Raw genomic sequence first — 106,333 nt, 5'->3', positions numbered from 1 at the left:
AGCTGGGCAATTAGGACCGGCACTCTCCCAAGCCGCGGCGGCCAGCGACCCCCGCCTCCACTCGTGGTTTCCCGGGCCGACTGCCGTGCAGACAGACGAGCACCACAAGCGCCACCTACTGGGCAGGAAAAGAAAAATAGAGCCCAGAGATTTCACAGAAAAACCTTTCAACCAGCTGGGTCCCACACCCAGGGAAATCTGATCAAATGCCCAGACACCAGCAGAAAATAATGGATGATGCTCGGAAAATTGAAGATATGGTCCAGTCAAAGGAACAAACCAATAGTTCAAATGAGATACAGGAGCTGAGACAACTAATGCTGAATATACGAACAGAAATGGAAAAACTCTTCAAAAACCAAATCAATAAATTGAGGGAGGACATGAAGAAGACATGGGCTGAACAAAAAGAAGGAATAGAAAATCTGAAAAAACAAATCACAGAACTTATGGGAGTGAAGGACAAAGAAGAAAAAATGGAAAAAACAATGGATACCTACAATGGTAGATCTAAAGAGACAGAAGCTACAATTAGTGAACTGGAGGATGGAACATCTGAATTCCAAAAAGAAATAGAAACTATAGGGAAAAGAATGGAAAAACTTGAGCAGGGGATCAGGGAACTGAATGACAATATGAAACGCACAAATATACGGGTTGTGGGTGTCCCAGAAGGAGAAGAGAAGGGAAAAGGAGGAGAAAAACTAATGGAAGAAATTATCACTGAAAATTTCCCAACTCTTATGAAAGACCTAAATTTGCAGATCCAAGAAGTGCAGCGCACCCCAAAGAGAATAGACCCAAATAGGCGTTCTCCAAGACACTTACTAGTTAGAATGTCAGAGGTCAAAGAGAAAGAGAGGATCTTGAAAGCAGCAAGAGAAAAACAATCTGTCACATACAAGGGAAACCCAATAAGACTATGTGTAGATTTCTCAGCAGAAACCATGGAAGCTAGAAGACAGTGGGAGGATATATTTAAATTACTAAAAGAGAAAAACTGCCAACCAAGACTCCTATATCCAGCAAAATTGTCCTTCAAAAATGAAGGAGAAATTAAAACATTTATAGACAAAAAGTCACTGAGAGAATTTGTGACCAAGAGACCAGCTCTGCAAGAAATACTAAAGGGAGCACTAGAGTCAGATACGAAAAGACAGAAGAGAGAGGTATGGAGTAAAGTGTAGAAAGAAGGAAAATCAGATATGATATATATAATACAAAAGCCAAGATGGTAGAGGAAAATATTATCCAAACAGTAATAATACTAAAAGTTAATGGACTGAATTTCCCAATCAAAAGACATAGAATGGCAGAATGGATTACGACCCAGCAATACCACTGCTAGGTATCTACTCAAAGGACTTAAGGGCAAAGACACAGACGGACATTTGCACACCAGTGTTTATAGCAGCATTATCTACAATTGCAAAGAGATGGAAACAGCCAAAATGTTCATCAACAGACGAGTGGCTAAACAAACTGTGGCGTATACCTACGATGGAATATTATGCAGCTTTAAGGCAGGATAAACTTATGAAGCATGTAGTAACATGGATGGACCTAGAGAACAGTATGCTGAGTGAGTCTAGCCAAAAACTAAAGGACAAATACTGTATGGTCCCACTGATGTGAACGGACATTCGAGAATAAACTTGAAATATGTCATTGGTAACAGAGTCCAGCAGGAGTTAGAAACAGGGTAAGATAATGGGTAATTGGAGCTGAAGGGATACAGACTGTGCAACAGGACTAGATACAAAAACTCAAAAATGGACAGCACAATAATACCTAAGTGTAATGTAACTAGGTTGGAACACTGAATGAAGCTGCACCTGAAATATGGTTTTTTGTTTGTTTGTTTGTGTGTTTGTATCTTTTGTTTTTGTTTTTTCTTTTTCCTTTTTATATATATATATATTTTATTAGTATTATTATTTTAATTCTCTATATTAACATTCTATATCTTTTTCTTCTGTTTTGCTAGTTCTTTTCCTAAATCAATGCAAATGTACTAAGAAATGATGATCATACATCTAAGTGATGATACTAAGAATTACTGAGTGCATGTGTAGAATGGAATGATTTCTAAATGTTGTGTTAATTTCTTTTCTTTTTTTTGATTAATAAAAAAATTTAAAAAAAAAAAAAAAGAGGACAGTGAAGGAAGTCACCTTGGAAAGGCCTTGAGACCTCAGTACTAGCGTGCACCAGGCTCCCTCTCTCTCTTTCAACAATGGGAAAGGTGGATAGATAGTCACATGCCCCCTTAGACCAGAGGGGATGGAGGCGAAGTGCGTCACACAAGGTGGCCCTGGCAGAAGAAATGGGATCCAGGTTAGCATCCAAGGCCCTGGGCCCAAAGCCCAAAGGCCAGCTCGCAACCTCATCCTCTACTCATCAAACTACACTGTTCTCCCACCCTCGTGCACCGGTGTCTCTGCACCTCGTTGAGCTAAACTCTGCTCAAATGTCTCCAGGAACTTGCCCAGTGAAGACATTGGTGGCATCATAAATGGAAGTCTATGCCCCTTAGCGGTGCTGCACAAATGTTCATGCCCAGGAACAGCCTGGGGACCCGGCTAAGAGGCAGATGCTGCTTCTGAGTCTATCTGAGATTCTCCTTTGCTAAAGAGCTTCCAGGGAATGATGGAAGCAGCTTCCTTTGCTCCTACTACTTCAAATCAAAGACAGTTAACTTTTTCCATTGTATAACGTACATCCAAGGCAAAGAAAGGAGAAAGCAATAGTTTTCAAAGCACTCTTCAACAGGTAGTTATAGGACAGATCCCAGAGTTTGTCATGGGCTACCATTCCATCATCTCAGGTTTTTCCTTCTAGCTGCTCCAGAATATAGGAGGCAGCTATATATTTCTTTATTCGAAGGAATAAATATTTTTTATCATCAAAAAAAAAAAAGAAGAAAGGGCAAAAATTCAGGAATTAACTGTCCACTTGGAAGAACTGGAGAAAGAACAGCAAACTAACCCCAAAGCAAGCAAAAGGAAAGAAATAACAAAGATTAGAGCAGAAATAAATGAAAACAATTGAGAAAATCAATAAAACCAGAAGTTGGTTCTATGAGAAAATCAATAAGAAATACTGCCTAATTGTAATGTAATTATGTTGGAACGCTGAATGAAGCTGCATCTGAGCTATAGTTTTTTTTTTCTCTTATATATTTTTGTACTTTTTATTTTTAGTTTTGTTTTCTCTCTGTGTTATCACTTTATTTCTTTTTCTGTTGTCGTGCTATTTCTTTCTCTAAATCGATGCATATGTACTGAGAAATGATGACCATACACCTATGTGATGATATTAAGAATTATTGATTGCATATGTAGAACGGAATGATTTCTAAGTGTTGTGTTAGTTAATTTTTTTTAATTAATAAAAAAATTAAAAAAAAAAAGATTGATGGGCCCTTAGCAAGATTAACAAAAAGAAGAAGAGAGAGGATGCAAATAAATAAGATCAGAAATGGAAGAGGAGACATAACCACTGACCTCACAGAAATAAAGGAGGTAATAACAGGGTACTATGGACAACTTTATGCTAATAAATACAACAATGTAGATGAAATGGACAACTTCCTAGAAAGGCGTGAACAACCAACTTTGACTCGAAAAAAAATAGATGACCGCAACAAACCAATCACAAGTAAAGAAATTGAATCAGTCATTCAAAACCTTCCTAAAAAGAAAAGTCCAGGACCAGACGGCTTCACATCTGAATTCTATCAAACATTCCAGAAAGAATTAGTACCAACTCTCCTCAAACTCTTCAAAAAAATCGAAGCAGAGGGAAAACTACCTAATTCATTCTATGAAGCCAACATCACCCTCATACCAAAACCAGGCAAAGATATTACAAAAAAAGAAAACTACAGGCCAATCTCTCTAATGAATATAGATGCAAAAATCCTCAACAAAATTCTAGCAAATCGAATCCAGCAATACATTAAAAGAATTATACATCATGACCAAGTAGGATTCATCCCAGGTATGCAAGGAAGGTTCAACATAAGAAAATCAATTAATGTAATACACTGTATAAACAAATCAAAGCAGAAAATCACATGATCATCTCAATTGATGCAGAGAAGGCATTTGACAAGATTCAACATACTTTCCTGTTGAAAACACTTCAAAAGATAGGAATACAAGGGAACTTCCTTAAAATCATAAAGGGAATATATGAAAAACCCACAGCTAATATCATCCTCAATGGGGAAAAATTGAAAACTTTCCCCCTAAGATCAGGAACAAGACAAGGATGTCCACTATCACCACTGTTATTCAACATCATGTTGGAAGTTCTAGCCAGAGCAATTAGACAAGAAAAATAAATACAAAACATCAAAATTGGAAAGGAAGAAGTAAAACTATCACTGTTTAGATGATATGATACTATACGTCGAAAACCCTGAAAAATCCACAGCAAAACTACTAGAGCTAATAAACGAGTACAGCAAAGTGGCAGGTTACAAGATCAACATTCAAAAACCTGTAGTGTTTCTATACACTAGTAATGAACAATCTGAGGGGGAAATAAAAAAACGAATTCCATTTACAATTGCAACTAAAATAATAAAATACTTAGGAATAAATTTAACTAAAGAGACAAAAGACCTATACAAAGAAAACTAGAAGAAACTGTTAAAAGAAATCACAGAAGACCTAAATAGATGGAAGGGCATACCATGTTCATGGATTGGAAGACTAAATATAGTTAAGATGTCAATTCTACCTAAATTGATTTACAGATTCAACGCAATACCAATTAAAATCCCAACAAATTACTTTTCAGAAATAGAAAAACCAATAAGCAAATTTATCTGGAAGGGCAGGGTGCCCCGAATTGCTAAAAACATCTTGAGGAAAAAAAACGAAGCTGGAGGTCTCGCGCTGCCTGACTTTAAGGCATATTATGAAGCCACAGTGGTCAAAACAGCATGGTATTGGCATAAAGATAGATATATCGACCAATGGAATCGAATAGAGTGCTCAGATATAGACCCTCTCATCTATGGACATTTGATCTTTGATAAGGCAGTCAAGCCAACTCACCTGGGACAGAACAGTCTCTTCAATAAATGGTGCCTAGAGAACTGGATATCCATATGCAAAAGAATGAAAGAGGACCCATATCTCACACCCTATACAAAAGTTAACTCAAAATGGATCAAAGATCTAAACATTAGGTCTAAGACCATAAAACAGAGGAAAATGTAGGGAGATATCTTATAAATCTTACAATTGGAGGCGGTTTTATGGACCTTAAACCTAAAGCAAGAGCACTGAAGAAATAAATAAATAAATGGGAACTCCTCAAAATTAAACAATTTTGTGCATCAAAGAACTTCATCAAGAAAGTAAAAAGACAGCCTACACAATGGGAGACAATATTTGGAAATGACATATCAGGTAAAGGTCTAGTATCCAGAATTTATAAAGAGATTGTTCAACTCAACAACAAAAAGACAGCCAACCCAATTACAAAATGGGAAAAAGACTTGAACAGACACCTATCAGAAGAGGAAATACAAATGGCCAAAAGGCACATGAAGAGATGCTCAATGTCCCTGGCCATTAGAGAAATGCAAATCAAAACCACAATGAGATATCATCTCACACCCACCAGAATGGCCATTATCAACAAAACAGAAAATGACAAGTGCTGGAGAGGATGTGGAGAAAGAAGCACACTTATTCACTGTTGCTGGGAATGTCAAATGATGCAACCACTGTGGAAGGCAGCTTGGCGGTTCCTCAAAAAGCTGAATATAGAATTGCCGTATGACCCAGTAATACCATTGCTGGGTATCTACTCAGAGGCCTTAAGGGCAAAGACACAAATGGACACTTGCACACCAATATTTATAGCAGCATTATTTACAATTGCAAAGAGATGGAAACAGCCAAAATGTCCATCAACAGAAGAGTGGCTAAACAAACTGTGGTATATACATACGATGGAATATTATGCAGCTTTAAGACAGAATAAACTTTTGAAGTATGTAACAACATGGATGGACCTTGAGAACATTATGCTGAGTGAGACTAGCCAAAAACTAAAGGACAAATACTGTATAGTCTCACTGATATGAACTGACATTAGTGAATAAACTTGGAATATGTCGTTGGTAACAGAGACCATCAGGAGATAGAAATAGGGTAAGATATTGGGTAATTGAAGCTGAAGGGATACAGATTGTGCAACAGGACTGGATATAAAAACTCAGAAATGGACAGCACAATACTACCTAACTGTAATGTAATTATGTTAAAACACTGAATGAAGCTGCATGTGAGAATGATAGAGGGAGGAGGGCTGGGGACATAAATGAAATCAGAAAGAAAGATAAAGGTTAAAGATCGAGATGGTATAATCTAGGAATGCCTGGAGTATATAATAATAGTGAAATGTACAATGTACAAATTTAAAAAATGTTTTTGCATGAGGAAGAACAAAGGAATGTCATTATTGCAGGGTGCTGAAAATAGATTATAATTAATACTTTAAAATGTCACCTTATGTGTGAGACTAAAGCAAAAAATATTTATTTGTTAAAAAATTTATATTTTGACTAGAGCATGTCCTAATATAATTCATGTAGATAGTTTGATTGAACATCATAAGTACTTGGAATCTCAGGTAGGACATGAGATTTTGTTGGTTTGTCCAGAGTGATGCCCCGATGAATCCCAAAGTGATTTGATCAGTGACTGGAAAAGTATTTGCAAGCCCCCTTCGGGGAATGGTGAGAGCGGGGAGAAATTCAACTTCCCCAAGTTGAATTCTTGATATTCTCACAAGCAATGTGGACAACCAAAGCTATAGGCTGAGTCCCCAGTCTTGGAGTTTGTTCATATGAAACTTAACCCCACAAAGGATAGGTCAAGTCTACTTAAAATTTAGGCCTAAGAGTCACCCCCAAGAGAGCCTCTTTTGTTGCTCTGATGTGGCCTCTGTCTCCAGCCAACATGACGAGCAGTCTCACCACCCTTCCCCTCTCTGCGTGGGACATGACTCCCAAGGGTGTGGACCTTCCTGGCAATGTGGGACAGAGATCCTAGAATGAATGGAGACTCAGCATCAAGGGACTGAGAAAAACCCTAGAATGAGCTGAGAATTAACATCAAGGAATTGAGAGAACCTTCTTGACCAAAGGGGGAAGAGTAAAATGAGACTAAATGTCAATGGCTGAGGGATTCCAAACAGAGTTGAGAGGTTATCCTGGAGGTTATTCTTATGCATTAAGTAGATATCACCTTGTTGTTCAAGATGTAGTGGAGATGCTGGAGGGAACTGCCTGAAAATGTAGAGCTGTCTTCCAGTAGCCATGTTTCTTGATGATGATTGAACAATGATATAGCTTTCGCAATGAGACTCTGTGAATGTGAAAATCTTGTGTCTGATGCTCCTTTTAGCTACTATACCAACAGAAGAGTAGAACATATGGAATAAAAATAAATAATAGGGGGAACAAATGTTAAAATAAATTTAGTGTGAAATGCTAGTGGTAAATGAAAGCGAGGAGTAAGGGTATGGTATGTATAATCTTTTTTTTCTCTATTATCGTTTTATTTCTTTTTCTGTTGTCTTTTTATTTCTTTTTCTAAATCTATGCAAATGTTCTAAGAAATGATGAATATGCAACTATGTGATGATATTAAGAATTACTGATTGTATATATAGAATGGAATGATATCTTAATGTTTTGTTTGTTAATTTTTTTAATCAATAAAAAAAATTCTAAAAAAAAAGTCACTGCGAGAATTTGTGATTAAGAGACTGGCTCTACAAGAAATACTAAACAGAGCTCTATAGGAAGGCAGGAAAAGACAGGAGAGAGAGAGGTCTGGAGAAGAGTGTAGAAATGAAGACTATCAGTAAATGCAGTAAAGGTAAAAAGGGAAAAAAATTGGATATGATAAGAAGGGGTGTTGGGTTGTGTGACATAATATTTCTGAGTCTATTTAGGTGATCATGTGATTGTTGGCCTCTAGTCTGTTCACGTGGTTTATTATATTAATTGACTTTCAGCTGTTAAAACAACTGCATCTCTAGGCTAAATCCCACTTGTTCATTGTTATGGGTTGAGTTGCGTCCCCAAAAGGATATGCTGAAGTCCTAATCCCTAGTACCTCAGAATGTGACCCTTTTTGGAAATAGGGTCATTATAGATAGAATTAGCCCAGTAAAACTGAGGCCATACTGGAGTAGAGTGGGCCCTTAATCCAATATGAATGAGAGAATAAGAAGGGGGGAGGAGACACAGACAGACAAACAGAGAGACAAAAGCCATATAACAATGGAGGCAGAGATTGAGTTATGCCACAAGCCAAAGAACACCAAGAGCTGCCTGCCACACCAGCGGCCAGGAGAAAGGCATGGAATAGATTTTTCCCTATGAACTTCAGAGGGAGCATGGTCCTTCCAACAACTTGATTGTGGACTTCTGGCCTCCAGAGCTATGAGACAATACCTTTCTGTTGTTTAAGCCATTTGGTTTATTGTACTTTGTACCTTTGCAAACTGAGAACATAATGATGTATAATTATTTGCATATGCTATTTAATTCGGTTTGCCAGTATTTTGTTGAACATTTTTACCTCCATATTCATAAGAGATATTGGTCTATTTTTTCTTATGATGTCTTTTTCTAGTTGGGTATCAGGGCAATACTGGTCTCGTAATATTCGTTTAGAAAATTTCCTTTCTTTTCTATTTTTTTTTTTTGGAAAATTTTGCAAGGAATTAGTATTAATTATTTTTTTAAAATATTGGGTAGAATTCATCAGTGAAGCTGTCTAGGAGAGGACTTTCTTTGTGTGTAGTTTTTATTATTATTATTATTACTAATTCAATTCTTTCACTTGTTATAAATCTATTCAGATTGCCTATTTCTTCTTGAGTCAGTTTTGGTAGTTTATTTCTTTTAAGGAATTTGTTCATCACCTAAATTATATAATTTTTTGGGATGCAATTATTCACAGTATTGCTTTATAATACTTTTATTTCTGTAGGGTAGGTAGTAATGTCCCCTCTTCCTTTTCTGACTCTAGTACTTTGAATGTTTTCTCTTTTTTTCTTAGACATTTTAGCTAAAGGTTTGTCAGTTTTGTTGATCTTTTCAAAGAACCAGCTATGGCTTAGTTGATCTTCTCTATTGTTTTTCAACTCTCTATTTCATTAATTTTGGCTCTAATCTTTATTATTTCTTCCTTCTGCTTGCTTGATGTTTAAGCTTCATTGTCTCCTCTTTTTGCAGTGTCTTAAAGTAGAAGGTTAGGCTATGGATTTGAGATCTTTCTTCTTTTTTTAATGTAGACATTTACAGTTATAATTTCCCCCCAATCATTGCTTTAGCTGTATCCCTTAAGTTTTGATATGTTACATCTTCATTTTCATATATCTCAAAATATTTTCTAATTTCCCTTTTGATTTATTTTTTTGATCCATCAGTTATTTAGGAGTGTGTTATTTAATTCTTACATATTTATGAGTTTCTGAAATTTATTTATATTATTGTTTTGACCCCAGGAGGGCTCCTCCTAGCTGTCTCTGGACTGAAATACCATGCTTTCTTTTCTTATTGAGTTTTAGTAGATTTTCTTGAACAGATGTTTCTTCATTTGCTATATGCCCTTAGGACCATTTCTAGAGACTTTAAATGGTTATTGTTTTAAATATTTTTTCACCACTTTCAATGGGGGGAGATGAATATCTTAGTTTGCCAGGACTGCTATGGTACATACCACACAATTTATTGTCTCGTGGTTTGGGAGGATAAAAGGTCTTGACAGGCCATGCTTTCTCTTGAAACCTCTAGCATTCTGGTGGTGGCTGGCTGGTCATCCTAGGCACTCCTTGGCTTGTCTCTCTGCTTTTGTCACATGGCGAACTTTCCCTCCTTGTGTCTGCTTCTTTGATTTCCTCTAACTCTTGCACCTTCTGACTGACTGCAACTAATTTTCCTTTGCATATGAGGACTCCAGACATATGGATAGGGCTCACCTTGATTCAGTCTGGCAAGATCTAAATAAGATCTTCAAAGATCCTATTTGCAAATGAGCCCACATCTTAACTAATAATAACATCTTTAGAGGTCCTATTTACAAATGGGTTCATGTCCACAGGACCAGGGGGTTAGGACTTAATGTGTCTTTTTTGGAGGGAGGCATGATTCAATCCTCAACAGAGGGAGTGGGTTTTCAGAGCTCCACATTCTGTCATGATGGAAACGGAACCTCAATGTTATGTTTTCAAGATCAATCCATGTTCTTATATATGGCTCTAGTTCATATATTCTCATTACTTCACTTAACGAGTTATATGCAATTTACTTGTGTTATGTTAACACTGGGCGTTGGATGTTTCATTGCCCATAGATGGCCTTCTTTTAATTCAGGTGCCCATTTATGGTCCAGATGTGAGGGAAGTGGGGACGGGTTGCTTGGTACAAAACATGACTGCCCAGTCCTACATTTCAGCAGGTTGTTTGGCTGGGAGTGGTTTTAAGATATGGCTGAAAATTCTTTGACATTCCTCCTATCAAGCTCCTCCTTTTGAATCTGGGTAGGCATCTGATTGCTTCGACCAGTAGAGTAGAGGAGAAGTGATGCCATGTGACATTGTGGCCTCTATATTACAGTCTTGGATTATTTGTTTGGGGGAAGCAGCTGCTGTGTTGTGAGAAAACTCAAGCAGTCCTATGGAGAGTCCACATGGAGAATAACCAGAGCCTCCTGCCATCAAAGCACTAAACTTCCAGGCATGCGAGTGAGCCTCCTACATGGGTCTTCCAACTACTAGAGTGCAACTATCTTATGACTACATCACCATCTGACCACTTGACCACAACCCCTATGAGAGATCCTGAGCCAGGACCACCCAGCTAAACTACTCCCCAATTCCTGATCCTCAGAAATTGTGTGAGATCATGATATCGTCTTAAGCTATTTGGTTTGGGGGTAATTTGTTACTCATCAATAGGTAACTATATACAGATTTTGGTGCCAGAAAAGGGTAAATAATACCTAAAAAAGGTGGGAGTGAATTTGGAACCAGGTAGTGAGCAGAGGCTAAAACGACTTTGAGGATAATGGCAGTGAAAGACTGATGAATCTTTGGGTTAGTTATCTATTGCTATGTAATAATATTACCATAAACTTAGCTGCTTAAAACAACACACATTTATTACCACAGAGTTTCTATGGGGTCAGGGACCCAGACATGATTCGACTGGATCCTCTGCTTAAGGTCTCTGCTGTGGTCTCTGATCTGAGACTCAATCTGTGTTGGCAGAATTCATTTCCTTGCAGCTAAAGGACTGATGAGTTTGATTTTCTGTTGGTTATTGGTCAAAGGCTACATTCAACTCCTAGAGATTGTCCTCAGCTCCCTGCCATGTGGACCTTCCAACAGAGGCAGCCCACAATGTGGTATCTTGCTTCTTCAAAGCCATCAAAGAATGAGGGACACTACAAACTTATGTAACATCATATATGTATGATATATGTATTACATATATGTGTATGTGATCATATACATTCTGTCACCTTTGACATATTCTATTGGTAGAAGGAAGTCACAGGTCACGTCCACACTGAGGGGGAGTGGAGAATGCAAGGATGTGAATACCAGAAGGTGGGTCTCATGGGTCCATCTTAGCCTTCAAGACAATGTTAGTAGAAGTCTGCTGGCCTTCAATGGAGCTGCCGGTGTGGGCTTAAAGGAAAGTGAGAAAAATGTTGTTGGAAACTTGAGACAAGGAGATTCTTATAATATCATGCCAGAAATTTTCCCCATACCGTCACCTATGGTAATGTGGAAAGCAGAAAATATACCTAATGAAGTGCATGATCTGGCTAGGAAGATTTCCAGGCAAAACGTTTATGGTGTCCCCTCATTTCTTCTTCCTGCTTAGAGTAAGATCTGAACGGAGAGATGTAAACAGAAAGAAGCACTGTTAAACTAAAAGGAGTTAGGACGTGATGATTTTGAAAATTCCCAGCTGCCCCAGACAGCAATAATTATAAAATTAGGAAATGGTCTCTATGGCTGTGAACTCCTTTGTTAAGACCTAAGACAGCAGAATCACTCAGTCAAATAATTAGGTTTCCAGGAAGCTTACAGGAGTTGTCAGCATGAGCCCAAGGTAGAGAAGGGCTTATCTCCAAAGAGATTTATGGGTATCTGGATATACTCTAGTGGAATGAACTCTAATAAAAGTCACAGAAATCAGGTGGGCCACGGTGGCTCAGCAGGTAAGAATGCTTGCCTGCCATGCCCGAAGACCCGGGTTCGATTCCCGGTGCCTGCCCAAGTAAAAAAGAAAAAAGACACAGAAATCTACAAAGTTTTTAAGAGAATTGTACTGGCAGAAACACTGCCAGCTTGGACTAAAAAGGACAGAAACAATGTCAGTGGAAAAGAGGCATTTAGATCCCCAAACTTCTATAGAAAAAATTGGGCCGAGGAAACTATTCAACTGCAAACATAGGCTACATTTTATGGAAAAGGAAGGATCACTCAGACAGTGGAGCGAAAAGTCATGGATAATTATTTCCAAGCCTTGGAGACTTAGAATGGCCAATCTAGAAATTCTAGATTTCAGAATTTCTGTGTACCATTGATGCTTCTGTGCCTCCCAATTCCCCTTTGATGAATAGGAAGACATACATAGCAGTTACCCTACGCCTGTCCCAACACTGTGTGTTGGATGTATATGGGGAAGATAATTTATCTCTTTCATTCCCATGTCTTCAGTTAGAGATGACAGCCCTTGAGGAGTTGTATCCATGGAACCACATCTCATGTACATCTGGGCCTGATTGAGATGCTGAGATTCTGACTTCCACTCTTGGTGCAATGGGGTGAATTGTGGCCGGGGAGGGCGGGGCTTGGGAAGGGGTGAGTATATTTTGAATATGGAAGAGGAGTTGGAGGGCAGTCACTGGTAAACAGCCTCCAAGATGCCCCACCTCCAACCTCCAATGATCCTTGCCTTCTAGTATTCACATGATGAATAGGGCTGATCTATTAGGATAGCTCTAGGAGGATCTAATACGATATTATAGAAATGAGGGTGTGTGGCTTCTGAAGCTAGGTCAAAAAAAAAAAAAAGCATTGTGGTTTTCAGCTTGTTTTTTTAGAGCACTCACTCTGAGGAAAGCCAGCCATCTTGACATGAGGGCTTGAAGCAGGATAAGCCCAAATGGAGAGGAATTATTGTCCTCTCGCCCACAACAAGCCCTAACTTACCAGGTGGGTGACGTAGCCTCTCCAGAAGGGGATCCTCCAGCCCCAGTAGTACTTATATGATTATGTCCCCAGCTGAACACCTTAACTGCCATCTCATGAGTGAACCAAAGCCAGAACCACCCAGTTAAGCTGCTCTCAGATCCCAGAGTGCCAGAAACTGTGTAAGATAGTAAATGTTTATTCTTTAAAGCCACTAAGTTTTAGGCTAACTTGCTACGCAGCAACTGATAACTAACACAGCCTGGCATGTGATGAACCGTTAAACAAGCACCGTTTCATTTAACCCTTGTGATGACACGAGGGAAGCTTTGAGAGAACGATATGTTCGGGCCATCAGCCCTTTCATTATAAAAGGGGCCATACATTATAACTTCTATCGCCTTCTAGAGCAGGGGTCAGCAAAGTTTTTCTGTAATGGGCCAGACAGTAAATATTTTCGACTTAGAGTCATATAGTCTCCCTCACAACTACTCCACTCTGCCATTGTGGCACAAAAGCAGCCACAGGGCGGGCCACGGTGGCTCAGCAGGCAGGAACACTTGCCTGCGATGCCAGAGGATCCGGGTTCAATTCCTAGTGCCTGCCCATGTAAAAAAAAAAAAAAAAAGCAGCCATAAACAAGAGATACACAGGTGGGCATGGCTATGCACCAATAAAACACAAAATTGAGCAGCAGGTTGGGTATGGTCACTGGCTGGGGTTGGCTGACACTTGTTCTAGAACGAAATATCGTCTCTGTTTCTGGTTCCCATTGCACATATTGGGATACAGCATGGTCTGGTATGTTTCAGCCTCCCTCCATTGTTTTAAACTCAATCCCTTTGAGTGTCTCCCATGCACCCCCACCCACCCTCTTCTATTTGGAATGGCTTCTCAGATCTGAAGATGCTCCCCTCATGTCATGGCACTGGACATGGACCAGTGTCCCTGGAGTTGTCATCATTCCATGGGATCTGGAGTCTGGTTGTCCGCCCCACGGGTTTCTACTGAGATGTCACAACTTACTGGTCTCTAGTTGTCAATCAGGTACCCTGAGCCCCTGTCACCTGTGAGACCCCTTGGGACCCTCCAGACTCTCTCAGCTCTGCCCTTCTTGGGCACAGAAATTCCAAGGCTTTTCCATCCCATGCTGATGCATCCAAGACTCCATGGGCTAGCTCTCCGAGGCACAGCACAACCCCCCCACACTGCTGTTGTGACTCTGTTCCCAGGGCTTCCCTCCAAAGCTACACCTGGAGAAGTCTGCCAGGTCTCCCCTGATCTGGATCCCCAAATTTATCTGGGGGTTCTGTGTTTTCCCAACCCCACTGTGGTGGTTTGAAAGGATGTATGTCCCCTAGAAAAGCCATGTTTTAATCAAAATTCCATTTCATAAAAGTAGAATAATCCCTATTCAATATTGCATGTTTGAAACTGTAATCAGATCATCTCCCTGGATGATGTGATTTAGTCAAGAGTGGTTGTTAAACTGGATTAGGTGATGACATGTCTCCACCCATTCGGGTGGGTCTTGATTGGTTTACTGGAGTCCTACAAAAGAGGTAACATTTTGGAGAATGGGATGAGGTTTGGAGAGAGCAGACCTTTGGAGATAAGAAGGAAAACGCCTCCCGGGGAGCTTCATGAAACTGGAAGCCAGGAGGGAAGAAGCTAGCAGATGATGCTGTGTTCGCCCTGGCCCTTCCAGATGAGAGAGGAACCCTGACCGTGTTCACCATGTGCCTTTCCATATGAGAGAGAAACTCTGACTGTATTTGCCATGTGCCCTTCCACTTGAGAGAGAAACCCTGAACTTCACTGGCCTTCTTGAACCAAGGTATCTTTCCCTGGATGCCTTAGATTGGACATTTCTATAGACTTCTTTTAATTGGGACATTTCCTCAGCCTTAGAACTGTAAACTATTATTAAATTCCCCTTTTTAAAAGCCATTCTGTTTCTGGTATATTGCATTCCAGGAGCTAGCAAACTAGAACACCCACTTTCCTACCTACTGCAAAACCTAAGGGCAGAGGCCAGGACAGACTCTTGCTTCTCCTACCCTTTCTCTCCCCTCCCCTCCTCTCTCCCTTTTCCATTCCTTCCCTCTCCAAATGTCCTACCCCAGAAAGAGTTTATTATTCCTTTTTGTTCATTTTGTTTCTTAAGCATTCTGTTTGAATGTCTGTTTATTACAGCAGAAAGTATAGAGTTCCCACATTACATCCCCCCACCCACACAGTTTTCCCTATTATTAACATTTTGCAGTAATATGGTACCTTCATTACAACTGATATAACAATATTGCCATAATTACGTTATTAACTTTAGTCCATGGTTTACATTACTTTTCACTTTGTGCATTGTGCAGTTTTAGCATTTTGTTTAAATTTTTTATTCTGGTAACATACATACAATCTAACATTTCCCATTTTAACCACTTTCAAATATACAATTCAGTGGTGTTAATTACATTCACAATGTCGTGCTACCATCACCACCATCCATCACCAAAACTTAAAAAAAATTTTTTTTATTGTATAGCATCACCAAAACTTTTGCATCAGCCCAAATGGAAGCTCTGTACAAATTAAGCATTAACTCTCCATTCCCTACCCTACTCCAGCCCCTTGTAACATTTATTCTGGTTTCTGACTCTATTAATTTGCATATGCTAATTATTTTATATAAGAAAGATGTTTTAGATTGCTAAAGCTTCTGGAATGCAAAATACCAGAAATGGAATGGCTTATATAAAGTGGATTTATTAAGTTACAAGTTTACCGTTCTAAGGCCTGAAAAATGTCCAAACTAAGGCATCCAGGGAAAGATACCTTGACACTGGAGAAAGGCTAAATGGCATCCAGGGTTTCTCTTTTAGCTGGGAAGGCACATGGCTGGCATCTGAGGTCCTTGCTCCCAGCTTTTGTTGCTTTCAGCTCCTGAGTCCAGTGGCTTCCTCTCTAAGCATCTGTGGACCGTCACTTAGCTGCTCTAGGGCAACACTCTTAAGTTTCATCTCTTAACTTAGCATTTCTTGAGGCTGGAGATTTCTTCTTTCCTGATGTTCTAGTTTGCTAGCTGCTAGAATGCAATATACCAGAAATGGAATGGCTTTTAAAAGGGGGGAATTTAATGAGTTCTAGTTTACAGTTCTAAGGCCGAGAAAATGTCCCAAGTAAAACAAGTCTATAGAAATGTCCAATCAAAGGCATCCAGGGAAAAATACCTTGGTTCAAGAAGGCTGATGAAGTTCAGGGTTTCTCTCTCAAGTGAGAAGGCACATGGCGAACACAGTCAGGACTTTTCTCTCTCGACTAGAGGGGCACATGATGAGTACGGCATCATCTGCTAGCTTTCTCTCCTGGCTTCCGGTTTCATGAAGCTCCCCGGGAGGCATTTACCTTCTTCATCTCCAAAGGTTGCTGGCTCGTGGACTCTTGGCATCTCATGGCTACATCATTCTGCTCTCTCTGAATTGCTCATTCTCCAAAATGTTTCCTCTTTTATAGGACTTCAGAAACTAATCAAGACCCACTCAAATGGGTGTAGACATGTCATCCCCTAATCCAGTTTAACAACCATTCTTAACTAAATCACATCATCCAGGGAGATGATCTCATCACAGTTTCAAACACACAGCATTGACTAGAGATTATTCTACCTTTATGAAATGGGACTTATATTAAAACATGGCTTTTCTTAGGGGGCATACTTCCTTTCAAACCAGCACACCTGACTTCTGGGTTCAAATGGCTCTCCCAGCTCCTTCTGCATCTCCAGATGTCTGTACCTGTGTTGGCTCTGAAGTAGGTATCATCTCCTAGGGCTCCTGTATTTCCAAATGTCTGTGTCTCTGCTGCTTCCAGCTTCTGATTCCAGTGGCTTCCTCTCTAAGCATCTGTGGGCCTTCATGTAGCTTCTCTGGGGCAAAACTTCGGGTTCTGGCTTGCTTAGCATCTCATGGGAAGGCACATGGCCATGCTTGCTTGGCTCTGCATCTCTGTTGGCACTTCAGGCATATCAAAATGTCTGCATCCCTGTCGACTCTGAGCTTTCTCCAAAATGTTTCCTCTTTTAAAGGACTCCAGTAAGCTAATCAAGACCCATCTTGAATGGGTGGAGTCACAGCTCCATCTAATCAAAAAGGTCAACTCCCACACATTGGGTGTGTCACATCTCCATGGAAAGAATTCAAAGTTTCCAACCCCAAATACTGAAACGGGATTATAAGAAACATAGCTGCTTCCACAAGATTGGATCAGGGAAAAGGACGTGGCTTTTCTGGACACATAACAGCTTCAGACTAGCACAAGCGGTCATTCAATATTTGTCCTTAGAAATACTTTTAGAGAGCTGCAAAAAGTCTTGGGACTTGAACAAACACTTTTGCTTGGAAGCCTTGCAGTGACTCTTTCACCATGGGCTACGTGTTGGCTTTCTGAGAATTTTCTTTCATTACTTTTTCCTTTTTTTTTAATTAGAGAAATTATAGGTTTACAGAAAAATTATGCAGAAAATACAGAGTTTCCATCTACCCCCTATTATTAACCCCTTGATTAGTATTGTTACAGTTGTCACAATTGATGAAAAACTATTATCATAATTGTCCTATTAACTATAAGCCATGGTTTATATTAGGGCTCCCTATTTATGCTGCGCAGTCCTAAATTGTGGTTTTTTTAGTCCTAGTAACATATACATGACAATTTCCCCTTTCTACCACACTTAAATTAAACATTTTTCTTAAGTGACCCCACAAATATTCTTCCAAACCATTTATGCCAGCCTCTTGCCTTCAGGCATTTGAACCCAAGAATTTAAGTTTTCACTTCATTGTTCCTTTCTTTGTCCCTTCCCCTAAAAGCAAGTTCTACAATGAATTGAGAGAAAGGAGGGGAGGAACGAAAGGAATCAGGAGTAATAATGCACAGGTCAGAACTATTATTATTATTCCCCATTCACAAATAAGGAAACTGAAGCCTAGAGAAATAAAAAGGCTGGAGTTATTGGGACCAAGCACTGGACTAAGAGCCTGAAGCCAGGACTGGAACTCAGGTACTGGTGTCTGACGGTGGTGTCCCAACTCTACACCCTCTCCTCTAACTGGGCAATGCTGGGATCCGGCCCTGTGCCCACCATGTACGTCCTGACACCAGCACTCTATCTCAGGAGAAACTTCTTTCCCATGGCTGACCTGGGTAGTTTCCCTGACTTTCTTCCCTGAGGCATAGCATCAGCTGGTGGCCCTGGGGCTCAGCTCCACTCTTGTCTGTCTGTGTGTAGTGGGACAAGTGTCTCCCCCTCCCCAAGACTCAGTTTCCTCATCTGTAAACAGAAGAGTATAATAACAATTCAGCACACGTTCACGGAGGGCCTAGTCTGGGCAGGCACCACCATGATGGAGTGAGACTGTCCCAGTGTCCTCTTGTCCCACAGTGGCTGTGTATACCTGGCATGGAGGTAGGCATACCTTAAGCACTCAGGGGTAGGCGCCATCCTGTGGTACAGGATTTGTGCCACTGGCCTACTCAGTGGTGACTTCTCAGGGAGTTCCTCTTTGATTAATGAATGCCTTTGTCCCTAAAGGATATGTGTTGTGGACTGCTTTCTCATTGCATCTGGCTGCTCGGTGGAGACAGTTGGTGAAGCAGTTGGTATCTTAGACTATTTTTACGTAGAGGGAGTTGGCGGGATGTGGGGATACGGTGGGGCCCAGGGACACTCTGGTGGGCTGAAAGTTTCACATGCAACCGGTGGGCCGAAGGGCAAGGGGTGGGAGTAGGAGCAGGGACAGATCCTCCCTTTCAGGGATGTGCCAGCCAACTTCTACTCATCCTTCATGGCCAAAGCCAAAGGCCACCTCCTCTGTGCAGTCTTCCTTGATTTCCTGATACACACATACACACACACACACAAAGATGGGATTAACTAGCCCTTGGTTATAGCTCCTCGGCAGGCCAAGAAGTCTCGGCAGTAGGGATCTGATGCATTGCTGGGTCTCCCCTGCTCCGCACCTCTGACCCCTGGTTTTGCCATCCCTGCTCATAAAGACAAGGTATAGAAGGTAAGACTACTGAGTCACGTGGTTGGCGCATTCCTAGCAAAATAACCACCAGTGAGTCCCTTGCGCAAACCTGTTTCCTCATCTGGAAAATGGACGATTTTCATGCCTACCTCCTCCTCATTAAAGGAATTAATTTGCTCGAAGCACCGTGCCCAGACCTGGCACACACTGCTAGACGAACTCTCTGACCAGCCCCCACACCCAAAAGGGGCGACGCGTCCCCAAGGACTCCGGGTAGTGTGTGTGACGCCCAGGGGCACAGAGCAGGGCTGGAAACAGATCTGCGACTCCAGCCACCCGCAGCCACTCCGGCCTCCTCCGCCTCCAGCAGTATTTCCCTCTGTCTCGCTCCTCCTCCCCGCCCCCGTTTCCCTCCTGCTCTAATCCCGCGGGTTCCCTGGCTGGGAGGGGGGGTCTCCGGGAGTGGGGAGTCCCCCGGCCTAACGCTGCGGGAAGGGGCCTGGGGCCCAGGACGTGGCTCTGAACTGCGGCCGGGGAGGACGGCATCCGGGTCTCTGGGAGCACCTCGGAGTCCCGCGAAATGGGGGCGGGGCCTGGGGAGTCCCCGAACTCGGGGGAGGGGTCTCGGAGACTATAGAGGAGGCCCCGAACCGGAAAGGAGGGGCGAGGGAGCCCCTGAGCCCGAATGATGGGCGGGGCTTCAAAGGCCCGGGGGCGGTGCTTGGGGGAGGGGCGTGGCCTCCTGGGAAGGGGCGGAGCTCCTCTGACCAAGGCCAAGCTTCGCCGCAAGGGGCGGAGTCTCGGGAGGGGCGGGGCTCTACGTGGGGGCGGATCCCGATGGGGGCGGGGCCTCGGGAAGGGGCGGAGCGCGGCGGTTCGCGCTCGTCCCCCTCCCCGGCCCCGGGTGTCCCCGTGACGAGGCAGCGCGGAGCGGCCGCGGGCCGGGCCCATCCCGCCTCTGCGGCCCCGGGACCAGGCAGGGGCGAGGCGGGGAGGGAGCGGCGCCGAGCGGAGCCCGGAGCGCGGCGAGGTGAGACGGCCGGGGCGGAGGGGGCGGGGGCTGCGGCGGGCGGGCGCGGGGCGTGTTTGCGCGTCTGGGGGCGGCGGGCGGGCGCCCGTGGCCGTCTGCGCGTCCGCGGGGCCGGGGTGGGCTCGGTGCGGGTCCCGGCGCTGGCCGCCAGGCTCCGGGAGTGCGGGGCCGCGTGCGCGCGCGCGCGGGGGTGTGCGGAGGGGCCGCCGGGTGTGTATCTGCGTATGCGCTGGGCCGGCTTTGTGCCCGGCGGGGCGCGGGGCGCGGGGCGCGGGCCTGGCCCCGCGCAGTCCCTGCTGCGCTGGGATGTTTTCCCAACAGGCTTCCTGACCGAGCCCGGCTCTGCTGCAGCCCGAGTCAGAGGGGAGGGGGGCGCCGCCCCCACAGGCCGCCAGGGACCCGGGCGGCCCGGGGACCGCAGACACCGGAGGGAGGGAGTGGGGGAGCGCACCCGGAGAGGGGGCCGAGGGCCTGCCGGCGGGGCGGGGCCGAGACGGGGACACTGAGGCAGACAGATGGGGAGGTGGAGGCGGGCAGACGGGCAGAGATGGGGAGAGAGTCGGCGAGAAGGACAGCGGCTGGGAGGATAGAGAGTCATTGAGAAAACAGACAAACGGACAGAGGGCTTACACCCGCAAAGGGGCAGAGAGATTGAAATGGACAGATTCCAAGGACCTCCCAGAGGGGGAAACTGAGAGATCTCGGGGCTGAGAGCTAAACCCAAGAACTGAGTCTGAGATGAGGGGTAAGGATCCCCCCAACTCCTGGGGTGCCCCCTCTTCCAAGCACATCCAAGACTGGGATCTTGGCCCAAAAGCAACCTCTGGCCACCTCACGTGGGCCCACCCCTCTGGCCTCTTCTTGTATCCTCAGCCTCTGATTGCACGGCCTCTCCTCCTTGGTTCCACCCCACCTGTCTCCCCTCCTTGAAATCCCAGCAACCCTGGCAGTTTAGGAGGCAGAGGTGACGTGGTTACCATAGCAACAGAGGCGGTAAGAGGTCACTCTGGCCTTAGCCTAGGTGTCCTGCAGCAGGCTGGGATGGGAGGCTGCCAAGCTCTTTTCCTCTTCTCTCACTCTGCCCAGAATGGTGCTGGAAGGAAACCCTGAAGTGGGGTCCCCTCGAACCTCAGACCTTCAGCGCCCCGGGAATAAGGGCTCTTGTGTCCTCTCGTCTGTGGGGGAAGAGGCACAGCCAGGCGAGGAGCCCATCAAGTATGGCGAACTCATCGTCCTGGGGTGAGTGTCCTTGCGCCTGGTGGGGTGGGGTACCAGCACCCCCCCAGGGCAGTCAGAACAAGGGGCCCCCCACTTCCCAGGTCTCCCCATGACAGGCCCTTCTGCTCTTTTTCTCTCCTTACTTCCCCAGCTCAGAGAACAGAGTTGACAAAACCTGCCTCAGTTCATAACTTTGTAGCTTTCCATTTTTCATAAATTGCTGAGACAACTCAAAAACTGCCCACCCAAGCTTCTGATCAGATGAGAAAAGAAGTTCATCACTGGCTTCTTTTCATAAAGCACCTGTGTGGAGTTTGGGGCGAAGAACTCTGGTTCTCGAGCAAAACTGCTTGGTTTGAATCCTGCCTCCGCAAGTTGCTTAACTTCCCTGTGCCTCAGTTTTCCCGTTTTTACAAGGAGGGATAAAAATACGAATTCCTCCCTCAGAGGCTTGTCAGGAGGAATGAATGAGGTGATTTCTGTAAAGCAGGTAGTCCGTGCCTGGCACGTAGCAAGCATTCTGTGAGGCAGGCCTGTGCCAAGCCCATTCATGGACATTATTTCATTTCAATCTTCACAAAGATGCTGTGAGGAAGGAGGTGAGGAAACCGAGGCTCAGAGAGGGGAAGTGACTGGCCCAAGGGCACACAGCTGGTAAGTGGCAGGGCTGGGATTTGGACCCAGGTCTTTCTTACTCTGGGTCTAGTGTACTTTCACTAAGCCCCAGCTGACCCTCAGGCTACAGATGAGAAAACTGAGGCCAGGAGAGAGGAAGCAACGTGAGTTGGTGGCTGGGGAGCTCTCCTCCTTCCCGGTCTTTGTCTGCTCCCTGGCGTTGGACCCCTGCACCACCACGTAGCTGTTAACCCCAGCACAGATGCCTCTTCTTGCTCCTCCATCCATGTCTCCTTCAGGCCTCTCTCCCTACCATTGGTCGAGATGAAAATATCCGATAAGCTGTGTTATCATTATGATGACTATTTAGAAGTAATATTGGCTAGTTTGCTAACGTATGCCATGTACTTTTATTTCTAATGACCGTAATCACCAGCATTTGTCAGAGGCTTGCTATAATATATGCCAAACTCCCAATCACATCGAAGTGTTTTTGCTCATTTAATACTCACAATGAAACTGCAAGGTTGATCCTGCTACATTAGCCCCATTTTATAGAGGTCACGTGATGAGTGCACGAGCCTGTGCCCTGAACTTGGCCACCTCAAGGCCTAGCCCCCATATGTATGAAGCTCACAAGGGTAAAAGTTAAAACCCCTCTCAGAGCCACTTGCCCTGCAAAAGCAGCTGCTGGGTGGCCCAAGGAACGGGCTGACCTTCCAGCCAAGGGCAAAGCCACTGGTGGGGGAGACTGCAGATATGAGGATACAGGCCATCTTGACAGATGTTTGTTCTCTGCAGAGCAGTGAACCCCCAGTCTGGCTGTACAGCGGAACCATTTGGAGAATTCATTGAAAATACACATTGCTAGACCCATCCCAAACCTTATGGAATCAGAATCTCCAGGGGCAGGGCCAGGGAATCTGTATTTTAACGCGCTCACTGGGAAATTCTGATTCAAGCAGTCCCTGTCTGTGTTTGGCAGTCATTCATCCTGACACTCCCTGCTCCAGAACTTTCTATGGCTCCCTGCTGCTTCCAGAATAAAGGCCATACATCTCAGCCTGGTGTCCAGGGCCCTTCCACTGACCTTTTGGGCCTCATCTTCCCCCACTACACTTTGCCACCCAAATCATCATCCCACCAAACCCTGCCAGCTTGGGACCTCTGCGCAGGGAGCCCTCCCTCCATCTAGAAGGGCTTTTGTAAGAGAGTCCGAGTCAGACACACCGAGCTCAAATCTGGCCTTTCTCACTTACCAGCCTGAGACCTCAGGCAACTCAGTTTACCTCCCTGAGCCTCGATTTTCCTTATTCGTAAAATGAGAAGAAAGACACTTTGCCTGGCAGGACACTGCACAGAATCCATGAGGTAACTAGTGGCAGAAAGCTCCAGGAACCCAGGAGTCACCCATACATGGCAGCAATCGAGGCTGTGAGTCACCCTGCCTCTGCCTCTCACTCGTTCCCTCCTGACAAGAGCTGGAAAGGAAGGTGGAACTTGGACGTATATGGCTAGATGGAGGTAGCTGTATTGCGGGTCTGTTTTTCCCCCTCGTTTTTGTTTCCAGTAGTGATTGTGGTGGAATAATTGACAGTTTGCTAAAGATGAATCCTTTCCAGTTCCTCGAGGTCTGGTATAGTTGTTCCCTCTTCCAAAATCCTGATCCTGGGGCCAGAATTCCTTTCTCCTGCCTCTGGGCCTGGGGCACAGTTGGCCCGTGCCTGGGTCAAGCAGGCGGCACCCAGATTCCCCGAGAAGCTGGGGAACAGCTCCCCATCAAACCCCCTGATGGCACAGAACTGACCTGTGGTGTGTCATCCTTGCACCCAGCACCTGGCCAGGTGCGGCTCAGGTGTCCAGGAAACACTTGGTTAATTGAACAAAAGGCCTGTTGAAGATGCTCCAACCCCCTCCTCACTCCCCCTGTGCACCAATTTGATATTGTAGAATCTTCTAGTCCCAAGCAGGTTTAGGGCTTGTTTATTAAGGTGGGACCTGCCTAGAAGTTGGCAGTTTCCTCCAGGTCTCATCAAGAGCTCATTTTCTCTCTTTCTCTTCCCCCCCACCCCACCGCCACCCCCAAATGCTTTCTTCTTAACCTCCCCTCCCTCCCTCCTCCACAGCTACAATGGGTGTCTGGCAAGTGGGGACAAGGGCCGCCGGCGGAGCCGCCTGGCACTGAGCCGCCGGCCACATGCCAACGGAGTGAAGCCGGATGTCATGCACCACATCTCCACCCCGCTCGTCTCCAAGGCAAGCAGCGCGTCCCGGCAGACCTGGGCCCCTGTCTTGTCCCTCCTGCCCTCGAACCTGGTCTTCAGCCTTTCCAGACCTGCCTGCCCACTGTGTCATCCCTCATTGCCCCTGGGGCTACCAGGAAAATGGTGATAATGGGAAATCCTTTGCAGAATGCATGATCTTTTACAGTTTGCAGAGAACTTCCCCTTGCCCGACCTTGCCTTCTTGAAGCCTCTTGGCCTCTCAATCCCATCATTGGAGAGGCATGATCAACATCATTTTAGAAGCAGAGGTCCAAACAGCAATGGCAAAGGAGAAGCCTTAGACTTTAGGGGATTTGAATTACAACTCAGGCTCTGCCATTTCCAGCTGTGTGGTTTTAGCTAATTTTTCCTTCTCTTTGAGCGGCAGTTCCCTCAATTATAAATGGGAGCGATAACCATGCCTCCTTCCTGGGGTGGGTGTGGGAATGAAACAAGTTAGCCGTGTAAAGCACCTGCTGCATGGACTCCTGCAAAGGATGGGCTCCCCTCCTATCCCTGGGAGCCCCAACTTCTGGCTCAGAGGCCCACACTTCTCATGGCCACGTGCCGTGGGAAGTGACTTCCTTCTCCTCACCAGGCACTGAGTAACCGTGGCCAGCACAGCATCTCGTACACACTGTCCCGGAGCCACTCGGTCATAGTGGAATACACTCACGACAGCAACACAGACATGTTCCAGGTATGCTCAGGCCCCTCTGTGGCCTCTTGCCCACTGTCCCAGGGTGGGGCTGGGGAACCGACAGCCAAGGGGGACGTGCTTCAGGGGCACGCATTGCAGCTGACTCCTGTTCAGATGGGAAACAGATGGCCCAGCAAGGGACTCTTGGTTTTACAGAGTCACACAGCAAGGCAGTGGCTGGGTCAAGATTCAGACTGAAAGCCAGATTCTGGCCTGCAGGAAGCCATAAGCTTTATTACTTTTTTTTTTGCATGGGCAGGCACTGGGAATCGAACCCGGGTCTCCGGCATGGCAGGCGAGAATTCTGCTACTGAGCCACTGTCACACCGCCCAGCCATAAGCTTTAGAGATTCAAAGTGACACTGCCTGGGCTCAGATCCCAGCTTTGTCACTTACTAGCTGGCTTCAGGCAAGGGTCATTTAACCTCTCTGGGCCTCGATTTCCTCTTCTGTAAAACAGGGCCAACAGTAGTACCCACTTCCATGGAACTGGTGGGAAGATTAAATGAGGTGTTGCGCATGAATGGCATAGCATAGTGCCTGGCATACAGTAAATACTTACTGCAGTTTCACTATTTGCCACTAATATCTGAGCATACCCAGATGCCCTATTGGCAGGTCAACTAGTTTTTATTGAGTGAGGTCACCCTGCTTCACAGCTGTGACACGGATAGAGAAGAAGCCCCCCATGGTGGTTTATTGGACCCGGAGACCCCACCTGGAAATCCAGAGGGCCCAGGGAGCTGGGAGGGGCCCGGGCAGCCTGAGCACTTGTGCGTAGGTGACCCCGACACACAGAGCAGCTGCTGGGAGCACCCGGGGGCAATGCCCATGGGATTTACCTGTGCCGGCTGTAAGCCCGTGCCTGCCCCCCTGCCAGATTGGCCGCTCCACGGAGAACATGATTGACTTTGTGGTGACAGACACGTCCCCTGGAGGAGGGGCCGGGGAGGGCCCCTCCGCCCAGAGCACCATCTCCCGCTACGCCTGCCGCATCCTGTGTGACCGCCGCCAGCCCTATACCGCCCGTATCTACGCTGCTGGCTTTGATGCCTCCAGCAACATCTTCCTTGGAGTGAGTGAACCCTGAGCAGGGATGAGCCAAGGGGTTAGGCTAGGGTGGGAGTGGGGGTGGCTTCACAGCTGGGAACCATCTCCAAGACCCCTGCACGAATTCACAGACCCCACCCCTTAGCCAATAAGCAAAACCAGGCCGGTGACTACAGTTCCAACACTTTCCTGGCCACCTCTGTCCCTGTGAGGGGCAAGTGTTGAGGGTCCCAGAGGAGGGGCAGCACTTCTGGCAGGCGGCCCGCTAAGGGCCACTTGGCAGGGGCTACGATCTGATCCCTCGTGTGGTCTCAGGAGCGGGCGGCCAAATGGCGGACACCCGACGGCCTGATGGATGGTCTGACCACCAACGGGGTCCTGGTGATGCACCCAGCGGGCGGCTTCTCCGAGGACTCGGCCCCCGGGGTCTGGCGGGAGATCTCAGTCTGCGGGAATGTGTACACGCTGCGGGACAGCCGCTCGGCGCAGCAGCGGGGGAAGCTGGTAGGTGGCCTGGTCTCAGGGGCTTCTGCCCTGATCCACTCCCATCTCCCCACCCCCGCCATCCCCTCCTTGCTGCCCCAGCCAGGGAGGGATCCCCCTTGGCAGACTCCACCAGGGGTGAGCCCCAGCCTCAGGAGTTTTGGGGTATGTGCCACTTGATCCCCAGACAAGACAGACCAGTGTCCCCAAGGGTAGTCCACACATCACTGGGGCCCATGGGTTGATGGGAAGTCACACACACACTGTGTAGCACCAAGAGGCTTTGCAGATGCTTGGCAGTTCATAAATCACACCCTCTTAAGAGGGTGACACCTGGCCTGGGTGCGAGCAGTTGAGAGCTTGGAGTGTTGGCAGTTTGTGGCACGTCTGTCACGTTCAGATGACTTTAGCTTTATTATTCCCTCCCAGTGGGGGAAGACCCTTGGGGCAGTTCTGACACAGGTGGCAGTGGCTGCTCCATGTGGCGCAGATCAGAGAACTAAGGGTGGGTGCTGGGAGCGTACCCTGGAGATGGGGAGGGGATAGTTCCAGGCCGTGCCCATGCAGAGCCCTTCTGGGAGTGGGGACAGCAGGCGGGGGGCTGGGGGGTACTGAAAACCTCAGAAGAACACACAGCTCCTCTTTTGAGCTACTGGGAGAGCTGGGGAAACCTGGATTTTAAAAAGTATGCCCGTAGGTGTCTCCTTCACCTGCACTTGCTGAGCACCTATTGTGTACCAGCCACCCTTCCGAGCGGTCACATTGACTTCTCTGTGTGGTCATCACGAGAACCACTCGAGACAGGAAAGCGGCACCCATCTTGAGGCCAAGCTGCTCGGCCAGGGACGCAGCCAGACAGTGCTCGGACCCCAGTTCAAACCCAGCAGCCTGGCTTTAGGGTCCTTGCTTTTGACACCCCTTGGGACAGCTGCTTGGGGCTAAGTCCCCAGCTTTCCAGGAAGAGGAGTTGCCTGTCTTAGGGGAGAGCTTGGGAAAGCATTTTAGAAAAGCGCTGTTTCGGTCCAAACCTGACTCAAAGGACGAGGAAAAGCAGAGAGGGAGGGACAGGCGCACACCTGGGTGAGCCCGTACCTGCCCTCCCATGTGACCTCCTAGCCCTGGAGTGTGGCTCAGTGGGTTGGAGGTTGCAGGGCAGAGGCGCCCCGGGGAGTGGGAGGTGGGGGAGGGGGAGGGGGAGGGTCCCCTGGGGAGTAAGGCCTGTCTGCTGCCCCCTGCAGGTGGAAAAGGAGTCCAACGTGCTGCAGGATGGCTCGCTCATCGACCTGTGTGGAGCCACGCTGCTGTGGCGCACGCCGGCGGGGCTGCTGCGGGCCCCCACGCTGAAGCAGCTGGAGGCCCAGCGGCAGGAGGCCAACGCCGCTCGGCCCCAGTGCCCCGTGGGCCTCAGCACCCTGGCCTTCCCCAGCCCGGCCCGCGGCCGCACGGCCCCTGACAAGCAGCAGCCCTGGGTCTATGTCCGCTGCGGCCACGTCCACGGCTACCACGGCTGGGGCTGCCGGCGGGAGCGGGGCCCCCAGGAGCGCGAGTGTCCCCTGTGCCGCCTCGTGGGGCCCTACGTGCCGCTGTGGCTCGGCCAGGAGGCCGGCCTCTGCCTGGACCCCGGGCCTCCCAGCCATGCCTTTGCGCCCTGCGGCCACGTCTGCTCTGAGAAGACTGCCCGCTACTGGGCCCAGACGCCACTGCCCCACGGCACCCACGCCTTCCACGCTGCCTGCCCCTTTTGCGGGGCCTGGCTCACCGGCGAGCATGGCTGCGTCCGCCTCATTTTCCAGGGGCCGCTGGACTAGGCTCTCTGGGGTCTCCTGCTGCTGCGCCCACCTGCCCACCTCCTGCAGCCCTGAGGGAGCTCTGCATGTGGGACTCGACCTGCCGGCAAACGGCCACACCAGATGGATGTGTTGGATGGGCCGTGCCCTCCCCCTTAACCTGGGCCCTCAGGGGGGTCCCCGAGATCCCTACCCCGGTTGGACTGTGAGGGCCTTCGGCACTGGCTCTGACCCAGGTTGATGGGGGGGGTCCACCCTGTGCTCCTGCCCCTTCCTGGGGTGTCCCACATCATGCCGCCTACACTGTGCCCCTGGGGGCGTGAAGGGGCCCAGAGGCCCCTGACCCCCAGCTCAGGCTGGCTGCGCCTTGAGCCTGCTGACCCCAGTTCTGGATCTCCACCCGTCCTGCTGCTGCCCTGGGTTCCTCCATAAACCTCGCTGCTCGGCTGCCCTGAAATCCCGCACGTCCCGCATGCGTGCGATGCCTCCAGCCCCCGAGCAGAGATAGGTGGGCAGCGGGCGGTGCCCCGCACTTGCTAATAACCCGCTCTGGGCTGGACTCCATGCACTGGGGACACAGAACAATCAATCAGACCTGGTTTCCTGGCTGGTAGAGTTCACAGTCTCGTGGAGGACAGCCCACATTGCAAATGACAGCGCGTCGTCCTGTGCACTGGAGTCGGAATTGCTGGGTGCTGCGGAGGACTTCTCATTGGCTGATGGAAAAGCCAGGGAGGTGACAGAAGCTCAGCCCCCAGGGCCAAGTCGGACTCCTCCTGGTCCATGAGGATGGGAAGTGTGTTCAAGGCAGAAGGAAGAGCCCGTGCAGAGGCTTGGGTGCAAGACAGGGCTTTGGAACGACTGGAAGAGGGGCTGCAGGTGGGTGGAAAGAAGGTGGGGCCGTGGTGATGGGGGGAAGACACTGGAAGGAGAATTCCGAACCCCCTGTGGACAGCCAGGAGCTGACAGAACAAGGAGATTAGAATCAGGTTTTTGGAGCGTGGGCTGTAACACAAGGGCTACCGTTACTGGATGCCCACCGTGTGCCCCACACTGTGCTAATGAGAATAACTACATTCATCGAGCACTCACCTGGCACCGCGTTGTGCTTCTCGGGCATGTTGTCATTTAATCCTCTCGGAGCCCCAGTCTGGGAGGAGTGTTACCATCTCTATAGGGAGACTAAGACACACGCTCCGGGTCACACACCTACAAAGTGGCCTGGCTGGGATTCGAAGGCACAGCTGCCGTCCTGGCCCCAGAGCCTGCCCTCTTCATTTTTGCTGTGTATCTTCTTTAAACAGGAGCAGGGGTGAGCCGAGCAGGAGAACAGTGCCATTAAGCGTCTGGGGAGTGGGTTTGTACCCCCCACCTACCCACCCACTCAGTGCCCAGCCCCGTGATGGGGGGTGTGTGTGATCAGAGTGTTACTTCCAGGCCACTGCGGGGAGCCCATGTGGGGTGCAGGGGTGGATGTGGAAGCATTTCAATTATACCACACATACACACCACAACTTTTCCCAGTTCTCTCCTGACTCTGGGAACCAGGTAGGGGAACATTCCGATCCCATTTCCAGCAAGGAACCTCAGACCCAGGCAGGACTGAGGCCAGGCCCCAGTCAGGCATCACCCTGGGTGCTGGGGTGAGCGGAGGGGATCAGACAACCCCGGTCCTCGCCCTGCACTGCCCCTTATGGAGCCTCAGTTTCCTCAACTGTTAAGTGGGAATAGCAATGCTTCCATCACCAGGTGGTAGGTTACGTCTAGAGAACACTTGTAATATAGTAAGTACCTAAGAACATCACTTCCTCGCCTGGAGCCAAGGCTGGGAAACGTCCTGATTCCAGTGAGTAGGGTACTCTGTGTGATTGTGTGTGTGTGTTTGTGTGTATGTGTGTGTGTGTGTGTTGGGGGCAGGGCGAGGGGACAGTGTGGTGGAAGGCCCGAGTGGGGCTAGACCAGTTCAGTAGCCTTATGGAAGTCAGCAAACATTTCTTAGGCTCAGTTTCTCCACCTGTACAAAGGGTGAGATGGTGATACCCTCCCTATCTCAGAGTTGTTGCAAGGATAAATGAGAACCTCCATGTCAAACTGCTAGCATGGGGCCTGACAGTAAATGCTCATGTTAGCTGTGATCATAGAGATGCAGCTTGACTGGGGGGGCCCCAAGAGTGCTGTAGAGAGCTTTTGCCTGCCTCGGTTGCCCCCTGCTGGCAGCAGACAACACTGCCACCTTTACCTGTGCTCATTTCAACTTCACACCAGTCAGAGGAAGGCTTTATACCCATTTTAGAGACTATGACAGGTGCACAGGGAAGAAGAGGAGTGACTTTACTAAGGGCAATTTACCAAACTCTCCTATTATAATTGTCGTAAGAGCCAGCAGTTAGCAGCACTGATGTGCTAAGCAGGGCCTATGCGAATGAGAAACTGGCATTCGTGCTGAGCAGACGCTGACCTGGGCCAAGACAGGGTGTGGCAAGAATATACTGGATTTCAACCCAAACCTCACTTATGCCTACAACGACCCTGGGAGTAGTTTTTAGTCCGGTTTTCCCGCTAAGGAAGCCAAGAGAGGTGCAGTGACCCACCCAAGGTCCCACAGCCCGCGTGTGATCGGGCCGTGCCCCTCCCTCTGACCTCGGATTTCGCGTGGCATTTCATAGGCTGTGCTCCACCCCCACCCCCAGGCCGTCCTCTTCAACCCAGCTCTGTCCTGGCAGGCTTTCAGGGTCGCAGAGGACTTGCTCTTTCATCTGAGCGCCGAGAAGCTACCAGGCCTCTCCCAGCCCTCACTCCTCGGGTCTTTCTCTGCACTCTTGCGCGGGCGGTACCACGGCATCCCTGGCCGGAGCCCTCTCGCCTGTAACCCCTATTCCCCGCACGCAGCGCTTTGCGGTCTCCGAAGAGGCTCCTCCGCCCGCTCCGGAATCCAGCGCGGAAGGGGAGGGGACACGTTATTCACATCACGCAGGTTCCCAGCTGCAAAACTGAGCTGGGGGCCTCGGGTGAAACTCCAAAGGAGAGCGGGGTCGAGGTTGTGTGGTCGGGTGAGGTCGCTGGTGCGAGGTCCATGACATCCACCCGCTCGGCTCGGGGACCTTGTTAGCCCCGCCTACCGGGACTAGGCCGCGGCCAACGTGGGTCCCGGCGCCGACGCGAGCGCAGCCTCGGGACAAAAGGCTGAGGCCGAAGAGCACAAGCCCCACGCGCCTCCGCAGCGCCCCGGGGGCGGAGAGCCGGCGGCCGTAGTAGCGCGTCTGGGGGCGCCCATTGGCTGAGGCCAACGTCCATCGCGGCCCCGAGGCCCGCAATTGGCCAGGGGGGCGGAGTTCGCGGAGCTCCAATGAATGGGGGTGGCGGAAGCAGGAAGTGAGTTTGCGAACCCAGCAGCTGCTGCAGGTGAGGCACGGCGCCCGGATCTCGGGGTCACAGTGCGTCAACCCGGGGACCCAGGGCGAGGCTAGGCCGAACGCAGGGCCATTCCCTTTCCTGGCACCCCTTCCCCCCCAGCACTTCTTCCGAGTCCTTTGCGCCCCCGAGTCCAAGGAGGGCTTCGAACAACGAAGGGTTAGCGTACCTTTTCTGAACCCTGCGGTCTGTGCTTTGGGGGCGGAGCACTGGGAGTGGGCGGAGGGGGGGAGGGGGGGAGCTGGAAACTAATTCCCAGGAAGGGAGAGAACTGTGGAGTGGGCCCTGGGCTGGGAAACCCCGGGTTCCTGCCGGGCTGTGTGATCTTTAGTAAATTGCTTAGTTTGTCTAACCTCGGTTTCTCTATCTGTAAAATGAGTTTTCTCCAACTTTTGAAGTTCTGTGACTCTGGGGCTCCCCTGGCCGAGTTCAGGGAGAAGTCAGGAGGCTGGAGGGCCGAAGAAAAGACAGAGGGATGAGGTGGGACAGATCCCGGGAGCCTGGGGGGGTGGGGGGAGTATAAGGGAATATCACTTACTGCTAGTGGTATATTCCATCCGGTGTGACCTCATCTAATTTGCGCACCCATCTGATGAGACTGGGGTTATCATCGACCTTGTTTTACAAAGAAGGAAATGGATGTGCAGAAAGATGAAGCAATTGATTTGATTTTCAGGAGTCTGCACTTGTGGCAGGATTAGAACCTGGGGCTTCCAGCTGGGGGCCTGGGATGCTGTTCTTGTGAACACAGTGGCCTTTTGTAGTGGTGGTGGGGGGGGCAGGTGGAGTTGAAGAACCTATGGGAGGATTCTGGACAAGAAGGCAGAAATCAGGAAAGGGCAGAGGAGTTAGAGGAAGCAGCCTTTGGTTGTGTGTTCAAGCAAGGCGCCTAGCATCTCTGGGTCTCAGTTTCCCCATCTGTAGTACTAGGTAATTGGCTTCATCTCTAAAGTAGAGGGACTGGAGGCAGAATATGGCCCACAAATATATATATGGAACGAGTTGCCTTAGACAAATTACCTAATCTCTGAGCCTCAGTAAGCATATCTGGTGAATGGGTACAATAGTATTTCCTCCCTCACTGGACTCTTGGGAGGATTAAATGAGACCATGGGCATGCAGAGACAAGTATGCAGTTGGTGCGTGGTAAATGACAGCTGTGATGGTTCTCAGCAGGGCCCATGGCGGACACCCAGTACATCCTGCCCAATGACATCGGTGTATCTAGCCTGGACTGCCGTGAGGCCTTCTGCCTGCTGTCACCCACAGAGCGCCTTTATGCCCACCATCTGTCGCGGGCCGCCTGGTATGGAGGCCTGGCTGTGCTGCTGCAGACCTCCCCGGAGTCCCCCTACATCTATGCCCTGCTCAGCCGCCTCTTCCGCGCCCAGGACCCTGACGAGCTGCGCCAGCAGGCCCTGGCTGAGGGCCTGACCAAGGAGGAGTTTCAGGTCAGTCCCTCAGGCCAATGTGCGTTTTCATCGTGATGCCAGTTGCAAAGGACCAGATGCAGGGGCCCGAGGCCTCTCTCTGCAGGGGTAGATGGATTAGACCGAAGTTAGCAAATACAGGCACCTCCCTTCACAGAGCTTTGTTCTTCTCATCTGTAAAAGATGCATCAATGGTCAGTACCTCTTAGGGTGTGATGGCCCAGGTACCTAATGCCAAGGTGAGTCATAGCTGCTGTGATTGTTACAAGGGCCATGAGCAGAGGAGGCAGCTTAGTGTTTTGGAAATTCAGAAGGCAGAAGAATGAGACCACGGTAGGACTCGGGAGGTCTGAATTCTAGATCACATCTTCCTTTCCCACCTTGTATGGCCCTGGGCGGTATGTTCTGCCTGTCCCCTGGTTTTTGTTTGTCTGTGGATCTATTAGCCAAGTAATCCATGAATGCCTTCTTAGTGTCAAAACTTCAGCGGTGGAAAAAGACACAGAACAAGACATGAAGGTCACACAATCTCAGCGCCCTCCCCAGAGGTAGCCACTGATAATGGCATGCTGTACAGCCTTTTCAATTCCATCTGTGTATTGCATGCCTACATATGTACATGCATACCTACATCTGCTCCTTCTTTTTTTATATAAATGAGATCATGCTCTACATATTCTTTTGCATCTTCCTTTTTTTCACCAAACAGTATGTCTTGGAGAACTTCCATAGGGTGCACATAAAGCCCCCCTATTCACTTTTATTTGCCACAGGGCATCCCGCAGTAATGCACACTATAATCAATTTAACCTTTCTTTCTTTCTTCTTTTTGTAAGCTGTGTGGTGGGGGCCACATTTCATTTTTTTCCATGTGCACATCCCATTATCACAGCACCATTTGTTTTATTTGTTTTGTTTTGTTTTGTTTTTTGGAGTGTATAGGCCAGGAATCAACCCCTTTCTTTATTGCTGGACATTTAAATTGTTCCCAATTTTTCAATGGTGAACATACCTGTACACATATGTGAGTGCGATCCATTTCTAGAAGCATAATTGCTGGGTCAAAGGCTCTGTACCATTGCGGTTGATTGATACTGTTAAATTGTCTTCCAAAAAGACTTCACCGAGTTATATTCTTACCAAAAGTGAGTGAGAATATGGCCTGTTTTTCTATATGTAACGTAAAGAGATTGGATTACCAATCACTGAGCTGAGACCCAAACTGCTTCTTTTTTCTTTTAATTTTTATTTTGAAATCATTTCAAACTTAAAAGGCAGTTGCAAAGATAATGCAAAACCCATACAGAGAGCTCTAACATACCCCCACACCCCCAGATATCTAGCTCCACCAGCTTTTGATGTTTTGCTACATTTGCCTTTTCTTTCCGTTTCTTTCTTTCTTGCTAGCTAGCTGTTTTCTGAGCACTTGAGAGTAGATTGTATATATCGTGCATTTTGAACATATATTACTTCCATGTTCTTGTAATATGTAAGAACAAAGATACTGGCGTTTGTAACCTCCTTAAATATAGGTATTAAGTTCAAGAAATTTAATATTGACATAAAGGTTACAGTCTGTTTTCTGATTTCTTATAAGTCTCACTAATGCCCTTTTGGGCATTTTTTCCTCCATTATCAGATCCAGTCCAGGATACTATATTGTAATATTGTATTTAATTGCCATTTGTCTCTTTAGTTGCTTTGTTTCTTCTTTTTTTTTTGGCATGGGCAGGCACTGGGAATTGAGCCCGGGTCTCCGGCATGGCAGGCTAAAACTCTGCCACTGAGCCACCACTGCCTGCCCAGTTGCTCTCTTTTTAATCCTTGATATTTATGTTGAACATATATATACAACATAAACCCTCATCTCTACCTCTCTCAGGCATACAGTTCACCAGCATCAATCACATTCACCCTATTGGTCTACCATCTCCACCATCCATCACCAGAACTTTCCCATCACCCTGAACCCATTCTGCATTAATTCATTCCCCATTCTCCCTCTACCCCACCCCTGGTAACCTATATGCTACTTTCTGACTCTGTGCATCTGCGTGTTTTAGCTGTTCCATAAGTGGAACCCTACAATGTCTGTCCCTTTCTGTCTGACTTATTTCACTCAACATGATGCCTTCAAGGCTCATCCGTGTTGTGGCATGTATCAGAACTCCATTCCTTTTCACGGTTGAGTAATATTCCATCGTATGGCTAGACCATTTAGTCAATGGTCATTTTGATGGACGCTTCCTCCTTACCATCTTCTTCTACCACTTTGGGTAATCACTTCCCCTCTGTAAGCCTCAGTTTCCCCCATTAAATGAGCTTGGATCTGGGGAAAATCTGTTAATGGAGAAGTGCTACCAGGTGTTACTATTTTCAGTGGGATTCTTTTGTTTGCATATGACTTAAACCCATCTCTGAACAACTTAAATGAAAAAGACAGATATTGGTTCAAATAATTGAGAAGTCCATTGCCAGAGGAGGCTTCTAGCCTGGGAAAATTTAGGGGGTCACTAATACCATCCATTGGAGAACAATCTTCATTCTCAGCCCTACTTCCTTTCTGCACTCCAGAAGGGAAGCTTCAGGGGCTCCAGGCTTGACAATCCTCGTGAAAAATGGAGACTCTTTGCCAAAGGGCATTTCCTGCGTAGGGCTCTTACAGACCAGCTGGAACGTCATGCCCACCCCTGACCTCATCCTTGGAGCCGGGGAAGGTGATGCTCTGACTGGGCAAGCCAGGTTCCATATCCATCCCAGGGCTCGGAAAGGGGAGAACCCATGTACCCCCATCCCCCCAAAGAAAATCAAGGTCTTGCTACAAGAGGAAGAGAGAGTAGATTTCAGGCCAGCCAAACCTTCAAAGTAATGACCCTTTGAGCCCTAACATTGGCGTCAAGGTACTAGATGCCTGACAGGCTGGGGGCAAGACAGGCTTTGTAGAGAAGGAAATAGTGTTTGAACTGGGCCTTCGAGGCCATCCAGGGCGGCCCCAGGGATGCTCTGGGTAGAGGGAACCAAGTGGATAAGTGCCTGGGTGTGCCGGGAACTGCTGAGAAGACCAGTTGGGCTGGACAAAGGGCGTGTGAAGACTGGCCTGGGAAAATATGTGGCGGCCAGACCGGGGCCTCCCAGAATCTGGGTTGTGCCCCCTAAAGTTGCCAGCCTCACCCGTGCTGGTTCCTCTGGGGCCTTGGCCACCCTGACTCTCACGGCCCCCTCCCCCAGGCATTCCTGGTCTACGCTGCCGGCGTCTTTTCCAACATGGGCAACTACAAGTCCTTTGGCGACACCAAGTTTGTTCCCAACTTGCCCAAGGTGAGCTGAGGGTGAGTGGGCTTGGGAAGATGGGGTGCCCAGGGCCAGAGAGGTAGGGGTGCAGAGGTGCAGCAGAAGGAGCGCCTCCCCCCCACCATGGAATGGAGAGCCCTGAGTGTAGACATGACCTTGTCACCGCCATGCTGCATGGCCCTGGGAGAGTCACCCAGCCTCACTGAGAAAGGAAAAACGACGGCCCTTCCGGGAGCCGGGTGAGGGAAGGCCATGGGGGTGCTGTACACCCTTAGGTGCCTGAAAACACAGAGGCCCCTTGGTCATCGCGAGGAAGAGGGGAGAAGGCCTGGGCTTGGAAATCCCTCCCTGGACCCGAGGGGCTCGAGCCTAGCTGGGGGCCCAGGGCTTCTTCCCCGGCGGCCTTGTTGCAGCGTCGCTTCTGATTCAGCAGGTCTGCAGAGGGGCCGGGGTGCGGCGTGTCTCGGGCAGAACGAGTGCTTTGGGCCACGAATCACACCTTGAGTGGGATGGACTGGGAGTGTGGGAGGAAAGCTCGGGGTGGGTGACCTCCGGAGGGCAGATTCGGACCTGCCTCTGGGCCGATGCCCCCTCCCCTTACCCTCACCCTGTGCAGGAGAAGCTGGACCGTGTGATCCAGGGCAGCAAGGCTGCTCAGCAGCACCCCGAAGAAGTCAGGGGCCTCTGGCAGGCCTGCGGGGAGCTCATGTTCTCTCTGGAGCCGCGGCTGCGACACCTGGGGCTGGGGGAGGAGGTGAGGACCCCCTCACCCACGCGGGAGAATTGAGTTGAGGGGAGGGGGCGTCCCTGGAGGCCACATGGTACGGAGGGAGGGGTGGGGAGGCTGGGCCCTGGGTTCAAGTCATGGCTCTGCTGCATTCTTTGAGGCAAAACTGTGCCCCACCGCGGGCCTCAGTTTTGCTGTCTGTAAAATGGGTAGCCGGTTGGATGGAATGCTTTCCAAATGCCCTCCTGATTCTGACATCCCAGGATGCTGGGTGCAGAAGCAGGGATGGAGAGAAGAGCTGAGAGCTGGAGGGAGCCGAGGAGGGGCAGCGAGAGAGGAGGGGTCCTCGGGCTTCCACCCTACAGAGGCTGCCTGCGTGGCTGCTGTGGGCCAGCCCGTGACATCGAGCAGAGCTGCAGGAAGGCTGGAGAGGGGTAGCTGGGGAGCAGGGTCAGGGCTCGAGGGTCACCCACCCAGCCAGCAGCTCAGGGCATTTGTCAAAATCTGTCTGGGGTAAGAAAAAGGACACTCTTTCTTCCTTCCCTTCTTTCTTTTCTTCTGTGTTTTTTTTTCTATTTTTACCCTGGGAAGAGATAAGAGATTGGGGGACGACGGTGGAGGGGGGCAGGGTGGAGGCTGGAATGGTTCTCCCCTGCGAGCACCCACCCTCAGCAGCTCCCCCGCATCTCTCTTCTCTTCCCCAACAGGGAGTCACCACCTATTTCTCTGGGGACTGTACCATGGAGGATGCCAAACTGGCCCAGGACTTCTTGGACTCTCAGGTTCAGGACTGGGGAACTCAGGGTGGGGATTTCATGGGGGGCCCCCATCCCTGCCCCCTTGCCAGTGGCACCTGCATCTCGAGCTTGAGATGGAAAAAGACTTTGGGAGCTCCTTGTCTAAGGGCTCATGAATGAGGAAGACATCCACTTGTGCCAAGGGTAGTGCTGCCCCCAGCCCCCTCCCCAGGCTGCACGACCCTCTGGGGTCTCAGCGCCCAGCTAGGGCTCTGCAGGCGAGTGTCGGGTTCGGCACCCAGCTCAGCCGCTCGCCGCCTGTGGGACCTGTTTCCACGCCGAGGGTGAGCTGAGGCCGTGCGGTGCCCCATGCAGAGTCGAGTCTGCCCCGGTACCAGTCAGTGCTCAGGGAATTGGGCTGAGCAGAAGTGTCTGCCCTGGCCTGGCCACCCCTGCTCCCTTCCCCACCCAGCAGACTCGGCAAGGTCCCTCCAAGACCCTGGCCCACTTTGCCCTCTGTCTTTCCTCTCTGGTGTGATTCTCTTCCCTCTTCCCAGCACCCCCTGCCCTCTCCAGTCCTCACTGCCCGCCCCCCCCCCTCAGATCCCTGCCCTGGTCTTTTCCAGAACCTCAGTGCCTACAACACGCGGCTCTTCAAGCAGGCTGATCGGGACGGGAAGCCACACTACGAGGTGCGGCTGGCTTCCGTGCTGGGGACAGGTGAGCTGAGTCTGGGCAGGCTGCTCCTCACGTTCCTTCTACCACCTCCTTGGCATTTCTGGACCAGGGTGGAGTGGCTGGACCTACAGACGGGGGTTGGCTGGTTCCGATAACTGCAGGGAGCAATAACAGTTTTAATAGTTAGTTGCTGACATTGATCAGGGGCTTACTGGGTTCCTAGCTCAGTGCTGGGCAAGGTATGCAGTGGTACCTGTGAGAATGGCTCCTCTTACAGAAAAGTCTTGAAAAAGGCACAGAGAGGTTAAGTGACTTGCCCGATGTCACTCAGCCATTACCTGTCAGAGCAGGATTCAAACCCAGCCAGTTTAGTTTCAAAGCCAGAACTCTTAACTGCAGTGCTACCTGGGGAGGGAGATCCTGCCATTAACTCCTTTTTTTCAGATGTGGCCCCAAAACTCAAAGGGGCTGAGTACTAAGTCTGAAGTAAATTGGGGTTCCATGACTTGAACCCAAGTCTGTCTGAACCCCCAAGTTCCTGGTGGGAGAGGAAGAAGTCTTCCTTGATAGTGTAAAAATGGAATTGTCCCAAGATGCTTGGGGCTGCCTTGAAAGGTAGTGAGTGCCCTGTCACCAGGAGTGTGTAAGTAGGGACCAGAGATCATTCGATGGAGGTGCGGGGCTGACGCATAAGTTGTGGGCTTGGACTAGAAGCCTCTGAGGCCTGTCCCCACCCAGGGAGTCTCCCTGGCAGTGGTAAATTCCACACCCATGTCCCATCCCTGGCTCCTTTCCTTGCTAATCCCTAAGCTTTCCTGGCACCCTGCTTGGGCGCTGCTGTTCTCTACAGTGCCTTTTTCCCACACATTTACATTTGCTTACGCACCAAGCTTCTGGGTATCTACCAAGTATCAGGCACTAGGGAGGCAGTGGCAAAGGAAACTTACCGTTCCTCCTCTGGAGGAGCTTGTATCAAATAAGGAAAACAAAAGGACTGGGAAATTATTGGGTGTGCTGATGGGGAAAAAAAAAAAAAAGAGCATGGACTCAGATATGGGAAGACAGGGAAAGGTCCTGGAGAGGGGATGTCCAAGCTTGGCCTAAAGAGTGAATAGGAGTTTGCCAGGTGACTGCCCAGAGGGCAGGAAGGGTGTTCCAGGCATGGGGAATAGACCATGCAAAGGCCCAGAAAGAGGATGTGAGAACACGAGGTTTTCAGGGAACTGAAAACTGTCAAGGGTGGCAGGGTCACAGAGTCTAAGTGGGAAGTGTTGGGGGATATGAGACTGGGTGGCCGGGAGGTGGAAATGTGGGTGGGTAAGGAAGGGTCAGGTCCAAGGGCCCTCACAGGGCCCTTGACAACTTATGTCCACACTGCATCCATTTCCTCCTTAACTGGTAACAGGCCCTCATTTCCCTTTGAGAGCCCCACTCTGCCACCTGCTGCCGGTGTGACCTTGGAACATTTTCTGAAGCTCTCCGTGCCTTCATTTCCCCATCTATAAATGGGGAAAATAATTGTACCCCCTTCACGGGGTCGCTGTAAGATGAAATGAATGAACACAAACACTTAGAACAGCGCCTATGATACATGCTTTGGAAGGTGAGAGTTTATACGGATTTTTTGTAGGCAATAGGGAGCCAGTGATGATCTTGGAGCAAAAGAGTGCTGTTGTTAGAAGCCTCCCGAGATTGTGGTTTCCTGGGCCATTTCCCTAGATATCTGTCCTCCCCCTTAGAGCCTGCTCTGGACTCCGAGGTGACTTCCAAGCTGAAACGCTATGAATTCCAGGGTTGCTGTTTCCAGGTGACACGGGGGGACTACGGGCCCATCCTCCAGAAGGTGGTAGGGCACCTGGAGAAAGCCAAGGTAGGGCCGGCTGGGGACTGGGGACCCCTATGGGGAGCCTGGGGCGGAGCGCAAGGCCCGGGGGCTGACCAGCCCTTGCCCGCCCCCAGGCATATTCTGCCAACAGCCACCAGGAGCAAATGCTGGCCCAGTACATAGAAAGCTTCACCCAGGGCTCCATCGAGGCACACAAGAGGGGCTCCCGCTTCTGGATCCAGGACAAAGGCCCCATCGTGGAGAGGTGAGAGGCCCAGCCTTCACCCCCACCCACCACCCTCCTGCCCACCCCTCCCGGATCCATCTCTGTGCTTCTCTCTCTGCCCCCACCCCCCACAGTTATATCGGGTTCATCGAGAGCTACCGTGACCCCTTTGGTTCCCGCGGGGAGTTTGAAGGTAACTAACTTCTAGGGGGCGGAGGGCATGCACATCGGGACCCTTCCCCACTGTCCAAGACCACCCTCCCACTGAGCCCTGGGGGTTCTCCCTGCCCCCCAACAGCAGTAACAGTAATGAGACCAGTTATGATCATTTATCATGTACCGGGCTCATTTAAACGACATCATCCCCTACTTACAGATGTGGAAACTGAGGCAATTGGTGGGTGGCCGAGCACAGCCCTGGCACCGACAGGCATGCATTCCAGGCCCAGCTCGGCACTCACCAGCTGCGTCATCTTGGGCCTCTGAGCCCAGCTTCTGATACCAGATACTCCCTTTTGGATGTCACAGGAAGCGAGATAATGTGAATAGACTGCTTAGCACAGTGCCTCACCCATAAAAGTCTCTCTGTAAATGGGAGCTGCTCGGAGGGTTAGTGCAATAACTAGGGACCTGACTCTGCCATCCCAGGGCTGGTGGCAGCCTACCTTGGCCCCCCGGCCCCAGCTGTGCACCGCAGGGCACCAAGCTTCAGGATTTAGACTTGTCTCTGCCAACACTCATCCTTCCCCAGCCCCTAGACTCAAGAGTCTGCAGCATCCAACCGCTGAAAGGAGAGAGATGAGCCAGGGAGGGGGAAGGAAAGCCTCAGCAGCCCCCCCAGGGACCCAGATCTGGACCCCAAGTTCAGACCCAGGGAGAAGCGTAAGGGGGTAGACCGTCCCGGGGGCGGTGGGGGGCGGACAGGTTCATGCACCCACAGCTTTCCTGCCTGGGTCCTGACCCACCACCCTGGCCCACGTGGGCCAGCCCTGAGAGCTGAGGTCCCAAGAGGCAGCCTGGGCAACGACTCAGCCTCAGTCTCAGAGGCCTCAGCTGCCTTGTCCCTTTTAAAGAGAACTCACAATGATTATTAGATTAGTGTTCCATTTTCATGGTCCAAACTTTCGAAAAGACAGAAAAAACAAAATTGCCTGTGGTGGTACCCAAGTTGATTCTTTTTTATAAATGTTTCAATAGCTAACTAATTCAAAAGAAGTCCATTTGTGTCATAATTGGAACAATAAATGAGAGTCCCCTCCTTTTCTTCCCTCCTCCTCCTCGCTCCCCTCCCCACAGGTCCCCAGTTAACAGCTGAGTAAATATCTTCTAGACCTCATCTAAGCATTGACCTACACAGATTACTTTTCTTTTCATTAGAGAAGTTATAAGTTTACAAAAAAATTTAAGCAGAAAAATAGTTGCTCCTCCCACATACAGATTTCCCTATTATTAACTCTTTCCATTGGTTTGGTTCCTTTGTTAACATTAATGGAGCAATATTATTATACTATTATATACTATTAGTAGAGTTCAGTAGCTTACATTAAGATTCACCATTATAGGGCGGGCTATGGTGGCTCAGCAGGCAAAAATGCTTGCCTGCCATGCCAGAGGACCCGGGTTCGATTCCCGGTGCCTGCCTATGTTAAAAAAAAAAAAAAAAAAAAAGATTCACCATTATACAGTCCCAGTTTTGTGTTTGTTTGTTTTTTAATTTTTATTTTATTAACATATATTCAACCTAAAATTTCCTCTTTTAACCGCATTCAGAGCAGGCCACAGTGGCTCAGCAGGCAGAGTTCTTGCCTGCCATGCCGGAGACCCTGGTTTGGTTCCTGGTGCCTGGCCATGGCAAAAAAAAAAAAAGAAATTAACCATATTCAAATATGTATAGTTGACTGGTGTTGATTGCCTTCACACTTGTGTTGCCATCACCACCAGCTATTCCCAAACTTTTCCATCAGCCCAAACAGAAACTCTGTACCAATTAAGCAGTAATTTCCCATTCTCTTTTATTTATTTTTATTTTTTGTTTTCTTTTAATTCCCCATTCTCAGTGTCCACCCCAGCCCCTGGTAACCTGTATTGTATTTCTGACCATGAATCTTCTTATAATTGTTTCATATCATGAGATCATACAATATTTGCCCTTTTCTGTCTGGCTTATTTCGCTCAACATGATGTCTTTTAGGTTTGTCCATGCTGTCGCATGTATCAGAACTTCATTCCTTTTTATGGCTGAATAATATTGCATTGTTTGTATTTATTACCTTTTGTGTATTCATTCATCTGTTGATGGATGCTTGGGTTGCTTCCATCTTTTGGCAATTGTGAATAATACTGCTATGCATGTCAGCCTGCAAATTTCTATTCAAGTTCCTCTTTCAGTTCCTTGGGGTGTGAATCTAGACGTGAGATTGCTGAATCATACAGGAGTTCTCTGCTTACTTTCTGAGGACCTGCCAAACTGTCTTCCATAGCAGCTGCGTCCATTTTACATTCCTACCAAGGATGAATGAGTGTTCCATTTGTCCACATCTTCTCCGGCACATGTTATTTTCTGTATATATATTTTTTACGAGCAACCATTCCTATGGGTGTGAAATGGCATTTCATTGTGGTTTTGATTTGCATTTCCCTGATGGCTGATAGTGTTGAGCATCTTTTCATGTGATTTTTGGCCATGTATATATTTTCTTTGGACAAATAGTCTATTCAAGTCTTTTGCCCCTTTTTTAATTGGGTTGTCTTTTTGATGCATTGTAGGAGTTCTTTATATATTCTGGATATTAACACCCGTACCAGATATGTGGTTTCCAATATTTTCTCCCATTCTGTACATTGTCTTTTTACTTTTGTCTTTTTGATGCACAAAATTTTTACATTTTGATTGTCTCATTTATCTGTTTTTTTCTCTTTTTGATTGTGCTTCCGATGTAAATTCTTAGAATTTACCATTTGGTTTACCAAATAACCATTCCCTAACACAAGGTCCTGACGATGCTTCCCTCCGTTTTCGTCCTGTTTGCCCGTGAGGCCTTCTCTCCACACCCCCACCCACCCCAGGCGAATTGCGGGTCCTTAGAGCCTCTGTTCGTCTTAGACCTCTCTAAGGGCAGAGCCCAAGCCTGGGTCACCCCCTTCCCCAGCAGCCAGCCCAGGGTCACAGCATACAGCAGGTGTTCAATGTATGCACGGTGACTTCTTGGAGGAGTGGAGGGATCTACCTGTAGCCTCCTGCCCCTGCAGGCTTCGTGGCCATGGTGAACAAGGCCATGAGCGCCAAGTTCGAGCGGCTGGTGGCAAGTGCGGAGCAGCTGCTGAAGGAGCTGCCCTGGCCCCCAGCCTTCGAGAAGGACAAGTTCCTCACTCCCGACTTCACCTCCCTGGATGTTCTCACCTTTGCTGGTTCCGGCATCCCCGCTGGCATTAACATCCCCAACTGTGAGTTGCCCCAGGCCCAGCCCCCCAAACCGTAGCAGTAACCCCCAACCCCCAGGAGCTTCCACCATCACCCTACTCCCATACACACCCACAGCCTGTCTGCAGACTTCCCTGATCTATTTCCATCTGGCCTTGTTCCTCTGATCAAGACTCCAGTGGCCCCCTGGTTCATGACCCCTGACCTTTGCCCTTTCTTCCTGGTCCCTGCTTTCCTCCTCTAGATGATGACCTGAGGCAGACAGAAGGCTTTAAGAACGTATCACTGGGAAATGTGCTGGCTGTGGCCTATGCCACACAGCGGGAAAAGCTCACCTTCCTGGAGGAGGACGACAAGGTGTGCTCTGGTGCCCTGAGGGTCAGGCCTGGTACCCACTTAGGCATCACGGCCCAGGGCAGTGCAGGAGAAAGTGCCCAGCTTCAAGTCCTGGCTGGGCCACCTCCCAGCCACATGGCCTTGTGCAGTTTCAGAACCTGGGTTCCCTCATCTACCAAACAGCGGAGGCAGTGCTTTCCTTCCCCTGGGGTGTTGCAAGGATGAAGTGGGTCGCACGGCGCCCAGCCCACCTAGCATGAGCATGGTGATGGGCCCTCAGCTCAGGGAGGGGGCATCGGTAGCCTTGTGGCCGTGGTGGCGCAGCAGCCAACAGGGGTCTCTGCTTGACCTGGCAGGACCTCTATATCCGCTGGAAGGGACCCTCCTTCGAGGTGCAGGTGGGGCTGCATGAGCTGCTGGGCCACGGCAGCGGCAAGCTCTTCGTGCAGGTAAGAAATGGGCCACCTGCCCTGGGGCCAGCAGGTCCCTCCCTGTGCCTAGACCTGTGGCTCCCTTCCCCAATGATCAGCCAAACCAGGGGTGAAGCAACTCCAGCCTTTGCCCTCAGAGGCTTTGGGTCAGGTCGGGAAATGGCCTCTTAGGCAGGAAAGACCCTGTGTCACCCTCCCCCGTGATGCCCCAGGAGCTCAGCAACCTGAGTGCAGAGAGGCCTCCAGGACAGTTCAGCAGGTACCCCCCCACCCCACAGTGGCTTGGGCCGAGGAAGCACAGACCCAAGGGGCCAGGGGTGGGGGGTCTCTGACCCCTCCTGGTCCTGAAGCTGCAGCACTGTCTTTGCATTCTTCTCCTCTGGAGTCTGGACCTTTCTAGTAGCTGTAGGGAACCCCTGTGTCCCCAGAGCAGCCCCTTCCTGCCCGCCGGCCAAGTGGCTGGAGCCCCACTGGGCATCCCCTGAGTTCTTTCAGACAGGCTGAGAAGAGCACGTTATGGCCCCCAGCCATAGAGCTGCAGAGATGAGGTGGCTGGAGGCTGGGGCAGGGCCAGGGCCATCAGGGAGAGTGGGGTTTGGGGCTGGGCCTGCTCCCCATTGGGGAGCCTCTCAGAGTGGGAGGGCTGGAGCTGGGCCTTAGAAGACAGGAAGGATTCAGAGGGGCTGATGGGAGGGGCAGCATCCTAAATGGAGCAGTGCCTTGTCTGGGCTTTGAAGTCAAAGGGAAATGGGATCAAATGCAAGCCACTCTGTGGTCTGGGATGTCAGTTCCCCTCGCTGAGCCTTGGTTGGCCCATGTGTGAAATGGGGTTTGTGGCCAGCACCACATGGGCCATTTTGAGGCACAAAAGCCAAGATGTACAGAAAGCCCTGGAGCTTGCCTGGGGCGCAGGGGGCTCTCAACAGATGGGGGGTCCTTGTTAAAAGATAGTGTGTACTGGTCGTGTGTGCCCTGGTTGCAGTTTGGAACTCTTAGTCTCTGAGCCTCGATTTTTCTCATCTGTGAAGTGGGCACTCAGCACATGGTGGGCACAGCAAAGATGGTGCAGATGGCATGTGGATACACAGGGGCCATGGCCTCTGCCAGTGCCAGCCCACCATGGGATCTGGAGGTATTGGATCTGGGTCTTCGTGGGACTCTCGACAAGTCCTCCCCGCATCTCTGGCCCATGGTTTCCCTCTGTGAGTCGTGGAGTGTGTGGATCTCATTCTCCCCCACACTGCAGGGGCCCCGGGAGCACAACTGCTGTTACAGGACTCGGCAGTTTGTCCCTGCTCTGCCATTGCTTGCTGTGCCTGGCTCCCCTCTCTGAGCCACTTCTCAGGGTCCCGGAGCTGACAGCCTCATCCAGGGCAGGGACATCTGCCCCCCTCTCACCCCGTGGTCATGACCCATCTCCCGCAGGATGACAAAGGAGCGTTCAACTTTGACCAGGAGACAGTGATCAACCCGGAAACCGGGGAGCAGGTGAGGGTGGCATCAGCAGAGCCCCAGGGTGCCGGGCTGGTGGGTGTGAGTGGGGCAGCAGACCCCCACCCCTCTAAGCCGGCTTCTTGGGCATCCCCTCCCAGATTCAGAGCTGGTACCGGAGCGGGGAGACCTGGGACAGCAAATTCAGCACCATCGCCTCCAGCTACGAAGAGTGCCGAGCCGAGAGTGTGGGCCTCTACCTCTGTCTGAACCCCCAAGTGCTGGAGTATGAGCAGGAGGCCCGGGCGGGGAGGGGGTGGAGCACCAAGCAGGGGTAGCTCCGGGTGGAGGGGGTGCTGGCTGGGGGAGGGGGGCAGGGCTGAAGCATCCCCCCCGCATCCCCCTCCCCCTCCCCCCAGGATCTTTGGCTTCGAGGGGGCCGAAGCGGACGAAGTGGTCTATGTAAACTGGCTCAACATGGTTCGGGCTGGCCTGCTGGCACTGGAGTTCTATACTCCGGAAGCCTCCAACTGGAGACAGGTGCGGCTGCAGGGGGCCCTTGGGACAGGATGGGGATACCCCACAGTGGGACACCGAGGTCAGGATCCTGGGTACAGGGATGGGGACAGCCATACCTCTGAGACCACCCAGAAGTTTAATTACAGATTAAACCTGCTTGTGGGGGGCAAGTCGCATTGCTCATTCGAAGCTGCTGCGTCCCCACCTGTGAACCGAAGGTCAGGATCATTCCCCATCCAGCCGTCAGGGTGAATCAGATGAGAAGTCTTGACAAGGAAAATAATAGCTGGCTTAAAAAAGCACTGGCTCTGAGCCATAGCCGTTTCTAAGCACTGTCCGTGAAATAGCACGTTTGTGCCCAAGTTCAACCCTGGGAGGCAGGCCCTGTTATCCTCATTTTAGAGATGAGGAAACTGAGGCACAAAGCGATGCAGTGAGTTGCTGGTACGTGGGAGAGCCAGAATTTGAATCCCAAGCAGTCTGTCTCCAGAATCCCAGCTCAGCTATGACCCGTGGCCGGTGCTTTTGGGAAATAGCGTAAGCAATAGAAATAAAAATTGGAAAGAAAAGAAAAGAGCACAGGTTTTAGAGCCTGATTTTCACCAGCTGGGTGACCCAGAGCAAGTCCGTCTCATCTCTGGGCCTCTGTTTTGCCATCTGCAAACTGGGCGTGGGGACAGCTATGTGATTGCTCAGACAGGAGCGGAGAGGAAAGGGCTTGGGGTTCTGGGTAGCAAGGGGTCTTCAGATGTCACTGCTATCATCAGGAAGGGCCTCGAAAAGCAGAGGTCATGGGGTAACAAGAGGGGGATCCCCTAGAAATGCCCCCTCCCCCCCAGTGTAGCCTGCTCTCCCTTGAGCAGAGGAGAGGAATAGGCAGAAAAGGACCCCCAGATTCGGGGTGGGGGTGAAATGATAACAACAGTCAGCAATCAATGAGCAGATCCCCTGTCTCAGACCGTGGAGCAGGCATGTAATGCATCTTATCCCAGAGCTGCTCCTGACTCACTTCCCTCCCCCCACAGGCCCACATGCAGGCCCGCTTTGTGATCCTCAGGGTCTTGCTGGAAGCAGGCGAGGGGCTCGTAACCGTCACCCCCACCACAGGTTCCGATGGGCGCCCCGACGCCCGCGTCCGCCTTGACCGCAGCAAGATCCGTTCTGTGGGCAAGCCCGCGCTGGAGCGGTTCCTGCGGAGACTCCAGGTAAACCAAGGCCTCTCCCCTTGGAGAGCCTCCCCTCCCATCTCTGTTCCTCTCTCCCTGCTTGGGAGAAACCCCTCAGAGCCTCCCGATCAGTTCATCCCTGAACCCTAGGGTTCCCACATGCCAGGCACTGAGAATAAGCCATGAGCGCCCCCCACTTTCTTGGAGCTCATATTACAGCAAGGGGTGGTAGATGGTAAGTGAAGAAGGTCACTGAGGATCTTATAGACATTAAAACTGGGTGATGCGATACCAGGTGCAATTGGAGGGGAAAGGAAGACAAAATCATCTTAGTGTGTCTGATCAAGGAAGGCTTCTCGGAGGGGGTGACATTTGAGCAGAGATTTTACAGCTCAAGAAGGAAGCTGCTCTGAGAAGATCTGAGAGCAGAAGAAATTGCAAACGCAAAGCCCCTGTGACCGCGATGAGCTTGGCGGCTGGAGGGGACAGAAAGGAAGCCTTGAGGCTTGGTGAGCAAAGGTGGAAAAGGACAGTGGTCATTGCAGCCCTGGGAGGCCGGTGGTGCTTAGAATGGGAGGCCTGTGGAGTCCTGCTACCAGGACTAACCAATCGTGCAATCGAGCAGCATGCTTCGCCTGTCTGAACCCCACTTTTCTCATCCGCCAAATGGGATACACCACCTGCCTTACCTGGTGAGAGTTAAATAAAATAACGTATGTAAGGAAGGGTGCAGATAGAATGTCTGGTTATCCAAACTAGTGAGGCAGAAAATGTGGTCCAGGGCTCAGCAGCAGGCAGCATCACCCAGCGGCAGGTTAGAAATGCAGATTCTCGGGCCCCACCCCAGATCTATGGACTCTGCACCTCCAATGCCCTCAGGTGATTCTGAGGTTCCACAAAGTTCAAGAACCACTGATCAGCCACTCTCTAAAGTGCAGCCCCTTCTACTAGCATGGGGTACTGCTGGCTTTTCCATCCTATAGAAGGCCCAACCTTCCACTCACCAAATATCTCATGATTATACACCCACCTGTTTGCAGAAAGAATTTAAGACATTTTCCCATAAAAGATATGTGTTTGGCCACAGAAGTAAAATAAAATCAGAAATTAAAAATCGTTAGATGCAAAATGCAATGTGGTGCCTTGGATGAGATCCTGGAACAGAAAAAGGGCATTCTGGGGAAAATCAGTGAAATCCAAATAAAGTCTGCAGTTTAATGATAATTATATAACCAATTATATAACATCTTTAACATAGGAGAAACTGGGCGGGGTTATACTGGAGTTCTCTTCTGTACCACCTTTGCAAACTTTTCTCTATATCTAAAATTATTCCAAGATGAGGCATTTATTAATAAATTATTAGGCAGAGGAATCGAATCTGCTAGTTCCTAGGCCAGCCTTACTCTGTGACTGAACGCTGAGTGAGCATGGAGCTTTCGAGCAGCCTTTTCTAGGGATCCATTTAGGATAAAGACTTGGAGTCAAAAAGAATTTCCTTAACCTAGTAAAGTGTCTCAAAAAAAAAATGCAATAAATGATCCGCTGTTGAAATGCTAAAACATCCCCCTTTAAAGTCAGAAACAAGACAAAATGCTTGCTGTTTCCACTTCTGTTCAACACTGTATTGAAAGTCCTAGCCTTGAAAGGAAACGAGAAAAAGAAATAGAAAGTTTAAAGATTCGAAAGGAAGAGATAAACCTACTGTTGTTTTACAGAGGATATGATTATATAGAAAAGCTAAAGGTTCTGTGGACAGATTACTGAAATTAATAAAACAGTTCATCAAGGTTACATCAAGTCCCAGTAAGCTTTTCCCTGGATCTTGACAATCTGATTTTAGAATTTAGATGGAAGCATAAAGGGCCACAGTTTATAGTCAGGATTTTCCTGAAGAAAAGCCAGATTTGGGGCTTGTCCCACCAGACGTCACAACTTGTTATGAGATCACTAAGTTCAGTGTGGCATTGGGCCAGTTGCCCAGAACAGTGAACCCAAGCACAGACTGTGCAGGTTTGGGACAGAGGCAGCCTTGCAGGTGGCAGGAAAGAGGAGAGAGCGTTTAAAAGTGGTGCTGGGCCAATAGGTCATCCCAGTGGAGAAACAAAATTAGATTTTCCCTCCATACACAAAAATCAATCCACTGTAGATTGTCATGGGAGAGGGCAAAGATTAGAATTTAGAGAATATCTTTATGCCCTCGGGGTAAGGGAGAATTTCTCAAGACATAAAGCACAAGCCAGTAAGGACAAGACCCTTGACAAACATTAAAAGTCACTTTTGGGAGTGGTGCGACTGTGGCTCAATGGCAGAATTCTTGCCTGCCATGCTGGAGACCTGGATTCGATTCCTGGTACCTGCCCATGCCAAAAAAAAAAAAAGAAAATCATGTTTGTTCTCCCATGGTTACCATAAAGAAGCTGAGAAGACAACTCTTAAAGTAGGGTAGGATATTTACAACATACGTACCTACAAAAGGCGAGTATCCAGAATATATGAAAAAGACCAAAAAAAAGAAAAGAACAAGACTGACCAACCAAAAAAATAAGCAAAAATCATGAAGAGAAGATGAAATCAATAGCCCACAAGCTCATGAGAAGATGCTAAACCTTGTCAGTGATCAAGGAAGTGCAGTTAAGCCAAATGAGATGCAGTTTGCACACATCAGTTTGGCAAACATTAAATCTAGTGTATCAAGCAATGAGAGCTACTGTCTGCTGCTTGTGGGAGTGTAAATTGAGGCAACAACTTTGGGAAACCAAAGTTAGTATCACCTCTTCAAGTTGAACATTCACTAAACCCAGAGATCGTTAGTTCTCCTGGAGAAGCTGGCATCTGCTCATCGGGAGACATGCAGGGATGTCCACGGCAGCAGTTAATAGCAGAAAACTCAAATTGTACAACTGTGAAAGAGACAGAATTGTGGTCCATGTGTAAATGGAGTACTATACAGCAGTGAAAAGGGTGCATCGCGGTTGTGGGCATTGACTGCTCAAACGTAACTTGAGCAGAAAAGCAAATCACAGCCTATGTAAAGTTCAAAAACAAGCAGAAACTGAAAAATGATGTTGCGAGGAAAACTCGGGAAACGGTAAGCACAGAAATTAAAGACAGTGGCTCCACCATCCTAGGCAGTAACTCCTCCTTCCTTCCCACAGGTGCTGAAGTCCACGGGGGATGTGGTCGGAGGGCGGGCCCTGTACGAGGCCTACGCGACCGTCACCGACGCGGCCCCCGAGTGCTTCCTTACCCTCCGGGACACGGTGCTGCTGCGCAAGGAGGCCCGGAAGCTCATCGTTCAGCCCAACACGCGCCTCGAAGGTAACCGACTCTGGAGTTCCTTTTCTTGGGGGGGACAGACAGGGCCCTGTGGGAGCAGAGAGGAGGCCCGAAACCCTCCCTGCCAAATCACAAGCCAGAACCTTGGCATCTGTCACCACACATCAAGGCTCCCTCTGATTGTACGGCAGCAGGGAAATTTCGGGGAGCAGGCAGACACTGCCAGGCTTTCTGGCAGGTTGGTTGTGTTTCCCAGAAGCCCGGGAGCAGGGTCAGGTCGGGCCATGGCGTGGGACCCAGGGGACAGTGAAACTCGGCCGAGCCCAGGCCGGAGATCAGCAGCCCTGTTATCCCTCTTCTGAAACTTGACTTGATTCCAGAAGAGTCCTCACCACGTTGTATTGAAAGCTCAGGGTGTCCTGGCACTTCCCGGCTCTCCTTCACCTCCCACCCCTTGAGTCATCTTTCATCAACATCTGTCAAATGAGGCCAAAGAGGAGGCAGGGCTGCAGGGGGGGCCGGGCCCCAGGACCACCCCGAGACCTTGGCCATGGCACTTCAGGCTTCGGGCTCTTCATCCTTAGAGCCAGTGTTGATCCTGTCCTGATGCTATAGAACATCAGATTACGTACTTCCTTCAAAGTCCTTTTCAGCCACTAGCCCTTTGAAATCCTCATAGGAACCCAACGAGGTGGGTGTTTCTATCATCCCCATTTTACAGATGAGGAAACTGAGGCATGGTAATTTTTTTTTATTACCTTTTTTTATTGTATAATATAACGTATATACAACGCAACAAAAGAAAAAAAGCAATAGTTTTCAAAGCACTCTTCAACAAGTAGTTATAGGACAGATCCCTGAGTTTCTCAAGGGCTACCAAACCATCATTTCAGGTTTTTCCTTCTAGCTTCTCCAGAACATAGGAGGCTCGAAGGAATAAATATTTTTTTATCATCATAATCTACTTTTTTTTTCTTTTTTGTGAAAAATAACATATATACCAAAAAGCAATAAATTTCAAAGCACAGCACAACAATTAGTTGTAGAACAGATTTCAGAGTTTGGTATGGGTTACAATTCCATAATTTTAGGTTTTTACTTCTAGCTGCTCTAAGATACTGGAGACTAAAAAAACATCAATTTAACGATTCAGCAGTCATATTCGTTTGTTAAAACCCTACCTTCTCTGTATAACTCCATCATAACCTTTGATCTTTCCATACCTCACTTTAGGGTTATTTGGGCTATGGCCACTCTAACCTTTTCATGTTGGAAGGGGTTGTCACAATATATGGGGTAGGGAGATGGTACTAGCTGATGTTCTAGAGAGGCTGGGCCCTCTAGGTTTCAGGAATTATCTGGTCCAGGGACCCACCTGGAGGTTGTAAGTTTCTGGAAAGTTACTCTCGTGCCTGGAACCTTTGTAGAATCTTATATGTTGGCCTAGATGTTCTTTAGGATTGGCTGGAATGGTGCTGGTTGGGGGTTGGAGACACAGTCATTTGCTCCAGGCTCAAAGCTTCTGGCCGGAGGAGCCAAGAGTGGAATAAAGAGTGTGTCCCTATCAAAGGCCATCGTGCTTGTGAGGGTCAGTGACGTCACTGGTGCAAAGGTCACCACCCATTCCTGGTGGGGAAAAGCATTAATCAGAGGCTGAGTCCAAACACCCTACCCTGCTGTCCAAAGGCTCTCTGGGGTTCAGCCCTGACCCCTGCCAGCCTTGACGCCCCTCCAGCCTTTGTGTTCCTCCAGCCCACAGACCTTGTGCCTCCCCCAGAGTCTTTTGGAAAGAAGCTGTCCCTGACCCCTCAGCCCGGTACCTTCAGCGTCATCTGCCTCATGCACCCGTCACAGCCCTGTGGTCCCTCTCCCTTCCTACGAGATGATTCCATTTCAGAAAGCCCCAACTCTGCTGGTGTCCGTGTGTGCCGTTTGCATTTAAAGCCCTCAGGATCCCGGCACTTTTTCTTGTTTGCCTTATCTCTGGGTGAAAAGCATATCCCCAGCGTGAGGCTGGCACACAGGCCCTGCTCCATGTCGATGGAATGAATGAATGAGTCGTGCTGCTCACGTAGTAAATGTTCATTGGGTGGAAAATAGCATCATTTTAGGATATGTCCAGCCCTGTGCAAGGCACAGGGGTTTAAGAGGTAAATGGGACCCAGGCCCTACCCTCAGGTAGTTCAGAGCACATTCAGGATGATTAAGTATTAAGCAGTAAGACAAGGGAAGCATTAATTGAGTGCCTCAGAGATATAAACACTTAGTGGGGGAAGTTCACATCCACCTTCCAGTGAGTCAGGATCGTCCTGGGGAGAAGGTGGTCATTACACGAGGTCTGAAGAACAGGTTGGATTGCTTCTTGTAGTTGTGATGACGGTGGTGGCGATGATGGCGGTAGCAGCTAACTTTTAAGGACTTGAATGTGCCGAGCCCCATAACTCAATGAGGAAGATGTCATTATTACCCCCATTTTCCAGTTAAAAAAAAAACCCGAGACACAGAGAGGTTGTGTGTTTGCCTGAGGACACACAGCTAGTGGATAGCAGAGGCAGGATTTGAATTCAGGCCATCTGAACCCAGAACCAGTGCTGTTAGCCACTGCATTCCTCACACAGTAAAGCTGTGGAAGTGGGTAGACGGTGGAAGCGTATTTGAAGGAAATGCTTCCCAGTAGTTTTTCAGGTGCCCTTGGAACAGCCCAGGAGGTAAGCGCCACCCTCAGCCTCATTTAATAGAAGAAACACGTTCAAAGATAATGATGCTGGTGGCAGCTGATATCGACTGAGCCCTCACTCACTGCGTTATTATGTTCAATCATTGCCGTGGCTCTTTAAGCCCTGTGCTTAGCCCCACTTTGCAGATGGGGAAACGGGGGCTTAGAGAGTTTGAGAAACTGGCCCAAAGTCTCCCAATAGAAGGAGGTGAAACTGTTGCTGGACTGCAAGTTCTTCGAGGCCCAGGACTGACTCACCTGGCTTGGCACCAGGTATGCGGTATCATGCAATAACTCTTTCTTCAATGAATGAATGAATGAAAGCGGCAATTCATTGAACCTTCCCCTCTAAGTAGCTCCTTTCTCACAGCGTTACGGTGAAGATTAACTTAATAATTAACGTAAAACATTGTGCCCACAGGAAGAGCTGAGTCAGAACTAGCTGCCCTCTGATTGTTAGTATCCTCTTCTCAGCTCAGACCTTCCACTGCTACTGTTTTCTCTCCATCTCTTCCCCAGGCTCAGAAGTACGGCTCCTTGAGTATGAGGCCTCAGCCGCTGGCCTCATCCGATCCTTCTCTGAGCGCTTCCCAGACGATGGGCCCGAGTTAGAGGAGATCCTCACACAGCTGGCCGCAGCCGATGCCGGGTTCTGGAAGGGCCCCTATGAGGCCCCATCCGGCCAGGCTTGAGGTGGACTGGTGCAGCCCCTGGCCCCCCGCCATCAAGCCGAGGCTGCCCGTGGCCCTTCTTTGGGGTGTATATTTTGAAGGGCTGGGGGCAGGGCAAGATCTCAGGACCTTGGTGCTACCTCAGTCGAGGGTGATGACACTAACCCCTTGCATTTGTCAGCACTTTCCAATTTTCCAAGTGCTTCCCCTTCTGTTACGTGCACCACGGGCTGCGGAGTGGGCAAGACAGGGCTGTTTTCCAGATGAGGAAGCAAAAATTCTGAGAAGTTGACATGACTTGACTAGATCCCACGGGTGGTAGGTGACTGAGCCAGGACCCAACACCTTCTTGCCAAATGCAGTGCTCTTCATGTATCACTTTTATAACCAGAAAAATAAATACTAGAAGCAACCACCATCTGCCTTCTCATTTGTTCCTAGCGCAGTAGTGGGATCAAGGCTTGGAGAGGGGACAAGGTGTGGTGACATTCAAAAGGGAGTTGCCATCTCTAGACAGGGATACGGGGCACAGTCACAGGGATGAACGCAGCATGATCTTTGCAACCCTCCTTGGGCATTCATTCCTGGCATCTAAAAATATTCCAGGAGCCTCAAAAATGTGAAAACCATCCACTGCAGTCAGAACCCTGGGGTTTCATTCTCATTGCCCCTTAGTCTTGGTGCTTCGTGTCTCTGAATCGGGACTTGTTCAGCAAGATCCCTTTTAATCAAGAAGGAGGAATTTCTTTCTGGGACTCATAGACGCCCTAAGGGGCTCCTCTCCAGGCTCTTCTGCTGCTGACCCAGAGAATGCAGGGCCCAGAAGCCTGGGAAGGAACAAAGTTTAATGAGATGGGCTGGGGTGAAAGGTTGCATCTCAGCAGGTTGAGTCCCTGGCTGAAGATGCAAAAAGGCGCGCGTATCCTGCAGGGCCGGGCCGGAAACTTTGGCGCCTGGAACCTTTCTGCGCGCGCCTCGGGGGCACCCGGGCACTATTAAACGTGGCGCGGCGGCAGGGGCGGGGCTAGTTGCCAGAGCGACGCCAGCAAGATGGCTGCGGCGTCTCTGTCGGATTCCGAAGGCAACCGAGCTGAGAGGTGAAAGCCGGGGTTCTCACGGTCTCCCCTTCCGTAAATGTAATGAGAGTGCCCTGGTTCTCGCGCTCTGGGCTCCTCCGGGTCTAGGGTAGCGGTGGAAATCCTTGAAGGGCTCTTAGAGATCCCATAGGGAAGTGACAGGACGTAGGCTGGGCCCCAGACGTTCGGTACGAGTTCAGAGCTCCCTGCACACCTCCCCCGACGAGATTCACTCTCTATCCTTCTTTCTCGCCTTCCCACCTCCCAGCAGTGAGGCCAATTCGAAATGGCTGGATGCGCATAATGACCCCATGGCCAACATCCACACCTTCTCTGCCTGCCTGGGTGAGTCTCGGGAAGCAGGACGCTCGTGTTCTGAGGGACGGGAAGCACAGATAATGAATGGCCCCAGAGTGACGCCTCTGAGACCCTGAACTCTGATGTTCTGGGACCCAGCCCCCTGGCTTATGGCCTTCTCCTGTTTTCCAGCGCTGGCGGATTTGCACGGGGACGGAGAATACAAGGTAAGCAGAGCGCTCCAGCAGAAAGAAAACTGGGGGAGAAGGGAAAAGGGCTAAAGTCCCCAGAACTGAAATTGTCTGATGGCTCCGAAGAGGCCTAATCTGGAATTCGCGTTTACTGTGAAAAACGCATTTAGTGTTAAGTTTAATTTGTATGTGGAAAGAAATGAGAATATATGGAATCATACCCCATATTGAGAGTGCCATGGAACTCAGCAGCTTTTACCCCAAATTCATACAAGGCATTCAGCAACTGAGCAGGCATTCAGTGAGTGTGAATTCATTGAATACTTGCATTCAATTCATCAAGGATTCAGTGAATGTCTGCACGATGTCTAGCATTCTGCAGACACTCAATTCAAAAATAAATCAGTGGCGGGCCTCGGTGGCTCAGCAGAGTTCTTGCCTGCCATGCCAGAAACCCGGGTTCATTTCCCAGTACCTGCCCATGCAAATAAATAAATAAATAAGCACATGGTCAAGAGGAGATGCCAACACTTTGGTTAATTCATCCCATCATCTGGATTTGGACAGACCTAGATTCTGGTCCCAGCTCCTGTACTTCCTAGCTGTGTGACCTTGGGCCATTTACTTCACTTCTTCGAGCCGCTGTTCCTCGTTGGTGAAATGAGACTAATAAGAGCACCTGTCTCCTGAGGCTGTGGAGAGGATTAAATGAAAGAATGCATATAAAGTCCTGGTGTGATCCCTCGCCTGTGGTCCATGTTCAGAGTACAGCTGCTGTGTAGCAGCCCCCTTTCTGGCTGGAGCACAGCATGATGGGAAGGTGATGGGAAAACAAGGTGAGGACCAGATCATGAAGGTTCTTTGAAGGCCTCCTTAAAGAGAGTGGGCTTGCATGGCAGCTGCAGCGGCTTAGAAGATGGTTGAAGGGTGCGAAACTGAGAGCTGAGGAGCTTGGTTCCCTTCTCTCTGGGTCCCAAGAACACACTGTCCTCATCCTTGTTTCTGCTTCTTCACCTTTGTCCCCTCAGAAGCCAATTCTCAAAAGCCCAGATCTGGGTGTCTGGCACCCCCAGCCCCCAATCTCAGCCACCATCCCAGTGCCTAGAACAGTACCTGATATGGAGCAGGCTCTCAAGAAGGGTTTGCTGAACAAATAATGAAAACAACAACTGCCCCGTACTCCTCACTAGGTTCCATAACACATGATCTCATTTGCTTTTAAGCATGTGTTGTGAGTAGGTATTCCCATTTGGCAGGTGGGAAAATTGAGGCTCAGAAAGGCTAAGCAGCTTTCCCGAATCACACAGTTTGTAAGCCTGACAGCAAAGCCTTTGTGTTACCCACTCCCCCCACCCACATGGTGTGGGATACCTGTGTGGAAACGAATGAATGTGCAGCAGTGAAAAAAGCCAGTGGAGTGGGAGTCAGGGTGGTGGGGTGGTGGCTCAGTGGCAGAATTCTCACCTGCCATCCCAGAGACCTGGGTTCAGTTCCCAGTGCCTGCCCATACCAAAAAAAAAAAAAAAAATTTTTTTTTAAAGCCAGTAGAGGGGTTTTTGGATCCTGACCCTGGAATGGGCCAACCTCTCCCCGCAGCTGGTGGTGGGAGATCTTGGCCCTGGTGGGCGGCAGCCCTGCCTGAAGGTGCTCAAAGGACCGACAGTGCTGACTGAGAGCCCACTACCTGCTCTGCCAGCCGCTGCTGTCACCTTCCTCATGGAGCAACATGAGCCCCGGACGCCAGCCCTGGCACTTGCTTCAGGCCCTTGTGTCTATGTCTATAAGAATCTGAGGCCCTACTTCAAGTTCAGTCTGCCCCAGTTGCCTCTAAACCCCCTAGAACAAGACCTTTGGAACCAGGCCAAGGAGGTAAGCGGCGCAGGAGATGGGAACAAGAAGACAAAGATGGGAGCCACTGAGTGAGGTGGGCTGGGCTCCCAGGAAGGTCGGCTCCCACGTGGGCCCATGGTGGGAGGTCAGTCAGAGCCCATCTCCCATGGCAGCAGTGGTGGCACTTCTGGGCAAGGTACTGTGCTTCAGACCCCAGTAGTGACCTGGCTCTTTGGAGCCCTGAACGTAGAGGGTCCTTCTGTACTAGCCACACCCCCCTCACCCTTGGAAAGATGAAAGCAAAGAAGCCAGGTGCCCACAAGAAAAGGGGGAGGACTGGGAACCAGAGATGAGGGTCATGGTGTGCGTGACCTAAGACTGGATTTAAATAAAGGGCTTGAGGTTGGGGCTCCATCCAGAAAGCCACATTGGGGGTACAGGAGAGTCAAGAGGAGGAGGCGCTATGGAGCATGGGCATCTGCATTCCCTGCCTAGCCCCAGAGCTCATGGACTCTCCTTCCCATGTTGTCACAGGACCGCATTGACCCCTTAACCCTGAAGGAGATGCTGGAGGGGATCCGGTGAGAGCCCTCCTTCCCCTCGCTATTCCCCTTGCTACCCACCCCCCTCTTTCTCTGCTCCTTCATCCCAAAGCTCTGACCTTTTCCTTGGGGACACATTCTTTTGGTCTGACCCCCGGGGCCCTGTTCCTCCTCTGAATCTGTTGTGACGGTCCCCTCTTCTTGCAGGGAAAAGGCAGAGGTGCCTTTGTCTGTCCAGTCACTCAGGTGAGGTCCTTTGGAGGGCCAGGACTCCAGAAGTTCCAGGGGAGGAGGGAGTGACTGCCGCCTTGCCCGTGGGATGGGCGTGGGGGGCAGCAGGCCAGAGGTGCAGATGCCTGTTCTCTGTGTGTCCAGGTTTCTGCAGCTGGAGCCGAGCGAAATGGAGGCCTTTGTGAGCCAGCACAAGTCCAAGTCCATCAAGCGGCAGGTAATGCCTCCTCTTTTAAAAACTTAAAAAAAGAAAGACCATGTAACATCGTGGTAAAGAGAACTTTACCTCATTCTACCACCAAGACAATTGTTTGATAGGTTTTCATTTTCAGCACTTTTAAATATGTCATCCCTCACCTTCTCGCCTCCCTGTTTCCTGATGATAAATTGGCATTTAATCTTATTGGCGCTTCCTTGTACATGACACAGTTTCTCTCTTGTGGCTTTCAGAATTCTTTCGTTATCTTTGACATCAGACAGTTTGATTATAGTATGCCATGGCGTGGGTCTATTTGGGTTTGTCCTGTTTGGAGTTCATTGATCATTTTGGTTGTGTGTATTCATGTTTTTCGTAAATTTGGGAAGTTTTCAGCCATTATTTCTGTTTTGACTATTCTCTCTGCCCCTTTCTCTCTCTCTTCTCCTTCTGGGACTCCCACAGAGCATATGTTGGTACTTGGAGGTGTCACAAAGACTCCTCAGGCTCTGTTCTCTTTCCTTCATTCTTCTTTCTGCTGCTCAGACTGGATGATTTAAATTGTCTTATACTCAAGTTCTTTGAATATTTCTTCTGCCAACTCCAATCTTCAGTTGAACCCCTCTAGGGAATTTTTCTTTTGGTTTGCCCACAAGGTATTTTTTTGACATTTTTAAAATTGTCACGAAGAGGTAGAATCCAAAGGGAAAGTAAGGTGTCAGCAAAGTGGACTGGAAGGCTGTACGTACGAGGGTACAGGCATCACTTCAGATGTCAGGAAGCAGTTTGCATCTGTGGGGTCTTCAAGGAAATAAGAAAAGGGAAAAATCTAATAAAGAGAAAGATAAGTTTAAGAGAGAAAAAAAGAGAGGCCACAAGATGCAGTATCTTCCTGGAACTGTAGTAGAGGGGCTCCATGAGGTTATCATTTCATCTTTTAGGGATCATAAGGTCACTGGGAAAAGAGAAGCAGGAAAAAACAATTCTTCAGAGAATTAGGGCCCATGGGATGAATTAATGGAATTAGAGAGCCATTGACAAATGAGTAATAAAAGCTAAATTTAGATTTTGGCAGGTGGGCAGGGGTGGTTATACTATTACAGGTTTGCCATTTATCATTTCTGCTACTGTATGTCCAAGGAACCATTCTAGGCTCTTTATTGGGGCACTTTTAATCATTACAGCAACCCCCAAGGTAGGCATTATTATTATTCTAGTTTCACAGAGGGGGACACAGGCTAGGAGGTTAATGATCTTCTCCCAGGTTATGTAGGCAGAGAGTGTCAGGCTTGGGTTTCTCTCCCAACCCCAGGAGATTCTGAAATCTGTTTCCCATAGTCCTACTTCCCCACGCTACAGATCCCACGACTTCTCTGCGCTACAAACTTCAGGTAGGGGGTGGTGAGGGGGACTTGGAAAGTTACAAGATTCCAGTGAGAGTTAAAGAACAAGGAGATTCAGGTCTGAGCAGGATACTTAAATGTTCTATAGGAGAATTATTTGGTCCTGCCTCCAAGAATTCGCAGGGAATGGAATGGAGAGGACTGTGAGAGGGGATGATTTTGGTTTGGGAAATGTTTTTGAGGGGGGGACTGGTCATGCCCTGGGGTGGAGCCCAGACAGTGACCCGGTAGCTGGGGTTGACCTGGGACCTGACAGCACAGATCATGCTGACAAGCTGGGCTGGGACCCGCTCACGGTTTTTCTGCCGGGAGCTCCACATGCCCTGCACCCAGCGCCTTGTTGCCTGCTCCAGCTCCACGGACAGGCTCCCCTGGGAGCCCGTGGCTGCCTGCTGCTTGCTCTGGAATTCCTGCTCTCACTCCCCGTGGAACTGCTCCTTCTCCCCCTGGGCTTCCTCCTTGTCCTGCCTCAGTCGCCTGGCCTTCATCTTTCGGGCATCTGCCACCTTCTCAGCCACCCGCTTCTGGACTTGCAGGGCTGCTGGATGCCCTGGGACTGACTGGCCATTTCTGTTGTCATGGCCAGTGCTGTGGCTGTTAGGGACACCCCCAGAGTACCAGACGGCCCCCCTTACTGGTGCTTCTCCTTCTCCTCTAGGAAATTTTCAGTTTCTGTTACAGTGGTCTTCAGCTGTCTTTGGTTCCTTTTCATAATTTCCAAAGAGAATATTGATGTTCCCTTTGTGTTCATCTTTCATTTTCCCGATTTCCTTTAGTTCTTTTTGCAAGTCTCCCTTTAGCTTTCTGAGCATATTTAGGACCACTTCGGGAAAGTCTCTTTCTGGAATGTCCCAGGTCTGGTCCTCCTCATTAACTGTTTCTAATTCTTTTATCTCCTCCTTTGCCAGAGCCATTGCTTCCTGCTTCTCTATACGTTCTGTAAGCTTTTGTTGAAACCTGGACGTTTTGATATTTTAATGTGTTATCACTAGAATTTGGGCTCTGAGGCATCTGTTCTGTATGCTTGTTTCTAGTTGGTATTATGATAGAGCTTTCCTTGATTGCCTGAAGCTACCAAAAAGAACTCCTTTCCTAGCCTTTGCAGATTGTCCTATGGAAGTGCACTCCTTCAGAGCTTATCCATACATTGAGTTTGGACAATAGCTCCAGGCCAAAGCATAGGGGCCTCCCTGAGCCTTTCTGCACATACATCTTACCTTAGCCACGTGTGCATTTAGCCCTTGGAATTCCCTGTCTCTGTGGGTTTGAATGTGCCCTCTTCCCTGAGAAACAGTCTCCTCATGGTCCCCAGACATGGGAGCATTGCACTCTGTGTCTTAAAACCAGCAGCCCCTGGTCTCAGGCAGCATGACTTCTCTGTTCTCCCTCAGCCTTCTGTAAGAGAGTTCTGTGAGCTGCCTCCTACACACAGGGCAAGTTCTGGGGTGGTAAGCCCTTCAGGCGATCACCAGACAGACTGGACCACACACACGTGCTCCCAGTGTGTGTGCGAGGGTTACTCTGCTTCCTCAGGGACTGGGACCAGGACCTACACTGGGACTGAGGCTGACTCTAGTCAGGGAAGGGATGGGGATGAGCCAGCCAGGGTGCCATGAGATCTTACCCTTTTAAGTAGCCTTTTTCTTGATTTGGCACTCACCCTGTTCCAGCAGTCCTTCAGCTGTTCTCTGGAGAGTTGAGAAAGATGTTTCTGCAAGTTCTTGACAGTTGTTCAAAGCTTCTGTGAGAGTATGGAGTCCTTGAAAGCTTCTCACTCCATCTGGAATGGGGCAATATTCATGTATTTTTTTAATGTGGTATTATAATGACATAACTGCTTTTACCTAGTTTTCTCTCTTGGTACATTAGAAGTACATTCTATGTCAGTGAGTCTTGTTCTAAGGTCTCCGTGGCTTTTGATCATATGGTGGTTCATAAATGACTTAGGCAATCCCCTTTAGTTGGAAGTTCAGGTTAGTTTCAATAAACACCTTTGTGCATCAACCTTTCGTCATATCTTTTAGTTGTTGCCTCTCCTGTGGCATCATGGAGGTGTCTGGGGATGGGGGGTGGAGGCCTGGGTGCCCTGGGTGACCTCTGGAGTCCCCCTGCAGACGGTCATCACCACCATGACCACCCTGAAGAAGAACCTGGCTGATGAGGACGCCGTGTCCTGCCTGGTGCTGGGCACCGAGAGCAAGGAGCTCCTGGTGCTGGACCCGGAGGCCTTCACCGTGTTAGCCAAGGTCAGTGAGGGGCCACGCCTGGGTCTGCCCGACACCCGGCCTGTGCCTCCCCCCTTCTCCATCCCCCAGTCCCTGGGCTCAGGAAGTTTTTGTTAAAACATGTTAATTGTAGAAAAATGAGAAAATGTAAATAAACATAAAGAAAAAAAATGGATAAAAATCCTCCCACCCATAGATAGCCACCTTAAAATTTTGGCCTATGTCTTTCCAAACATTTTTGTATTTAGACATAAATATAAATATATAGCCTTATACATACTCATTTGTTACAAAAACAGGATCATGGTACAGGACCGTGTAACCTGCTCTTGCTGTTTTCACTTAGCTGTGTATCATCAAGGTCTTTCTTGTCTATATAAAACCACGCAACCTTTTTAAAGGTCACATAATACCCATGGCATAGACCACCTGCATTTTTTTTTACTATCATCTATTGTATATTTAAGTTGTTTCCAGCTTTTCACCATTGTTAACCCCACAGCAATGGACCCCCCTTGCTCAGACTTATTTACATGCTTTTCTAAATATTTCCTTAGGAGACATTCATGGAAGGGGTGTAGTTTAGTCAAAGAGTGTAGGCTTTTGCTACATGCTACCAAGAAAAATTGTACAAGTTCAGCATGTGACCAGTAGGGCATGAGTGAAGAGACCGGGGCTTCAGACAAGGCCTTAATTCAAAGGAGTTACTTCAGGGTGGGGAGGAACTAAGCTCCTAAGAAGTTGGGCTGTTGAGCCTCTCCTTTGCAGATGAGCCTTCCTGGCGTCCCCGTGTTCCTGGAGATCTCGGGCCAGTTTGACGTGGAATTCCGGCTTGCTGCTGCCTGCCGCGATGGCAACGTCTACATCCTCAGAAGGTAGCCACATCCTGGTCCCTGGGGCCTGAAGGAACACCTCAGAAACCTGGTGGTTTTGGAGGCTTGCGAGATGAGCAGGGTACTTTGGGACTGAAAGTTGGAAATGCAGAGAGCTGAGAAGTTTTACACAGGAGGCTGAGCCCACAGGGGAATATGTGGAGGCTCATGCAGTGGGGACTGGCAAAGGGAGAGACTAAGCTGAGTGGTGCTCATACGTGAACGGTGCCATCATAAATTGGAGGAAATAAAATAATCTCCCTACCCTCATGGGAAAGAGAGATATTAATGCCAACAAACCAAAGTATTTTTAAAAATTGGGTGTGTGCTATGGAGGGGGTGGGGAGAGCATGGAATAATGGGGGAAAAGATGAGCAAAGGAGCACCTGTCTGTGGAGGTGACTTCAAGGTTAAGAAGGAGTAGGTTGGCCAAAAAGTTGGGGAAGAAAAGCTGCAGGAAATGAGAATTCCTGCAAACCCGAGGTGGGAGAGACAATGACACATGTGACTCGAGCTTGGTGGCCAACAAGAGTGGAAAGAGAAGGGACAACCAGGGGTGGCCCTTGCAGGACCTAGAAGGACTTGGTAAAGATTTGGGATGTTTTCTGAAGTGCAGTGGAAAACCATGATGGGTTTTAATCAGAAAGGTGACATGATCCGTTTACATGGGACAAATATTACTCTGCTGTGTGGAGGGCAGGGCTGAAGAAGGGAAATGAGCAGGGGGAAGCTCTTGCAGTCATTCAAGTGGGTAAGGTGCTGACCTCAATTTGGTGGAGAGGAAAGGTGGGCTTGTAGTTGGGAGGCATGAATTAACCCCCCATTCGGGATAAAGGAAACTAAGATCAGAGGCCGGGAAACTGAAAGCAGTGCATTTACACAGGGCGAAGTCCTCATCCTTTTCTGATCAGTGAGTACACTGCTTAGGCCCCCCAGCCCTGCCTCGTGCAGCCTCAGGTAGGCTCATGGGAATCATGGTAAAAAGGCAGGAGGAAGACGGGGGAGGAAAACACACTCTGTCATCGAAGGTCACATAGCTCCAAGTGGGAGAGGTGGAAGTGATACCAAGACCATGTGCTGCTAGGCCAGGGCTCCTCCTAGAATATTCCCTGGGGCTAAGAAAGCAGAGGGGCAGCCAGGGCAGCCAGGAGAGGGTTTCTCTGGGATTAAAAAGGGTCTTTCTTCCACAGAGACTCCAAACGCCCGAAGTACTGCATCGAGCTGAGCGCCCAGCCCGTAGGGCTTGTCCGGGTGCACAAGGTCCTGGTGGTGGGCAGCACTCAAGACAGCCTGCACGGCTTCACCCACAAGGTGTGGCTCAGGGCAGGCACCCCCTTCCCCGCCCCTCCGCTGCTGTCTCCCAGGCCCCTATTAGCAGGCGAGCCCCCTGGCCTCCCCTTCGCAGCAGCTCCAGCCTCTCCTCTTTTCCCCCAAAGTCCCCTCTGCAGACACTTGGCTGTCCCCTCGCAGGGTAAGAAGCTGTGGACGGTGCCAATGCCTGCAGCCATCCTGACCATGAACGTCCTGGAGCAGCACGCGCGGGGCCTGCAGGCCGTCATGGCTGGGCTGGCGAACGGGGAGGTCCGCATTTACCGCGATAAGGCGCTGCTCAATGTCATACGTGCCCCGGTGAGCCCCGCGCCCCCTTCGCGGCTCACCTCATCCTGCCCTCCGCCTTCCTCTACCCCCTTCTAGCTGTCTCTCCCTCCCCAGCCCCTGCCCTTCACTTCCTAACATTTTATTGTAGTAAAATGTAACACAAAACTTGCCATTTTTACCTTTTTAAGTGTACAGTTCAGTGGTGTCAGTTACATTCAGCAATGTCATGCAGCCAGCTCTCCCTACTAACGTCTAGAGCCTTTTTATCACCCTGAATAGAAACTCCCTATCCACTAAGCAATAACTCCCCATTCCCTCTCCCCCCAGCCCCTGGGAACCTCTGATCTATTTTCTGTCTCTCTGAATTCTCCTATTCTAGATCTTCTGTAGAGGTGGAATCATAGAATATTTGTCCTTTCGTGTCTGGTTTATTTCACTTTACATGATGTTTTCAAGGCTCATCCATGTTATTGCATATATTAGCACTTCATTCCTTTTTGCTGCCAAATATCCATTGTATGAATAGACCACATTTTGTTGGCCGGTTCACTGCCGGTGGGCACTTGGGTTGTTTTCTGCCTGTGATGTTTTTTTTTTTTAACTTTTTTCTATTATGTTTAAATCTACATTACCTAAAATTTACCATTCTAACCATTTTTCTTTTGTTTTTGTTTTTATTTTTCACATTTCATTCTAAGTTTACAAGTCAGTGCCAGTAAGTAAATTTACAATATTGCATAATCATCACCACTGTCTAGTTCCAGAACCTACCCTTCTGTTTTTTTGTTTTTCGTGGGGTTTTTTTGGCATGGGCAGGCACTGGGAATCGAACCTGGGTCTCTGGCATGGCAGGCAAGAACCCTGCCAGTGCACCACCATTGCCTGCGCTGTCCTTCATTTTTGATGCACTTTAAAAACATTTGCTGAACACCTCATATGCACAAGTCACTGTACTGAGGGGAGAAAACAGTAGTTAAGGCTTCACTTTCAAGGAGCCCACAGTCTAAGGTGGCAGGCAGCCAGAGACACAGCAATTTAAAATACAAGGCAGACTGAAGCACAGCAAAGAGCTGAGAAAGCGAAGGGCACAGTGAGTGACAAGGAGTCACGGCAAGGGACCTATGAGAATAGAACCCATGGAATACTTCATAGAGCAAGGTACGGTTAAACCAGGCCTGGAAACTGTTAGTAAAATGGACAAAATGGAGGCAGAGCATTCTAGACAGGGAGGAGAATGAAAAGGGGCTTAGAGGCATGACTGTGCTTGTTTAAGGAATCCAGGTAGCTTGATGAGTTTGGACCAGAGTTTTTCAAACTGTAAGTTGTTTTATCGATTTAATTTTTTTAATTAAAAGAAAATAATAAAGGATGGAAGGTTCAGAGTATATCACAAGCAGAACTTTTGCACATGTGTATATGAATAAAGTGTGCTGTGTCCTTAGGGTGCTGGGAGGGTGGGTGGCGTACAGGTTGGAAAGAGGGTAGGGACGAACTGACAGGGAAGATAGCATGGGGTCGGATGTGGGGAGCCTTAAATGTCCCAATAAGGAGGACAGAAGCCATTGGAGGTTTTCCAGCCAAGAACAGATGGGATCATATTTGTATGTCTGAAAGGCAGCAGTGTGAATGACAGGTGGGAGAGGAAGACTCGAGATGGGAGCCCTGTTAGGAGGCTGCCCCCAGAGGCCCAGGGACATTTAGTCTGGAACCATGACAGCAGTCATGGGGATGGAGATACAAGAAATAGTCCAGAGGCGGCACTGCTCCGTGCCTCTTCCCCCCGCCACCTGTCCCATCCTATAACTGGGGTGTCTCTGACCTCATCCCCTATCCTGCTCTCCTCTCAGATATTTCCCCAACTAAACTGGTGTCTCCCCTGTAGGATGCAGTGACCAGCCTTTGCTTTGGCCGCTATGGGCGGGAAGACAACACCCTCATCATGACTACGAGAGGTGAGGGGAGCCACATCTGGCCGTGGTTTGGGAGGTGGAGGGGAAGGGCACAGGCCTGGCTCTGGGGAAAGAGAGGAGAGGTGGGTGTGAGGTATGGGCAGACCTGGGCCTGGAAACAAGGCCTCCAGGCACGCAGCCTGTCTGGGGCTGGGGCAGCCATAGGGACAGCTCATCAGCTGGCGGATGCTGCTCAGGGGCCAGGCTCTGTGCTGGGTCATATGTCTCTCCAGTTCAGCCCAGACTCCCCAGCACCCGGCAGCAGATACCAGGAGCATTACAGTACTCTCTAAATACTTGCTGAATGAATGAGTTAATTAATGATTGAAGATCATTAAGACACACTTCATGCCTTCCAGAAGCTCAGCATCCCATAAGGCAGGTTGTTTGCAGGCAATAGAGTGAGACTGTTGGACAGAACTGGGGAAGACAGATGTAATGTTTCCATCTGTCCACTTCCCTAGGTGGTGGCCTGATTATCAAGATCCTGAAACGTACAGCAGTGTTCGTGGAGGGGGGAGGTGAGGCAGGCCCCCCACCTGCCCAGGCCATGAAACTCAACGTGCCCCGGAAGACACGGCTCTATGTGGATCAGACACTGCGGGAGCGGGAGGCCGGCACTGGTGAGACTCAGCCCCAGCCTTCCTCCTCCTCTTCCTTCATCATTGTTCCTTTAGGCAGCAAGAGCTGGGTGAACTTGGCCAGCCTCCTGCCTCTGAGAGTCAAGGTGCAGCTAGAAGGTCCAGCCCGCTTTCCGGTAACTGCACCTCAAGGGGAGGCTGCTGTGGCTGGGGCAGGAGCCCTTGGAATTCAGAGGGAGCAGTCACTTCCAGCCACAGGCATTCTCATGAGAGGAGAGAAGAAGAATTTGACCGAGGTTCTTCCTCTTCCTTGGAAGATAACTGTGACTAGGCCAGGCCTGGTGCCAGCTGGAGGCCTTGACTTAGGCGAGTCCCTGCCTTCAGGGAGCTCAGTCTACCTGGCTTCATGTGTGTGACAGTTGTAGAAAAAGTTTCTGCAAAGAGCTTCAGAGCATACAAGGGGGAGTGAGTGATTTTTCCCGGGAGACCTGGCTTCAGAGAGAGAGGTGACATTGAACTTTACTCTGAAAGACAAGTCCACCAAAAAGAGAGGCCCAGGGCCCTGACCCTGGAGTGAAGCAAGCATCTATGCATTTTGCTGCAGGTGTGGCGCACGAAGGTCAAGCGGAGGCTGGAAGTGTAGGTCTGAAAGGCTAGAAAAGGCCTGGAATGCAGAGCTAAGAAGTCCACCAGTATGTCTGGGTAGTGCAAAGCTAGTGAAGATGTTAAGCAAAAAAATACAGTAACTCAACCAACTCTGTCTTAAAAAAGGGCTGTTGATTATAATTTGAAGGATAAATTAAATGACAGAGAGAGATTAGAAAATCCAAAAGAATTCATTGATAAACTACCAGAGAAATCATTAAGAAGCTCTGGAAAATGGCCCGAAATAGCATGCAAAAATCAATAGCTTTTGCTTGTCCCAGCAGTAGCCAATTAGAAAATGCAATGGAAAAAACCTCTATTCACAACAGGAAAGAAATCCCTAGAAATAAACTTAACAAGAAAATGTACCAAGTCTAATAAAGAAAATTATAAAACTGTCCTCAAGAACAAAAGACCATCTGAGCACTTAAATGGAGAATCTTACCAAGTCTCTGGGTGGGAAGACCTTCTTAAGTTAATCTAGAAACGCAGCCAAGTTAATTACAATCCCAGTGGGGTTTGATATGGGGACTTGACAAATTGATTCTAAGAGTAAATCTAAGAAATGTTGGGAAAATATGAATGAAGAGGGAGATAACTATCAAATAGCAAATGAACTGTAAAGCTGTATGAATTAAAAGCTGTGGTGTTGATGTGGTATATCAGCAGCACAGTTTAGGAGGGCCAGAAACACCCTTGTATATGTGAAAATTCAGTTTGTGTTAAAGGTATCATTTCATAGTAGTGGGGAAAGGAGAGACTGTCCCTAAAATACAATTAGGACAACTGGTTGTATCCTTCTGAAAAAAAAAAGAAAGCTCTATCTCTCTATCTCATACCAAACCCCAAAATTATGGGTAGGTTAAAAATAAACTGTAAAAGTACTAGAACATAAAGGAAAATCTAGTAGATGGATTAACATGAAAAGTTAAAACTTCTGAACGGCAGTAGCCACCTTACACACAAAAGAGCACGGACAGACTGGCAGACAACGCTGGCAAGAAGCGGTGCCCGTGGGGATGGAGGGGGTGGTTCTGGAGATAGTTCTGAGAAATCTCTGCATCTTGGCCAATGTGAGGGGTGAGGGGGTGACCTCATGTGACAAGATGATTGGGGATGCAGGGACTGAGGGAGAAAGTGGAGGTGGGGCTCAGCAGCATTGAACTCTAGACCTTGGGGGGCCACCCAGGGGGAGCCGAGCCGCGGGCAGGCCTGGGCAGTGCAAGGCACGGTATCAAGGGTCAACCCGAACAGTGCCGAGCTGGGCACTGAGGACACAAGAGGGACAGGTCGCTACCCTGAGTTCACAGCCGCTCCTCTTCGGAGTCTTCCAGGGAGGAAGATGAAGGGTGGAAAGGGGACCAAGGACAAGATGAAGGGGAAGTCCATCCAGCCTTTAAGGTTTAATGGGAGGAGCTGGTGAAGGTAGGCAGCAAGGGGGTAGGAGATCCGAACAGGAGGAAGCGGGGAGTGGCAAATGGAAGTCACCAGGAGGCTGAGCTATTGGCCTTCCCTCCTCCCTTTCCCCTTTTCCCCATCTTCGCAGCCCCTGCAGACCCTGCCGTCCCCACAGCAGCCTGAGCAGGGACACCCCTTCCCCTGCCACTGCTGCCACCTCCTCCCATCCTCACCTCCAGCATCAGCCCCTCGTGTCTGTCCCCAGCCATGCACCGGACCTTCCAGTCTGACCTCTACCTGCTGCGCCTTCGAGCCGCCCGGGCCTATGTGCAGGCCCTGGAGTCCAGCCTGAGCCCCGTGTCTGCGACAGCCCGGGAGCCACTCAAGCTGCACGCCGTGGTGAGCATCCCAGAGCCAGGGGGTGCAGAGCTCAGGGCAGGTAGGAACCCCTCAGCCACACAGTGCAGTCCCCAGAGCCAGTTGGCAGGCCTCTAGAGGCTGAGCTGTCCTCTCACCTTCCTGCAGGCCCAGGGACCAAGTCTTACATCCTCCTTTGTGAGAGCTGCTCTCGCCTTTCCTGGGCTGCTTCTCCTCTAGGCTGCCAGACTCTCCAGCTCCCCCGTTCCACACTGTGCCTCAGACAAGCTCCCAGACTGAAGGCAGAGGACAAAGAGTAGTCACCCCGGGACATTTCTTCCCAGAAGGCTGGTGGGATTCTTCTAGCAGTGGTGCCAGGAAGAAGGCTGCGGGTTTCAGTCACCTTGGGCAGCCCAAGGAGTTAGACTGCCCGGTGCAGGGAAGGGCCGGCCTGGCCTGAACCGCAGCCGTCCTGAGCCTCTGTAGGCACACGGGAGGGAGGGGGAGGCCCCCACGCTCAGGCATAAGTGACCTAGCTCAGAGTAGGTCCCTGGGTCTGTCACTGCCAAGTGGGCTTTTGGTTTATCTTTCCCCAAAGGAAGTGGGTAAATATGGGGGAGGAAGAGGCTCCAGAGCAGCCCTGGGTAGAGGCTACCTGGCTAAGAGTGGGAGATGGAACCAGGCACTGGGAAGAAGGGCAGGGGGCAGTGGGGAGGAGGCACAGGTGGAAGTCAGGGCCCAGATTTCCCAGCCAACTCTGCCTCATACTTACTGAGCCACCCTCCCCTTTTCTGGGGATCTGCTGCTGCCTCTTCCCACTGCAGTGACCTTCTGGGCCTTTGCATTTGAGGGGCAGAAGGGCAAAGTGTTGGAGCAGTTGGACAAGGGTGGCTTGAGGGCACTGATGAGGGATGGATGGGCAGGGCCAGGCACCTGGTATTGAGTCCTAAGGGTGTTCCCCACCCACCCCGTCTCCCCAGGTTCAGGGCCTGGGCCCCACCTTCAAGCTCACGCTTCACCTACAGAACACGTCGACGGCCCATCCCGTCCTGGGGCTGCTGGTCTGCTTCCTGTACAACGAGGCCCTCTATGCCCTGCCCCGGGCCTTCTTCAAGGTACTGGCCCCTCCACACTGAGGCCTAGGTGAGCAAGGTCAGGGTGGGGGCCTGAGTAGGAGACTCAACACCCCCCAGGATAGGAGGTGAGGCGGCTGGCAGCTGGCCTGCAGGCTGACTCTCTGGAGAGAGCACCAAGCCCTGCCTCCCCAGCTTGCTCTCCCAGCCTGGGAGAGGACCCTAGGATCCCACAGGGAAGCTACTCGGATAACAGCCCAGGGCCAGGGTCCCACTCACAGCCTCTCTCAGCCCACCTGCTTCAAGCTGCCCCAAGTACAGAAACACAAGCCTCTATTGGACCCGAGGAGACTCTTCCACAAAGTTAAGAGCCTGGTTTTCCCCCAGGGCCCAAGTGTGACCCCAATTTGGAAGGAGCAGAATTGAGAAAGACCCTGGGGTAGGACAGAAATAGCCCTGGACTTGGTTGGAGTCAAGTCGGGGTCAGGTTCAGTCACAGACATGTCATGTGGCCTGGCACGTACACTTCCCGCACCAACCTGACCTCCCTGAACCAGGGTCACCCCTGCCCACCTAGCAGGGATGCCGTGAGATTCACCCGAGAGCAAGCACCCTGGAAATCCTCTCTGGGCATGAGGGCCAATTTTCCTACCTGTTTGTCCTTGAACTCAGGTCCCCTTGCTGGTGCCAGGGCTCAACTACCCCCTAGAGACCTTTGTGGAGAGTCTCAGTGACAGGGGCATCTCAGACATCATCAAGGTAGGTCTCCCAGCAGTGGGATTGGAGGGCAAGCGCGGAGCCCGGGGAAGACAGTAAGGCTGAGCGTGAACAAGGCCCTCTCTGGCGGTAGCCAGGATGGTGGAGGGAGTAGGTTTCTGCACAGTAGCAGCCTCCCAGCTTCCCCAACCCCTTGAGCAGAGCCCCGATGATGATATTAGGGCCAGTGCTCACCAGGCCAGGGGGAGGGGGAAGTTATAAAGGATACGTACCCCCTGCTGCCATGGGCTTCTCCTCTGCAGGTGCTGGTGCTTCGAGAAGGCCAGCGTGCACCCTTGCTGAGCGCCCATATTAACATGCCTGTGAGCGAGGGGCTGGCGGCCGCCTGAACCCTGGGCTGCTGTTCCAGCCCGTGTGGAATCAGAGCCAGGAAGGATGAGCAGGTTCAGAGACCCCAGGCCTACTCTCCACACAGCGTGTGTTCCCCCATTCTTTCCTGTCTCCCTTTCTCACCACCTCCACCTCTGGGTCTATAGCAGCAAGTCCAGGAGTCCCTTGGGCCCCCAGCTCCTTTTTCCTCAGGAACCAACCCAAGCAACTTCCCACTTAACTCCTGTGCCTCTTCCACCCTCCCCAGTTTTCTCCAGAAACCATACCCACGCCTAGAAGAAGCACTCTGAAGTGGTCAAAGTAAGATGAGGGGAATAGGTTCAGCCCTTCTCCTTTGCTGTTTTCCTTCAGCACATCACACATGTCCTCCTGCAAGCCAGGCCACAGTCAGGCTAGGGGCCAGCCTGGAGAAATCAGAGGCTTTTCATGGATGAGACTGAGGATGTTGTTGCTCCCTGGGGCTGTAGAGGCTGGACTGTTGCCTGCTCAGCTTACTAACAAAACACTTGCTCTGGTCTCCTCTCCTCAGCTGAGCAAAGGGCTCCTCCTTCCATTCTGGGAGTAGCTGCCTCCACAGCAGGATATTCAGAAACCTTGGACTCAGCCGAGGTCTTGGGCCTATGATACTTCATGGTTGCCAAGGGAGGGGGCAATGCAGGAAAGCAGAGGGCAGTGCAGGAGGGCAGAGGGCAGCCTATGCAAGGAGCTGGTGGCTCCAGTCCTCTCCGAGAGCTGAAAGCCACAGCAGCTTCTCCTGACTTGGATGCTTACACCCAAAAAGAACATCCCCAGAGAGGAAGACTAAGCTAGAGGGCGGGGTTAGGGACAAGGAGACAAGGAGGGGTGTTTCTGGGGTACAGCGGAGACGGAACTGGAGGCAGAGGCTCAGAATTGCCGGTCGCAATGCCGATGGGTGTCCTGGAGCCCAGATCAGTCATGTGGGTAGAAAATCTGCCAGGCAGCGGTTACAGTGTGAGAGAATTAGCCAGAAAGCCAAGGGCCAGAGGCCTACCATCTTGGCCTTTGGTGCTTCCTGGATCCCTCTCAGCCAGTCTGCCCAGCCCACCTCACAGTCCTCTCTTGGGCTGGTGCCACCAGAGGCCACCCGGTGCCACTTGCAAGCCAGGAGCCCTGTTCCCTAAGGACCCTTATCTGGCCCCTATCTGACCAGGCACAGCTGAGCATGTGGCACACAGCTCAGGCTTGGGGGAGGTGACCACATTCCTCTGGTAAAGTGAAGGAGTTAACCAGATTGTTTCTGAACTCTTTCCAGCTCTAGTACCCCGTGGGCCTGGCAGTCCTGCTGAAGGACATGATGAGTCGACTCCAGAAAGGTGACACCTCACAGGTGTTATCGCAGAGCCATTGCCCTTGAGGCCAAGTGCCCCAACGGGATGCCACTGCCAGGCAACAGCCTCTAGGCCCAAGACGTAGTAAGGGACCAACGTAACAGAGCCCCTGCCCACTCCTTGGCCTTCCCAAGGAAATGCATTCTGGGGCCACGTTCTAGGAAGTAAGGGGTCTGTACCAAAGAAAGAGCCTGTGCCCCTCTTCTCTGCACTGCCCCATCCAAGATGAAGTTTAATCTGTCAGTCAGATTTGTACTTAATTTGAAGAACTTTCTATAGAGCTTATCAGAGATGGAAGGGCCTGCCCTGGAAGGCAGTAAGTTCCTTGTCACTGAAGCTATGCAGGTAGGGGCTGGGTTATCAGAATAGTAGTCTGGTGGCCAGATGACCTTACAGTCCCATTCCCCTATAATGCTGTGCACTCAGAACTAGGAAGAAAAAACTCTAATCCAAGTTCCTTTACAGCTAGTACTAACGAGGGGAGAAACTGTTACCATGCCAGAACCTAGGGTGAATTTATATAGTGTGATACATTATTAAAAATATATATGAACTGCACTCATGCGGACAAGTGTACATCCAACAATATGAAGCTGTTTTTCTCTAAAGATCCTTGTCCTATGGTTTTCCTTGATTTATTGATCTTCGATGTTATCTGTTGGCTCCCTGTTACAGTAGATGAGACTTTAACTCTTGTGATGGCACCCTGCCCCTCTGCCCAACTTCTTACTAAACCAGTACCCATCATTTGGGTTACCATTTATGTTACATAGGAAAGTTTGTCACTGCAGAGCCAAGAACTGGGCTATAGCTAAATTGCTTTTTACATTCTTTTTAATTTTCATGGAAATTACTAACTGCTTAATTTTTTTTTTCATATGCTTCATCTGCCACATATTCCAAATTACTAATTCTTCCTCCACCAGTCTGACAGTTCTTCTTCCTCCTGGTCATGTCCCCTCATCCCCTGCTTCAGCAGTGTCCACTGTTTGTTCTCTTAGCGGTGCTGCCCAGCTGTTCTCCTGGGAACTCCCTTTGCCTCTCCTGGGCTAGACCCCTTGCTCCCTGGACCCCGTATCTTCCTCTTTCTTACCCTCATCCAGTACCTTCTTTAAAAAAAAAAATCCTGAGTTTAAAATATTCAGACACAGCTTATCTGAAGCTTTCTTTCCCTAGTTCCCATACGTGTGCCAGCGTGGAAGACCACGCTCATGTCTTCAGCTCCCGGTGGTGCTACTGGGGAGTTCCAAACCCTGCTCCCTCCTCTCAGGCTCAGAAAGGTCCGGGTTGGCCTTCCCGAGGGTCTTTGTTGCAAGTGGACTGTGCATTCAGGGGCTAGAGACCATGTCCTTCGGATCAAGGAGGTCTTCCTGGCATTGTTTCCTGGTGACGTGCTCCCCTTTAATTGTCACTGTTCTCTCTGCACGCCCATGAACCCAGCATCTGATAAATGGTCACTTCAGAGAGAACAGAAGAGGTCCTGATTTTCTTCTCTCTTTTCTCCTATTGTCTTTTTTTTTGTTCTATGTTCTGGGAGATTTTAAACAATTTTAACTCTCAACTCTTTTGTGATTTCTTTAAACCTTAATTGTTTTTTTTTTTTGAAGATGCATTATCTTTTTATCTCTGAGAATATTATCTTTATTTTATGCCTTGCAATATTACCATTTCCTCTCTCTTTTTTTTTTTTTTTTTTTTTGCCCGGGCAGGCACCAGGAATCGAATCCATTTGTTTTTGTTGTTTGTGTTTTTTACGTCTAAGGTGGGAACCCCAAAGAGCTTACATGTTCACTGTAAAGGTGATCTAGAACTCCCTACCTTCTGTCTCGCCAGGACTAGCAAGGAAAATGGTCTGTCTCCAAACTTGGTGCTTGGAAAAAGGAGGGAATAAAACCTCTCTAGATATTCTTAACCACAAGCCAGCCAAGAATAAGAGTTTGTATCCTGAGGTGACAATATCTGGTTGGTCCAAAAGGCCTCTGTGCTGGTTTGAAAGGATGTATGTCCCTAGAAAAGCCATGTTTTAATCAAAACCCCATTTTGTAAAGGCAGAATAATCCCTATCCAATACTGTATGTTTGAATCTGTAATCACATCATTTCCTGGAGATGTGATTTAGTCAAGAGTGGTTGTTAAGCTGGATTAGGTGACGACATGTCTCTACCCATTTGGGTGGGTCTTGAGAAGTTTCTGGAGTCCTATAAAAGAAGAAACATTTTGGAGAATGAGAGATTCAGAGAGAGCAGAGAATGCTGCAGCACCACGAAGCAGAGTCCACTAGCCAGCAACCTTTGGAGATGAGGAAGGAAAACACCTCCCAGGGAGCTTCATGAAACAGGAAGCCGGAAGAGAAAGCTAGCAGATGACACCGTGTTTGCCATGTGCCCTTCCAGCTGAGAGAGAAGCCCTGATTGTTCGCTATGTGCCTTCTCACTTGAGAGAGAAACCCTGAACTTCATCCGCCTTCTTGAACCAAGGTATCATTCCCTGGATGCCTTAGATTGGATATTTTCTCAGCCTTAGAACTGTAAACTAGCAACTTATTAAATTCCCCTTGTTAAAAGCCATTCCATTTCTGTTATATTGCATTCCGGCAGCTAGCAAACTGGAACAGTCCCTAACTAAAAATTGAGTTTAAAGCGATGCTGGGTTGGTATGTCATCAGGCAAATGACACGTATTTCCTCTCTGGAAGAATTTACTTTTAAGGCAACCCCAAAACAGTCCCTACTGACAAATTCCAAGAAATCTGAACTCAGTCAAAAAAAGGCAAAAAATCACAAACTGCAAGAAAATAAGGTATCATGAATAAGAACCAGCAGACTTAAGAATCTATAGAATCAGATCCACAGACTTAAGATATTGGAATTATCTAATAACATATAAAATGTGTTTTCAGTATATTTAAAGAAAAGTAGATGAATCTTAAAATAGCAAGAAATTATATAAAGTGATCAAACAGATTTTGAAAAGAACCAAATAGAATTCAGAAATGTAGAAAATAAAATCTTTGAAATGTAAAACGTCAATGGATGAACTAGCACAACCACTTAAAAACTAAACAAAGCTGCACAGACAGGCTTAGAAAATCAAGAATGAATTAGGCAGAAGATACATCTGTAGAAATTATCCATAATGCCCAAAAACAGAGAATATTTGATCTGTTAATAGAACAGGAGGATAGAGAGAAAGGTCTAGTCAGAATTCCAGTAGGGACAGAGAAAATATATAAAAACTGAGAATTTTCTAGAACTGATGAAAGACATCAATTCATAGAATCAGGAAATCCAATAAATAAGATAAATAAAAAGAAATCCACACTTGGGCACGTCATAATAAAACTTCAGAATACCAAAGACAAAAGAGACAAAGTATCTTCAAAGGAACAAACAGCACAAAAAGTAGATGGCAATTAACGTAACTGCAAACTACAACAGAATAATACTTTCAATATATTGACAGAAAATAGCTATTGACCTAGAATTCTATACCTGGTGATGGAGGGACTTCAAAAGATTTAAAGAAATAAACTAGAAAATGTGGAAGAAATAGGAAGTACAAAGTAAATACATCCAAGTGTAAAATTATAATAAATATGACTGTTTCAATTAGGAGACAAAAATTGTTATACAAGATAATTTTAAAATAAACATCTAAAGGCTGTTCTTAAGAGATAAAGGTTGAAAGTAAATGTTTGGATTTAAAAAAATAACTGGAATAGAAGGGAACTTTCTCAGCCTAATTTAAAAAGGCATCTATTAAAAAAATAAAAACAGAGCAAACATATTTAATGGTGAGATATCAAAATTATTCTGAGGTCGAAAGGAAGTCAAGTAGGGCCACTGCCTTTCTTTATTCAACATTGTATAGCGATCTCACCCGTACAGAAGACTACAGTAAGAGCTCTAAGAATTTGACTGAATCTGTCTTTTCATACATGTTATGATTATATTGAAAACTTAGGAGATTCTACAGTTCTCTTACGAGAACAAGTGTGCTGGGCCCAAAGAATTATATTTTCGTAACTCATGTCCAATAGCATAAATTTTTTTTATCAAGTAGTTAAATAAGAGGTATGATCTTTATGAAACAAAGATATATATCTTTACTGAAAAACATTAAATAGAGACACCCATTTTCATGAACTGGAAAATTCAGTTTCACGCAGATGTTGATTTTCCCTAAACTGCTTTCTATAGATTTGATCAGTTTCATTCACAACTTCAAAGGGGGTTTTACTGATGGAACTTGACTAGCTAATTTTTGTATGGTATAACAAAGGCTAAGCGTAGATCTTAGTGGAGGATTTCCAGATGACACAGGGGAAGATAAAATGATGAGCGGAACAGAACAGAAAAGCAAAATGCAGAATATTCAATAGACCACCATAAGCTGGGAAAAGCAATGTCCTACAGCCACACACATTAACTTGAGTGAATTCAATGTTCATCATATTGATTGAAAAAGGCAAGTTAACAGGAGAATAAAAAGGTACGATTCCATCAGATAAAACTCAAATTCATGCAAAGCTAATACAAAGCGAAAGTGATTAAGACAGAACAGTGGTTGCCCTACAGAACTTCAAAGGAAATGGTAATATTCCATTTCTTAAGCACAGGAGGAGGGCGTAAGGGTATTTGTTGTTTCTCTTTATTTTATAAATATTTTCTTGCATCTCATCACTAATAAAAGCCACGAAAGTAAAATATCCCAGAGAGAAGAGATGAGGCAGAGGAGGGAAAAAGAGTCTGCCAACGTTGTGGACAGCCCAAAGTACCTAAAATAGAAGTTTCAACACAGCCATAGATCAGGCCATTTGAAAACAGAGGCCAGGCCACTGGAACCTCAGTGGGCATCGGCAGGGTCTGTTTGAGGGGTGGTGTTCTCTAGGGGTTGTTGGGGAACAGGCCTGCTGTTTCACTAAGGGTCCCCCAGCAGCAATATCTGTAGACTTGCTGAAGCCCCATTTTGGTCCAGACCTGCCCCGTCCCTCTCCCCATGGTGTCCTGAGACCCAGAGCTTCTCTGGTTCTGTTTCTCATCCCCACCCCCCGGGGATGCGCCTTATGCAGACCTCTATGTAAGACAGTTCCCAGTGACCCCCCCCCCCCACCCCCTTCCACCGGCCTCAGCTCACCTTCCACAGTATCGCAGGAATCCCCCAGCCTCTACATCCCTTAATTCCGGGAATCAATTCCAGTTTCTAGTTCTCTGCTCAAAGAGTAAACAAGCCTCAAGTGAGTATCATTTTAGTGAGATTTTAAAAGGAAGGAAAACCCATGTGTTTAAATCCACCCCACCAAATGGAAGTGTCTCTCTCCATCTCACCATAAAGATACTAAAATATTTAACAAGTAGCTCCCAAAGAGCCTACAGAGAGAAGTAGGCTCTTCCCTCTCAAACCCCTTGTTCACAGATGCTTTGCACAATCACAGCCCATTTCTTGGCCTTGGTTTTCCCATCCTGCTACTGTGTGAGGACGAAGAAAGCACGAAGTCCTGGGTTCAACTCCTGATTCCTCCATTTACTACTCCATGATCTTATCCTTATCTACTCCCAGAACTTTGAGTTTTCCACCTGCAATGTACAGATCAGACTTGCTGCCCAGTGTACCAGGTTAGGCAGAGGGAGGCAAAATGAACTTGGTGTTGCAGCAACACGTCTAACTATAAAGCTCTGATCCTGGGAAGGAACCCTTGGCTTCTCATCCCTTGGATAGCTACAACGCTGCCCTGGCCCATGGGTGACCCCCACTCCCTCTGTACCAAGGTCAAAAGAGACAGAGCCCGGGCAACGAGAGGGACCAGACACCTAGCAAAGAAGGAGTGAGGACAAGAACCAAGAGGGCACTTTATTAACCTGGCTCTCTTTGCCAGACCTGCCGGTGCCCTTGAGGGGCAGAGTTGATGGGCCCAGGCTCTGGTTGCAGCTACATAGGAGTCCAAGCTGGGCAGGGGAGGGGCTGGAGTTGCCGGATGGATTCCAATTTTCCAACCCAAGCTGGCTGGGGCAGCAGCTTGAATCATCTCCCCGGCCGAGTTCTCAGCTGCCCTGGCCCTTGCCCTCAGCCCCCTCCCCCGTGCAGTTCCAGCTCTTCCCTGAGTCAGGACGCCAGGAGTCCCTCCTCGGCCACGGTCTGGAAGGTGATCCCGTCCCCAGGCAAGGGGGAGGCCAGGAAGGGCCAGAGCCAGACCAGGGCCCAACGGGGCCCCAGGACGGCCTGCAGGTTGCGCCCAGGGCCCAGGTCGTAGGAGTGCTGGCCCCGTGCCCACTCCCACGTGGTCTGGCCCCGCAGCAGCAGCATCCCGTGGAAGAGCAGCCCCGCCCCGCACAGCAGCGCGCCTGCCACGCACGTGTCCGTCACAAAGGCCAAGGCGAACTGCGCCAGGGACACCCTGCCTGGGAGGAGAGAGCACAGAGGGTCAGGGAGCCGCCCCGCCAGGCCCAGCCCCCCCCCCCCCCCAGAGCCCTCCTGCCACCCCTGCCCGCCACCAAGAAGTAGGGCTCGTCCCTGGCCGGCCCCGGTGGGGCAGGAGCAGGAGGGGTGTAGGCCAGGGGACGGCTGGGAGGCGAGCCACACAGCCCGTGCGCACGGCAGGCCCTTCGAGAAGCGTGGCCATGGATTGGAGAGCGGGAAGGCAGAGCTAGAGATGGAGGTGGGATGGAGAGAAGGTTTGAACTGGGTGGAAAAACCCGAGGGAGCCAGCAGAGGAGGCCCGGGGAGGCAGCCGAAGCCCTGGAGCAGGGAGGAGGCTGTGGGGTCCTTCCCCTGTCACCACAGGGGACACGGGGGCGTGGGGGACTGTTGAGATCCGGGGACAGGATAATCTTGGACATACTTTGTGGTGTCTTCTGTTTTCTCTGTTGACAGGGCTTCAGGAGAAGTGGGGGCTTGGAGGACTGGAGCAGGTGGGGGGCGAGGGGGGGGGGGGACTTCTGAGAGACGAGACAGCCGGGCCCAACCACAGGCCTGCCGAGGTCAGCGGCCACGAACCCGTCAGGGTTGTGACCTGCCACGGCATGCTACCTTCCTCTCCCTGGCAGCCCAGGACGATGCAGGGGAGCAGGGGAGGCCCAGGAGGAGGATGGAGCCAGGAAGCCTGAGATGTTAGCAGGAGAATGTGGCAGTGACGGGCTCTAGGCTGGATGCGCCCGGCCTGTGAAGGTGGGTGGGGTTGGGGTCCTGAAAAGGGAGGGCCCAGGAGCCCAAAGAGCAGAGATCGTGGAGAGAGAGACGGATAAAAAGAGAACAGGAGGGGAGCAGAGGGAGGGACGACCGATGGGGTGATGGGGTGATATGGCGGGGAGGGAAGGGTGACACAACATCTTGGATCCACCAAGGAACAGGGTGTGGCTGCAGGATTAGGGGAAGGAGGTAAAATGGAGGGCAGGTCAAGAAGCTGAGACGGGGCACTGAGTGGGCCATTTGAATGGACTGAAAATATCCAGGAATTCACAGGGCCCGGGACCGACAGCGAGCCTGGGAGCTGGGGCTCAGTGGAGGCGGGCGGTTCCTAAGGAGGGCAGAGGAGGGCTGTCAGGAAGACAGGGTGGGCAGGGGCTGCAGGGAGGGGGGCCTTGGAACAGCTGGGCTCGGATAGGATGAGTGGTCGGAGAGTTTAGTAACCACAGAGCGAGGTTACAGAGGGGATCGTGGGAAGGTCGGGGGTGGGGAAAGAAGTCAGGGGAGAGAAAGCCCAAAGCATTCTGGGGATAAAAGCGGGGGACAAGGGGGTGCAATGAGAGAATTCTCGCCTGCCATATGGGAGACCTGGGTTGGATTCCTGGCCCCTGCACTCAAAAATAAACAAAACATCAACAAATGGTGCTGCAGTAATGGGATATTCACAAGGAAAAAGAAAGGTGACCTCCCACTGCACAGCATACAAAAAAAAAAAGTCGGGGGACAAAGAGTATAAAAGACCAGCAGAGCTTTAACCTTTGGATGGTGGTACCCAGGCCACAGCCTCACAACCTGCCCCCGATGCAAGTCTTCCCCTCCCACTGCATTTTCACCACAACTTCTAATGCCTGGACCTGTCCCTGTCTGTAACCTTCACTGGCTCCCTACTGCCCAGTCAAATAGGGGCCACCCTCACAGCATTCAAGGCCCTCTACCCTCCAGTGCTAACCACCTTCCTAAGCCATAATTCCCCCAAGTCCCATCAAATTCCCCTTACTCCTCCCTGCCCAGCCTCCGAATGCTTCCCCCACTTAGGATTTCCACACCACACCCCTCCCAATCTTTCCTGCTCTGCCTTCCTGGTTCTCCCAGGCAGAACTCAGCCCACGTGTTGAGACACCATCTTTTATCACCAGGCTGCCCTCACCCCCCTCCAGATGACACTGAGACTGGGACCCCAGAAGACTTCCCGGAAAACCAGCCCCAAATCCCATGTCCCACCAGAATGTGCTTTCCTCCCCAGCTGATCCCAGGGCTCCCAACACCTGTGCACCCCCACAGAGCAACCCCCCAACCCCCCAGTTCCCCACCTGTGAGCAGCATGAGCCAGGGTAGCAGGAGGAGGGCAGTGGCGTGGAGGGGGGCGTGGGCTCGCAGCAGGGCTGAGAGGGCAGGCCCCAGCAGCACCGAGACGTGGAGCAGGACGCCCGCGGCGTGGAGCAGCAGGCACAGGAATGGCCGGTAGTTGCGGAAGCCCACACAGCGGCCCAGCAGACGGCAGTGGTGGTCCCGCCTCAGGATGCAGATGCGGCAGGCAGCACAGTGCCCACTGCGCGGTGGCACCTGGCTCTGGCACTGGAAGCAGTAACTGCAGGGAAGGAACCACGGGGTGAGCTGTCCCCTCGCCGCTCCGGGTGCCCGGCAGCATGCCCAGGGCCAGCTAAGCCTCAGGTGGAATGTGCCTCTTGCCAGGCCCCTTCCAGCTCTGGTACCGCAAGTCTGAAGTCCCTTCCATATCTAACACCACTGTCCTAAGGTCTTTCTATGGCCTGTAACATCCAGGAGGAAACCTCTCACTTCCTCCACTGTCCCCACCCTGGTTCCAGTCACCGCCACCTCTCCTCCAGATTATTGCAATCGCCTCTTGACTGATCTCCCAGATTTCCCTTTGTGCCCTCCTGGTCCAGTCTCATCCCAGCAACCAGACTGATCCATGTAAAACCGAAGCATGTCCCAAGTCTGCTCAAAACTGCCTCTCTATTTCATTCCCATTAGAAAGCAAAGCCTTCAGTGTCCTACGAAGTCCGACCCGATCTGACCCCACACCTTACATCTCAGTCTCTCTCTCCCCCTTCCTCACACCACTCTAACCACACTGGCCCTCTTGCTGTTCCTGTTACATGCCAGACAAACAGCTGCCTCAGACCCTTTGCACTGTCTGTTCCCTCTGCCTGGAACACTCCCCCTCCCCCAGATTCTCACATGGCTAACTCCTACCTCCTTTACGTCTTTGCTGAAATGCCACCTTCTCCATGAAGGCCACCCTATTTAAAATTGTAACTTGCACCCCATTACTCTGGTCTTTCTGCTTCCATTGCATTTACCACCTTCTAATACTCTCTATATACATTCCTTTTTCATTATGCCTAGAGGTAATTGTCTGCCCTTCCCCCAGCTGAAATCAGCTCCAACAGAGCATGAATCTATTTTATTATATTTATTGAGCATACAAATATAGTACATGCTCAACAAACATCTGTGAGTCCATGAATGATATTCCTGGTTCTAACATTCAGGTTCTAAAAGAGTTTTCTTGCTCTAACGTCCCAGATCCTAATGGGGTTCTAACATATCAGGTTCTGGAGCCCCACCCCCTGGCCAAAGCTCCCGCTTCTCCCCGGCCGGATCCCGCGCCCCACTCACGCCCAGCCCTGGCCCACACCGCGGCCGGCCAGCATCACGCCCCGGATGCTGGGATCCGCGCGCAGGAAGAGCCCCACGTTGCCCAGGAGATTGAGCAGCTGGAAGGCGGCCAGCGCGAGCTGCAAGGTCCGGGCCAGGGGTCCCAACGGGGGCGGCCCGGGACCCAGCACCAGCACGTAGGCCAGTTCCAGGCCCACGGCCGCGGCCCACAGCGCCATGAATACAAGAGGCAGCCGCGCGGGCGCCCACTCTGCGCTCCGCGCCGCCCAGGGCGGCCCCATGGCCTGGACCCACCCGCTATCGCTTCCGAGTACCCGACCGCTTCCGTATTGGGGCGGGGATAGCGGCAGACGGACGTCCGCCAAGACCAATAGAAGCCCTGAAGAGGTGCGGAAAGCGCTTAGACTCGAAGGGAGCCGCCGGCAGATGCGGAGATGTGATTGGACGGCGGAATGAGCTGAGGCGGGACTTGGAATCCCGAGGCGCTATAGCCCGGGTCAGACCGTTACACTCTGTCTCCGCCCAGCGCGGGAGCTCCGCCCCTCCTGCCGAATCCCCGCCCCTCCTCAGAAGCTCCGCCCCTGCGGGCTGGCGGGCTGCGGCGCCTGAAGGATTGAATTGCAGCCTCGGTGGCGTCGGGGTTTCCCGGCTCAGCACATTCCCCCTGACCCCCCAGCCTCCCCGATATTAATAGCCCCACCTCGGCCCAATCCAGCTGGCTCCGAGCCCCTCCCCATGCTCGAGTGTCTCCAACTCGGCCTCCGTGTTTCTGATCGTGAAATGGGGAAAGGGCTCCTCGTTTCCCAGCCCCGGGGCGCTGGAAGAGGGTAAGGAGGAGGCCCAAGGGGCAGCCTCCAGAGCGGTCTGCAGCCACTGCTATTACTGTCATCTCCATTTACAGATGAGGAAACTTAGATTCAGAGAGGGCCCGCGACTTTCCCAAGGTCACACAGCGCCCGAGCGGCGGAGCCGGGACGCGAACCCCGGATCTCCGTCACCGGATCCACCCCAGCGCACCCCAATTTCAAAGTTCCCTGGCCCCGGGGCAATCTCTCGCCTGGCTCCTGCCCTCGCGCCCTCGCCCCCTCCCGGCCCCTCCCTCCTCCCCCATAATTAGCGCGAATCCGATCCGGGGCTGGGCCGGACCCTACTTAACGCGGCCCGCGCTTCGCGGAGCGCGCCGAGCAGAGCGGAGCCTGGAGCCCGAGCGAGATGATGATGGTTATGAAGCCCGAGGGCCTAAGGGCCGGGGAGGGGCCCTTCGCCGGCGGCGGGGGCGGCGAGTACATGGAGCAGGAGGAGGATTGGGACCGTGACCTGCTGCTGGACCCGGCCTGGGAGAAGCAGCAGAGGAAAGTGAGTGCTCGCCCATTTCCCGACGGCAACACTGAGGCCCAGTGGGTCAGAGGTCCCAGACCTTAACAGAGAGTGCGCGCTCTGCCTCGGTGGTCCCGCAGGGCTGGCAGAGAGGGCTAGGAACTCTCCTGAGGGGGGTTAGGGTGACAAGGAGAGCCTCTAGGGTTCATTCCCCTGGGCCCACCGCCGCAATCCTGCTGGGGGTGAGGTGGGGGCGGAATATGGTTGACAAAAGCTCCAGAGATCCAAGTTTTGGGGGCTGGGAAATAATAGTCCCCCCACACCCGCCATTCCCTAATTAAATATACCCAGGCCCCACCCTGATGGCTTGTGGCCAGGTAACTACTAGACTTGGAACAGGGGGTGGGTGGATGGGGGACCCATCTCAGGCCCCACCCCATCCTTTCCCCTGTACTTTCTTCCACAGGGGGTCCCTGGTCACCCTACCCCACTTGTCAGATGAGGAAACTGAGGTCCAGAGAGAGGCAGAGCCAGGCCCCAAATCGTATACCGTCAGAAAACAGGATCCCTCAACCTGAGGAACTTTACCCCTTGCCCTACCCCACCTCTTCCCCAAGCTCCCCCTCCCCCCTAGACTCCCGGGCCCCTGAGACTTTTGAAAAGGCCACAAGGTTAGGGAGGAGGGGAGCCCTGGGTCCCCTTACGCAGTAACTTGACTCCCCAGCCAGATGGGCACTTTGTGCTGAAACAGCACCTTGGGGAAGCTGGAGAGGGCACAGGGGCAGCTGCTGGCCAAGCGCAGCCTTGTCAAGCCCGCGGGACCCCTCCCTCCTCCATGAGCTCTTTTCACCCCAAGGCTCTCCCAAGCATAGGAGGCAGGACCCCCTGAGTCCCCCAAAGACACAGTAATCCAGGCCGATGCGAGGAGAGTGCAGTGGGGTGGCAGACCAGGAGCAAGGGAGGCCCCATGTGGTCATCGGACCCTGCTTTGCATTTGCCCATAATGTATGACCCCTGGAAAGGGCAGGTGACAGGGGCGCTCGGTGGAATTTGCAGACCCTGAGAACCCCAGAATTTAGAATCACGGTAGTTCCTCTGGGTTAGATGACATGTGATGACCCCCCAGGGACAGAAGGCTCAGCTGAGTCAGTTGGGGCACCCCTGGTGACAGGCCTCCCCCCGACTTCTCCTGCACCTGTGTCCAAGCATGGCTGTGGATCCCTGGGCTGCCGTCCCCGGGCTCGGCAATCTCCCCGTGATGTCATCCCTGCCCTTGGCACTTGTTGCTGCCACCTGCTTTGCCACGACTCCACCTGCACCCCCACCCGCCCACGCCTCTCCCAGACCAGGCTCGCTTGCCCCTCATGCGATACGTAGGAGTCTGTAACTTGCCTTTGCCACTTAACAAAACATCAGGAACATCCTTATAACCCAATGTACAGCCACTTCTACCTCATCTATTCATTCAGCCGCTGCGCAGCCTTGGGTACTCCAGAAATCAATCAACGTCCACTGTGGTTGCATATTCAGGTTCTTTAGTGTCACAATGTAATAAATATCCCTGTGTTTGGTCTCAGCCCTGCCCTCGTCCCTGCTCCTCCCCTGTGACTCCATCCAGAGGAAACACACAAGTCTTGGAGCGCACCCCCTCCTCCCGCTCCAGGGAGTTTACATTCCAGCAGGGAAGGTTTCTAATGTTTCTGTCTCTTGCACTTGGTGCTGACTCGTCCCCCCCTTGCTGACCCCCTTCCTCTCTCGCCCTGGTCCCCGCCACTGCCTCCTCATCTCTCCCTTTTGCTCTCCAAGCCATCCAGCCCCACTCTGTAACCAGAGCGAGCTCTCTAAAACAGCTCTGCCCACCTCTCTCCTCTCCCCGAAAGCTTCTCTGACTCCCTGTTGCCCTCAGGATCAAATTCAAACTCCCTGTCTTAGCACCCAAGGCCATGCATGACCTGGCTCCTGCTGCCCCTCCGGCCTGCCTCTCACCACGTGGGCACCCCTAGCTCCATTCCAGTAGCTCCAGGAGACGTGCAGGCCCACAAACACGGCAGCTAGTTCCCACCTCCCAGCTGCCGCCCCTGCGCCTGCCCCCGCCTCCGATGCCCTTGCCTGCCCTTCCAGAACCGCCCGAGGGGCTCCAGCTCTCACGTCCCAGCCCTGATCCAATATCTGCCTTCTACAAGAGGCCCCATCTGATTTGGAAGACCCCTGCCCTAGCCTTCCTGGCATGTCCCTCAGAGCTGTCCTCAGACCCACAGGACTCCGGTTGACTGTGAGCTCCTTTGGGGCAGAAGCCACTTAGGAGGCATCGCACTGGTAGAATGAATTAGCGCCCCCTCCTCCAGCTTGCGGAGCCCTATGCTGCCCTGGGAGTCTCCACGGAGTCCCCTGGCCCCCCACCCCCAGACAAAAGCATCTCAGATTCAGGAGTTGGAAGGGACTGCCGAGTATCCACCCGCCCTCTCCTGTGCTTGGATCCCATCAAGGAGTTCCTAGCACCCACTTGCACACACCTGGTGACGGGAAGCTCACTCTCTTACCTTGCTAATGACAACCCTTCAAGGCCTTGGAGCATTGTCTTCCACCTTCAGCTCCCAGGGCATCTGGAAAGCTGGGCCGAGGCAGGGAAGCTGGCTGAGGGAAAGGATTTCAAAGGACCCCCAGGGTCACCTCCCAGAAGTATCCACCGAGCGGTGGGGTGTTGCTATGAGTTCTGGAATGCTGCCAGGTCAGAGGACCTGAGACACCATGGAGTCTGACCCCTTAATAGGACAAGTGGGGAAAGGGAGCCCCAAAAGGGGCAAGGGCCTGGCTCCAGGTCACAGAGAGTGAGAACCCAGCTGGGACTGGCACCTCGGACTTGACCACCAAGGGCTCTGCAGCCAGTGGCAGATTCAAACCCAGAAGGCTTTGGAGGTCAGTGGAAACCTGGACACACAGACCCCAGGCCAACCCCAAGTCCAACAGACGCACCGCCGTATACCCCCATTCCCACCCCAGGTGGAGGCTGGGAGGGAGGGCAGCTCCGGAAACTGTGGTGGGCTGGGCCTGAGCTCTTTGCCAATACTGCACAGCCTGCAAAGCACTCGCACCCCCAGAATCTGCTTGGAGACCGATTCATAGCAGTCCAGGAGATAAAACCAGCACAGGTGCCCAGTCCCTCGGGCCGAGCCCTCAGAGCCAGACATGCTTCAATCCAGATTTTTGTCTAATTTTAGAAAGGCAGTATCACCTGTGCCTCACGGGGCCCCATTGGAGTGTCTGCTTTGAAATTTTTCTAAATTCTCCTCTAGTGCTTGGGATCAGCCAAGGCTGGGGTGCTGTCCAGGTGGGTTGCCCCAAGTTCAAACTGGGGCCTCTGTGGGCCCGGGGCCCCATTGCTGCCCTACCAGAAGAACTAAGGCTCAGAGAGGGAAAGGGATTGAACCAGGATGCACAGCATGTCAGCAGCTGAGCTGGGACTTGAATCCAGGGCCTCTGGCTCTGAGACCTCCCCTGACCGAGATGCCAGGACTGTGCCCCACACTCCCGGGGCCCAGCCCTGGGGTCTGAGCGTGGCCCTCTGCCCCCCAGACCTTCACTGCCTGGTGCAACTCACACCTGCGCAAGGCGGGCACCCAGATCGAGAACATCGAGGACGATTTCCGCAACGGCCTCAAGCTCATGCTGCTCCTGGAGGTCATTTCAGGTGAGGGGTGCCGGTCAGTGCACGGGGACCCCAGAGAGCCGGGGGGAACAGTGGCAGCAGAGTGCTGGAGGGGACGCCGGTGGGCAAAGGGGGCAGTTTGTCCTCAGCCGCCTCCTGTGACCTTTGATCCTTGACCTCTCCTCTGACCCTCAGGAGAGAGGCTGCCCCGGCCAGACAAAGGCAAGATGCGCTTCCACAAAATCGCCAACGTCAACAAGGCTTTGGATTTCATCGCCAGCAAGGGGGTGAAGCTGGTGTCCATCGGGGCTGAGGGTGAGATGGCAGGAGGGGACCTGGGTGGGGGGGAAGGGGGGACAGGGGGCCAAATCCTGAGGTAGGTCACCTCTGGGCAGCCTCATGTCTACGACGAAGACCGTTGTCCCTGCCTCTCAGGAAGAAACAAACGGATCCAAGTTGACAGGGCCCCCAGTGGGAGTGCAGTGAATGGTTTTTCAATAACAGTAGGTGCTCATTGAGCACCTGCCAGGTGTCAGGGCCTGGAATGGAGCGTGGGGGCCAGAAGGCAGGGCCAGGGAAGGGTGAGCTGAGGGTGGGTGGTACAGGGGACTTCAATGACGGGTGGACCCCAGCGTGCCACCCCCTACCCCACCCCTAGAGATCGTCGACGGGAACCTGAAGATGACACTGGGTATGATCTGGACCATCATTCTCCGCTTTGCCATCCAGGACATCTCCGTGGAGGGTGAGCGGAGGCGGGGAGGGAGACAAGGCGAGGTTGGCTGGCCTGGGGCTGCACCCCCACCCCACCCCACCCCATCTCATCCTCCCACCCCTCCCACCCAGAAACCTCGGCCAAGGAAGGCTTGCTGCTGTGGTGCCAGCGGAAGACAGCCCCGTATCGCAACGTCAACGTGCAAAACTTCCACACCAGGTGTGTCCACCGCTTGGCACACGTCCCCGGGCCCCCGCTGGGTGCTGGGCCCGGAGAGGCCCCCCACGCAGTGCCCCACCTTTGAGGCCCTCCCTGGTCACTGAGGGACACGAAGCCGGCCCCTGTCACGTGCCACAGGGGAGCGAGAGGTCCCAGTGGAATGGAACCTGGGAGGTTTGGGAAGGGTTTCTGGAGGTGAGTGTGTCTTACCCGTGCCTTGGAAGGGCATTTCAGCCAGAGGGAACCTCACGTGCAAAGTCCTAGAGGCCAAAAACTATCAGCAATTGGATCACATGGTATCTAGGTCAGTGTTTAATATTTAGAATTTAAGAACTTTGCTATCTGAATTTGTAGATGTTGTTCTGGTCGTCTCAATTTTAAATTGGTTTATGAAACTTACTGCACAAGCACAGGTTTTACAAGGATTATCTGGAAAGTTTATTTAAATATAGCCTATGGTGAAGCCAACTAAGATATCCATTTTTGGTGGTTCTAAGTGTATTATTTGTTTTCGTAAGGAAAAATATATTAAAAAAAAAAATACCAGCAATTGGTCTGGCGTGAGCAAAGCGTGTGCGAAGGAATTGTGATGGGCTGGGAGGAGGTGGCTAAAGTGTGAAGGGCGCATGAAGGCCCTCCAGTGCGAGCCTAAGGCGTTCGTACTTGACTCAAGGAGTAATGGGGAGCCATGGAGGGATAGAGACTGGGAAGAATGTGATCTGAAGGGCAGGGAGGCAGTGATGAGCATCCCCCCCCCCCCATTTTGTAGACGAGGCTGTCCTATGGGGTGGGGGGTTGCTTCTGGGGCAAGGGAGGGGCAGGGCCTCCGCTCGAGCCCGGGCCTGACCCCCTGCTCCCCGCTCCTCCTCTGCGTCCAGCTGGAAGGATGGCCTGGCCCTCTGCGCTCTCATCCACCGACACCGCCCCGACCTCATCGACTACGCCAAGCTGCGCAAGGTGGGCCTCTGCCACCCCCCGCCCCAATTCCGCAGCCTCTGCCCTCAGCTGACCTTTCACTCCCCCCCCGACCCCTGTCACACACTCATCTAGGATGACCCCATCGGTAACCTGAACACTGCCTTCGAGGTGGCGGAGAAATACCTGGACATCCCCAAGATGCTGGATGCGGAAGGTGAGTGCTGGGCCCTTGCTTCAGACTCCTCCCAGAATCCTTTGCTCCCTGTCCCCCCTCCCTCCCACCCCCCACCAATGCAAGACACACACACACACACACAAACACACACACACACACACATTCTCTGGTCCAGATCTTCCTGCTAAAGGCCCCTGCCCCTTTCTCCCCAATGGACCTGGCTTCTGCTGCTTGTCCTGCCTCTCCCCTTGGGTGATGGCTCCACCCTCTGCCTCATGCCCCAGTCACCTGGGTTACTTGTGAGCCCCGAGGGCCCCACAGACAGGGACTCCCTCCAGAGCAGGGCCTGGGGCTGGTTCTGTGACCCAGCCAGGTGTTTAAGTCAACTGAAGCAGCAAACATTTTCTGAGCCTGGCATCCTGGATCTGTGGGCAGTGCTGAGTGAGAAGATGTTCTGGCCCCCTGAGGAGCTCATAGATTTGGGGAAAAGACAGACAGACAGATGGAGTTATGGGATGACCAGAAGTGCTAGGCAGTGTGGACTGGTGCCTCCAGTCCTCACCCAGGTCCTCGTGCTTTCCTGGCCTCACAGCGGGTTGGGTGGCGGCTGATTCCTGGGCCCTGGGGAGATCAGAGAAAGCTTCAAGGAAGAGGAAGCTGCTGGGTTTCGGGTGGCCGAGGGAGAGCTCTGCCTGGGTGGGGGCTTTGGCCAGTAGACATCTTGCTGTCCTTCCCCAGACATCGTGAACACCCCCAAGCCGGACGAGAAGGCCATCATGACGTACGTCTCCTGCTTCTACCACGCCTTCGCCGGGGCTGAGCAGGTAAGGGCGGCCTGGGGGCCACAGTCGGGGCTGAGCTTGTGGACTTGTGGTATCCCATGGCAGTAGCTTCCCAGTATTTGGAGCTCTGGGCTCCTGCCTCCCAGCTCCGGCTCCGGGTGGTTGTAAGGGCCATTGTCACAACTGCATGTGCTCCGGTACACAGGCCTCTCTGGCTGCGAAGCTCCCTCCCTACTCTCAGAGGTATCCCCGCGCCCTCCCCATCCCTTCCCCTATCTGTACGGACCCAGGCTTTAAGGGCTTCACAGATGGAGGCTGGCTGGGGGCTGGCTGGGGGCTGGCTGGGGGCTGGCTGGGACAGCTTGTTTTAATGCCTACCTCTGCCCACCCCCCACCACAGGCAGAGACAGCCGCCAACAGGATCTGCAAGGTGCTGGCCGTGAACCAGGAGAACGAGAAGCTGATGGAGGAGTATGAAAAACTTGCCAGTGAGGTGAGGCTGGAGCCAGAGAGGACTCCCCACCCAGTGCTTCCCCCCCAGTCCCAGACCTGCAGAGTCTCCCCCCTCCCCGCAGCCTCCTTTTGCCTGGCCCCACCCAACTCTTGCTCTTCTGTCCTTGCAAACTTGCTGGTCATTCACTGATTCATTCATTTAACCATCCATTCACTCATATTTATAGTCACATCGCTCTTTGATCTAAGCCAACCTACACTGGCCCTGGACTCAGACATGAACTATTCTTCTCCCTCTGTGATTAGGGGGGGACCCCCTCTTCTGTCCTCCATAATTGTAAAAGTCAGATGCACCCCACTTGAAGCCGAAGCCCAGGTGTGGGTGGAGAGGGGTGGCCGGGGAAGCAGCCTGCCTCAGAGCTCTCTGCCCTGCCCCTGCCCCTGCCCCTGCCCGGCCCCGGCAGCTGCTGGAGTGGATCCGCCGTACCATACCATGGCTGGAGAACCGGGTGGGCGAGCCCAGCATGAGTGCCATGCAGCGCAAGCTGGAGGACTTCCGGGACTACCGGCGCCTGCACAAGCCTCCCCGCGTGCAGGAGAAGTGCCAGCTGGAGATCAACTTCAACACGCTGCAGACCAAGCTGCGGCTGAGCCACCGGCCCGCCTTCATGCCTTCTGAGGGCAAGCTGGTCTCGGTGAGACAGCCCGGTGCTCCTGGGTGTGGCCCCCATTCTACCCGCCACCCAGATCACCAAGGAGGGGTCCTTGGGTGATCTTGGGCTCTGTGTCCCCATCTGTGCAATGGGTGAACCGTGACGGAAGTCACCTCTGCCTGCCCCGCAGGACATCGCCAACGCATGGCAGGGCCTGGAGCAGGTGGAGAAGGGCTACGAGGACTGGCTACTGTCGGAGATCCGGCGCCTGCAGCGGCTCCAGCACCTGGCTGAGAAGTTTCAGCAGAAGGCTTCCCTGCATGAAACCTGGACCCGGGGTAGGGACACGTCATGGGGCTCAGATCTGTCCTGGGGTGGGGACTGGAAGAGGGTGTCGTGGCAACATGAAGAGGATAGAGGTAGGTGCTCTGCAGGGATGCTGGAGACCAGATTTTTAGCCTCAGTTGCTCACCCTGGCTTGCTGTGTAACCTTGGACAAGTCACTGACCCTCTCTGGGCCACCATTTCTTCAATTATAAATTCAGGCGCCTGAATTCCCTCCTGGATGCTAACCTTCCATAGTTCTAATAGTTTAATTTGTCCTGTGGCATTGTATTTGTATGTGTAGTAGGTTCCAAAAGTAATGAGCCTCAATTCTAACTTAACACTCAAAGTATATTAATGCTGAAATATTGCACAAATAAATCTTCACTCTGTATATCAAGCATTCTTGTTGGACTGTGCCAGGGATTTCAATCTGATAAATTAATGAGTCTTCTCTAAAAATAATAAAACACTGATAAAAGATTATAGGCATAATGGGTAACACTGGGTTGATATAATCAGAAGTACTTAACTTTAGGGCCACTCCCTGTGACCTAGGAAAGTCTCCTAATCTCTCTCAACCTCAGTTATCTCCTCTGCAAAATGCAAAGCAATCAATAAATCGTCAGTGGCTGCTCTTATGCTTATGATTGTACATAATTATGATGATTATGATAAAGCACTTGTCCTACTCATTACTCATTCATCCAGTGACGATTCATGGAGGGTCTGCAACATGCCAGGCGCTGTGTCAGAGGCTTGTGACGCTTACAGAGGGGCAGAGAGGCCGCCCGCCATCAGATCATTCCATAACCGCCCAGGACGGTGCAGTGACGTCTATTAGGGGGTCATGCCCCGGGGACAGGAGCTTCACTTAACTTTCTCACGCTGGGTTTCAAACCCCCTAGGGTAGGCCGGGCAGGGTGATCACCTGCATTTCACAGGTGAGGGCTCGCGGTGGTCACAGAGCTGGGGTGACCAGAGCTGGGTCTCTCCGCTCAGGGAAGGAGGATCAGCTGAGTCAGCGCGACTACGAGTCGGCCTCGCTGCAGGAGGTGCGGGCCTTGCTGCGGCGCCACGAGGCCTTCGAGAGCGACCTGGCCGCGCACCAGGACCGAGTGGAGCACATCGCCGCGCTCGCCCAGGAGCTCAAGTAGGCGGGGCCCGAGGTCTGCCCCGCCCCCTCTCCGAGGGCCCGCCCCTCCCCGGCTCCGCCCCTCGGCTCCAGGCCCCAGGCCCCCACCCCGACCCCCTTTGCTCCCCTTCGCCCTCCTTTCACAACCTCGTTCTTCCCGCTCGCCCCGCCCGTAGACGCGCCCCCTACCGGCGGACCCCTTAGCCCGTTCCCGATCCTGGCCGCTCCCCTCGGCAACCCGCCCGGCTGCTACCCCTAAACCTTGCCCATCGGCCTCGGACGCCCCGCTTTCCCCTGTAAACCCGCCCCCTTCGGAGAAGCCTGGCACCCAAACGCCAGGCCCCTCCCCGTCCTAGGCCTTCCTCGCGCCTCCGCCACCACCTGGGGCGTGGGTTTCTAACCCCGAGAGGAAATCTGGGCGCGGGTCTGGCCCCGCAGTTCGATCCCCACTTTCCCGCCTCCAGTGAGCTGGACTACCACGACGCGGCGTCGGTGAACAGCCGCTGCCAGGCCATCTGCGACCAATGGGACAACCTGGGCACGCTCACCCAGAAGAGGCGGGACGCGCTGGAGGTGGGGCTGGGGGCCAGAGAGCTACGGCGGGGGGGGGGGCGGGGGGGGGCGGGTGAGGCCGGGCAGACGGCTGACCCCACCACCCCCACCCCCCCATCCCCCATCCCTACCGCCCCTAGAGGATGGAGAAGCTCCTGGAGACCATCGACCAACTGCAGCTGGAGTTTGCGCGGCGGGCAGCGCCCTTCAACAACTGGCTGGACGGCGCCGTGGAGGACCTGCAGGACGTGTGGCTGGTGCACTCAGTGGAGGAGACCCAGGTGCGCCCGGGCCTGCACCCCCCATCCCCCCACCCCCCACCCCGGACTCTGACTCCCCATCTCCTTCCTGGGGCTTGGACCATGAAGCTAGACTAAAATCCCCGACAGCCAATCCTCTGCAGCTCCTGGGGAATGGAAAAGGGAAGACAATCCTAGGTCCCAAGTCCTGGGCTGGGTGGCGGGAGGCCTGGGTGCTCTGGCCAGCCCCACCTGGGACCCAGCCGGAAGTCCTGGAGCTGCCCTCTTTCTGTGGCCTGCTGCTTCCTGCCTGCCACCCGTAGAGCCTGATGACAGCACACGAGCAGTTCAAGGCAACATTGCCCGAGGCTGACCGAGAGCGAGGTGCCATCCTGGGCATCCAGGGCGAGATCCAGAAGATCTGCCAGACGTACGGGCTGCGGCCCAGCTCCGCCAACCCCTACATCAGCCTCAGCCCGCAGGACATCAACAGCAAGTGGGACATGGTCAGTGCCACCGCCGGCCTTTTTCTGCCCTTTCTCAGCTCCCTGTGGCCTTGGTGGATCTGGGGTCTGGCAACGGTTCAACGTGGCTTCGTGGCTTTGAATAAGTCACTCTACCTGCTGTGGCCTCATCTATACAATGGCCAGAACAGCAGCGTTTTCCTGCCAGGACTGACGTGAAGTTGAATTAAATCTTTATAATTCGACTTTATAGAACCACCTGTTATAAATGATGTCACTGGGTAAAATAATGTCACTGTGACAAATAACGTCACAGAGAAGGAAACTTTAGCCCAGAGTGGTTGAGTGATTTTCCCAGTTATACGACCCAGTTTGGCTCAGAGGCAGAGCCCATCACTTCTCTAAGCCACCTCCCAAACCCCAGAGCTGCCCCCGACATGACCACCCCCCCCTCCTTCCCAGGTCCGAAAGCTGGTGCCCAGCCGTGACCAGACGCTGCAGGAGGAGCTGGCCCGGCAGCAGATGAATGAGAGGCTCCGGCGACAGTTCGCAGCCCAGGCCAACGCCATCGGGCCCTGGATCCAGGGGAAGATAGAGGTAAGGGCTCCAGCTGCTGGGCCAGGCTGGGGCAGGGGGGCCCGGCTTGGGCCATGGGAGTTGGAAGCCCTCATCCTGCTGGGTACCAGTGTAGGAGGGGAGGCACCTGGTGGCAAGGCTGGCACGTAGGGCCCCCTGAGCCCCAGGCCGCAAGGCACCCACTGTCCCCGGGGCACCCCTGCAGGAAGTGGGGCGGCTGGCCGCGGGACTGGCGGGCTCTCTGGAGGAGCAGATGGCCGGGCTGCGGCAGCAGGAGCAAAACATCATCAACTACAAGAGCAACGTGGACCGGCTGGAGGGCGACCACCAGCTGCTGCAGGAGAGCCTGGTGTTCGACAACAAGCACACGGTCTACAGCATGGAGGTGGGAGGCGCTCCCACTTGGGGGGAGGGGACGCGGCACTGGCCGGGGATGCCTAGAGCGGTCCCAGCGACACAGTCAGTTTCCCAGGAAGACACTGAGACCCAGAGAGGAAAAGTGACCTGCCCAGGGTCACCCAGCCATCTAAAGTCAGGCCAGAATTCACCATGGCCGGTTGACAGACACTTCAATCATCATCATCAAGTTGATGGCAGGAAGGGCTGCTGGGAGTCACTCAGTGGAACCTCCAGGGTCCAGATGCCAGATGGGGTTAGAGGACCAGCAAGGGGCAAGACCTGCCTAGGGTCACCTAGTGGCTTGGGAGTAGAGCTGGAGTGGGTAGCCAGGCTCTAGCCACCTGTTGACTGACACCTCCTGCTCTCCCCCAGCACATCCGTGTGGGCTGGGAGCAGCTGCTCACCTCCATCGCGCGCACCATCAACGAGGTGGAGAACCAGGTTCTGACCCGAGACGCCAAGGGCCTGAGCCAGGAGCAGCTCAATGAGTTCCGGGCATCCTTCAACCACTTTGACCGGGTCAGCAGGGCCCCAGGCCTGGGGGTGGGGTGGGGCGGAGAGTGGACATGGGGACCTGGGGGCGCCTGACAGCCACTCACTACCAACAGAAGCGGAATGGCATGATGGAACCTGACGACTTCCGGGCTTGCCTCATCTCCATGGGCTACGACCTGGTGAGTGTCCCCAGACCCCCTCCCAGGAGTCCCATCAGCACTCTCTCTGGGGCCCTCCCACCTCACCAACATGATCTCATCGAATCCTCATCACACCCAACAGGGCTGGACAGAATTACTCCATTTTGCACAGGGGCTACCTAGGGACTCAGCGAGATAAATGAATTTGCTCAAAAACCCACAGCTAGGATTTGAACCCAGGTCTACATGACTCCCAAGTCTGGGCTTACATTTTCCTCTCAGAAACAGCACTATTGGGGAGAGGTCTGTGTAGCCCCAAAATAAAGCCAGGACCAGCGGTAGGGAACGCTGTCTCGTGCAAGAAGGTTTCAGCCTCGTGCAAAGGGCTTCCTGACAACAGAGCTGACTTGTCCTTGGAGGAGGGAGCACCTTGTCACTGGGGTGGTGCAAGCCCAGGCTGGGCAGCCCCCAGGAGGGGACATCGGGAGTCCTCCTGGCTTTGGCGCCCACAGCCATGGTGCTTGGCCTCTGTCCCTGCAGGGTGAGGTGGAGTTCGCACGCACCATGGCCATGGTGGACCCCAACGCAGCCGGGGTCGTGACCTTCCAGGCCTTCATTGATTTCATGACCCGAGAGACAGCTGAGACTGACACGGCTGAGCAAGTTGTGGCCTCCTTCAGGATCCTAGCCGGAGACAAGGTGTGCCTCGGGCAGTGTGGGCAGGGGGCAGGGAAGGGGACCTCTGGGCCTGACCGCCCCCTTTTCCCCCCAGAACTACATCACCTCTGAGGAGCTGCGGCGGGAGCTCCCGACTGAGCAGGCGGAGTACTGCATCCGCCGTATGGTGCCCTACAAGGGGCCTGGGGCACCAGCTGGGGCCCTGGACTACGTGGCCTTCTCCAGTGCCCTCTATGGGGAGAGTGACCTTTGACCTCAACCCACACACGGTGCTCTGTGTAAGACGGAGAGAGAGTGCCCCATGTGGCTGACCCTATCCATCTCTCAGAGCAACGGCCACGGAGGTGGGCCAGCCAAGGATTTCTGAATAAAGCACCATCCTTGGGCTGCTTCTCATCTCCTTTTGGTTCCCCAGGTAGAAACTAAGTCTTCGGGCTCCTGCGTAGAACCAGCTGACTCTGCAGGGGTCCCCACCAACCATCCCTGTCCTAAGGGACTCAGCAGTCACTCCACACTGGGGACCAGGACACCTCTTTATTGCTGTTAAAAATGGGTGGTTGCAGTGGTTTCTCTAGACATGAAAGGGGACAGTGTCCCCACATCCAGAGGAACCAGAAAATGTATAGTATTAGACAGAGGAGAGCTGAGGCAGGAAGGCAGAGCTTGCTGAGGACAGAGGTGGGTTTAAGATCAGAATATTTCCTCCCCGCCTGCTCCTTACCCGAACCCAGGGTTCTTGCCCCTGCTTTGGCTGCCAATATGTCATGCGTCACCCCAAGATCTTCCTAGCTACCACAATTCAACAAAGGTGCAGTTGGGGGACTGCAGGAGGGGGTGGGTGGAGGGAAGGAGGGCCTGTTCCCCAGAGCCTTCTGCTCACCCTCAGCCCGAGGAACCCAGGGCCCGTCCCTCAGCCAGCTGAGCCCCCTGCAGAGGGGCCTGGACATGCAGGTCAGGCTGGGGGAAGCAGCCACTCTGGTCAACACCAGGCCCTGCACTGGCGGGCGCCTCAGTCCACCACCGCCGAGCTGGCCATGCTGTTCACACCACAGGCCCCGGACCCGCGATGCAAGTAGTAGTAACCCTGGCAAAGGGGAGAGGGGAGTGGTGGTGAGGGCCCTAGGGCAGGCCAGGGGCTGGGGGGCCGAGGACCAGCAGGGCAGCACTCACCTCTTCGCCCCAGTCAGTGCCCCAGCTGTTCTTGATGGCCCAGAAGGGAATGTCAGAGCCTGAGGGGGGGAGGGCGGTACAGAATGCAGGGGGTCAAGGGCCCCCAATTCTCCAGGCAAGAGCCCAAGCCTTTTGCACCCTTTAAATATCTCCTGTGGGCTTACTATAATATTTGCCACGTACTAGGAAATGAGCAGAAAACAAGACCAAGCCCACCTACCACCCTCACAGAGAGAGCTGGTACAGCTCTAGGGTCTGCAGAGGGCACCCACCTACCTCTCCTCTAGCAGGTTACTGGTCTGTAACAGTTTCATCTCCCACAGCCTCAGCTTTCCATCCACAGAGGGAATGGAGGACTCCCACCTGGCCCCAAGGCCAAGGCAGGAGTAAAGACAGGGTTCCCAAGCCTTCCCCCGACCCCCACCCCGAGATGCTATGGTCCAACCCTTGCCTGGGGCCTGGAATAGATGGACAGACAGACGACCGGCAGGACTCACGGTTGCCATAGCCCACAAGCAGCACAGCATGGTCGATGAACCAAGGGCTGCAGAGGGGCCGGAGTGGGCGGGCGATCCCATGGCGGTAGAACTGGGGGAAGAGTAAGCAATAGAGCGCCAACTAGAGGTGGAGAAGTCGGGGCGACAGCGAGGGATGGAACAGGGGCAGCGGGGCGACGGCCTCACCTGCATGCCGAAGGCGTTGATGGCAACGGAGATAGGGCCCTTCCTGGCCAGCCAGGCTGCCAGCTCTGAGACAAGAGAAGGGGCCAGCATCAGTGGGCACCCCAGCACCACCGGGCCCTGCCTCGCCTCAGCCCCCACTCACTGTGCTCATTCTTGCTCAGCTCCACTGAGTCGTTGATGTAGACCTTGGCCTTCTCCGATGAGAAGCTACAGACCTTCAGATGGCCCTCGTAGCTGTAGTCGTCCTCTGTCTCCAGCCCTCCTGGGGAGCAGAGGGGGGGGGGGTGGAGGAGAAAAGTTGGACTCCCATTTACCATCTGCTTGCCTCCTCCAAGCTGGGTGCTGTGCTAAGCCCCTTATCCATGCGGTTCCATGTTCTCACTGCCCCTCTGAGGAAGAGCCTCATTCTGGAGCTGAAACACAGGGAGAAGTAACCAGCAAGAACAGTGGCAGACATGGAACTCAACTCCCAGCTTCCGACTCCTAGCGGAGGAATCCGCCCAGCATTCCCACTGACTCCTGACCTGAGTTTGCTTGTTATCTGCTCTGAAAGTCTGCTGCCAATCCAGGCCAGACCCCTGGCCCAATCTCTATACAGCCACCTCAGTTTCCCAGCCCTTCATCCCCCAGCCACTGCAGCCCACCGCAGAACTAAATGGCCAGTCTGGATCAACACCTCTCCTCGAGGGTGAGATCCGTTGGCTCCCTGGTATCGCCATGTTCTAAAAATACAGACCTCCAAGCAGCAAAAATACCACGAGCCCCTGCTATGCAGCGGGAAGTTTACACATACTTCCTTGCTTGCCAGCCAAGGGAATTCTGTGAGGTGGGCATGGCAAGATCCACTTCACAGATGAGGCAAATGACGGTCTGAAAGAGCTGTACTTGCCCAAGGTCTTCAGCTAATAAGGATCTGCATTATGACCTGAACCCAGTTGAGGGTGCCTCCCCCATCAAGCCGCCTTCCTGCAAAGGGGGAAGTGGCTCCTGCCTCCCCTCCTGATCCCACCAGGGCTTACCCAAATTCTTTATGGCTGTGTAGGCGTTGGAGGGCAAGCCACCCATGCAGGCCTTGTCCAAGTCATCACAGTCCAAGAGCTCTAGAGAGACAGAAGACCAGTCCCGAGGAGCCCTCTGGAGGAGCTGGGCTGGGGACAGGGGGCAGCGCAGGATGCTCACCCTGCTCAGAGAGGGAGAGCAGGGTCCCCCGGTTCAGGAACCACTGGCCCTCCACGTTGCCTGTGACGGAGAAGGCCCAGCAGGAACCACACATGCCCTGCAAGAGACCGGCAATCAGGGTTGTGTCCCTCCCCCAGCCCCAGTAGAATACTCAAGGCCCACCCTCACCTCTTAGTGGGGGTCCAACCTGGTTTTTGACTCTGGTGACAGCCCCCTTTTCCCTCCAGTCCCAGTCAGATGGGGCAGGGTCATTGGGAGACTTGGCTTGGCGCATCCTCTTGCCAGGACCCTCTTTTAGGAGGGGATTCAGGTAGATGGTGCGGAACTCCTCCTCTGCGGGCAGAGGGGGTGAGGGAAGGAATATTCTAAGCCAGCCCTGACCAGGGGATTCGGGAGCAGGCACCAGGAGGGCTGTGGCCACCACCCCTACCTGTGAGGTCACTGAACTTGGTGACCCCATACTGAGCTGTGCCACGGTCCAGCGCCTGGATCTTCTGTGCTCGCATCAAGTTATGGGCAAAGACGGACATGCGCCACTCTCTTTCTGAGGACCAAGGAGCATGAGAGGATGGACAGGGGCACCAGGTAGATCATAAGAGGAGGCACGATTGGGGTTAAGAGGCAGGGGGTTCCCTGGGGAGTGTGGGCTCTGGAGCAGGCCTGAAGCTCTTTTCAAGAAGGACAGACCCCTGAGGTGCTGTGGGGGACCAGAGCTGCAAGTGATGGAGTGGAAGGTGTGGTCAACTTTTGGGGTCAAAGTGGGGCGGCGACTTCTCAGGCATGAAAGCAGGAACTGAAATGGGCTGCAAAGGGCATCACCAGACAGGAGGCTGGGGGGAAAGGCTGTAGGTCCCGGGAGCGGGAGGGACTCTCCCGCAGAGAGAATTTGGCCTCTGCCCCATCCCACTCTGCCCAGAATGGTTTCTGGCCAAGAAGGTCGGCTGGAAGGAAGGACAAGGTACTCAGGGTGGACACCTGGTCCTGGAAGGCTGTCTGAGGACTTGGGGATTTAGGGGTCCCTAGAAAGATACACTGCCTCTCATATTCCTCCCTTCTCCCAAAACCAAGATGCCAACTCAGGGGAAAGACCCTATTCTGACTGAACAAGCTACGCCCAAGGCTGGAGTCCTCACCCTCCTTCGTCTCGTATGTCCGATTATAGGTGATTATAAAATCCTTGAAGATCGAAGCCATCTTGACAGAAAAGTCCTGGAAAGACACAAGGGTCTTTTGAAGGAGTCCCTCTCAGACTGCCCAGGGAGCCGTACTCCATGCTAAGGGGAGGCGAAGGGAAATGAGGCAGCACCCAGAGCCTCCGACAGACATGGGCTCCTCACCTGGGGCAGGGGATCCTTGCTCAACAATGGAAGGACTGAATTCAAAGTTTCATTACTGCCTGGATAGGATTAGAACAGAGAAGAGATCAAGGCTGGACTCTGAGTGAGGCCTGATCTGGGCTATCCCAGCATCCTTGGGCTATCCCAGCACCTGTAACCTTGGTATCTACTGGGCCACAGTCCCGCCTCAGCAGCATGTGTTTTCCTAGCTCATTCAGGATTTCGAAGTTGCAGAGCTGCAAGGAGAGAAGGAAGTCAGTCTCCGGGCTGGGTTGGGAGCAAGGTCTGGGGACAAGATGGAACTGGAGGCTCCTCAGATGGAGGCCAGCCCCAAGGCAATCACTCCCACATTGGACAGTGGGGCAGGCCAGAGCCCAGACACCCTTCCTGTCAGAGCATCTTGGGCTCCTGCCCCCAGGGGGACCTGGGAACCCACACTTCCAGATCTGTCCGGAGAGGTAGCGGCTGGGTCAGATTCCTTTCTCTTGACGTACTCCACAATCCCAAATGTGGCTGACTCAGCCGGGTGCAGAGGGGCACAGGCACCCCCATCACTCACCAAGGTTTTCTTGGACAGAGGGAGCTGGCACACCGTGGGGTCTTTGCAGGGTGTCTCTTCCAAGGTCGCCTCCAGGGAGTACACTGACCCTTGGCCCTCCTGGATGGAGGGACAGGTGAGATGGGCACAGCCATTCCCTCTTCAGTCCTTCCTTTGCTGGGTCCACAGCCCCACCCCAGGCCCCCTTTCCCTTTCATGTCTTCAGAATCCCTCCACCCCCAATTCTAGACCAGAGTCCCCTTCCCTCGGACAAGGCCACCCGCAAGCTACCCGGACCCGGGAGGCCCCCACCCCGCGCCGTCCTCACCCGGCGAACGCGCCCGCGCACGGCCCCCAGCACTGCCTGCCTCCCGGCAGCCCGGCCGCGGTTGTACATCTCCAGGGCGAAGCGGGCGGGCCCCAGCAGCTCCGGGGCCGGCGGCTCCCAGGCCTGAGCGCCGGCGGCCCGGGGCTGGGAGGGAGCGAGGGCAGCGCCCGGGAGCAGCCCCAGCAGCGACAGCAGCCGCAGCCAGGGCGCCATGGCGAGGGCGAAGCGGGAGGCCCCGACGCTCGGACCGACAGACGAGCAGACCAACCGACCGGGTAGGGATGCCCGCAGCCCAAGCGGCCAGAGCCGCTCACCCGAGCTCCTGGGTGGGGACGGGGGCGGGGCGCCGGCCAATGGACGCCGACCTGGGGCGCCTGCGCGCTCGCTTATTTACCCGCGGCACGTGGGACGCACGCGCGGGTGGACTTCCGCCCCCACCCCCACCCCCGCGGGGCCAGGCCGCCGCACAGGGGCATGCGCAGTCGGCTGCTTTGCTCCAGACGCGTCTGCGGATCGAAAGCTCTGAGCCCACCTATAATCCTCTTATATCTTGAGTTGCTGAGCGGAAAAAGGACGCAGGCCTGAGGATTAAAATAATAATATTTATTGCGTGCTTATACTGTTGGGCGTTACAGTCCATCTCACTGTAGGCGTCGTAGCAATCCCATGAAGTAGTGTGATCCCCATTTTATAATTGAGGAAACAGAGTTTAGGAGAAATTAAGTGACTTGCCAAACAGCTGGGGATCACTGTTGTAGAGCAGGGCTTGAACCGCGAATGCTGGCTTCGGAGCCTGGGTTCACGGCTTGATGGCCTCCTCGAGGCTCCTCTTCTCAACAGTGGAATCGCAGATCATGTCCCTTCTGCTGGCGCTGTCTCGCCAAATGCCATGTTGGAGGCGTTTGGTAACCACTAAAGCAGTGTGCACGCTGTGTCCCGGGGCCTGCCCAGCGGGGACACAAGTTCTTTAGATACGATTCTGCCATCTTGAGGCTCCCAGTCCGGTAGAGAGACGAAACAGAAATGGAAATTTTCCTGCAATGTGTTGCGAGCTAGCAAGGAAGAGAGAGCCTGGGGGAGCTGGGAGTGTCACAGAGGAGGAGAAAGGGTTAGTGACAGCTCCAGAATGATGGCTAAGATCATCTAGGCCAAACCTGGCTTTTTATAGCAGCAGAGGTTTAGGGAGGTGAAGCGACTTTCTGCCACGTAGAAATTAGTGCTGGCGCCAGCTCAGTGCTCCACGCTGTCTGCCCTGTGTGATTTGGGAGGGGAGAACCCGAGGGATTCTTTCCCTGCTGGGTCCTCCCCTGTTTAAAGCCCTTTAGGCCTCCCTGTGTTTCTTTTACAAGACACAGTCCCAGGTCCTTAGCATAGTTTATGAGTCACCATAAGATCTGGGCTCTCTTTGGTCCTTATTTCAATCCCTTGCACTTGACACTCCAGCCTAACTCTGCTTTGTGATTCCTCAAGCTCTGGCATATCTCTGAACTTCCAGGCTTGCTTGTCCCTCTACCTGATAAACTCCAAACACCTTTCGGCTGTCAGTTTAGAAGTCACTTCTTCCAGGAAGGTGTTCCCGAGCCACCCTCCCCTGCCTCTGGCTGGTCTCAATGTCGTGGTGGCTGTACCCTGAACTTCCTCTCACACTAGCCAGCAACTGCCTGTTAATCCAGATCTCGTTGTCTCGCTCCTTACTGTCTTCTCAGTGCCTAGGAGAGTGCTTACACGCCGAGTACTGCTTAATAAACGCTTGTTGAATGAATGAATGAATGAATGACTCCCCCTGCGCTCCTTGGAGTGGATGTGATGTCAGCCACATGCTGATTAATGTGTAGCTTCACTTCCTAAAAGGATTAAGGCTGTGACCTTCCTGTTAGAAGAATCTCAGACAATGCCTGCCCTCCTTGCCTCAGGACCCCCAACTGCCTAGCTGTGTCCATGGGCATTCACATACACACTTCAGTTCTCAAAAGCTAAGAAGCTGAACAAATTAAAAAAGGGGATTTCTAAGGCCCTAGCAGAGGTAGTAAGACTTTTCTTAGATCCGAGTTTCCAGAGATCCATATTGTCATTGCATTTGGCCTTTGTGGGAAACTGTCATCCACCCTAAATCTGTTGTTCCCTGGACACTGGATCCACCTGAGGGCAAAGGGTGGATCATTTTCTTGCCAGAGTGAAACAAGAGAGCCTGATCATAATCAATGGACTGGGAAGGAGGAATATTTTTTAAGCCACACATGTATTACCTTGTGTAAGTCTCACTATAATCATGCAGGAGAGAAAGTACAAATTTACAAATGAGGAAACTGAGGCCCACGGGCATGCTGACATTCAGAAGGTGAGTTAAAAAGGAGGAGGGGGCAGAGGAGCCTGGGAAGGAATGGATATTGAGGGAGAAAGAAGGTTGACAGAGAAAGTGGAAAACCAGAGTGTATTTCTTGAATGAAGAAGTGAAGAGCTGTGTAGAATGCTGCCAAGTGAGAGCAAGTAAGATGAGGACAGAATTGGGTAACATACAGGCCATTGGGGGACCTCATTAAGAGCGGTGGGCCAAGGAACAGTGGTGCGAAATGTGCCCACAGTTGGGAACGATTTCAAGAAGTTTTGCCATAGAGGAGAGCAGAGACACGTGGTGATAACCAGAGGGATATGGGGTGTCAAGATATGAGGTCTAAGGGGGCCTGTGTAGCCAGCTGCTTTGCTCCAGGCATGTCTGCAGACCGGTGGCTCTGAGCTCCCTCCTTGGAGTTATCCTCTTATGTCCTGGGGTTGCTGAGGGGAGAAAGGACTGCTGGCCTGAATTAAAATACTATCTGTTAGCTGGGAAGACACATGACAGTGTCTGCTAGTAGCTTTCTCTACCGGCTTCTTCAAAGACCTCTGGCTATGTGGGCCCTGAAGCTTTCTCCAAAATTGTTCCGTCTTAAAGGACTTAGGTAAATCAGATTTAAAGGACAAACGTAAATCAGACTAAAGGGTAAAGGATGATATTGACTGTAATTGAAAGTTCAACTTCTGTGTGGGAACAAAGGAAAAGATGTTATTTGGGGCAAAATTTATATTTTTGGTAGCACAATATCTAATTTAACTTTTATGATCAGCTTATTTAAACACCATAATTACAGGGAAACTTGAATAGGAAGTAAGATCTTGTTGGTCTGTACAGGTTAGTGTGATACCCCAATACATCCTAGAGTAATATGGGCGGGAGATAAATATTTGCAAAGTCGCCTTGAAGAACTGGGAAAAAAAGGTGGAAATATTAAACTTCTCCACCTGGGAAAGACATGATATTCTTGCAGGCATTGGAGGACTGCCAAGTTGATGGACCAGACCCTCTATCTTGGGGCTTCACCTTATTCCTGCAAAGAAGCTAAGACTGCTATGATTACGCCAAGAGTCACCCCAAAGAACCTCTTTTGTTGCTCAGGTGTGGCCTGTCTCTCTAAGCCAACTCGGCCAACTCATGCCCTACATAGGGCATGACTCCCAGGAGTGTAAATCTCCCTGGCAATATGGAACAGGACTTCCGGGGATAAAAGTGGCCCTGCATCATGAGATTCCTTCTTGACCAAAGAGGGAAGAGAAATGAGACAAAATAAAGTTTCAGTGGCTGAGAGATTTCAAACAGAGTTGAGCGGTTATACTGGAGGTTATTCTTATGATTTATATAGATACTCCTTTTCAGTTTTTGGTATATTGGGGTAGCTAGAGGGAAATACCTGATACTATTGAACTATAACCCAATAGCCTT

At 51.4% G+C, this 106,333-nt stretch overlaps 6 protein-coding genes and 1 pseudogene across 17 annotated transcripts; 4 read left to right on the top strand and 3 right to left on the bottom strand.

Annotated features, from left to right (window-relative positions):
• The first annotated feature begins 20,207 nt into the window (after nucleotides 1-20,207).
• PELI3 (pellino E3 ubiquitin protein ligase family member 3) lies at nucleotides 20,208-30,290 on the top strand. 3 transcript variants are annotated; one of them, XM_077115629.1, is made up of 8 exons: nucleotides 20,208-20,307; nucleotides 21,394-21,546; nucleotides 22,108-22,179; nucleotides 24,267-24,396; nucleotides 25,003-25,104; nucleotides 25,985-26,179; nucleotides 26,470-26,658; nucleotides 27,876-30,290. In XM_077115629.1, exons 2-8 carry the CDS (start codon nucleotides 21,395-21,397, stop codon nucleotides 28,443-28,445), a joined length of 1,410 nt encoding a protein of 469 aa, XP_076971744.1. In that variant the 5' UTR covers nucleotides 20,208-20,307; nucleotide 21,394; the 3' UTR covers nucleotides 28,446-30,290. The 3 variants fall into 3 exon arrangements, with proteins under 3 accessions (XP_076971744.1, XP_076971746.1, XP_076971745.1); XM_077115630.1 differs by lacking the exon at nucleotides 20,208-20,307 and adding an exon at nucleotides 20,774-21,052; XM_077115631.1 differs by lacking the exon at nucleotides 22,108-22,179.
• Nucleotides 30,291-31,707: 1,417 nt separating this feature from the next.
• DPP3 (dipeptidyl peptidase 3) lies at nucleotides 31,708-55,132 on the top strand. 6 transcript variants are annotated; one of them, XM_077115624.1, is made up of 18 exons: nucleotides 31,708-31,826; nucleotides 33,012-33,286; nucleotides 36,494-36,583; nucleotides 37,173-37,310; nucleotides 37,991-38,065; nucleotides 38,647-38,740; nucleotides 40,438-40,568; nucleotides 40,658-40,788; nucleotides 40,884-40,942; nucleotides 43,999-44,193; nucleotides 44,415-44,527; nucleotides 44,863-44,955; nucleotides 46,363-46,425; nucleotides 46,530-46,654; nucleotides 46,788-46,908; nucleotides 47,913-48,092; nucleotides 51,212-51,374; nucleotides 54,568-55,132. In XM_077115624.1, exons 1-18 carry the CDS (start codon nucleotides 31,775-31,777, stop codon nucleotides 54,738-54,740), a joined length of 2,271 nt encoding a protein of 756 aa, XP_076971739.1. In that variant the 5' UTR covers nucleotides 31,708-31,774; the 3' UTR covers nucleotides 54,741-55,132. The 6 variants fall into 6 exon arrangements, with proteins under 6 accessions (XP_076971739.1, XP_076971737.1, XP_076971740.1 ...); XM_077115622.1 differs by having other exon boundaries at nucleotides 31,741-31,826; nucleotides 33,009-33,286; XM_077115625.1 differs by lacking the exon at nucleotides 31,708-31,826 and adding an exon at nucleotides 31,833-31,994.
• A 601-nt stretch (nucleotides 55,133-55,733) lies between these two features.
• BBS1 (Bardet-Biedl syndrome 1) lies at nucleotides 55,734-75,282 on the top strand. 4 transcript variants are annotated; one of them, XR_013157506.1, is made up of 18 exons: nucleotides 55,734-55,816; nucleotides 56,064-56,140; nucleotides 56,285-56,319; nucleotides 57,880-58,152; nucleotides 58,648-58,694; nucleotides 58,863-58,901; nucleotides 59,031-59,103; nucleotides 62,600-62,731; nucleotides 63,479-63,585; nucleotides 64,773-64,893; nucleotides 65,053-65,211; nucleotides 67,064-67,133; nucleotides 67,595-67,753; nucleotides 70,020-70,153; nucleotides 71,092-71,226; nucleotides 71,857-71,943; nucleotides 72,204-72,344; nucleotides 73,565-75,282. XR_013157506.1 is itself a non-coding variant. In XM_077115620.1 (17 exons), exons 1-17 carry the CDS (start codon nucleotides 55,770-55,772, stop codon nucleotides 72,288-72,290), a joined length of 1,782 nt encoding a protein of 593 aa, XP_076971735.1. In that variant the 5' UTR covers nucleotides 55,734-55,769; the 3' UTR covers nucleotides 72,291-75,282. The 4 variants fall into 4 exon arrangements, 2 of the variants coding, with proteins under 2 accessions (XP_076971735.1, XP_076971736.1); XR_013157505.1 differs by having other exon boundaries at nucleotides 72,204-72,377; XM_077115620.1 differs by having other exon boundaries at nucleotides 72,204-75,282.
• LOC143646303 (V-type proton ATPase subunit G 2 pseudogene) lies at nucleotides 60,503-61,053 on the bottom strand (annotated as a pseudogene).
• A 4,182-nt stretch (nucleotides 75,283-79,464) lies between the features above and the next one.
• ZDHHC24 (zDHHC palmitoyltransferase 24) lies at nucleotides 79,465-83,815 on the bottom strand. The gene is made up of 3 exons (XM_077115618.1): nucleotides 83,465-83,815; nucleotides 82,132-82,409; nucleotides 79,465-80,037 (listed from the first exon to the last, which is right to left on the bottom strand). Exons 1-3 carry the CDS (start codon nucleotides 83,743-83,745, stop codon nucleotides 79,742-79,744), a joined length of 855 nt encoding a protein of 284 aa, XP_076971733.1. The 5' UTR covers nucleotides 83,746-83,815; the 3' UTR covers nucleotides 79,465-79,741.
• On the top strand, nucleotides 83,607-97,730 carry ACTN3 (actinin alpha 3). Its single transcript, XM_077115616.1, has 21 exons — nucleotides 83,607-84,820; nucleotides 88,355-88,469; nucleotides 88,623-88,742; nucleotides 89,086-89,172; nucleotides 89,274-89,361; nucleotides 90,240-90,318; nucleotides 90,412-90,493; nucleotides 91,193-91,278; nucleotides 91,637-91,729; nucleotides 92,154-92,384; nucleotides 92,533-92,680; nucleotides 93,669-93,819; nucleotides 94,266-94,374; nucleotides 94,494-94,634; nucleotides 94,916-95,098; nucleotides 95,519-95,653; nucleotides 95,838-96,017; nucleotides 96,404-96,550; nucleotides 96,640-96,705; nucleotides 97,207-97,365; nucleotides 97,439-97,730. The coding sequence occupies exons 1-21, from the start codon at nucleotides 84,677-84,679 to the stop codon at nucleotides 97,595-97,597; spliced, it is 2,703 nt and encodes a 900-aa protein (XP_076971731.1). The 5' UTR covers nucleotides 83,607-84,676; the 3' UTR covers nucleotides 97,598-97,730.
• A 129-nt stretch (nucleotides 97,731-97,859) lies between these two features.
• CTSF (cathepsin F) lies at nucleotides 97,860-102,921 on the bottom strand. 2 transcript variants are annotated; one of them, XR_013157504.1, is made up of 15 exons: nucleotides 102,580-102,921; nucleotides 102,273-102,371; nucleotides 101,865-101,949; nucleotides 101,714-101,772; nucleotides 101,510-101,585; nucleotides 100,807-100,920; nucleotides 100,564-100,709; nucleotides 100,377-100,473; nucleotides 100,217-100,297; nucleotides 99,340-99,459; nucleotides 99,198-99,262; nucleotides 98,966-99,102; nucleotides 98,791-98,877; nucleotides 98,515-98,573; nucleotides 98,386-98,428 (listed from the first exon to the last, which is right to left on the bottom strand). XR_013157504.1 is itself a non-coding variant. In XM_077115617.1 (14 exons), exons 1-14 carry the CDS (start codon nucleotides 102,790-102,792, stop codon nucleotides 98,354-98,356), a joined length of 1,380 nt encoding a protein of 459 aa, XP_076971732.1. In that variant the 5' UTR covers nucleotides 102,793-102,919; the 3' UTR covers nucleotides 97,860-98,353. The 2 variants fall into 2 exon arrangements, 1 of the variants encoding a protein (XP_076971732.1); XM_077115617.1 differs by lacking the exon at nucleotides 98,791-98,877 and having other exon boundaries at nucleotides 97,860-98,428; nucleotides 99,012-99,102; nucleotides 102,580-102,919.
• Between the last annotated feature and the right edge of the window lie 3,412 nt (nucleotides 102,922-106,333).

This window comes from Tamandua tetradactyla, chromosome 9 (assembly GCF_023851605.1).
Source record: "Tamandua tetradactyla isolate mTamTet1 chromosome 9, mTamTet1.pri, whole genome shotgun sequence".
NCBI classification, from domain to species: domain Eukaryota; kingdom Metazoa; phylum Chordata; class Mammalia; order Pilosa; family Myrmecophagidae; genus Tamandua; species Tamandua tetradactyla.
The sequence above is the reverse complement of the archived record's forward strand: the minus strand, read 5'-3'. Positions and strand labels throughout refer to the sequence as shown.

Bases quoted from the DNA above. Each gene is read 5' to 3' on its own strand.
- PELI3 (XM_077115629.1), top strand. From the start codon at position 21,395: ATGGTGCTGGAAGGAAACCCTGAAGTGGGGTCCCCTCGAACCTCAGAC. The intron at 21,547-22,107 runs GTGAGTGTCCTT...ATCTTCACAAAG, and splicing joins GGCGAACTCATCGTCCTGGG to ATGCTGTGAGGAAGGAGGTG. The intron at 24,397-25,002 runs GCAAGCAGCGCG...TCTCCTCACCAG, and splicing joins CCACCCCGCTCGTCTCCAAG to GCACTGAGTAACCGTGGCCA.
- DPP3 (XM_077115622.1), top strand. From the start codon at position 31,775: ATGGGGGTGGCGGAAGCAGGAAGTGAGTTTGCGAACCCAGCAGCTGCT. The intron at 31,827-33,008 runs GTGAGGCACGGC...GATGGTTCTCAG, and splicing joins GAACCCAGCAGCTGCTGCAG to CAGGGCCCATGGCGGACACC. The intron at 40,943-43,998 runs GTAACTAACTTC...CTGCCCCTGCAG, and splicing joins TTCCCGCGGGGAGTTTGAAG to GCTTCGTGGCCATGGTGAAC.
- BBS1 (XM_077115620.1), top strand. From the start codon at position 55,770: ATGGCTGCGGCGTCTCTGTCGGATTCCGAAGGCAACCGAGCTGAGAG. The intron at 56,141-56,284 runs GTGAGTCTCGGG...CCTGTTTTCCAG, and splicing joins CACCTTCTCTGCCTGCCTGG to CGCTGGCGGATTTGCACGGG. The intron at 58,695-58,862 runs GTGAGAGCCCTC...CTCTTCTTGCAG, and splicing joins GAGATGCTGGAGGGGATCCG to GGAAAAGGCAGAGGTGCCTT.
- ZDHHC24 (XM_077115618.1), bottom strand. From the start codon at position 83,745: ATGGGGCCGCCCTGGGCGGCGCGGAGCGCAGAGTGGGCGCCCGCGCGG. The intron at 82,410-83,464 runs GTGAGTGGGGCG...CCTTCCCTGCAG, and splicing joins GGTGTGGGCCAGGGCTGGGC to TTACTGCTTCCAGTGCCAGA. The intron at 80,038-82,131 runs GTGGGGAACTGG...CTCTCCTCCCAG, and splicing joins CTGGCTCATGCTGCTCACAG to GCAGGGTGTCCCTGGCGCAG.
- ACTN3 (XM_077115616.1), top strand. From the start codon at position 84,677: ATGATGATGGTTATGAAGCCCGAGGGCCTAAGGGCCGGGGAGGGGCCC. The intron at 88,470-88,622 runs GTGAGGGGTGCC...TCTGACCCTCAG, and splicing joins GCTCCTGGAGGTCATTTCAG to GAGAGAGGCTGCCCCGGCCA. The intron at 92,385-92,532 runs GTGAGACAGCCC...CCTGCCCCGCAG, and splicing joins CTGAGGGCAAGCTGGTCTCG to GACATCGCCAACGCATGGCA.
- CTSF (XM_077115617.1), bottom strand. From the start codon at position 102,792: ATGGCGCCCTGGCTGCGGCTGCTGTCGCTGCTGGGGCTGCTCCCGGGC. The intron at 101,586-101,713 runs GTGAGGAGCCCA...GTGTCTTTCCAG, and splicing joins GCAAGGATCCCCTGCCCCAG to GACTTTTCTGTCAAGATGGC. The intron at 98,429-98,514 runs GTGAGTGCTGCC...CCCCTTTGCCAG, and splicing joins GCACTGACTGGGGCGAAGAG to GGTTACTACTACTTGCATCG.